Source organism: Apis mellifera, linkage group LG11 (assembly GCF_003254395.2).
Source record: "Apis mellifera strain DH4 linkage group LG11, Amel_HAv3.1, whole genome shotgun sequence".
Lineage (NCBI taxonomy): Eukaryota > Metazoa > Arthropoda > Insecta > Hymenoptera > Apidae > Apis > Apis mellifera.
Window position 1 is genome coordinate 5,143,605 of NC_037648.1, and position 131,530 is coordinate 5,275,134.

General features: G+C 19.4%; 1 protein-coding gene across 1 annotated transcript; it reads left to right on the top strand.

The window, feature by feature from the left end:
* Nucleotides 1-542: 542 nt before the first annotated feature.
* Nucleotides 543-105,811, top strand: LOC100578332. The gene is made up of 6 exons (XM_026443792.1): nucleotides 543-765; nucleotides 3,365-4,012; nucleotides 75,845-76,188; nucleotides 86,542-86,705; nucleotides 103,862-104,046; nucleotides 105,318-105,811. Exons 2-6 carry the CDS (start codon nucleotides 3,908-3,910, stop codon nucleotides 105,615-105,617), a joined length of 1,098 nt encoding a protein of 365 aa, XP_026299577.1. The 5' UTR covers nucleotides 543-765; nucleotides 3,365-3,907; the 3' UTR covers nucleotides 105,618-105,811.
* The last annotated feature ends 25,719 nt before the right edge of the window (nucleotides 105,812-131,530 follow it).

Here is a 131,530-nt window from a genome sequence, read left to right on the forward strand (position 1 = left end):
AATTTTTTTTTAAATATAATTTTTATTGTGTATTTTATTTTATTTTATTTTGTTTTATTTTAATATAAAGAATAAATACAATGATTTTATTTATTAAATATTTACATAATATTTAATTAAATTATTAAATTACATATATATATTTATTTATTTTATTTATATTTCGTCTTATTCTACTTTATTATTTCTATATCTAATAAAATAATGCTAAAATTATATATAATTAGATGTGTTTTTGAGATATTAAAAATCATAATAAAAAATTATTAATATCTAAAAATTCATTTATTAAGAAAAAATTAAAATAAATGTCATTTTGTTCAATTTTTATTTTTCTTTTTTCTTCAAATTTATCTTCTTCGTAATTTTTCCTTGTTTTCAATAAATTTATTTCGATCTAATATACAATGTAAAAGTTTATTCTCTTTCAAATGGAACTGAAAGAGGATTGGTAATACTCTCATTGACAAGTTCAATTTTTAGCTGTATGAGTGCGCTCGTGACGTTTTGCACTTTGTATAGCCTGTACAAGACAAGATCTACACTTTGTGCACTAGTGGTGCCGCTATCGCGGTTCAAGATGTGTCGTTTTTAGGTTTATTTTTTGTGAAGTCATGATATCATGTTTCGACCTATTTTTTTCATAGACATTAGTGTAAATTGTGTGTAGAAATGTGGAAAAGTAATTATTAAACTTATTAAATGTGATTAGTTTAGTTAAAAGTTAAATTAACTAGTGCAAGGTGTGACCGCGCGTGATTCGAGGTAAAGGATAGCTTCTTTCTACTCGACTACCTTCCATACTAGCTTTTACAGGTTGCCACGAGATCGTTTCATATAAATGTTCTTTTTTTAAGTAGATCGTCAAGGTTTTCCTACTGACTTAGAGTGATTTAAAAATCAGGTTAAAAGGATTCTTCTATTGTTTTCATTGTGAAAGTATTGAACGCATCTTCAAATGTGATATGTTGTTTCAAAACTGTATGCATGTGTGTGCATAGCATTAGCATACACTTTACTATCAATAATTTTTATTATTTATAATTAAATGCTTAATTATTATTAAGCATCATATTGTTTTTATTAATGTTATTAATTTAAATAATTAAGTAATCTATAATAATATAATTTAAAATATTAATAAAATAATAAAAAGCTATCTATTAAAAATATTTTACAATATTTAATATTTAAAAGATTTGAATAATTGAAAATATTTTTCTTTAAAAATTTTTTCTCTTAAACTATTTATTTACGTTATTTTATCTAATTTTAATTTTTTTAATAACAGAAATAAAAAGTTATTATTTTATATCATCTTATTATTATTAAAGTAAAGTAAATAATTTTTAATTTATATTTGTTTGTATTTTATTATAAATATATGATGAAAATTATAAAAATATATCACAACAATATAAAATTATAATATGAAATTTTTTGAATAATTTAAACTATTGAAATAGTACATTTTAAATGACATTAGATTTGAAGAATTTAGATTTAAATTAAAAAGAAAAAATTTTAAGTGGCGCGAATAGACATAAATTTTATAAATATTATTAATATAATTATAATTATAATTTTATTAATAACAGAAATTTCAATCATTTTTGTAGTTGTTATGCCATATTCACAATTGTTGTGAAGATGTAGAAACATACAAGCGCGAGAAGTACCGTTTCTCAAAACGGTCGGTCGCGAGCGCGATGATAATTTGCAACGTAAACGTTTCCATACAGTTAGTTTCAGGTCAGTTACAAGTTTCATCGTCAATGTTCATCATGGAAAAAAAATACTATACTAAATTATTACGAAAATTTTATTCTTGTAATATTATGTCGAGATCGATTCGTTGTTCGCTCATAAGTAGAAAATAAGAACAAAATAATCTTGTCTCAAATAATAAGATTTAATTTTGAGATCAAATAAACTTTGTCCTTGATTTCTATAAATAATTTTCTTAAGCCTATAGTAAAATTTTGAGAATAGTTCGATCGAATTTATTTTGATTTAATTTTTTAATGTTATATTATCTGTACATTAATAATATAATTAATAAATAAATTGCAAGAATATCACATGTAAAATGATAAAAACGAAAGAAATATATTTTCAAATATTATTAAAAAATTTATTATTGTTTCTTAAACTCCTTATTTATTTTTTATATATATTAGTATACTATAATAAAATTTAAAGAAAGATTTTAATTTGGCAATAAAAATTTAAAAAAAGATTTTAATTTGAATTACTTTAAGCAAGAATGAAATAATAAAAGTAAAAAGATAAAAGTAATAATAAAAATAATTGAATAGCGAAAATTATAAAAAAAGTGAATTTTATATTTATTTTGTATTTTTAAAACATATGAAATGCATTTCTTTATTTTATTCATTTTTTATTATTAAAATTAAAATTTAAATTTTGATAATTAAAATGTAATTTTTATAAATCACAAATATTATAATTTTTTCTTAAAAATTTTCAAAAATTTTTATATTAAAAAATTTTTATTATAATATATAAATATAATAAAAAGCTTAGCAATAAAATTTCAATTTAATAATCTTCAAATAATTTTCCATTATCTTTATAATATTTTTTATATTATATTAATATATCTTATTTATGAATATTTCAATACATTGCATATTTTCTTGCGATCGATCTCATACAACAAATTTCTCTGAATAAATCTTAGTTTATGTACTTATTTTCCTTATTTATGCCAGAATATGCGAGAAGAAAAGAAATTTATATTATCATAATATATTTTTTATTGACAAGTTTTATACATATGTTCAGAAGAAATAATCGAAATGTTGATAAAAAATAATAGAAAAAATAAAACGAAATTGATAGCGGGAAAAATTGAATCGTATATTACGATCTCACGATATTTTACATGGCTTAATAAAAAGCAGCCAGGATTATTAATTCGTTTTTTTCTTCGAACTCTTATCGTAAAAAAAACTTTTTCATCATTAATTTATCGAATATTCATGTTTCAAATTTTATTTTATAAAAATTATCTATAAAAAATATATCTGTATATATTTTTTACGATTTGATAATAATTTAATAATTTCAATCAAATTAATTAATCATAGTTTTATTGTTAATTGATTATAAATATTCTGAAAAAAATTTCATTGCATTACGGATTCACTTTTTCATTATTAATAAACAAAATTGCAAGATCACAGACTAATAAAAAAAAGAATACGAACAAAAAATTTTTAAAGGTATATAACTAAAAAACGTACAAATAATATAAAAAAAAACGACGAAAGATAAAAGAATTAAAATACATAGCATATAAAAATAATATTTACAAAAACATAAGAATTGTGATTTTTAGATAATGATAGCGAGCATTAACGAACAGAGAATCATGAATGGAGAACGAAAAGCAAATAAAAATACGAATAATTAAAAGTCAAAGGACAAGAAAAATATTTGTAAAGATGCAAGTAGAAAAAAATTTACATCATTATTAGAAATACTATAAGAAACAATAAGAGGGGAAAATTTGTGATATAGAGGAAGAGATATATAAAAAATAACAGAAAAATATGAAATGGAAAGAGATAAACGAAAAATAATAAATAGATAATAAGCAAATTATACAGAATAAATGAAGAAAAAAATATATATATATATAAAGGAGTACTGAATCGAAACGGAAAAAAGAAAAAGATAAAAATATACTATGATAAATATATACAATAATAAGTGAAAGACAAGGAAATAGAAGAAAAAGAATAAAGCAGAGAAAATAAAATTTTATAAATAAAAAGAAGAGTGTGAATAGTGTTTTGGATTAAGTGCGATAATAAAAGAGGTTGTGGAAGAAAGAAGAAAAGTGCATTACATCCTGGAGTCCGATGTTCAGAGTCGTACGATGGCCGGGGCTCTATCCGAGAATGCCCCGAGGCCTATTAGTGTCGTCGCAGTAAGCGGTGCAACAATTGATAATGCAAGAAGTAACTACTTTAATAGATCGCAGGTAAATTGCAATTATTTTTTATAAATTTTATATATATAACGAAAATTCGTTAATTTTTTTATGAAATTTTAAATATTGCATTTTATATAAAATGAATTAATTATTACTGTTTATTTATTTAATTATTTAATATAAATGTGAAAAATTAATTTTTTTCATATTTCAACACTAAAATTCATTTTACAAAAATATTGAATATATTATAGAAATTATTGATTAATTGTTTTCTGATTCAAATATACAATTTATACATTAAAAATTAAATTCAATATTTTAATAAAATATGAATATTAAAATTTGAATATTAAAACAAAAATATTACATATATTATTGATTAATTTTCTTTTATTTTTTTAATTTCATTTGATTTTAAATTTTTAGAATTTCAATGACTATTATTATTTTAAAAATTTTAAAAATATTATTAAGTTCGTATTTTTCTTATAAATAAAAATAATATAATTTTAATATAATAAGATAATAGATGAAAAATCTAAATAGACATATTTATCCTATTTTCATTATTTATTATTTTTATGAAAATCAATTATTATGTATATTCAGTTTCAATATATATAATAAGAAAATGTAATATGTAATATGTAAATGTAATATGAATCTTTAATTTATTAATTTAAAATATATTATATTAAAAATAAATAAATTAATAATATAATATTATATAATATCTTTGAGCATTCGTGTATATATATATATATATATATATATATATATATATATATATATGTATACGTTATTTCTTTTAAAATTTAGAATTTATGTTATGTATAAATCTTCTATTACAAATTTAAATAACGTAAATAACATAAATTTTAACATTAGTTTTATAATCATAAATTCAAAAAATACATATAATTACATTTCGAAAAATTTTTCATTTTTCTTAATTTTAAATTCTTCTAAATAGCTTCTTTATATCATATTATTATTTAATCTCTTAATATTAAGAAATTTTAAGATAAAATTTAAGAAATATAAATATTATAATACTTAGATTTTCTTCATTTATATTTAAATAAAATCATTTATATGTAATGTATCTATATTATTTTTCTTATTCTTTATCAAGTTATATATATCAAGTTATTATAATTATTATAAGTATTATAATTATTTATTTATAAATTTAAAAAAATTTTTATCAATTATTTCTAATTTCATTTTTCATTAATATATTTTTTTATATCTGATATCGATAAAAAACAATTGATTATATTTAAATAGTACATATTATTAAGGAATGGAAATAATTAGATTTATAAATATAAATAAATAATTATAAATTTCACATTAAATAAATGGTTTGAAAAATTTTAGAAAAATTATTTTAAAAGAATAAATATATTTAAGTAATTATCGAAAATAATTGTAATAGTTTGAATCGATAAGTCATAAAAAATTAATTTGAATATATTAAATTGACTAAATAAATCGCAAAGATTAAGATAGATATACAAGAAGTGATCAATAGATTTCTAATTTCATTTTTTAATTTATTCTCTTTGAACAATGGGATTTTAATAAATTTTTAAAATAGAAATTAATTTCATAGATTAATTTTATTTTAAAAATCTTTAAGAAAAATAAGGTCAAGGATTTTTGGCAAATTTTTTGTAATTGAGATATATAATATTTTATTATATGAAATATTAAATTGAAATATATATAAAAAGAAAATATAATTTTGAAAAGATGTTAACTATTTGAAAAAGTATAAAAACTTTATATATCGATAAGGAATTAATTAAAAGAAACTTTATATTAATAAAATGATAAAAAGAAAAATGGCAAAATGATAATAATAGGAAAATAAAAGAAAAATTTAAAAATATTATAATGTTATATATATTATTATAAATTATATAATAAATCATAAAATTATTTGATTAACTCAAAATATGATAAAGATAAATGAAATAAATGAAACAACAAAGGCTTTATTTATTTGAAAATACACAATTTATAATTCAATATAATAAAATCATTAAAAAAATAAATCGAAGAATATTGATTCATAATTACTGGAAAATATATATCATTTTTATATTATTTTCTGTCAAAAATTTTTTATAAAATTAATATTTAATTTTATATAGTTTTAAATTTAATACTTTGTCAAGTTTCTTATAAATTTTGGAAATTTCAGATATTGATGAAAATGTTTTTGAAAAATTTGGATCTATTCCATTTTATTTTTAAATAAATTCTATCTATTTTTTATTATTTTTATTTTATTTTATAATTCCACTTTGTTTGTAATAGAATATTTTAATATTTGATATGATTTTATAATATAATATTTTCATACGAAGATAGTCACTGAAAATGTTATATAGAAATACTATAAAAAATAAAAAGTTCAACATTTCTTAAATAGTTTATTAATAAATAAATTTATATATAAAAAAATTAGTATTTAAACATAATTTTTTTTATTTAAAAATAAAATCTTTGTTTTCTTTGTTTTTTAATAAATAACTTTTAATAATAATAATAATAATAATAATAATTTCTTTAATAATATCTGAAATTTCCAAATCATATTTTTTTCAATTAAAATTATCATTTATTTATTATTTATTATATTTAGTGATAATCATTTTTAATTCATGATATTTCTTAATAAAATAAAATAAAATAAAAATAAAATATCTATTTGGATTGATTATATGAATGAAATTTTATGGTGAAACTCCCATCCATGCATCTTATTGGTTTCAGGATACATTTTTTGCTCAAACATTCTTGTGGAAAGTAATGAGTAGAAAATGATTTGAAATTGTATTGAGATTGTATTTCATAGATAATTCAGTAGTTGATGCATCTAATTGTCAAAAATCAAAATTATCATAGACGAAGTAAATAAAAGATGAATAAAAAAAAATATAATTAACTTGAAATATTATGCATTGACGAATCGCTAATTTTATTCCGCAGACGAATCATATTTAATATTTGAAACAAAAGAGATATAAATATGGCATAAAAATATTTAAATTATAGATATTGGTAATTATAGATTATGGATACGATTTTCTATGTAGTTTTCATACCTACACAGAAAAAACTCTGGAAAAAGAATATGCAACACTATTAAATATTGTAATGGATTTATGTAAAAATGTGTTTCATAAAAACTATACATGTATAGCAATGTGAATTTGGCAAATAAACTAATAAAGAAAAATATATATTTGATTGATATATTTCGAATAGATCGTAAATAAAACTTAAATGAAATGATAATAATTAAATTGAAACGCGGAAAAGTTATTGATAAAAAAAAAAGTAATAGAATATAAGTTTTGAAATGGAAAGATAAAAGAGACGTTTTGGTTCTTTTTACGAAAAAATATAAGGAAATGATAAATATAAAAATATAAGAAAGTTTTATCGCAAACCAAAAATTGTCATTGAATATAATACAAAAAATAACCATTGATCTTTCTGATCAAATGAATGCATTAAATTAAATAATAGTTTTTTATTGTTATTAATTGAGAAAAACAGAACGTTAGCTTTTGAGCTTTTTTTAAATGCTTGATTATGTTCCAAGATGTAACAGGAAGAAAAATATCAATTACGGTATTTATTTTATTTATTTGAGAAATAATTGGCAAGTGCGCTCGGCATTTAGATGAAAAAATACTAATTTGAATTGATAGAATTATTTATCAATTGCAAAAAAAAGATGTGCATAAAGTTCGAAGATATTTTGAATACAAAAACATTCCAGCGATTAATCATTTGATTAATTATATAATCGTCATTTTTTGTAATATATATATATCACTCAACTTTGGAACCTCAAACATATGAGGGTTGATTTATAACATGAGCGCATAAGATCATTTTTGAGTGAAAGTTTTTAGATTTTTAACAATAAATCAGATATCTCAAAATTTTCCGTTTTTACACTCAACAGCTGCAGATGTATTATAATTATATAATATTAAGTCAGGTGTTCTGAAGAGTAATTTTAAGATAATTTGTTATTGTTTTCTTGACTGTAATCCTTACCTAGAAGATGATTTCGCGGTTTACCTCATCTCTTTCATTAGAAATGTTTGACACCGCGGAAGGGAAATAATCGTCAATGTATCTTTTGATTTTCTAAAAAAATTAAAATCATTAATCAGGGATAATAATGAAACAAATGAAGGAATCGAGGAGTGCGAAGACACAACAAATTCAACCATCGCGAAAGCAAGGTCAGTCAGTACTATCACCTGTAGACTCACTTCAAAATCAACGGCATTTACTTTTAATTAACGAGCTACAATCATCTCAATAAGTATCATTAGATGAAATTAAATCATTGAAAATTATCACTACGATAATGTATAATCGGAATACTTTCAATAATATGAATAAATATAAAGCCAAATCATATTTTTGTTTTAATAAATTATTTTAATAAATTCCATTAAAATTATATTTTTTATTTATTTTTTAATTTTGCTACTCTCAGTCTCGATATCGGCTAAATAAAAAGTTCATTATCAATCCTTCAGGAACTAATGCATCGCGCTTAATGTGTTAAATGATCAAAATAATGATCAAGTGCCATTCAGCTGATATTTTATCTGTTGCATGAAGATATCTTAATATTAAATTTATGGAACCTATCAATTTGATGGGTTTTTCGATTTTATGCTTAAAAATTCTGAATATGCAAATATTATTTTTTAAATATTATATATTGGTTTTTAATGATATAATGTAGTGTATATATATATTTCTGTTCTTATATATTCTGTTTTTCTTAAACATTTATATTTTATTATTTCTAGATGTTGTATACTTATTTTTACGAAAATCCGTCAATTTGACGGGTTAATTTATATAGATCAATTATTGCAAAATAACAAAAATGAAGTAACAATGAATAAGAAAAAAACAACACCAAGTAAATGACGATTGTTTATCAATAAATACATAATCAGTCAATTGTTTATAATTGTGATATAACAAATAATCCCTTCAAGGATGAATTTTGCAGAGAAAAGAAGTGCTTTTATAAGTGAATCTATCTTATTATTTTATAATAACAAGTAGATTTACGTGAAAGGTAATTTCAACAGTGCGTTTTGTAAAAAAAAAAAAAGAAAAAAAATAAAAAAATAAGTACTATTTACTTAACAATTTAACAAAAATTTATTTTCATAAGTGAATATTTGAATTTTTCAAGATTATTAAAATGTATGCAAAAAAATATATTCTTTTATATTTATTATGGGCAAGTCTTCAAAAGACATGGAATTGATAAAAAAAGAATAATGAAAAGAATAATAAAAAAAATAAAAAGAATAACCAGCATAAATGAAGACCAATCTGGATCGGATTCTGATATAAACGAATTATGCGAAAGCGAGAAAGAATTTGACAATATAAATAAAATTCTGACGACAATGAGAATGAAAATTATCACAATACATACCATAAAAAAAAGAATGTGTATTATTTCAGATATTGAAAGCGAAAGTGAAACAAAAAATGCTGATAATGAAGAAAATACTGTGAAAACAGAATCTCCCTTTTCATGTAATTTACGATTGTTTTTAGATTTGGCAATCATCAATGCCTGGATTATTATACAAAGAGACCAAAATTGTAATAAATTGAAATAAAAATTCGAAAGAATTTTTTCTTTCAAGTAGCTGAAAAATTGGGCCATCACAACGAACAAAATACTAGCTTCAACTCAGTGTCTGGAGTCTAACTATATTTGCATTAAATTTAACAAATATATGCAGAAATTATACATCCAAGATAGAGTTTACATGTAAAAAATGTATTGAAAACAATAGTTAAGTTAAATAAAAATCTATAGATTTTAAATAAATAATTTACAAAAAATTGCATTTTAATATATCCGTTAAAAAGACGGATTTTAGTAAAAAAAGATATATAGTCAATGTCTGTAAACATAGTGTTAAAGTCATTAATCGGCAGAAGACAAACTCATCCTTGAAGAGTTCGGCAATATCAAAGAGATGTACTTGACTATGATAATCTTGAAAATGTTCTTAGAATTCTTGCATTATACTAAACAGTATAAATTTTACACTTTAAGTTTTAATTAATATTAATTAATATCCGACTCGAAAGATCAAAATATTAGTTCTTTTGTGTGAACTATATAATAATAAAATTGATTTATTACAAAATTCTATTTTAAAACAATTAGAAACAATGTTCATATGCTAATGAAAATTTAAATTGTTATTAAATGAATTCACGAAATTCTAAAAGTTCTGTTAATTCGAGATTACAAAATTCAATAGTTCAAACACATTCTAATAGTTTAAAAATTGAAAAGTTTAAAGAATTCGAAAAGTTCAATAATTTAAAAAATTCTATGATTTAAAAATATTCTGAGATTATAAAAATTCTAATTTTTCTTGAATTTTATTAAATTTATGTTCTCCCTTCATGCTTATCTTGTAAAATCGTAAGTTTTCAATGAGATATATAAGTGAATAATATCGTGGAATAATATCAGCTCTCTAATTGAGCGACATTCTCAATCCAAGAAAAATTTCTAGAATTAAGTTAAAGAGTTATGCCATTCATAAAATTTACTGTTCCAAGAAATTATTTATTCCAAGAAATTATAATTCCAAGAGTTGTCTAAATTCTTCTCTCAAAAACGGCCTTATGCAACATTATTGTGTATCATGTATTCAGTTTTAACATAAACTTTATAATATTTAATTTCTTTTCTTTTTATATAATATCTTCTTCCATCTTTTCTTCCATTGGATTATAAATCTTTAGTCTATTTATAGATTGTTAATATATATTTTTTCTTATCTGTATTATCATTTAATTACACAATAAATATTTTTTGATTTTTTTTTATTATTTCTTTATTTTCTTTCAATTATTTTGCTTTTTTTATTCTATTTTGTCTTTTTCTTTTTTTTTTTGAACTATCGCGTCGTGTGACGCAAGTTTTAGTTCATAGTGAGATTCTAATATATTGAATCTAATGTAGTAAAACAAAAATATTTCACAACCCATATTTGTATAATATTTGTATAATATAGTTTATTTTTATTTTCTTTTTAAATATATTTTTTCTTATTAATAAAATATATTCTATTTATATTCTTTTTAATCAAATCATTTCACAATTTATTTCTTAATATGGTATGTTCATAGAATCTGATATGCTATACTATGAGTAGAACAGAGTGATTAATAGAATAGATCATCTAATAAATGAAGAAATATTAAAGACGTGCAAATATTCTGTGAAGGGACGGAAGAAGCTTATTATGCGAGAGAATATCGAAAAAAATTACATTTGTTATGATTATATATATTATTTTTGTAAAAAGACGGAATTAGTTCATGATTATGCATTGAAAAAGGATAATTTTTAGTTCAAAAGTACGAAAACAAAATATTTTGGTTCTGTTAAACTGTTAACGTAAAATATAATTCATAAATGAATGATGAAAATATTTGTCGAATCGGATATTATGAAATGGATGTCTTTTAGGAAAAAATGATTTAAAAATATGAAAATGTATATATATCGTATGAACGATAATAATATGCTGTATATTAAAAGCAAAAGCGATATTAATCATCGAAATAGTAAATATTGATGAAAGTATATAATAATATATATATTATATAATAGTAGAATTTCTCATAGAAATCCTTTTCTGTTATTATCGTACATAGATTTCTCTTGGATCTGAATAAGGGGTAATATTAGAGGTCTGTCATTTTTAAGAATTTAATTATAGTTATATATTTAGACATAAAAAAAATGGATCGTTGACATAAAAAGCTGGATTAACTTTAAAGGTAATATATTTTAGACACTGATTCGGCGATAATTAGCACTATTCTAATTCGAAATTAATAAAATACGTTGTTTTGTTTCTACTCATTTTGAGATTGTTTGTATATAGATCATTATCCCAAGAGAGATCATTATCATTATATTAAGGGAGAAATTTTTCTCTAACTTGGGGTATCACGGGCATTGACTGTAATATTATTAGTTGTTGGTATGTCCCATCAACCAAACTGGAAACTATGATTCTCCCAATTTAACTGAAAGGTGTTTTCTAAGGACATTTATAAAGAGAGTTTCATAATCACGTCATAGTTTGATCGCCGAATATAATTAGATAATTTGTAAACACGCTCTGACTATTGTATACAGCTATCATTATTTATAAAGAAAATTTCATTATAAAGACGTCGTAATCTGACCATCAGGTATTTTTATTTATGACAATTGTATACAACTATGTAATTGTTCTAATTACATCTAACCGAACATGATTATCTGTAAAATTGTGACTTTCTTATAAACACACATATCGCACGTGTAACCAATAATAAAATCCAATCATCTTTAAGAAATATACCACTTGTTACGATATCTGTCGAAGAGAATTCGATAAACCCAGCTATTAACTTACGTTCAATCATCATTACAATACTACTGTTGCGGATGCGAATAATAATATCATAAGAAAAATTAAAAAAAAATTTGTCGATCGGATATACTTCTGAAAAAAATATGAAAATTATCTTTAAAAATGATAACAAAATATATTCTATAAAAATAATAAATTAATTGTTAAAAGAAATAAATTTGATAAGATTATATAAATTAAATTTTACGTCAATATTTGTAAAAGTAAATATATTGATGAATGTTATCAGAACCGTACCATGACAGACTAAGACATGTAAATTTTATATTGCGATGAAATATGATAACAAATTCCAGACAAGAAAAATTGAGACTATGATAAAAAATATCTTCTGTTAAAATATCATCATGCTAAGCAAATACCAATTTCTTAAAAAACAATCTATCTACCAGAGACAAATGTGCAAAAGAAATGTTTTATATTAATCTGCAATAAGAGACAGCCATCAATTGGAGAATCGTATTATTTCTTATTATTGAAAGATAATTATTCAAGATATTATTGTTTATTTCTTAAAAGAGAAAACTTAGAAATTTTTAATTATTTGAAATAGTTATGCTGATATACAAACGGATGGATAATGTAATATAAAAAAATTGAAAACTAATCATAGTAAAAAATTTTATAATAGAGCGTTTAAAAGTTATTTACTTTCGAAAATTATTAAACATAAAACAACAATGCACCAAAATAAAATGGATTTATCAAGAAATAGAATAGAATAATTGTTAAATCAGTGAAATTGTATTGTATGTAAAAAATTTATTACTGTATTTATGGAAGTGACAGCTATGTTAAAAATCGAACATAAAAATATTAGAAGGATTAATGCCATATGCAAAATGATAAAAGAAAAGCCATTTATAGTGCACTTATAAATTTTTGGAAATGACTGTTATGTTCATACCAAAGAACAAATGGGAAATTAATTCAATATTTAATTAATAAAAATATTTAAGTAAATAACTTATTATATAAATATTTAAATATTTTATAATAAGTATATATATAATATATAATATATAATATATATATAATATATATATATATTATAATATATAATAAGTTATAGTGAAGTAAACAAAACTTATTATTAATTATTCGAGCCTATTGTAAAAAAATTTTACATTCATAGAAATTTTATTTTTAATGAGAAACTTAATCTACAGAGATAATTAAGTTTATTGATAAAGAAATAGATAAAAGAAATGTGCAAATGGATAATGAGATCGATAGGAATGAATCGATATTGCTATTGAAAACTAAAAATCTTCGGCAGTCGGCATTTAACGAAATCCTTATTTGCTTCATAAATATCAATAAAGAAACTCATTCTGAAATAGTAGAAATATTCTTTGCAGTTTATGAGAGAAGCAAGGATACAGTTTAAGAATTATTAAAATTATTCATTATATTTAGCAGAAGATTTAATTAAATGGGTAGAAACAATAAAGTTAATCAATGAACTTAAATCTTTCAAAGAAAAGAAGAAGAAAAAGAATCTCTTGAAGAAAATAAAATAAAACATAGTTTCTAAATTAGGAAATCAAGCAATTAACATTATTTCAAATTGCTAAATTTTCAAAAGAATATATAAAATTGATAAATTTCTAATAATTATAAATACAATATTATTTATAATTTATAAATACCAGACTAATCGTAAGAGATTAGTGCACAAAAGGATTAAAAAAATTTCATGAAATTCTTTCATGAAATATGACATTATTGTCGCTGTTGTGATGGATCTAGAAATGATATGAAATGAAATGTATTGATAAAATGTATTGAATATTGTTCAATTCCTGTGATTTAGAAGAAATTATTTTTATGCCAATCAACTAATTTATTGATGTGATGATTATTTATTTATTAAAAAAATTTATATGGATTAAAATACATTATTTTTATTATTTGATAATAATTTTATTATTATAAAGATATTTTAATATATATTATTTGATTTTAGAAACATTTATATATTATAAACATTATAAACATTATATATTGATAATGATATAACTTGTTATAACAATGTCTCTTAAAAATTAATGATTTACTTTCCAGTCAAATGTTTAAATTAAAATATTTTGAAGCTGAATATTTTATTATGCAAATAAGGAATTGTAAACTTTGAAAATATTTCAAAAAATTTATGCAGAAAAAATATTAATGCTGTAACTCGAGCGGTGACTCTCTGGCACCATTCGATTTGATGATTCGAATAGCGACAATATTTATTTATGTTTGATTTTTTAGAATATCGCTTTATAAATAGATTCCGAAGCTTTTTACATATAATCTTATGAGGTATAGAATAATATATTGTCAAATGGCTAGATTTTTTTATCTCGATTAGACCTTGATCGCGAATCGGACAACATCTTCGGCAATAGTCTCAGTTGACAGTCGTGGCAATAGAAATATTATTTTCAAAATTTTTGAATTTTGTAAGCATGGAATATGATAATGAAATTAGTTCAAGTAAAGATAAGTTTGATTTTTCATGATTATTGAATGACGAAATTACTTCATTTCATAAATACAATAAATTAACGATAGAGAAAACAGATGAAAATGGAGATGAAATAAGAGATATAAAAAGGTATAAAAAAGAGGTATAAAAAATAAGAATAATAGATAGAAATGTGAATGTGAAAGCAATAGTTCAAATGAAGATATCGCACAAGATACAGAAATTCCAAATGGATAACGTACAAAGAATGAGAAAATATATCGCGAAGAATACAATTTGTATCCGGTGAAAAATCTGTAGAACCGCAAGTATCTTCGAATATAAATGAATTAGATTTTTTAAAACTATTTTTTACTGATGAACTTCCTAATGAAATAGTTCAAGTAAAGATGAAAAACTTATTAGTGAAATAAATAATTATACAATAAAAAAATTAGAAGGAAAAATACTCTACTTGCTCTACTCTACTCTACTGACAAATCTAGGATGCATCTTCGTAATTGTTTCATAAAATATCATGCAAAACAACATATAAGATAACAAATATAGATTTTAATATTCAATAAATTTTATTTCTTTATATGTAAAGATACATAAAATATTAAAAAATAAAAGTTTTATGCGTTAATTTGTGTATGAAATTATTTTAAATTGTAAAAAAACACCGAACGCATCGAATGCGCGGTTTTTTTCAATTCCAAATTATCTGGAATTGCCGGTTCGAGCAAAAAAGATTTAACTAAATTTAAACATCTTCACAGTTTTCTAATTGCAAAGTTTATAGATTCTAATTATTAAGTTTCTTAAAATTATTGATATAAGTTGGTACTGTTAGTACATTGAATTATTTTCTTCAGAAAAATTATCAATTTATTAATATTTTTAATGATGACTAGATTTTATCTATCATGTTCATTATAAGCTAAATCAATTTGTAGAAAAACTAAATAAAAATCACTAGAATGGACTTAAACGAGTATTTAAACATTTAAAACGAACAGTAGATTATGGTTTAATTTATAGTCAAATATTTATAATCAAAAGATTCAATTTTAATTGCACATTGTAATTCTGATTGGACAGGCAATAATGTAAAAAAAAATACCATTAAATGTATTTGTCATTTAAATAGTGCATAAATGATAATGTTATTATGTAAATAATCAATGTTTGCTAGTTCAACAATTAAAACAAAATTTATAGTTTTGTACAACAACGAAAGAAGTAATATGATTGAATTCTTATAGAGTTAATTTGTTTTCAAAATTTTCCAGTAATTTATTGTGATAATTAAGCTACAATTATTTTGAATCCAGATATAAAAAGTTTAAATATATAGATAAACAGTAATATTTTATTTATAAAAAATATAAAATAGAAGAAATAGATGTTACATGTATTTAAATCGATAAACAATTAGCTAATATGTTTATAAAAGAAAATTACCGAAGCAAAAATTTCAAAGTTTATCTCAGAATAGTATTAAATAGATATAGATATGAATGTATAATTTTATAAAGATATCAAATGAGAGTGTTATAATATATGTATCTAAGAATTTTATCTCGTATTTTATATTTTTGTATGTGAATTGAATGTCACCGAATGTGTTGGAACATCATATTTTCAATTCTATTTTGTTTTTTCGCCCTTTTTAAACCGTTGTGCGCCATAATGAACTCAATGTAGAACAAAGATATCGGTATAACTTTATCTGTATAACATATATATAATTTATTTTTATTTTTTTTTTATTAAGTATTTTTTCTTATTGTAACATTTTTTGTTATTAATCAAATTATTCCATAATCTATTTTCTAATATTTATTTATATGAAAAAGTTTTATATGAAAAATATGACTTTACAATATCTTCATAAACAAGTAAATTTCAATAAAAAATGAGAAATGATTGAACTTTGAATTGATGTAAATGTAATAAAATAAAATAAAAATATCTTTAAAAAATAATACAAACTTTATTTTTAAATTCTATCGAATAAATAAATGTGAAAAAATTTTAAATATATTCGATGAAGATTTGTTTTTTTTTGTGAGATTTGACAAAATTTCTTCAATATCTTGGGTTCATTTTTCATTAATTAAAATAAATGAGAAGAAATTCTTATGAATTAGAAAACACTGTCATCTTACATTTTAAAATAAAAAGGATAATTGAAAGAACTTTTTATTCTTCATTTTTTGAAAAATATTCAAGAATATTCAATATTCAATTTGTAATATATCATTTATAAAAATTTTAGTGTATTTAATTAAATTAAATTAAATTAAATTAAATTAAAAATTCTAACAAGTTATAAATCAAAAAAGTTGGGCTTGCTAAAATGCTTAGTATTATAGTCTCGTAAATACAGTTAAGTCTTGATAAATATATCTTTAATATCATCTATCTTGAGAGATATTACCAATCATTTATGAAATTATATTATTATTTAATAATTGATTAAAATGATTGAATTAAAATTTATTATAAAATTTTATAAATTTAAGATTTCATAAAAATTTTTAAATTTTTAAAAATTCAGAATAATAATGTAATATTCTAAAATTCTGAGTTTTTTCTAATTCATAAAAATTTTGGGCTATTTTATTTTTTCTTCATATTTATATTAAAGTATGCAATTTCTTGGTGGGACATATAAGAGTTAGATCAGCTTTCCTAATTGTGGTATATTCTTACTAAAAAAAAATTCTTTGAATTAGAGCTGGGGAATAATACAGATTTTATTGTTAGGAAGATCAATCTGTGAGTGTTTTCTTGAGGATCATCGTTAAAATTGACATATCATCTTAAATCCCAAGATCTCGTTTATACTTCACTCACGTTAAAGTGTTCTAATAACTCTAGTTTTGTGTAGTATTGTGTAAATATCTCTCTTAAAAGTGAGTTCTATTCTTTTACAATATATATTCTTTGTTAAATATTTTAACAAAGATAATATCGTACATCTTCTATCTTAATATTTTCAATGTAATAGCTAATATAGTAATTTACAAATTATTATTATTTTATAAATGATTATTTGTATCATGATAGATTTTTACGGTTATAATATTAACAATAAATCTGATGTTTATAGTTCAAAAGTTGATTGATTCATCTTGGTAAAATAATTTATGTGCAAAAAAATATAATTTTTTGGAATATTTTTTATATATTTTTTTTATACAATAGTTATTTCTATGTTTTATATCAAAACAATTAAAACAAACAAATGTAATTAATTTTTGCATTTTAATTCAGCGTTTTATGGGAAATAATTTCAAAAAATTAGAGCAAATATATGAATGATTCTTTCATATTGATCATAATATATTAAATGGCAGGCACAATATATGCTATAAAGGTTTTTGATTTATTGATTTGTTAAATTATTTCTGTAACTGTATAATTGTCTTATTTAATGTTATCTATGATTTTTTTCAAATTTATTTGCAGTTTTCAAAAAAAAAAATATATAATATTCTCATAAATAAAGAAATGTTATCTTCTATACTATTTATTTTGCATTCCCATTTGTATTTCGTGTTAATAGTTTCCAGTTTTGTTCCAAATAAATAAATCATAAGTATAAAAGTTGCTAAATTCTTTTAATCAGCAAATTTTCTTTAGCAACTTTTAATACTAGTAAATTATTATTTGTATTTATCAAATGTCAACGTCGTTAAATTTTTTTTTATAAAATTATTATCGTTATTTGAAATAATGACTTAATATGATGCTTCATGATTTTGAATAATAACGATATCTTGCTATCTTTCAATATATTAATTTTTTAATATTTATGTATACTTATAATATTGTATATACTTATATTATACATTGTATATTCTTGAAAACTAAAAAAATTTAATATTAATGAAATATTATGATATATATAATTTAATTATATCTCTAAATTTTATCCAATATATGTAATGAGTTACGAAAGTATTCGTCCAATCGTTAAGTTTAAATGATTCATATTTTTTTATAGCAGCACAGCATTTGATAAGTTTTATAAATGTATATTAATGGGAACATATTTTTGTATTAACTAAGCTTTTTATTTATATAAAGTTTATTGCAAAATAATAATTCAGTACAATAAAATATTAAACTTAAATAAATATTATATAGAATATCTCAAAAATATTTGTATTTATATGATTATTATAAAAAATACAAATAATTTTTTAATAATTAATATTTTGTAATATTTTGTGTATATTGTATCTTTAAATTTTCTTTTTAATATATCTTTATTTATTATTCTGATTTCTAAATTTTCTTTCCATTTCTGTCCATTTATTTGCCTTTATTTCTGTCCAATTATTTTGTTGGATTTATATCAAGATTTTATTTTTAAAAAGTGTAATATATTATAAGGTATTTATTGTTTGACAATATGATATAGCCATTCTATGTTTTGAATTATTGTTGAGTTGGAAGAAATAATCATTTAATTACAATTTAATAATTAATCTTTTAAAATATTTAAATAATATGTTTTGTTCATTATTTCTTCGATAAAAATTAAATTATTAATGCCATGAACAACCATATATTTTCATATCATGAACTTTAAATTTTTTGAATCGAGTTTCATATTTAATTTCCTCTATATCATAATGCATTCATTAAGTATGTTAAATTTATTCTTATTTGAGAATATAACTTATTCCTAGAAGTTTATATTTTTATCAATGTTTTTCGCGAACTATAGCTATTTTATATGATTTTTTTTATTAATAATTTCTTGTGTTCTATTTTGCCATGAAAACTTTCTCTCGCAAAATTCTTCGACAAGTTTAAATATTTTCGTTAAAATATTGCAAATGCTGCTAATTTTGGTTCATTAATTGCTGAATTTTTTTTAATTTAATTTCTCGAATAATTTTTTCTTTTCGATTAATTTTTTCGAAGCAGTTTTATGTTGTTTATTTAGATTTATTTAATTTTACATTTTTAATCAGATATTGAATTGGTGATTTATTTATTAATTAAATTCTAATTTCGTGAATATGTGAATTTTCGTTTACAATGTGTCACTTGTATATTAATTTTCTTTCTATTAGGAATTTTCTATTATTTTTCTATTAGAAATACTTTTTTAGTTTTATGGTCTATTGTTGATATTAATGTTACTGATAATATTAACTGTATACTAATAATGCATATATATTATTGGCCTGGCAACTAAGTAATTGCGGATTTCACTCATAGATGGCTTCAGTTGAATTTTTAGATTTGCTGGCGTAGTCCAAATGTAAAACACATTTTGTTATTTGATAGTTGACAATTCAGCTGTCAATCAGTAAAAAAAGTTTTTTGATCGGTTGCGTAGTTTTCCTTTGGCGTTCGTTGAAAAATGGAAAATCAAAAGGAACATTATCGTCATATTTTGCTTTTTTATTTTCGCAAAGGGAAAAACGCATCGCAAGCTCACAAAAAGTTATGTGCTGTTTATGGCGACGAAGCACAAATTTCGTTCTGGTGATTTTTCACTCAAAGACGAAAAACGCTCTGGTCGTCCAGTTGAAGTTGATTACGACCTAATCAAAGCAATAATCGATTCGGATCGTCACAGTACAACTCGTGAGATTGCAGAGAAGCTTCATGTATCACATACATGCATTGAAAACCACTTAAAACAACTTGGCTATGTTCAAAAACTCGATACATGGGTTCCTCACGAACTGAAAGAAAAGCATTTAACGCAACGCATTAACAGCTGCGATTTGTTAAAGAAACGTAATGAAAATGATCCATTTTTAAAACGACTGATAATTGGCGATGAAAAATGGGTTGTTTACAACAATATCAAGCGGAAAAGATCGCGGAGCAGGCCACGTGAACCAGCTCAAACAACATCAAAAACTGGTATTCATCAAAAGAAGGTTTTGTTATCAGTTTGGTGGGATTACAAAGAAATTGTCTATTTTAACTCTTACCACCCAACCGAACGATCAATTCTGTTGTTTACATTGAACAACTAATGAAATTAAATAATGCAGTTGAAGAAAAGCGGCCCGAATTGACAAATCGAAAAGGTGTTGTATTCCATCATGACAATGCAAGGCCACACACATCTTTGGTCACTCGGCAAAAATTATTGGAGCTTGGTTGGGATGTTTTGCCATATCCACCATATAGTCCTGACCTTGCACCATCTGATTACTTTTTGTTTCGATCTTTACAAAACTCCTTGAATGGTAAAAATTTCAATAATGATGATGATATCAAATCGTACCTGATTCAGTTTTTTGCTAATAAAAACCAGAAGTTTTATGAACGTGGGATTATGATGCTGCCTGAAAGATGACAAAAGGTCATTGATCAAAATGGGCAACACATTACAGAATAAAATTATTTAGTTCCATGAAAAAATTGTCTTTGATTTTCTAAAAAAAATCCGCAATTACTTAGTTGCCAATCCAATATTATTGAAAATAATTGATATTTAAAACAAATGTCAAATGTTTTATTGAAAAAAGTGCAATGATATCTGGAAATTTGTAAAGTCTCAAGATCTTGCTTTAATATAAAGAGTGTCCCAAAATTAACACAAGATTTAAATTTTTATTTTGCCATTTTTTATTTGCCATTTTGCATTAAGTTGTTGGCAACCCTGAAAAAAGAACAGTTTGACAGCTGAGAGTTTAGGGTTAGTTAAAATGGAACGTTATACGATACAGCAACGTGGAATGGATTATTAATCATCAAAAAGTCGATACTGGTTTTTCGAGCAAAATAATCCTAAGCAATGAAGCACATTTTCATCATATTTTTTTGAGAATGAGGCTGATCAAGCAGCAACTGTTAATGGTCGATATCGCGACATGATAACACAGTTCTTTCTGCCGAAATTGGATGATATTAATGTGGCCAATATGTGGTTTCAACAAGACGATGCTACATGCCATTCAAAAATTCATAAAACAATTCAATTACTGCATGAGACATTTCCTGCTTGTGTTCGTGAAACTCTCTCGTTTCGATGATCAGAATTGGCCGCCTAGATCATGTAATTTAACACTATTAGATTTTTTCTTATGGGGTTATTTGAAGTCAAAGGTCTATGTCAACAATCCTACAACCACACGTGGATTACAAGAGGAAATTAAACGCTGCATCAACGAAATTCAGTCATAATTATGCAGAAAGATCATGAAAAATTTCGAAAGGGTGCGTATGTGTCAGCAAAGCCGTGGAGGCCATTTGTCCAATGTGTTATTCCATAAATAACTCTATCCTATGTACTTTATGATTCACTTAAAAAACACTTAAATATCTAAAGATTAAAAATTCAGTTTTATATTTAATTCAAATCTTACGTTAATTTTGGGACATCTTTTATTTATCCTTCGGGAAACTCGATTTATAACATATCTGTAAATATTAAGTGCAAAAAGAAAAAAATAAATCTTGAAGAATATGTTTATCGTTAATAAATTCTTAAAAAATCTTTCAACTAAAAAATAATCTTGTGTTGTTAAAATAATCTTACTCGTGTTATAAATCGAATTTCATAAGTTTTATTAGGGATTTGAATAACTTTCTTGGAAATGCCGACATGTTCTAACAATATTTGTAAATATTTTAATTTCAAATATATTTGATTTATAAAATTTCTATAGTACAAATATTTCTAAGATTAATTTTATTAATTTATATAAATATTTTATAATAATTTTATTTTATTACTTTATTGCACGGAAAAGTTTTTTTATGAAAATAAAATAAATTTTATTTAAAATTTTCAACTTTTAAATAAAATTTATATAAATAAAAAATTTAATAAATATAACATTAATAAATATTTAAAAACTTTTAGTATAAAAAACTATTGATTGTAAACTTGATGATTGAAAAGATATGAATATTTTTATGATTATGTATATATTTCATTATATGTATCCATAAAAAATAAATGTATGTAGTATCCATAAAAAATAACTTAAGCAGTTTTGATATGAATATTGAAGAGGAGATTGTAAAAAATTAGAATTGTAATATCAATGTACAATATAAATTGCAATTTTCCAATTAAATCTTTATTTATGGCAATTCGAATTATGTATTTTCAAATTTTTCATATTCAATAACATATTTTTACATTATTCTTTATTAAATTCTACTAAAATTTCAACATTTATATCATTAAATTTTTTATATAACGATATAATTTTATAATAATAATCCAGATAATAATTTTCCAGATATTTTTTAAGTTCAATAATTAATAATGACTGAATTATCGAATGCATTTAAATAATTTAACGAGTTAATATAGTTTTGATAATCACGCAATATAATTTTAACTTTTAATATCTATGTCTATTAACACAAATCGAAGATATTTCAAAACTTAGGATGAAATCAGAAGTAATATAAGATGGCGATCATTAAAAATGATCTATTCTCGTTATTTGTCTTTTGTTTTTATATAATGAAATTTCTTTTTAACTCGGCAATGATTTTCCTTCATAGATTTTATTTTATTGTTTAGAGACTGGATTTCTTTCATGAGTCTTAATGAACTTTATAATATGACTTCTTTTTCGTCATTTAAATTTTAAGTGATAATAAATTATTCACTTTTTTTATCAAATGCAATTTGATAAAACAATTCTTTAATAATTTTTTAATACAAAGATGGAACAATTATATAAAAATGAAAATATATATGCTGTATATTTTACTGAGTTTCTATTGAATTTTTATGTGAATCTTTGAAAAGCCGTTTATAAGCAAATGATAGCAAATAATAAAAGTAAAAATATAAATTAAAGTAATTTTAAGTATTTGAATCATTCAGTACTTGTAGAGCAATATATAGAGCAATAGCTCTTTAAATCAATCAATAGGAAAGGAAATTATAAAAAAGATGAAAAATCATATGATTATAGAGTCATTCATAGTGATTTCTCTTAAAATATAAATTAATTTTTTTACAATATCTTATGTTACAAAAATTGTATTTAGTATTTTATGAAAAAATAATCGATAATATTAGACTTTAAAACTTATAATACAGGATTATATACTGGCGATAGGCAATATAATATATTCAAGTATGATCATTTGTCGAATATCTTATGTTTATATATATTTGAATAGGAAAGATGTTAAACAAAGAATTGACAAAGTAATTTACAAATACTAATTTAAAAAACAGTAAATATATAATAGTAAATATTCCCGTTGTATTTAATTATATTCAAATAATTATATTCAAGTAATTATATTCAAATTCCATAGACAAATACAAATGAAAAATATAAAACCAAGAATAAATTCCTCCAAATAAACATATATAATATAACAATAATATAAAATATACTTTTCAATGCAAATATATGTATTATATTTTCTCTTCAAAGAAAAAAGTCTTGCAAAATATTATAAAAATATAGAAACTAATATTTAGAAAAAAATACAAAGTCATTAAAATATTTTATAAATGAAATAAACATGCTATATGCTGTACTATTTATATATGAAACATTATAAATAAAAAAAGATTATTGTTTTCAAATTTGTCAAAGATATTTTTGTAATTTTTTTAAATTATCTATAACTAAATATTATAAAAATATAATTGAAAAATTGGAAGATTTATTTCATAAATAAATATAATATAAAATAAATATATATATATATTTATTTTATAACATCAAATATTATAAAATTTTTATGCAGTATATTACTCTGAAATATTAATTATATATTAATTAATTATATATTAATTAAATATTAATTATTTTTTATATATGTAAAAATTTCATTAAATTAATTAAATTGCTTTATTATAGAATATAATTTTATAAATTTTTACATGTAAGTATTTAATAAAAAATTTTAATAAAAAAAAAATTGAATTCATACGGAATTCTGCAATAATTATTTAGGATTGTTTTAGAATATAATATATTAACAATATTTTATTATCACAATTGACTTAATGCAAAAGCGAAAGAAACTTTTATCTTAGTTAAACAAAGTATTGTCAAGTATAAATGTCAATAAAATAAAATACAATTTCTATAAAAAGTACGTAAAAAAAAAAGAATATTAAGAAAATATATGAAAATTTAACAAAATATTATAGTCTGTATATAAATGAATGTTTAAAATCAATTCTAAAATTGTTGTGATTTCTATTAATTAATATCGAATTAATTCTATAACTTTACATAGAAATCGATAATTCAAATTCTATATTGACTGACATATTTTTTAAAAATATGCTTATTATTTATATAAACGGAAGCAAAATATTTGGAATTAATTTGTAAATATTCTGAATTAGAAATTATAAAACAAAATACGATTTCCAATTTTCAATGATCTGAATATCACTAAATGAAATTACCGATATGTCTCTAAAATATATTGATAAAAATATTTTTATTTTTTCTTATTCTTTAATATATTGCGGATGAATCATAGGAATTCGTTGTCGAAATATATTTAATCTTCAAAACATCAAAAGAAATACTAAAATTAATTCCTATATATATTTTGAAACAAAAAACAAATTTCTTAAAAATATTGTTTTATATAAAAATTTTTTATTTCTATAAAAAATCTGAACAAATTTATAAAATTTTTCTATAATGTATCCCATTGAAATTTAAGATATTTAATGATGATCATTTCGTTTAATTGCTAAATTAGCTACTGAAATATTCATAAATGAAAAATAAATGTCTCTTATATGGGGTTTTTTAAAGATTACTAAAAATCAGCAATTTTAGAAAACAAAAATATTGTAAAGCAATAATATTTATTAAGATCTTATTATATAAAAATATACTTATTTTTAAAATTGTTAATAGTAATAAATTAATATTTTGATATACGTACTTGCGTATAAACTTATTATATTATGATTAATCACTATAATTCTAATTACTATAGCTTAGCTATTATTTTTATATGTAAGTATTATAAGAAATGCCAATTTAGATAATAATAAAATTTAGATAAAAAATAAAAAAATATATTTAATAATAACTTTAATAATAAGTTTAAGAATTAACTTTTTTATATTTGTTAATGTGCTGATATATCTTGACTGGTTTATTAAATTGATAGAGCTTCATTATTATCCATTGAATGCTGATAAAAATACTTGCTAGAATGTATGAATAATCATCTTTAATGTCAAAAGAAAAACAGAATAAATTCAAACAAATTTACTTAATTTTTACAACAATAATTTCTAATCACGTTATTCTTCAATATTTAAAACTTTATATATAAACGTAATACAAAATACAAAATACAAAATAGAAAATACAAAATTTTATTTAGATTTTACTTTATAAAATGAGCGGATATTAAACAATTAATTAAGAAAACAAAAGTGTTAAATATATTTAATCTGAAAGAAAGTAACTTTATTTCACAATTAAAAAATAATTATATATTTTTAAGTTTTTCGTTTTTAATAATATACTGATATATATATTATTATTACAATACACATATATAACACATAATATATAATGTACATATATATATATATATATATATTTATATTATATTATATTATATTTATATATATTATATTATATTATTTTATATATATATATATAAAACAGAATTCATTATAATTTTAAAATTATTTTATAAGAATAACTTGAAAACTAATAACGATCGCTTATTAGAATAAAATTCGTTAAAAATCTTTAATAATGTATTTCAAAATAATATATTTTATAATATATTTGAAATCGATAATAACAATTTTTTCTCATTATAATTGAAACTGTATACATATAATTGTTTATATATAAATATATATAAACTATATATATTTTTATATATATGTACAGTTTGATAAATATTTACTATTAGATTTTAACATGTATTTAATAGACATCTGATTAATATCTGATTAATTCACTTAAATTATAAATATAAAAAATTAAAAAATATTAAAAATATTAAAAATTATAAAATTATAAATTATAAATTATATGATATAAAATTATATTAGAAACACATAATGTGTTAAGGTATATATATAAGATATGGATTTTATTCTTAAAAATGTGTCGATTCAAAAGTCGAAATATTTAAATATTTAATTTATATTTCAATTCTATTTTGATCAAAAGAATTATATAATCTTATCTTGTAAATTTAAAAGACTTGAACAACAGATTTAGTTTTGATAAAATATAATTTTATTTTAATAAATAATCATAAAAATATCAATTTTAATAAATAAAAATAAAATTAAAATATCTTTATTTTTAATAAAAAAAATCTTTCTTTATTTATAAACGTTTATTATTCTCTTTAACTGAATATTATGATATTTTTAACGAAAAATTCATTTTTTAAAAAAAATTATAATAATATGAAAAGAAAATCAATGCGAATTAGATTTTAATATATAAAAAAAAAAAAAAGAAAAAAGTGAAAAGTTTGAATATAAGAGTGAATTTTTACAAATTTGAAAATAATGCTTATAAATGCATTCAAACATGATTACTTATTAATGCACGAAAACTTTAATTTGAAATTTGTGTAGATTTATTAAATTTAGGCTTAGAATATTTATTTTGCTGCATTCATACAGTTAATATACTAGTTCAAAATGTATGATTATTTAATTTAATAACTTATCATTCTATTTCAGAATTTTTAATTAATTTTTAAAATTTTTTGATGAAGTTGATACTGATAATTGCAATGAATATAAGAATCGGACAATAAAATACAAAAATTGAAGAATTATGTGTATATATATATATATATATATATATATATATATATATATATATATATAGTTTTTATTTTATATATATCTTTTATTCTATATTCTATATTTATTCTATATTTATTAAAACAATTATTATTGAATTTTTTTGTTATTTATTTTCTATTTCATTATTAGGAGTGCTAAATATAAATTTCCATTATTTTAAAATTTTTAAATAAGAAAATACATTAAGATACAAGATATATTATTATTATATTTATATATTGTATTTTTTAAATAAAATATATTAATTAGAAATGGATTTGAAAATGAATATAAAAAAGAATCAATTAAAAATATATTGAAATTATATAAATAATTTTATTATATTATTTACTATAAATATTTTGTTAACTGAAAAGTTAATTTCGTCAAATTTACTTGGTACTAAATAATACACTTTATACAAAATTAATATAAAACATAAAATTTAAGTAACTTTGAGGCATTTTATAAGATATTTTTCTTATTTTCTTTTTGTACGTAGAAGTGTTTTGGAGATTTTAAAATTATTATAATATAATATATTATAATATAAGCGGACAACTATGTGTTCAATAAAAAATTTTCATAGTTTCGAATATACACAGAGAAGCTATCAAATTTGATAAATTAACGAAAAAGATATTCAAAATGTGATTATCAAAAGTTTTTTTCTTCAAATTGTTTCTAACAACATAGTTTTATTATTCGATTTCTGAAAAATAGTGAAAAATACAAAAGTAAATATAGAAAGACAAATAATATTAATAATTTTAAAAAACATAATGCTATTTATTCTTAACGTAATTTCTTAATATACATTTTGCATTTGCTGAAAAATTATCACAAAATATCATTCAAAAAATAATATAATTAAAATATAGTTATTGATTCATAATCAAATAGTAGTTCCATGTTATAGATAATTATTAATACGTTTGATTTTATTCTGATTATATGAATAATTGTTTAGAAGAAGAATTCTGTTTCACAAAATTGATTGTGACGATTATGTGTACTATGTTATCCATAATCTATTAATTCTAAGTGTTTATTATCAAAAATAAGATAAATGTGTTCTTTTTGAAAGTTGATGAAATTTTAATTTTTTGTATTTTTTAAAATTTTTTTTTTCGAAATGTCATTTTTATCTCGTATATTTTATATGGAAAGAATGAGATTTATGAATTCCATTGACAAAAAAAAAATGATTGAATTATAATTTTTAATAAAGTGATCATATATTAATTGTATTTTCAAGAAAAATCTATCGGAAAATCTAAGTGTCTCGAACAAAAATCGATTGAAACAAGCAATTTAAAAAGTGCTTTGATTTTAAGAAAACATGCAATTAGAAACGATATTTTTAAAAAAAACATATTAAAAATATAATTGTTATAGTGTTTCTTTGATTGACAGTATCTGAAAAAATCAGTATCCGATTATTTGAAAAAAAGAAAAAATAAAATTTTTTATGTTTTAATATATATTTTATTAGTATCTTATTTAGCATAAAAAATTTTTTAAAAACTAATTGTTGCAAAAAAACAACAAGTTAATGATTATTTCTGATAGTCTAATGATTTCATCCCAATACATTTTCAATAAATGTTACTATTACCATATATTATTCAATTTGTTTTTGAATATTTGAAGTAATTTCCAGATATGTTTATGTGTTATCATAACTGATATTCTTTATCCATAGCAGTTTTTTAGTCATACTTATTTGCTCCTGCTAGCGCTTTCTTCATTATTTTTGGTTCTTTCTTGCAATTGATGATGATTTCTAAAAAATTATAACTACCTAATCTTACATTTTTCTGATACATTTTCATCATTATTTTTTTTTTTTTTCTCTTCAAATTTTTAATTTGATTAACGATGAGGCGCAAATATATGAATATTTAATAAATTTCACTATATTTTTCCAGACATATTCATTAAAATATAGCGCAAATGGAGAATTTATATTTTCCTAATATTTTCCTAATATGTTCGATATTTTCGTATTGTGCTTTTTATTTTTCATCAGCATGCCTAACTCATGCAATTTATTTTGCATGTCGATGAAATTGATTTGTCGATGATTGTCTGAGACTATTGTTTTGTATATTGTGAGCTATAAATCTGCGTAAGTAATTTAAGAATGCCATGGTAAGATATACAGCTAATTTCAAGTGCTTTGTAATGCAAGCATACAAAAAATACATAAAAATAATTTTATTATGATTTGGCTATGGGTCAAGAATGGATTCATATCAGATAAGAAGCTAGTTCCACGTTACGTTTCCACGTTACGTGTTCCACAAATATTGATTTATTATGCATTGTGAAGATTGATACTTTGCTCTAAAATTTAAAATTATATTTTTCTAATTTGCTTTAGCAAGAATTTGTATAAGTTAGTATTGCTCTTGCAATGATAACATTCTATTGACATTTTATATGTAATTTGTTTGTGTCTTATCATTAAATCTGTAATCAAATGTCATATCAGTAATACAATAGAATGTCGTTTTTCATATTTTATATTAATTTTTAGTAATTATATTAATTCCATCTTTAATTAAAAATATATTCAATAAAAATAATTTGCTCGATTTTAGTAGTGATTTATTTGTTTTGAGATGTTAATGATAACTTCATTAGGAAAATCTTCTTTTAAATAATTTTACAATCATACATTAATTTGGTAATCGTCAAAATACCAAATTTAAATTTCTAGTGAAACTGATGCAATAAATTACTGAATAGGATGCGGAATAGATATGTGAAATTAGAATATTTTCAGTAAGTCATCTGCAAACAAATTGAGTTGTTGATTTCAAAAATAAAACTATTCAAAATAAAAAGTATTTATTTACGAAAAGACTTGTTTTTGTTTTTTTTTTGTTGATATAATTGATAAATTTTCAGTAATTAATTTTTGATTTCTTTGAAAGGATGAAACTAAAAATGGATACTCACATCAGTAAAATGCGTTCGCTCTATTTTATTTCTCTCGCTATCACATATTATTATTTGGCAAAGATCAATGATGGATATATCAAGATTCGTAAAATAGAATAATTTCAATTAAAATATTAAAATATAAATAAACATCAATTATAAATAATTATAAACAATATATATTATAAACAATTATTATAAACAAATTAATGTATTATAAACAAACATAATTTTTCTTTAATTGAAAGATTATGTCATGCTACAATGCTATAAAATCATTATTCTATTTTATTTTATTTTTATATATTGTCGATTTTTTCTCAATCAATGATCATAATTTATACAATTGGGTACGATGACAAGAAAAATAAAATAGAATGTAATAAATGTGTAAATATTATAGCCATTTGACAAATGCACAATATCTGATAATGCATAATATCTTTACAATTCTGATAGCCGATTAAAACATTTGGCGTACAAATATGAAATGGTTATTTTGTCTGAGTTTATCAAAAAATATAAGGAAAATATATTCATTTATTATTATTATAAATTGAAAATTATTAAGGATCTTAATAATTGAGAAATTATTGAATGAGTGAAATTCGAGCTTCAAAAATTACTTCTGTCCGCTTCTACTTAATATTATATTATTGTAATATATTTGCAACTTTTATGGAATATTTATGTTATAATATGTATCTAAATATTTGAATAATTCTTTAATATTTTCACTTTTTTCTATTTTTTTTTTCATATTTTTTTTTTTATATTTTTCATTACTTAACACTTATATCTCTTTTTTTAATTTTTGATATTTTTTTAAATAGAATATCTTATCAAATATTTTAAACATTTATAATAGAAGAATATATTTTCTTTTTTAAATAACCTCAAAAAAAAATTAAATAATGATTAAAAATAGTTAAATTAAATCCCGTATATATTAATTTAATTATTTTGATAATTTCTGTTTAAATATATTATGACAATTCCAGAATTATGTTTATTATTGAAGAATTATGCATTATCTTGTGGAAAATAATATTTTTTATTATATAAATAACAGATATCTATATATACATGGTATAAAAAGAACGTACAGATTGAATTTTAAAAAATTATAATATCTTAATCCCATATCTTAATTCATTTATCAAATATTAAACATTTTGTATAACAATACAATTTATATTGTATTGTTATTGATTATTATTTCTGAAATAAATTTAGAATGTGTTTGAATTAAAAATTTTGAAATTTATATTCTCTGAATATATTTCGAGCAGATGCATAAGGATTCTATTTAATTTTTCGTACAGCTAATATAAGATGCATGCTTGTATTAACCAAGATTTTAGAGAGCATGAAATCATTCGAGATTTTATTCTTTCATTTAGATTTCGTTAATCATATTCTATGAATGAGTTTCTTTATTTTTGCCATCTACGAAAAAGAAGATTCAAATTCGATTGGTTATTGTTATATAATATATATAACATTATATTATATAAAATATAATATATTGGCCGTTGTTATATAATCTCCAATCATTCAAGCAAAATTATAGTTGTTAAAAAAATTATAATTGTTTTCGTAGTATTAGCTTTGTTTCTTAAAGACGATCATTGGTATTTAAAATATATTCAATTACACAATACATTAGAATTACAAATTCAAGTTTAGATATTATGTCTATGCTCCATTGAAGTTTGAAATTCCTAACTATTTTCAACTTTTATATTTCGAAAATTTGCTAATTTTTTTAATTTAATTTGATCTTGAAATTATCTATCTTCTTGTTAAAAGTGAAATAGCTAAATAAATGGTTATTAATTATCGTTTCTCAAAGACATATAGAAAATCATTGTTTTGTTTATGATATTCAATATAGAATAAAGCACATATTAGGAATATATAATAAAATATATATATTATATTAAAAACTATATATTAAAAACATCATATTAATAGACTTAATTTGTAACTTTTTTTTTAAAGCAGATTTGAGATAACAATCGTGGGCCATACTAGTCATTTTTCAAATTTTCAACAAAGTTTTTCTTATTTTTTTGCATATCTGATTTTTTAAGTTTTTGTTTTTCGAGATCAAGTTCTATATTTGTGTAGAGAAAATATTATGAATTTGCTTTATATGACGTGATATTATGCTATAGCATATTATGTTTTAAATATTATATTTTATAATAATATATAAGATTGTCTAAAGCTGTGGCTTTGACTGAATTTTCGAAATTTTTCAAAAACAAGATCATTTTATAATACAAATCTAGTCATCTTATCTTAATATAAGTCAATTAAATGCAGTTACAGTTTCACTGGCTTTTATTACAATTATGATATATTTTCCTTGCTTTGTTTGATTATCGGCACCTCTATAATTCTTTAGATCTTTATGCAGGAATTTTTTGCTTTTTCTTCAATGATACTGTTAAGATTATTAATTTCAAAGATCATCTTTCTGATGTTTGTGATTTTCTTCTATGATTTTTTTTATCACAATAATAAGTTTTTATTCTCATTTTAAATATTTTATAATTCAAGAAGATCTTTTTTGATTTAATTTTGTATATCAATCATTTTGTATATCATTTCTTTACAATCCTTTGACTTGATATTTTTGCATTTGTTCTTTAGTATGTTCTTCAATATATGAGCTTTTTAATTGAAATGAATTAAATCCCTTTTCTTAATATTGTAGAAATCGGAATTCTGTGTAATATCATATAAAAAAAAATAAATACACGATGTAACTTTATTATAACCAGATAAACGAAAAAAAGTAATTATGTCATTATAACTTAAAATAAAATCCATATTTTTTTCAATAATAAACATATAGTAACGTAACAAATATTGAAGTTTATCACACTGAATTGTGATACTACTTTTTTGTAACTTACGCAATATGGCTATTAATGTATTAATCATAAATTACAAAAATATTATTTTTAATGCATTACAAATTTGCTGTATGTATATTTTTATGTATATTAAAAAAATTTATTCGTTGCTAGATTCTTCACTAATTTCTTCAATTGTATTGGTCCTTAATATTTGAAAAAATGCATGATAAATTAGAGAGATAAATTTCAGCAAATCTAACATGTCCTTTTCGGCCGCAGAAACAGGATGTACATATAAATTTTCTTTTATTATATTTTTCAGTTGCAGTAGCCTGCCATATCGAGCGCATTGAATATGTAATATTTCAATTCAACATCCACAGAAATTTTAGTTTTATAAAAAATATCAAACTGTTTTCCATATTTATAGTGTAACCACTGAATAATGAGTCAATTTACAGTTTATAGTAATGTATTTTTCTTTTGCTTTGTTATCTGTTCTAGTTATTTAGTTTTTGAAAAAATTCGTTTCTTTTTATTTCATACATCACATATTTGTTGAAATGTCGAAAAGTTTTCATATAACGAAACCAATCTTCATGGATATAAATAGATGTATGGCATGCTGCAGATTCAACATATGCACAATTTGAATCATTCATTAAAAACGAATATTCTGATATTAAGAATTTTTGTTTTATGACTTTTGATTTTGTCTAGTACAAGAGTCATTATAAATAATATTATCTTATTTTTATTACCAACAACAGATTTAATGTATTTAATTAAACATAATGCTATTTTTTACGATCTTCTGGATACTAATGTTTCATCCCAAACATAAAAGTATTCTTTATTTTCATGTAACTCATGAATAATATATATATAAAATTATAACAATACATATTTCTCTTATAATATGCATCAGAAACTATTAATATTGAAAATAATAATGCTTTCTGTAAATCAATACTACATACATAAATATTATTATGAATATTATTATAAATATTTATGAATTTTTTTTTTTTATTATTTGAAGGCATTTTTTATATTTTCTTTCATAGAATTACATGATTCTGTTTTTCGTAAATGTTTATCTTCAAGTTTTTTAATAGCTTTTTGATCACTACTTTGTGTTTAGTTTAATTTTATACTGATAACATCTTTTGCATGTATCTTTTCGTAGTGTTTTAAAATGAAGATTTTAAAAGAAAAATATTAAATATATGACAATACATGTGCTCTTTTACTATAATATATTTTATTCAGAGTATTTTTCTTTATACAACTGTAGATTTGGATTGTATTTACGTATGAAATGAGATACATTAGCAGGAAAATTTTGAATATGATTACAAACATTTTTTAATATCTTCTCTGAATTTACGCGGATTTGTTTTGCCTCTATTATCATTTCCAATAGATTTACCTTGTGCATGTTTTTTTATAGCTCTATTTATACGTTTCTCATTAATACTAAAAGTTTGTAAAAAATACTTCTTACATACAAAAATGTTAATATTGGATAAACAATATATGTTAATATATTTTTCATCTCATTTTCGTCTTCTTTTTATAAGATATATATCTTGTATACATTCACAAAGATATGCATTTTGTGCTTTAAAGGATCTTATTTTTAAAAAATTATAGAAGTGATTCTTCCGTGTTTCTTCATTAACTTTATCTATACATATTTATACATTTTTTTTGGCATACACAGTCTTTATTTTCAAACTTTTTAGAAATTATATTATTGTTCCGATTTATTCTTTATCCAAATTACAAAATCATTTTGCAATATTCCTAGCCCAACCTATTCATTATTTCTTACTCTTTTTCAATTTTCTGTAGGATTTGCATTAATATTATTCATTTCGATTGAATATAATATAATATAATGTTGCATGGAAGCTAAACATGAATAATCTTGATCAGTTTTATTAAATACGAAACGATTATTGCGTATATATTAATCAATTTTTTTTAATCGAATGTAACAATAGAATAAATCTATATGTTTTGTGGAATAATAGACAAGTCCAAGAGATTGGATTTATATCATTATTCAAGATATCTTTAATCTTCATTTATTTATGATAAAATTGATTCTTATTTTTTTATTAACATAAAACAAAGTATATATAAAATGTATTAAATAAAACAAATATTCTTAATACTTACTATTTTTTTAAAAATTCCATTTTTTATAATTTTGGATTTATGCCACTTGTCCACTAAGGGATTCATATGTTTCAAATGGCTTCATCTCTAATCGAATCCTGTTTCTCTATCTTCTTTTTCTCTTTATTCACTTTCAATTTCTATAATAATAGTTTTATCTTCTTTATCTAACTGGATTTTTTTATTTGCTTGAACGTTTATCCAGATTTTTTGGTTAGAAACATGAAATTGACATTAGAATGATATGAAATCTTGAAAAAACTCGAAATTGACTAGTTTTTTCTATTTTTTTTAGTTAACCTTGTATTTCATTCTAATTAAGGAACAAAATTTTTTGACTTCTCAAGATAGTCTAGCATTTCTTCTTTCTGTTTTGTTCGATTATTTTTGTATTTTGTATTATTTTTGTATTTTTGATTATGTTTACTTATATTAAATTCTTACTAAAGAATATAAGTGGAAGTAATTAAATGGTAATACATTGGATATTTTATTTTAATTTTCTGAAGAGCAATTTTCATTTATCAATCCTAAAATATTTGAATAGATTGGAGCTTATATATCAATACAAATATCGATTTCTATATTCAATACACATTTCCTGATCAGAATTTGAAATTGCTTATTCTATATTACAATTTGCATTGTGGCAAATATGTATGCTCATATCACCTTTTTCTTAAATGACGAAAAAACACAAAAAATAGGAATTTTCAGAAGACTGCAAGATTAATTAATTTGATTTATTCACTTCATTTTTCTATTAATATTAATCTAACTTCGTGAATTCTAATTAATTCGTAAATATTCGTGTGAACAAATCATACTTTGTAATTCAAAGGAAATCATAATAATTTTGGCAATCGTAATAGTTTTCATATTATAAATTCTTTCTGTACACGAATATTTTATATGAATTTTTACAATAAAATTATTAATATGTTTTTAAAATATTAATATATTTATTAATATGTTTTATGTTTTTATAGACAATATGATACACTTTGAAATAATATAATAATGCAACAAGATAATTCTTTGCATTCCCACATAATTTCATTTCGTTTTTGTTTTTTGCATATTGTGTTTTTTTCGAGTTTTTTTTTAGTTTTTATAATAATAAAAAAATATATAGTAATAAAAATATAATATTTTTAGGAAATATATTCATTAATTTATATATGAAATGACGAATCATCAGATATTTCTTTATGCATTTGATAATCAGGAATACAAATGCAATGTTTATAAAATTTGTTCTGCAACAGCAATTAAAATTTCGAAAAATTATTTTTTTGTTTTTGTCATATTTTTTTTTAATTTTGTAAAATAAAAAATTAATTTTAGAAAATGTTATATTCATTATAATGCGAGATTTAATTTTTCGAAAAAATCAATATTTCATGTAGATCAGAGACTTATCATTTGGTGCTGAACTAATATTCTGAACTAATATTCTGAAATATAAGTATATTTACAATCTTTAATTATTGAGAATTTTAAAAGAATTAAAAACAGATATTGATCAAATGTGTAGTTAACATATTATAGATTCCACTTAAAAATATTTATTCTTTATGATCATATTATAAATCTTATCGATTTGAAAATTTGATATTATGTGATTTTTTTGACGACAAATTATAAATAATAATTTTTAGCAAATTTTCTTGAAAAAAAAAGATAAATAATTATCTTGTAAATTTATCCTATCTAAGCCATTATTCAAAACAATATTGTATTTATAAAAGTATTATTTAGATCGTTAGCTCCAGTCCGTTCTTAAATGATATATAGTAATAAAATTGGTTTATTATAAAATTCGCTGTTAACAATTTTCTATTCTAAAATGATCAAAAGCAAAGTTCATTATATATATATATATATATATATATATTGAATATATTGTGATAAATTTCATTCTCATTGTCGTCAGAATCTTCAATTTTATTTATATTGTCAAATTCTTTCTCGCTTTCGTTTATATTAGAATCCGATCCAGATTGGTCTTCATTTATGCTGGTTATTCTTTTTATTTTTTTTATTATTCTTTTTATTATTCTTTTTTATCAATGCCATGTCTTTTGAAGACTTGCCTATAATAATATAAATGTAAAAAAATATTTTTTTTTTGGATAGATTTTAACAATCTTGAAAAATTCAAATATTCACTTACGAAAATAAATTTTTGTTAAGTTGTTAAGTAAATAGTACTTATTTTTTTATTTTTCTTTTTTCTTTTTACAAAACGCATTGTTGAAGTTATCTTTCACGTAAATCTACTTGTTATTATAAAATAATAAGATAGATTCACTGACAAAAACACTTCTTTTCTCTGCAAAATTCATCCTTGAAGGGATTATTTGTTATATCACAATTATAAACGATTGATTATGTATTTATTGATAAACAAAAATCGTCATTTCTTGGTGTTATTTTTTCTTATTCATTATTTCATATTTATTATTTCGCAACAATTGATTTATATAAATTAATATATCAAATTGACGGATTTTCATAAAAATAGGTATACAACATTTAGAAATAATAAAATATAAATGTTTCAGAGAAAACGAATAGAAATATATATTTGCTGCATTATATCATTAAAAACTAATATATACTTTTTAAAGAATAATATTTTTTAAATATATATTTTATAAATAATATTTGCATATTTAGAATTTTTAAGTATAAAATCGAAGACCCGTCATTGATTCCGTAAATCTAGTGTTAACTGATTCCTTTTGTGAAATTATTGAGTTCATTTAATTTCACTGAAGAAATATGTGTTTTTAAGAAATAATGATAAATAAGGATGATACGAATTGATTTATTTTAACTGATTTATTTCTATATTTTAATTTTTAAACTAATTAGCTATGTTATTTACTGTATGTACTCTTGTAAATTTTAGAAACTTTGAAGATTATAGTTTGAAGATTTGTTGTATTATCTGCAAATATGGGTATGATACTTTTGAAGAAGTTTGTATAGATTAAATATGGAATAGATCCAAACACACTTTTTTGCAGAATTTCAGAATTAAGTGTCACACGTTATCAAATGCCTATTTAATATTTAAAAAGATGACAATAATATCATTTGTATTCTAAATTTTTTTTTTATATGATCGATTAGACTATAAACTTGTTAAAGAATCGAATAATAGAGTTCTTTCGAAGACGAATTAGTTTCTGGTATCATATTTTGAACCGTTAAAACAGATTTTACTAACTTTGTTAATAAAATTAAACTTACATTTTAATAACGATTTTTTGAATGAGAAAATTGGTAAAAGACTGATATAATGATATTTCATGTAAGGGCTTATCAGATTTTATTACTATGATGAAATTTTTCCATTAGAAAAATTAGGAAAATGTCAGATACGCATCATAGTTGCATCGACATTGAATTATATCAAAGTTAATACAAAATTTTTTTAAAAACTCTTTAACTATTTTGTCTGTGATTAAATCATAATTAGAGGGTTTATTTTTATATTTATCATTAGTTTGATGGATAACTTCATATGTAAATATTTTGATGGATGAAGAAAACTGATATAGAGTTTGCAAATATTCTTGAATTTGGGATTCTGTTGTTTGAGAATTTTTAAGATTTAATATAATTTTTCAATAAAAAAAATGCTGAATGGATCTGCCTTTTCCTGAGAATTTCTAATTTCTATTCCGAATCGGCGGAATATTTACTTATAATTTTATAATTCTTTTGCTCTCCAGGAGAGAGTAATCGGTGTTTTTAATTGGTATCATTTGTTTACATACTCACTGAAAAATTCATTTTTATACGCTATTAATAAGATTTATTCTTGGTTGCTCTATTTAATAGTCTTTTGTTATTAGAAAATCTAATTTTTTAACATGTTTTTCTTAATTTTTTCTTTTTAGCGATCTGTTTAATGATAATAAATTCTAAATAACTAGCACAAATTTCTGCTATTATAAGAGTTGCGAATTTAATTTTATGATATATAAGATATTTCACTACTTTTTCTACGTTTTATTTTTAATAGAAAGTGAGCAGTAATTGAGGTATTGATGATTTGATGAAAGAATGATTTGATGAACAGTTTGTGTATTTATTATATGAAAAGTCTATGATGATCGTGTTTCAACTATTGATATATTTACTACTGAGTAATAGTTATGTTATACTTAATATTATTTTCGTTGAGTAAGTAATGGTGGTTGTTGGGAGTACATGATATTTTATATTAGATTTGATTATTATGACATTACCATTATGTACTGTATATGTTACTAGGCAGATAAATATGGTTATATTTATCTTGATTTTGTCAGTAAAAATATAAATCAATAATATACATTATATTTTTTTTTTAGTGTATTAAAATTGTGAATTTTTATAAATGTTGCATATTTTCTTATTATATTCTTTTTTAGTTATCTCAGTATCATATTAAAAAAGCTAACATATTTGTGAAATACCTTCTAGAAAATCGATTCTAAATATTAAAACAAACAAAAATAAAAGTTAATATAAAAAAATATCAGTTGAGATTTATTTATTAAATTATAAGCAATTTAAAAGAAATGAGAGAAATTGGATAAATCTCATTTTATTCTTAAAATATTTATTTTAGTTATGAAATATTATAATTATATTTTGAATTCTCACTAGAATTTTGCTAATATAAATAAGTGCTAATATAAATGCTTATATATATATAAAAATTTGAGAAAATTAATTTTTTTTATCTTTTATTATAAAACGATTGACTCAAAAGAAGTTATTCAATTTTTTCAAATTTAAATTTTTTTTATAATTTTTCTATATTGATATAAGATCTTTGATTTTAACATTTGTTAAATAACATTTTAATTGGCAACAATGAGATAGAATATCCATGTAATCGATTTTATTTTAGCATAAAAAATATTATTGACATATTATCTGATCTACTATTTAGTATCTGCTTATTTATGATATGATATGATTTTTTTAAAAATTATTTTTATTATTATTTTTATGCAATAATCTTGATATCCAAAAATTCAATTGATATATTTAGAAAATAATATAATATATATTATATAGTATATAATAATATAGTATTTTAATATAGTATAATATAATATAACGCAATGTTATTTACAATTAATGCTTCAAAGATAACATATTGTTATATGTACACTATTTAACAAAAATAAAGAATCCTTAAATTATAATCAAAAAATTATAGATTTTTGAATTCTTGTAACTTCTTAATAAAAAGTTATAGAATTTTTGTCTATGACATGAACTAATTTTAAATCTAATTTCGTCTTCATAGCTATTTGTGAGTCAGATAATATTATTGCCTCTTATTATATGCCTCATCGAGAAACCATGATACTAATTGAACTTGGTATCTAGGATTTCTAAGAGTACGAGTTCATTAAAAAATGAGAGTCTAATTAGCATTCGTTACCAACATTATATTCTGACCGCTAGATATGATAAATAGATAATTTCTTGTAACTATGCATCGTGTTCTGACTATCGGATACAATCACATACCGTGACATTGTGGAAGATCATCTTGTATAAACACGTGTACGGCATTTGTAATACAGTCCACTTATCGTTAAGAAAATATATCAAAGGTTACAAGCATCAGCTTCTACACATAAACATTCACTTAATTTTCATTAAAAGAGCATTCGATACACACATACATGTATTTAACGATTTTCCATTCACCAACATTATCGCGAACATTAACATTTTTTAACGAACAATAATATTTTTTCTTACGAACTTTTTATTTCATTTAATAAATGAAATGTTTTTTCATTTTTAAATTTTTACAAATTTAAATGTTTCAACAGATTAATTAAAAAATTATTAAAAAATTTTTTTCTGACTGGATTTATTATTAAGGAAATTTTCCCTTATAATAAACTTTTGAAAGTTGATATGTGATGTTATTGAATTTTGAATGAAAAATATGTCATTTAAAATAATACGAAATACAATATGAAAAAATTACATGAATTTATACTTTGTATGTACATAAATTATTTTTAGATTAAACAACAATCTATATGATATTAATTTTTAACATGACTAATATCATATTATTATTATTATTATTATTATTATTATTATTATTATTATTATTATTATTATTATGCAAATTACTCAAAAATAATACTCAACAAAATAAAAAATATTATATTTGATAAATTGATTTTCAACTATTTTTAATTAATTTCGGAATAAACATCTCATTGCTGAATAAATAAAAAAAAAACTGATAAGTGTATTATTAATGAATCAGCATTAGAAAGCTATTTATATGAAAATTTTATTATTGAAAGCTTTTGATAAAGTTTAGTTTTATTATAGATTATGAGTTTAAATGTTTGAAACTCACTTTCTGCAAATAGCTATGTTAAAATTCTATCTAATTTATAAAACATTCTATATAAAAATAAAAGATATTTATTCTGATATCAAATAAATTGGAAAATAAAAATGGAGTTTCTCAACTCTTCAATCAATTAATCGAAGTTATAAATATCAGCATCATTTTTTTGCTTTTTATTATTGTAATTTCGGTTATTATTTTTTTTCAATTGCTTAAAATGATATAATGAGTTTATAGAAATAATAGATAACTAGTTGCATCATATTGATACATATATTCCCAAAAATATGCAGAACCCATTGTATTAAAAATTTTTTTATTAATATTTTAAAAACTAATAAACAAAAAGGTAAAATTTTATATTCAATTTTATATTCATATTTTTCTTTCTTTTAAAGTCCAACAGTGTAACTTTGAGTATTGCATAAAAGACATATTATCTTAAATGAATATTATCGCTCGAATGATAGATCACAATTATGGAATTATACAATAATTTATATTGTAAGACTTGAATGAACTTGATTGATTCTAATTGTTTTTTGTAATTGATTATGAATTGATTGAATTCCACGGTTTTTTTATTGATATCTTATTAATTAATTTCTATTTAATTAATTTCTGATATTTGATTTCTGCAGCAACTAATTGATTTGATCGATTTTGGTGATTGATATTTGATTGTTAACTAAACATGTTTTGAATGAACTCTGCGATTTCTAATCGAATTTTCAATTTTTTTTGTGCAAAACAATCGTGACAAATTTAATTTAAAAAAACTGAAAAAATAATTGCATTGAAAGACAGTTTTTAAGTTGTTTGCAATGTATAAGAAACGGAACATTTGCGACTTCTAATGCAAATTCAAAAGCAATTGGTACGTAAATGATTTAAAAATTGGCCATTGCTATTATATTTTTCAATAACTCAAAAGTCTAGAACAATAAATAATTATCCGCTCATAAATTATTGCTAAAAATCTAAATTTCTGAAAATCTAGTTAAGAATGTTAAAGTTAAAAATGAAATTTGAGCTATTGACTGCTTCATAAATCCAAGTTGTTGTTCCTAACATATTCCTTCTCTTTCTTTTCCAAATTTCAGTTTTAAGAAATATATATTTAATTTATATAAATGTATATTTAAATTTATACTTTACTTAATCATTAATAATTTACTTTTTACATCAGTAAAAAAATAAAGATATAATTTTAACAATTGTGAATAACAGGATTTTATACACAAAAATCCTCAGAAAACAACAACTATTTTATAAAAATAAATTAATGATTTTGAAAAATAGCTCTTCAAGAAAAAATTTAAAATAAACGTAAATGTGCAAAAATTGCATTCGATTGAAAAAAAGCAAATCAAGATCTATTTTTTATTTATTAGCTAATCCAAAAAATCCAATAGAAAATCCAAACTCAACTAAAATAATGAATTCGAAATTTGCAAATCAATAATAATTATGGCATTCCATAATAGAATATGGAAGAGCAATGAACTAAATATATTGAAATTCAATAATCAATTCTATGTAATATTAAATATTTCATGATATTAAAAATAAAAATAAAAAAAATAAAAAGATAAAAAATAAGAAAGCTTAATCATACATGAAGAAATAATTAAAATGACAAAAAATTATAAAAATATAAAGATTCAATCTATTTGTTAATAATAAACACATCCAGAAAAAGCTCGAACTCATTAAATAAATCTGATAGATCGATAAAAATTGGAAGAAATTGTCTACATGATATTTATTTTATATTTTATAAGATAAATATTACATATCATATATAAATATTATAGTGAAAATATAAGAGTTTATTTAATGTCTATATGAATAAATTGTAAAAATATTGCAGTTAAAAAAAAAGATTTTTAATTTTGTTGCCATATTTATGAAAGACATATAACAAAAATGAGATATTTTTTTTGTAACTATTTCTTTTAAAATTCTCCAATAATCTTGAATATACTTCTACTTATACTATATACTTATTTTAGATTTTTATTATATTTATCATATTTATATCAATTCTTATTTTGAATATTTTTTTCCCACTTTTTAAAATTCAAATATCAAGAAAACAAGATTATATTAGTGCAGATTAAATAAAAAAAAGCTGTAAATAAAGTAATTCAAAAAGAGATTTTAAAAAGATCGATTACACAATCTTTACAATATAACAAAATCATATTGGTCGCACAAATTAAAGATGTATCTATAAATCATTTATCTATAAATCGAATATTGATATTAAAATGATAATATGAACAAATGATCAGATTTCAAATCAATATTTTCGATATAATATAAATTTTTTATATATTCATTATTTATTTCAATTTTTGATAAATTATTTTTTATAATAAATAAATTTATTAATAAAATATATTTTTGGTCAAAAATATATTTTAAGAATTTGAAATAGATACAATATTCTGTTATGCTGCATGAGCAAAATTTAATCATCACTTGCTTTATAGCTTATAACAGATTAGTCACAAAGCGAGAAAAAATACGCCATCTAGCAATGAAAGATAAATTATTTAATTACATATTCATTTATACAATTTATATATATTTTATATATATATATATTCTTCAAACACATTTGCATATGTAAAATAAAAACTATATGTTTATATATATTAAATAATTTTCTATTTTGGTATGTCATATTAATTCTAAAGATTAATATAAATATGATCATATAATGACTAGAGATTTGCTATCTCTTGTCCATAATATCTATATATATTTGTTATCTTGAAATTCTTAAACAATTTCAAAGTAATCTATAAATTAATTTTTAAGCAGAATTTTTAATATTTTTTTTTATATTCCATCCTAATAATACATAATCCATTTATTGCATATTGAGGAATGTAATTTTATATTAAATGTATTTAATATAATTAAGGAATCTTTTCTTTTTCTTCGAGTTCAATGTTTAGTGATTCTTTTAGTGATTCATTTCTTTAGTTTTGTTATAGTTATTTATTTTATTTATTGTTTTAATTATTTTTTTTTTCATTGTTCTATACATTTTACTTATCATTTAGAACATATTCTTTTATTTGAATCATATATTTCATGTACTCATATACTTGACAAAATTCTTGTATTTTTTTTTGGCAATTTGTTTTTAAACAAAAAGAGGACAAAATTCAAACTTTCTTTAATCTATATGGATAGGGTATCATTTTTTTTCTTTTTTATATTAAATGTTATGTGATGTTTGTATGTCTATCAATGCAAACAGAATGAGTTCTGTTTTATATATATACATATATCATCCAGCGTGTATTTGTGTATTTCATATAGAAGTACACAGATTTTTTTTTAAAACAAAGATATTCAACTTAGTAATCTGAAAGTTAGAATATATCGTCTTTTTTTTCTATGAATGCTATAAAGAATATTTAAAATTATTAATATTAATATTTAATTATTAATATTAAATTATTAATATTTGCAATACTTATTTAGAAATTTTTTCCCATATCTACTATATTGATTTTTTCTTTCTCATTTCATAATAGCTTTTATTAATTTGTTTCATTGTTACAATCAGTAACTGATCTGTTGTTTTGTTTCTATCATTTTTTTTGTAATTTTTAAATTTTTTCCGTAGAACTTCTTTGTATATTTTATTTATCTATCTATTATGTCGTATATATATATAAAAAAAAACCATATTTATAAAAAATTTTTTTGACTTTTTCAACATACCATGAAAAAATATATAAAATTATTTAAAAAGATATATGTACATATTATATTTATATGTTTATGTATACATATAAAGATGTATATGTATATATAAACTATATATAAATTATAACTTTTATTTAAATTTATATATTTGACAATCATTGGATGAAAAAAATATTATATTTTGACAATTATATGAAGTATGATTACTCTATTCTATAAATGTAGATTAATAAAATTGTTATGCAATCAACATACATAATTTCTATTTATAAATATAATTAAATAATAAATAAATTTTAATATAATATAATAGAAAAATAAATATAATTATTATATATGAGATGTATTTTTACAATATATCAAATTGTATGGTATCGTTTAATTTGAATTTCATATTTTTTTTATTTAAATCTTATAAAAAATTTATAAGCAATATTAATATTAATGTTAGATAAAATTTTATAATATAAAATATATATTATATCCATCCATAAATATTTAAATATTTTCTGAAATCAGATCAAATAATTTATATTTTTTATATCATAATATGAATATTCTTAAATAAAATGAATTTTATTTCACATAATTCATTAGTAAAAATATTAAAATTATATTATATTAAAAAATCTTAACAATTCAAAATTCATGAAAATTATTAAATATTAATATTAATATTATGTTTTTATTAAATATTAATATTGATATTAATATTATGTTTTAATATTATATTTAATATTAATATTAAATATAATATTAATATCAATATTAAATATAAAAATTTAATTCTTGCATTATATATAATTAGATTATATATATATATATATATATATATATATATATATATATATATATATATATTCAAATATAATAAATATATATAATGGAATTATAATAAATTTAAATAAAAATTAATGCATAAGTAATAATTATAGATATCATATCACATTCAATAATATATGAAATAGTGACTTTTTGTTTATTTTATGTCAGTAATAATGCAGAATGTATATGTGCATAATATATAAAAAATAAAATTATAGATATATATTAAAATATTAGATATTATTTTATCGGTGAAACATTAATCGAAAAAAAATATTTTTGTGTTTTATGTTTTTAAATAATAATTCGTAAATTTAATTATAATATAATAATAAAAAAATGAATAGGTCTTAGTGCTATCATAAATTGATCAATTTAGATACTCAATTTTACGTTTAAGATTTTTTTATTAAAATATGCTTAAAATAATATTATAATATATTATGTAACATATATTATATATATTACCAGAGTATTTTATATTATATTAATTAAAAAAAAATTATAGAAATATTTTAATAATAGAATCAGAAAATTTATGATTGATGCAATAAATATACAAATTATTATTATATATTTAATAATGAATGAGAATATAAATTTAATTGTTTGAAACAATTCGGAATTTATTTACAATGGAAACATGTATTTAGAAATGCACTGCCCACAAGAAATGGTATATCGAATAAATTTTATAATCACAATAATATTAGCAAATATATTTATCAAAATAAATTTTCTTAATTTTTTTAATTTCAATATTTCTGAATTTTTCATGCTCAAGATTATGTAAATAATATTATAGGTTATAATATTTTTAAATAGATTTTAATTCTTAAAATTAATATTGATATTAACATTGATAATCTTAAATCTTAAAAAATATGACTTCAAAAAAATATTTTTTTTAGCTCTAAATCATTAAGATTTTTTAAAATAATTAACTTATATTTCAATCATAAAAAAAAATAAATAAAAATATTGCATTTGCTTTTTATAATATTTTTTATATGTGCTTACAATAATATTAAATATTTATTACTTCTGAATGTAAACGTAAATATTTTAAATTTAATTTTTTTTAATCCTTTGTAAATATTGAGAATTTTGTAGATAAACTTTTACATACTGAAAAACTAATTTATAATAAGATCAACTAATACAATGAGCCATGAAGCAATATATAAAATTTTTAGGAAATCATTTAAGTAATACAGAATCGTTGTTATCGTAGTAAAAAATACATTCTGTTATAATTATCACATTACATATTCATTGAAAATCAATTTATATCATAATTTACTTTTGTTTTTTTTTTATCATTATATATATATATATATGGATATTCCTTTGAGAATACAAGATGCAAATTATATATATTAATAATTGATCAAACGAGATCTATTATGAGCTATAATATATCATGTTATACAATTTTGTTGTTTTATTGTTAATCATAACATTCATTATTTTTAAATATTTTTTATTTTTCGATTTTGAAACAGAACATACTAAATTTCAAATTTTTCGATCTATTTTATGTTATAATAGTTATTAATTAATAAGATGAATAAATTATTTATCTTATAATATATATAATATGGATGAATAATCAGGCATAAATTCAATAATTATGATATCTATTATGTAATTTTATTAATGTTTTTTAATTATTTTAAATAATTTTCATTTCTCCATTATGCAATTATTATATATTATTTATGTTCATTGTAATTTATATTTAAATTATAATTACAAAGATCAAATTTAATTAAAATTCAATCATAATTGAAACAAATAATCGAAATGTTTAAATTATATTCCTACGTGTATGATATGCAACTTAGAATTTAATGAATATACAATGAATAACAAATAATTTGAACAAAAATTATATTAACACTTATGATAATATATATTGCATTTTCTTTGCATTTGTTTCTTCAATATAATGAAAGCAATAAATAAAATCATTTTGAAATGAATTTAAAAAAATCTTAAATTTTTTTCTTATACATTTTTTTTCAGATTTTTCTTATTAAAGAATAGAAAGACTTATTTTGAATTTTGATAAAATTTTAAAAATGAACTTTTTTGTTTATTTTAAGAATTTTCGTCGCAGCTTAACTTATTAGCTATTAATTAGTTTTTTAAATCTTCGTGATTATTTCTACTTTCATTTAATTCTTTAACATTTAATGTTGCATTTATATTTTATTTAGTTATTAAATAATTGAGCAATAATAATTGAAATAAAATGATAGTACTAAGATTGAAAATTAAAAAAAATATTGAAAAATTTTCGTCGCAGCTTAACTTATTAGTTATTAATTAGTTTTTTAAATCTTTGTGATTATTTTTACTTTTTTTTATTTAATTTTTTAACATTTAATGTTGCATTTATATTTTATTCAGTTATTAAATAATTGAGCAATAATAATTGAAATAAGATGATAGTTTAACTAATCACTAAGATTGAAAAAAGATATTGAAAAATTTAAAAGAGAGATAAAGCGAACAATCGTATTTTATATAAAATATAACATTATATAAAATGTTATATAAAATATAACATTGTATTTAAAACGAATAATCTTAATAAGTTAAAGAGAATATATGAGAATATATAAAATGAAAATAATTAAAAAAAAAACAAATAATCAATAATAATTTAATATTCCTTAAAATTTCAATAGAATACTTCAATGAAAATACCGATTTTATTAAAAATTGTAGATGATAAATCTATGTTACTAAAGGTATGTACAAACTTTCTTTAATGTTCAGTTTCTTCAGAATTATGATAAAAAATTTAAAAAGAAAATGAAAAAAACTTTTTTTCATAAATAAAATATTTAGAGATATTATAATTTCTAAAGTAACTGAAATTAAATCTAAGTCACTAAGAAATTTGAGAATAGAAAATTTTTTAATGAAATTTAAGAGTTTTAGTTAGTTTTAGCTAATTTTAAATTAATAAATATTTAATAAACATTAATAAAATTTTTAATTTTCTAATAAAAATTCTAATAACTAATAAATAAATTATAGATATAGAAATAAATTATAAATTGGTTGATCTTTTGAAAAAGACAATTCACTTGAATTATATTTGTGATTGATAATTAAAAATATATAAGAGATAATTATAGAGTACTCGATTATTAGAATTTTTATTAGAAAATTAAAAATTTTATTAATGTTTATTAAATATTTATTAATTTAAAATTAGCTAAAACTAACTAAAACTTTTAAATTTCATTATTAAATTTTCTATTCTCAAATTTTTTAGTGACTTAGAGTCAGTATTCGATATTCGAATTTTTTTTAAAAACGACTTAAATTTTTCTAAATTATATAATATATTGAAAAATTGAAGTCGTTTAATTAGACTCTTCATAAAAATGTGCAGATAAATTTCCAATTTGAAAAATTTTTACTCATATATATTCTAATAGATTTCTAATTTCTTTTGAGTTATCTAAATATTGGAGTTATTCAAATATTAATATATTTTCTATCAAATATTTGTTTGAACTATATGGAAGAAGTATATAAGATATTAATTAAAAAAAATTTTTTTTATGTTCAATTAATTTAATGACATTAATTTTATTTGTGTGATGAAGATATTTCCTAAAGAAAATAATTTTCGCTTGACATTTGTGGTAGGTATTTCCAAATATTTTTTATTAATAATGATAAGTTAGAACCGGCTGTGATTTTTTTTCATCAGTCTATAATATCTATGTTAGTTAATTTCTTATTTTCATATGATTTTAGCTATTTGATATTTTGTTGTTGTCAGTTACATCTCCCCAGTTAAAAACACATTGAAAATTATAAAAATGTGAAAATTTAATTTGAAATATTACAAAATTATTTATACATAAATCTCTATATATACAATTATATTTACAATTATATTTATACTTGTCAAATTTACCTAATATATATATATATACATGTAGTGTTATAATATTGATTATAATTTTTTTATTCTCTACAGATTTTTTATTATTTTTTCATTTGTATTTCTCCATTATAAAAAAGTATATCTAATTTAGTAAAATAAAATAATATTCGTTTTTTGGTATTATATTGTTTTTTCATTTATAAAAATGTAACAATTCACAACTTACGAAATGAAAATCTTAATTAAAATCATTTAAGATTATAATTAAATTTGTAACAAAATCAGATATTTCGATATATTTTCCAAATTAAAAATCAAAATTGATTTCGATAACTATTGATAGATATCGAACGATAGATATTGTGAAAGAGTTTGATATATTTTAATATTCATTATTTCGATTCTTTAAAATTTTTTCGACATATTAATTTAATATTTTTCATTCATTTGTCGAATTATTAAATTATTGTATATTCTATGCTCAAAAAAATTATAATTAAAAGAAACTTAAAATAAATTAAATGTTCATATGTGAATTCCAAAAGTATATCTTCAACAAGTTGAAATATTATTTCACTTGAAACATATGCTTCTTGTACTTTCAAAAACTTTATCTAGTTAATTGATGAAAAGAAAAAATAATTTCTGCATATTTTTTGTACAATTAAGTTTTGCATCTTTAACAATAAATGTTAAATAATCAATAGTTTAATTTTACAGAGTTAAAGAAATTTATATATTAAAAAGTAGATATAATTGGATATATAATAATTTGTAAAAAAAAAATACTATAAAGTTTTTTCTTCTCGGATAAAATAGTATATTATATTATTTTTTATTTTTTAAAGAGCTCATTATGAATTTCAGAATATAACAAATAATATCATAATTATTATAACCCAGAAAAAAAAAATCTTGTAAAAAAAATGTTGTTTTTTCTGTATAAATATATAATATAATTATAATATATATATATATATTATAAAATAACTAAATAATATAAATAAAATGCTTGAAAATATTATGGATATTATGAATATTCATTGAATCAATCTTAGAGATGAGATTTAGATCAAATGAGTCGATCGAATAAATGATGATATATGATCGAAATAAAAAATATTATTTTCTTTTTTCTTCTTTTCAATTGATATTTTGTTAATTTGATATAAATCTAAATAGAGAGATGATAAATGACTTTTTGTTTCTTTGTTCATATTCATGAATTTCGAGAGTTCATTGCATCAATTTTTATGTTTTGATTTTTAGAATTAATCAAAGATGTTCTACAAATATATTAATATTCTATATAGTTTCACAGAGAAATTGAAATTAATTGAAATCTATTTTTTTTTTATAAAAAGAAGAATATTTTAGAATTAAACATTGTAAGAATCGATATCAATAATCAAACATTTTCGAACTATTTTTGGAATCCTATTTATTATGATTTTATTGATGTTATTTTATTTGATGTTATTTTGATAGATTTATTTTTTTAAATAATTCAGAATTTTATTATTAATTTAATTAAATTAAAAATTTGAAGATAAAAAAAGATATTTGAAATACTATTATTACTAACAATTTTAAACGAGTTCTATTAGATGATCAAATCATCTCTTTTAATAATAAAAAATAGAAAATAATGCGAATAATAATCTAATAAGCAATCAAATTAATTCAAAATTAAAATTGATTTAAATGAAAAATGATTTTGTGACATAAATGTTGTGAAAAATCAAATCAATAAAACTGATATAAATAAATAATTAATAGCAATCAAACATTATATTATTGAATACAAATTCCCAATTTTTCTATTAATCTGTTAGTTTAAATAATTTATTGAAATTCTTGAATGAAAACTCAGAATGGAATATAAATCTTTTTAGTTTCAAAATTTATCAATAAGTATATCAATCCTCATCAAAGTGCTAAATAATACAAAATAAAAATGAAATAATAACGAAAAAATTGAACAAAGAAAATTTAAAATATATAATTAAAATTAATAAATAATTAATAAAATCTGCTTAAAAGATTCAATAAAAGCAATTTTCACAAATAAAAATGTTACTTCTTCTGACAAATAATATGATTAATCAAATTGTTTCTAATTTTAATTATTTTTAATTATAATTTAATGTTTCTGTTTTATGGATTTTTAAATTTGTGTTTGCTTTTCTGCAATATAAAAAGCGTAACACAATGAAAGTAAGAATTCGAAGTTATATTAAAAAATAGAGTCATGGAATTCATGAATTAATTTGAAAAGAATTTACAAGAATTATAAAATACATATAGAAAAGACAAATTTATAGTTTTTTAATGATGATATATTATTTTTAATACAAATTAAATATTTTCAAAAGTAATGCATTTAAGAATTCCTAATGATACAATTGAAATTTGTAATATTCACTTCACTTTATATATATAATATATATAATATATTATAATATTATATAATATTATATTATATATATAATATATTATAATATTATAATATTATTATAATATTATATTATATATATAATATAATTTTTTTTATAAGATAATAACATTTCAAAATCAATAAAAATAAATAGTAATACAAATATTTTTGTTCATCAATTTTTGTGTTTATTTTCCTTTTGAATTGATTCTTTTTTTTTTATGTATATATATTTACAATTACATGTATAAAGCAATGAAGAAACTAATGCTCTAATTTAAGTAATGACTCTAAAAAAAATTTTGGATTATTTAACAAATTTTATCATCATGTAATATAATTTTTCTCAAAAACGCATCAAAACACTTATTAAATCTAATTATATGTGTCAATGAAAATTTGAATGATTTATCAAAAAAATTAATATTATATAAGATCATTGAAATTTTATATAATATCTATAATAACGAAACATTTTGTATCTTATATTATATTTATAATTCGATTATAATTCAACAATTTATTTATAATTCGATAATTATCCAATTATGCTACTTTATATTGCTTTATATTATTTATTATTCAAATTTATATATGTTTTGTTCAATTAAAATACCATTAAAAAATTGTATAAAATTGAGTTATTCGGATATTTTTTTCATATCATATTTTAATAATTAATAGTTATATATTTATTTATATCTATATTTATTTATATAATTAGATAAAAATCATCATATTTCTATAATATATATAATATATATGTCTGATTCGTTTTATTATGTTTTCTGCTTCTTCATTTTTTTTTCTTTTTTTCATGTATTTTTATTTCTATTTGTATATTTTTTATGTAAACTTTTTATCTAAATATAGTCCAAGATATTTTATTCGAATTTTTATGAATATTGATATATTATTAATTGTAAATTGTAAATATTTGTTATATTTTATGGTAAAAATGATTTGCACTTGTATTTATCATAGTTGATTATTTATGAAACCAGTTTTGTAATAAATTTAAATGACTTTATAATTGTTTAGAAGCAATTACGAGATTTAAGTTTGCCAATATAATAATTATGTAGTCTGAAAATATGGTAATAATATTATTATTTATAATTAATAGATGTGCGTATAGATATAAAAAATGATGACATTGTTTTCTGATATCCTAAATTTAATTAGTTGATAATTAATTGTAATATTATTTATTTCGAGTTGAATATATTTATTGCTTCGTTATGATTTCAATAGAAAGTATAGTTATAAAAAATAATTCATTTTATTTTATTATATATGATAAAATCAACTATGCTACATTTTATCAAAAGATTGTTATATCTAAAAATATACTGCATATATTTTATTTCAAATTTTTCAATATAAAATACACAAATGACTGTTAAATACACTATGACTGTTAAATACACATAAAAGAATATGTGGAGATTTTTTTTTTAAATATAAGTTATATATTAGTTCTCACAATGCAAATAATAATATATATGATTTATAAAATATATTAATAAAAAGAAAATATAATAAATATAAAATATATTAATATATTATATAATATAATATTATAATTAAGATTTAACTAATATATTTTGTTTTATGATATAAGATTAAAAAAATATCAATTTTATTTGCAATTAGAAATATTTTTTGTATTCTTAGCATAACAAAATTGGTATTCCAAGCTGTTATTGTTAATAGGTCAATGATAGATTAATTTATTATTAATTGTTATTATTATTATTAAAGCATGATAAATATCATGTTTTTTAATTAAACAATTGTATGATTTTTTAAAGAGAAAATTTATTACTTTCTAGATGTTCATTAATATTATCAATTTGCATTAGCTTTAGTTAATTTGTTATATAATGATACAAATTAGACATCATGATCTTATATTTTCATAAGAATTTTAGTCATTAACTTATTGTATATCAATATTTATATTGTTTTATATTTGAGATCTATAATTGTTTTAGATTTGTTTTATTTTTTGCTTTCATCAAGTTTCTTATTAAGTAGATTACATTCTATATAGTTGATAAAATGATTAGTTATTTATATGCGAATTGTATTATAACTTAATAAACATGACAAACAATTTCTATTGTAAAAATATAAATATAGTTAATATAAAAATACATTAATAATCTGAATAGGAAGTTGGCATTTTTTAAAAAAATTTTTATTATTTAAAAGATTTAAAATTTTGAAAAAAATTGTTGTCATATATAATATATAACACATTGGTTATAGTAGCTTTTATAGATTTTTTTATAATTTTTTTTTTTCTATAGAATAGAACAAAAGAAATTTAGCTTTAATAACAGAGATAAAAGAGATAAACTTTAAATTATTTTCTTAGAAAACTTTTTCGATTAACATCATAAATTCAATTTGATTTGACGCAACTTTTATCATGTTATATTCTTTTGGGAAAACATTCCAGAAACATTATCTTATTAATTTTTTCATTTTAATTTTTATTAAATATTTTATCATCATTCTTTATATTTCCATTCCTCAAATTGTTCTTACTTTTATAATTTTTTAAATATGTTCTTAGATATTTGTTTTTTTGAGATACATAACCTAATATAGAATTAAAATTCTTATTGATTATATCTATTTATATTTTTATATATTAATTTCTAGTTTAACCTAAAATTAAGTTTTAAAATAATTAATATAGTTAAAAACATTATAAAAATATTAAAAATTATTATATAAGTTGAAATCTTTTAATTATTAATTCTATTCAATGTCACTTTTTGTTTTCATTTGTTTTTCTTGAATTCTATTTTATCTTTTTCGATTATTTTTTTCGTTTATTTTTCATTGTTATCCAGCAGTTTATGTCTACTTTTTTTATTTCGCAAATCATTATCAAATATTATGCGGATTATAATTAATTTGCATATTCTGAACATCTCTTATTTATGATTTGTTTAATGTTTGATGATTCCGCTATTTTTTCTATTTTCTTTATTTCTACATGTAAAAAATTTCTTATTCTTTACAATAATTTTCTTGTTTTTGATTCTAATTTTAACTTTTTTATTATTATTTTCTTTGTTTCTTTTTTTTCTCTTTTTTCTTATATATTTTTTAGATAGCTGTTTAATGAATATTTAATCTTTATTTCCATATTATCTTCTTGAATCTTTATTTTTATTTTCCTTAATCTTTCTTTAATTTTTCTTTTATTTTTTTCTATCTTATTTTTTTTTTAGCTATTCTGTTTTTTAGTTCTTTGAATTTCTTAATTTACTTTTATGTTTTTGTTTCCCTCTTTCTGTTTCTAATATTTTTACGCACAAATCATTTTTTAATTGATTTATTTTATGTTTGAATTTTCAACATTCATTTTTTTAAATTCCTAAAACAATTTTAACAATATTTTTTCGCTGTCGTATTATCTCTCGTTATATTTGTATTTATTGTTTAATTCCTTCTCAAGCTCATTTATTATCTAAATTCTTTATTTTATCTGGTTTCACTTGCAATTCACTGTTTTGAGCTTCTGTTAGTTACAATTTAAAATGTCGATTGCTTTTTTATTTATTTATGTTCCTATTATTTGTTTATCTATCTTTTTTCATTTTATGATATTCTTTTCTATAGTGAGAATACTTTTTCTTTTTTTCATATAGATATTCTATTATTGTATTATGAATTTGCTCTTTTCTTTTAATTGATATGTTCATTATATAATCACTTTCTCAGGGTCCTGTTGGTATCATGTCATTTTTTCCTTTTTTTCTACTCATCTTTGTTTTTTAGTTTCTGTATTTTTTGCATTATTATTCACTGAAATTTTCTTATATTTAAAATTTTTATTAAAAGTTATTAATCTTGAGAATTATAAATAACATTTTATTACATTATTATATTATATACAATTACATTATTATAAATAAATTTTATTTTTGTTATAAAAAATATAATAAAAGAAAATTCTAAATATATAAAATATATTTTATTAAAAAAATGAAACAGAATTGATTATATATGTATTTTGTATATAATATAATTATATACAATATATATTATACATATAAAAATTATATGTATAACATAATAATATATTTGATTTTTGAAAATTTAATTTTAGAGACTAAAAAATTATATTATACAAGAATGTCGATTTATTTATTAAGTTATGAATATTTTAAATTAGTTATATTATTAGTTATTATATTTTAATTAGATAAATCTAAAACAAGTCTGATCATTCTGTCATATCATTATTTTATTCTATCTCCTCTTCATTTTATCTAATGCAAATTCTTTCTAAAATAATAATAAATAACTTTTAATTAACATTTCTATATACCAGCTTTTGCTAATTAACTAAGATCTAATTAGATCTTAATTGTTAATTATCTAATTATCTTAATTAGAATCTTATCAATATATTAATATTATGAATATCATTTTGCTTGTCATCAATAAGAATTACACTAGTATAATAGTAGTATAGTATATAATAGTATAGTATTGCATGACTGCTTTTGAGAAATACTGTGTTTATATTAAATATGTTGATATATGTTTGTTTAAAGTGAAATAAGAAAATTAATGTCATCTACAATATATTATATATTTAAGAAATTAAAATAATGCTTAATGATTCATTCGTTCTTAAATTTATGACTGTTTGATTCAAATCAATATTGATTGAAACCAAATAATTTTTTCACGTTTTCATGCATATTATGCATATATTTGTTTATTTTTACTGATCTGATTTGTTAGGCGAATTGTCTATAATATTGTCAATAATAAATATAATTTTATCTATTTTGAAGAAAACTTCCAACTATCCATTTAATTTAAATTCATTTAATTTATAATTTATAATTTAATTTATATTATGTAACAAGTATTATTCTTTTTTTTTAAATTTTATAATATTCTATATTTATATTTAAAAATTTTTAAATATAAAAGTAATAACAAAAACAAAACATTAATGATATATGTGCTAATTTTTTGTTAAATATAATAATAATAATAGACGAAATATCAACCCGTTTCAACTCATTCGTGGAATTATGGTACGTAGTAATAAAATTAATTTATTAAATTTCCGTTGTTAACAAAATTCTTAGAAAAATCAAACAATCAAGAGTAAAATACATATGCTAAAAAAACATAAATTTTTATTTGTATCAATGAATGAATATGCCTGTTCTTTATTAATTCTTTATTAATTCGAGATTTAAAAAATTCAAGATTAATTCCTTTTAATCTTATCTGTTCAATGCTTTGAATAATTCAAAAATTTAAAACGTTTTAATAGTTTTAAGATTAGACTTATTTTCTTAATCCGTTCAATAAACTATTCAATAGTATTATATATTATAATTACAATTATAATAATACATAATAATTATTGAAAAATAAAGTAAGTGTTTATGAAATTATGTTAGAGATATATAACATAAATATTTAAAAAATATAAATTTATTGGAAAATACGACGAAATTTTATTGTAAAAAGAATAATATTATGGTTGATTAGAATAATTACAAGCATGAAAATCAAAAAAATGATATCAATTATGTAATTTTGATAGAAACATAAATAAATTACAAAATGAATAAAGCAAAAAAAAGATTTATGTAATAGGATATAAAAATTATATAAAGAATGTGAATCAATTCAATTCATGAAAATCAAAATCTTTCATATTATTTAAATATATTATTTACACAAAACTAAAAACTAATCAAAAAATTTTTTATCATATTATAAATTATCGTTATTTAATTCACTTTAAATTTATAAAAAGGAATATAGAAAACAATATAATTTGAAAAAATTTTTATAGCGATTATATTATGGTTGAATATATTACAAATTTACTAAACTATTCATTAAACTAAATTAATTATTAAATTAATATTATATTTTGCATAAACATCCTCGTGCAAATAATTGAACTTTCGAATACTCATATTAGTAAAACATAATAAATATTCGAAAGCAAAAAAATTTGAATTTTTTTTATAAACATATATATTAAATTTAATATTCGAATATTTTTATTTTTGTGAATACATATTTATTATGTGTATATCATTCATTATATTAATATAACTTTATTATATTAATTATAAATATAAGTTTTCAAAAAAATACTTCATATTTTTCATATATCAGAAAAGAACCAAATTACAATTCATGCCATATAAGATATTCGGCATAAGACGCAGAATAAACAAAAGAATAAGATAAGGTAAAAATAATACAAAGAATTCAAGAAAATCTTACAAAGTATACACTGCAACAAAAAAAAATTTCATAACATTGATATTTTTTTTATAATGATACATGCAGAAAAAAAAATTTCGAAAGATATCATATTATGTCAAAATAATACATGTAAATTAAAAACAAGTGCAGGATGTATGTATTTCATGATTAAAAGTTAAAATTTTGAGAAATGAAAAGAAAAGAAGAAAAAAGATTAAATATAAAATTTTAGCTTCAGTTTTTTTATAATTTTCGAAATATTAATATAAAACTTTTAGTATAATATATTAAATGCTTATATGTTCGCTTTTGAAAATTGATATGCATTAGCACTTTGTGATCCTTTATTTATCGTTTCTTAAATATAACATAGTAAGCATTTAAAATGCATAATGGGTAAATTTAAAAATCTAAGTATGAATTAGAAATTTTTTATAGATTATAATTACAAGGATATGATATCGAAAATGAATATTTATAAATATTTATTGAATGTTAATTATATTTTATTTATATGCATTTCACGAATTTGAAAATCTATGGAATGTCCAAACTCAGCATTGATTTTGAGATGTTTCATTATAATCTATAAGAAAGTAGATTTTGAATATTTACACATTATATCTTTTAAATGTCATTCGCAATGTATTTAAATAAATGATTGCATCGCATTGTCGATATATTGCTAAGAGCATGCACATGTAGCCAAAATTCAATATATTGTTGCAAAAATTTTTTATTAATATTTCAGAAATTAATAAAAATCTAAAGCTAAAATTTTATATTCCGAATTTTCCCTTTCTTTCTTTTCACTTTCAAAATTTTAGCACATTTGATTATAGAATACATATTGTGCTTTATTCTAAAAAAATTTTTTTGATAATAAAAGAATAATTACTATATATACTAAAATTTATATATTTATAAAAATTTAATGGTTTTTTGTAACCATTAGCACTATCTAAGTATAACACTGATCTGACTATAATATGTGGATAAGAGAAAGTAAAAAAAAAAGAAAAAAGCCCCAAAATGTTCCGCCCGTGAAAATATACATGCTGTATAAAAAAAATCTACTTTGATTTAAACTTAATGGAACCAAATAAATAAATTAATTTTATATACAACAATTTTGATTAATTTCAATACGATGCAAAATTTTATTTTATTGCAAATATTTAAAAAATAATATAAAAATAAATAAAGATATAATATTGTTAAAAAAAATAAAGAAAATTACTTATCCAAATTTAATTTTAATTTTCTTTTTTTATTCTTTTTCAATAAAATCAATTTTAACATTGTAATTTCATCAATTTGAAACTAGTATAATATGATTAAATAAAAGTAAAAATGAAACAAAATAAATAAATTAATAATCGAATAAATTAATTTCTGATTTCATAAAATTTAAATCAGATGAAACTTTTATCGATTTTGTAAATTACAAATTAATTCAATCTCTACTAGCATTTGACAAACGTATGATGAATGTATTTCACAATTATATGTGATGATTGCTTCCAAAGAAAATTAAAACATTCCAAAGAAAATCACAATTTTCTATCAAAAATTGTTTACATTGTATTATTATTCGAATTAAAATTTAATGCGTAAGAGATCACAATTTGTTAATTATCAAACGTTTATAATTTTTTATAATTATTATTATAATATAATTATAATAATAATATTTTTTCTTTATCTATTTTTATTTATCTTTTTTCTATCTATAAATAATTTTTTCAGTAGTCTTGATGTATTTGAAATTTTATCATTATTATTCAAAAAAAAAAAATAATTTATACGATATTTTGGATCAACTAGTATATACAAATTTTTAATAAAAAAGAGTAAATTATATATTAAAATTTAATTAAATAAAAACTTTAAATTTGCAAAAGAATAAGGGGAGGAGAAGAAGGAAAGAGAGAAAAAATTAAATGTTATCATTCAAAGACTTCCTAAGGATTATACAATTATTTGCATTATGTGCCTGAACTGATTGACTGAAGATTAATTGAATTTCATGTTTTCTGATTGATTTTCGTAGTAATCTCTTTGATGATTTAACTCTGTATTATATCTCTGTATTATATCTAATTCTAACTATAATCTGATCTTTATTGTATTTGAATTGAAATTTTAACTATGATTTTTAAAAGCTATCTTGATTCTCCGTCCAATCATTATCTTCGAAAATGCAAACAAAAAGGAAATTAAAAACCATTGATCGCGTTAAAGGATGGATAGCTTCTTATAAGATCCTTGTCCTCATCGCAACACGTGGAAGTCAAGATTCTTACAACCACTTCTATGATAGTTATTTACGAGTATTTATCGCTCGCAAAATTTGTAAAAAGTTCATTCAGTTTCAAAAAAATTTTTCGAGGAATTTCCCTCTAACTTGGAGATGGCGAATCAAGTATTAACTGCAATATTATTGATTATTATCATGCTTTACTAGGAAATTAAGATCCTTCCAATTGAACTAGAAATAGATTTTATGAGGCACGAGTTTCATTTGTAAAGAAATTTTCAGTGTGAACAGGTTGTACTTTGGTTGCCATAGTACAATAAATATATAGTTTTCTTGTTAATATCGTATTTTGACTATTTGGACATGATTACTTACTATGAAAGATCTAACTCTCTTATAGATACGTGCACTTATAATCGCTTACATAGATTACTTATTTTTAAGAAATATATTATTTGTTACGACATCTGTTGAAGATCATTCTACAAATACTCATCTATTAACTTTTATTCATCAATACAATACTAATACTAGGCGCGAATATTCTTCGAGCCAGATTCTTGATGAATTCAAGCAACTGCAAGAGTGTTGAAGAAACAAGCTATTGAGCTATTGTCGAAACTTGAACTGCAAACATACATTCCACGAGAAAGAAAGCTACTTTATCTTTCCTGGAGAACATTGGAACAGATATTTGCAACGGTCGTCGATTGCCAGGTTTCAAAAATCGATCAATGAGGCAATATCTTTCTTCAATTCTACCTATTTTTGATAAATCAAATGTTTATTAAATTTCATTCATGTTAATACACTCAAATGATGAATTGAGAAAATTAATTGAAGAACATGATTGGCTTATTAAATTTTAATATTAAATTTAATCTAATAAAATTCAAAAATTGTGATACAGGAGAATTACTTTAGCCGAAGTACTTTCTCAAGAGCGGCTAAATCATAATATTGATAAATTCGAAAATCACAAAATAAATCACTAATAGCAGAATACTACGGAAGAGTATCATTTTTTTCGCAAAAACTTCGAAATATATTTTGACATTATCGGCCTGTGGATACTTACAATGTGATGTAGATACCATTAAATTCATCGGTTAGATTCATAAACGCAACATTAGAATTTAAGACATCGATTCCATTGCAATCACGTCCGATTCTTTTGCCCAGTTTTCATGCAAATTCGTTGGTTTTTTTTTTCGCGATGATAAATTGCAATGAATCACTCACCAATATTGAGAGATTTTATTTATTTAAAATTAGCACTAAAAAAAAGAGGCTGCTCGAATATTAAGATTGTTGGCAATATCATGATAATTATTTGATCGTGTAGATATGAGGATATGAATAAACTAGTTAATCACCAGTAGATATATTATTCAGATTTTACCAATAATGTTCTGTTTTTGAAATTATTATAATTTATTAATTACACCTATTAATCAATAGGACGTTCTTTTAATGCATCTGTTGGAAACAAAACTAAATCCTTGTGTTAAAATCGAAAATGATAAATGGCTTTAGATATTGCACAAATGGGATGCTTAAACTACTGCTCGAAAGATCACCGTAGGTGATTGTATATTCATTTAGATTATGAGCTTTGAGTGAACGAATGATAATACTTAATTATTTGCGGATAACTGTAATAATTCTAACTGTATTTTGATGTAAACTGTATCGTTGTCAAATTCTATTTGTCTAATTTTCTATTTTTATTCCAACTCAACTCTAAGATTGTCGCGAATCTTTATCAGCTTTCCTCCAATTCTTATTTTTCGGGAAGAATGCATATTGAGAGAGAGTTGGAGAGACCAATGGTTGGTTTCGAGGGATAGTCCTTTACAGGATCGCATCACAATGTGAGGGATTAAGATCTTCGCGTTTGCTCCTACGATGGTCCATGGCGTGCAAATGTAGCTCGTGAAGTGGTCATTACTGTACTGTTACTTTGTTTAAATTAAAGATCTGAAAAACGTTAAGAAAACTATGTTTGTTTATAAATTATTGTCGGGTCATCGGAGGTACTTGAATTATTGAAAATAAAAGTTGAAAAAAAAGATAACTCGATCGCTTCACAAGTCTTGTCCTTAACACCATAATGACTGAAGCGTGAGAAAGGCATATTAGGCTGTAGGAAAATTTTAAGCGATTTTCAGACTTTTCTCGAATAACGATGCAAATTTTTATTAAAGTCATTCTAGGTACTATTACATATCAATGTCGATGAGATGCCTTACTTAAAAATGATTACGAACTTTCGCGCTAGTAAAGAGAAACGAGCATGCTCATTGTATTTCTAAAGTCACATATTCTTGTAGTGCAAACTCTGAGTTTAAGACTCTTTAAGACTCTCATAAGACACTTTGGTAATTGAATCATTTATATCAAGGAATTTTGAAAGTTTGTTTTGTCTTCGGATGGCACACGAGGTATGCAATAATAATGTAGATAATATTGTGCTAAGTATTATATTCTCCATATAACACGAAGGTAATTAAATCGACTTAGATCATTGAGATCATAGACGAAGCATCCGTAAATGCTGTTTCATAATCATCATGTTCCATGTATTGAGCCGACGAGCTGGAACGCGTTATACTTTCATTAGCAATAATTTACATTATTGGCAACATAAAAAAAAGGCATGAATGACAGGCATTATTAGATCAAGATTTGCAAATAAACATCATAAAAGCTTTTTTAGCAAAACATCTCAAGCTTTTTAATTTAATCTGTCGAGTATTCATTTCAGATATTGGAGCTGACGCGAGTGATCCGATACACGGCAGAGTTCACGTTGAACTGGCCTCCAGATATATCGATGAGTTTCGCACTATTCTATCACTTCTATCGATGGATAAAATGGCAACATAGCAATTTCTAATATTCCTAATTTCAGAATTTCGGAAATAGCTATCCATATCCCATCCTATTTTACTTTAGCAGATCCGCAATTTTATTCTACGTGATGTGAATTTTATAATTGGCAATGGTTATTTGTGAGATGTATGTAACACAATATAAGTTGGAGAAGGGCTTACCCATTCTTATTAAATGAGATGAAACAATTGGGATGAGTAATCGACGGATGGATTAGAGCTGCTGAAGATTAAGAATTACAAATTTACAATGTTATTACAAATAATCAATTTAGTAAATAATTAACACAGTTTTAGAAATTGGAAAAATATCGCTAATATATCGCCCAATAAGGAAATAGTTAAGTACCCATGTGAAAGTCATTTTATCGATTTGCTCGCGCAGCTTGATGAAAAAGCAACTTCGTAATTTTGACTGATCAAGATTATTCGCGTTGTATGAGTAATATATAGCGTTCATGCGGAATAAAATTGGGCCACATAATAAATATAATAAATTATATAAAATCAAATTCGCGACTCAACACAATCTCTTGCCATGCCTTTATCAAAATCACAAATAACCAAAGTATGGATAACATGATTCTGCGAAATCGTTAACTGGTTTCTTTAAATAACGTGCATCAAACTCATAATTCAGGACAATCTCTTATTAATTCTAATCCGTTTTCGCATATATTGCATCATCCTAAATGCTGAAAAAATGTTTTGACAAATACTTATAGCGCTCTATTAGCGACCCTTACAATATATTATGGATATTATGGAAGGCATATTATGGAAGGAAACTTTCCAAGAATTTGCAATATTACAATATATGAGTTAAATAGCATAACATGGCATCGCGTCGACTCTTTATTTGATCATAGGCTATGCATATATTACGCTAAATAGAACTAGATAATAGTATGATGCAACTGCGATAAGTGATATAGTGCGATTTTTATGTTGACGATTTTTTAACAAGTGTTGGATACCATGGGAAAAGTAATTACAATTAAAGAAAAAATAAATGTTCTTCTACGATGACTTGGGTTACAATAATGAAAATGGGTCTCAAACGAACTTTCAATTATCAAAAATTCTGCGAACAAGTCCATATTCCATATTCATTTTCCTAAATTGAAAAAGATTTTCGAAATATTGGGAATGAGTTCTGGATTTAAACATTGAAATAAATGCTTCACTTACTTTCGCCTGAATTACGAAATTATTTTTTTAAAAACATGTGCGAATTTTCGATTCTCTCGATTTAATAAATCTTGTGATGCTCCGTGCAAAGTTAAACACTCTGGCAATTAGATTTTTCATGAGATGAATCGATGTCCCAGAGTATTATATTTATACCGAATTCAAAATGCACTAACTAAATCTTGAATCCTTGCAATATATTACTATTCCATGATATGTAGAAACATAGTGAAATTATATGAATTTTGCAATGTTTCAGAAAAGATCTACAACATATATATTTACGAGTTTCTAACAGTTAGGAAAAGTTCGTTAGGTTAAATCCGTTGACTGTGCAAAATCATGTTACTTCCCTCAAAACAATTTTAGCTTATCATTTAGAATTATGTGGAGTCTTATTGCTGGCAAAATTGACAAGCAAAACAGAGATATCTTCCCATATTACGTTTGTGAGCGAAGCCTATTGGACTGACTCCATGATTATGCTTGCATGGATTAAAGATTATCTCAATTATTGGAAAATATTTATTGCTAATCACATATTGCAAATACAAGCTGCTTCGTTTCTGCTGCATTCTGGTTCGAGGAAATCTATAATAATTATACGCTAATCAATTTTTGCTTATCTTGATATCTTTATTTATAGATCAGCAATCCAATTCGAGGAATTTCTCTCTAATTTGGAAATATCGTGAGTTAGGCATTAACAGCGATATTATTGATTGTTATCATGCCTCACCGGGAAATTGAAATTCTTCCAATTGAAGTAGGGATTTTCTTCAGTACGAGCTTCATTTATAAAGAAAGTTTCATTGTGAACAAGTACTTTGATCGGTACAATAAATAGATAGTTTTCTGTAAACATCATATTGTACTCTGATCAGATTACTTGTTATGATATTGTGAGAGACCCAGCTCTGTTATAGTCATTTGTAATCGCTTACATAGTTCACTCATCTTTAAGAAATATAGTACTTCTTACATATACTCTTCTATTGAAGAGTATTCTATAGCCATGCATTAGTTTCCATCCATTAACATTACAATATTAATACTACAGGACAATAATTATAAGACATTTAATGTGCAAATGAAACTTGTCCATCGCTGTTATATTTCATAATTTTTATTAAGAGTTTGGAAAAATGAGAAAACTGTATTTATAAATTATTACTAAAACTCAAAGTGTTGAAAATAAAGCTATTTTGGCTATTTCATAAATCAGTTCAAGTTTTTATCCTTTATACATAATATTATAATTGATAAATTTTAATATACTGATTATAATGATTTTTGTGAATTCAAGAAAGAACATTCAAAATACTTATAAAGTCATGTGAGAATTTGCTTTATGATATTAAAATAAGATGATAACATGATTAAAATAACTATGTTCATATTAAGAAAAGAATTATTTAATTGATTTATATTATCTTATTTTATTAAAAAAAAAAAAAAAAAAAAAAAGAAAGAAACGAAAATAAAAATTTAAAATCACGAGAATATATATTTGTTATCTTAATCCGCACAGAAGAGAAATATTCGCGATAAAAGAATTGTTCTAATATACAAAAACAAGAATAAAAAAAAATAAACAGTAGGAATTGATTCTATTGTCACAGTATTCTTAATATTTTCAATAAGAAAAACATCTTTAAATTGCATTTCGATCGATGATAGAAAAAAAATATAATAATATAATATAAAAATATAATAATTTTAATTTAGAATCTTAACATTTTATATTAAAAAATTAAAAAAAAAAATATGAGCAAATGTTATTATTTTGTTTAAAAAATTAAAAAAAATTCATGTATCACATATCTATTGAAAACTCAGATTAATAACAAATTTAAAAAAATTATTAAACTAAAACAAAAAAAAAGAAATTCAGTTATATGGAAAATATATTCCTAAGTAAAATAACAATTATCTTTAACAAGATTTTGAATATTCAATTGCAATAAAAGAAATTTCTTTCATAAATGAAATAAATATGACAATCAATATAATAATTATGACAATCATTTGTTTACTTATTTTTTATAAGGGAAGGAAGTTTTTGAATGTAATGAAAAAAAAAAATAAAAAGATCTCAGACTTTAATTTATAATTTTTTATTAAATGAATTAGTGAATATAACTAAAATGAATTTTAAATGCTAAGATATGACATAAAAAACACAATTTGGGCATTTTTAAAATAATGATTATGAAAAGTATTAAAATTTTTAATAAATAGCTATATAAATCAAAAAGTATTATCAACAAAAGGAATTCTAAGCATTTTTATTGTACTAATTTATTAAAATTTTAATACACTATAATTCGGATTAAATTAATAAAATATAAATCAAATTATTTTAAATTATTTTATCAATCTTATTTTAAATTATTAATCGAAAAAAATAATTATTTGTCTAAAAAATAAAATACAAATATCCGAAATATATTTTAAAATAAATCTCTGAAGATAATTCTAATGTAAAAGTTTAGATAAAATAATTGAAATCTTAATATTTTATTATATAAATAAATCTGATGAAAATGTATTCTAAATATAAACAAATGCAAAATGAAAATATAAATGGCAGTTCTATCTTTATTTCAAATTTAATAAGATTTTAATAAGTAATAATAAGTTAAGTTATAGAATAAATTAATCCTTCGCGGACGAATGTCATCGATAATATTAAAATTATAATAAATAAAATTAAATTAAGTTAATTTTATGATATGACATAAAAAAATAGTTTAGCAGTTTTTTTCTAATACAATTTAATTTTTAACAAAATTTTCTCAATACAATATACATATTTTTAATATTCATGTTTTTAATTTATAATCTCATTTTATGTAAAAAAAAAAAAAAAAAATATTCTCGATCATGAAAGAATCAAAAAAAAAAAAATCACAAAAAATTAAATTCTGATATAAATTAATAGTAAATAAGTTTAATAAAAATTTCGGATATCATAAAATTTTTATTATATCGCATTATAATTTTGTTCATAAAATATATATCACATATAAATATATATCATATATAATGTTAAAATACTGTAGTTAATAACTGTATTAAAATATTGTAGTTAATAATAGTATAAATTTTATTTATATAATATTACATTAATGTTCGGATACGTAACAATTGTCATATTTCGAAATTTGAAGATAATATTTTATTATAAATATGATAATTTGTACAGACAATATTAAGTTCTGTAATAGTTGTATTAAATATTTGTAAAATCTATTTTTCATAATATTGTAACATGCGTGACAACTATAATGTGAAACGTCATATGAATCACAATATGAATCACAACACAAGAGATGATAGCCTTGCTGTAAATAAAGTTACTGTGAAAGAACGAATTTCAGATGCAACAACATCAAAAGAAAATTATATAAATAAGTTGTTGTTGTACTCAATATAAATAAAAAAACACAATGATATATATTATTAGACAATTTAAACACAAAAATTTATTATATTAATATCATAAAAAGGTCAAAAATGTTAGATACATTTAATAAAATAAAAAACTTAAGAAAAAGAAAGATCCTATATCAAATTTTAAAAATAAGCTGATAAATTTTTCGTAAAGACTGCGAAATAATCAATAATATAAAACATTAAAAGAAAACTTTTATAATAGAAAAATCGCTCAAAAAAAATTGTTCAAGAAAATTTATTTTAAAAGAAAATATATGATAGAACATCTTTAATGAATAAATTTAATATTTTTTTTATTTTTTTTTCTTAATATTATATCTGATTATATATTTCTTCATGTTACGAATAAAATTATTCACTATAAAATTTACTATAAAATTCACTATAATTCAATTTATATATTCTATTTTAATTTATTCTTTAATAAATTCAATATTCAATTTTAATTTATCAATATATATATATATATTATAGAAATTATTCATAAAAAATGAAACAAAAAAATCAATATCAGTCAAAATTAATAATAATTGTCAACATTATGATAAATTGATAAGAATTAAATAAAAAATAATATATTTTAAAATATAATGAAATCAAATTGCTTCAAAAGTCACCATTCAAGTTAAATTATAACATGAAAAATTATATTTAATATACTATTTTGCATTATAATTAATATTGCAATATATATATATATATATATAAAACTTTTTCGGAAAATTATTTTAGTGGTTTTCAATCATTTTGATTTTTTTATTTTTAATTTTTTCTCTTTTAACATCACTAAAATTTATCAATTTAATATGACTAAATTTCCAAAAATTTTACTATTTCAATTTGTAATAAAAATAGTTCTTTTATGATATATTATATAAATAGGATTCAAAAATAAATAAATATTTAAGAATGGTGAACTGAAAGCAAGCTAAATCATTCACTGTCAATTCATTCGCTATTGCTATACCAAAAGCATATTCATCTCAACATTTATTCGAGTAACTTTTAAACATCTGCTAAAGGAAAAATTGGAATTTATGTAGTGTACAATCAGAATAATTGTTTAAATGAATACAGAACTTTGAGCGACAATTTATATGTTGAACATAAATATTATAAAAAATCTCCATCGAATTACTATTATAATATTACTATTATAGATGAACTATTATTATATAGTTAAATGTTTTTATTTAATTTTTACAATTTTATCAACAATATACAATATATAATATTTGATATTGTATTCTTTTGAATTGAAATCACAATTTATTTTTTTTTAATAACAAATTGCTCGATATGTGAAATATTATTATTTAACTCTTAATTGAATTATAATTATATGTATTGCTAATATTTTTTATTATTATATTTATTGAATTTAATTTTAAGTTCATTTTTATAATTTTATTTTATTTTATATAAAATTTTCTTATTTTTTAAATTTATTTTAGTTACTAATAATAAGTAATTTTTCTTTTTTTATTTTTTTTCATTTTATAGTGAAAAAAATAATGCAAATTTTTACAGTTATTTGCACTGTACATATTGTAACATTTCGATATATTGTACATTTAGGTATGTATTGTAAATTCATATATAATATATATGATTATATGAATATATATAAATTCATATTATATATATGATATATATACGATTCATATTCAATAATATATTTTGATATATCTCAAAAATAAATGGATAGTGCTTATCATGCCTGAATTTGTTTCTAGATAGTTTAAAGATTTGGTACAAATATAATACTCATATATTTTATATATATTTACTCATATCATTATATATATTTTAATAATAGTCATTATTAAAATATATTATTATTAATAGAAATCTTTATTCGTTTAATGATTTTACAATTAATTCTATAATTTTATTATTAAATAAAAAATAAAAAGTAAAAAACTTTATAATTGCTATCATTGTAATATATCCATAACTTTTTATGTATTTCTTCTTTAATTTTATAATTGTCAATTGACATATTATAAGTTCTCACATAACATGCTTAATAATATAGGGATATCTCATATATCTCATATGGAAATTGAAATTTTTATTCCGTATTATATTATTTTAAAGATTACAGATTATTTTAAAGATTACAGATTATTTTAAAGATTATAGATAAGAATAATAGTACAGAAGATTTTTTCGACGATAAATATTTTTATTTATATTTTTTATTTTATTATGATTTTAATTTTTATAATTGTTTTTATAAGTATAATTTTATAATATAATTTTAATTCTATTCCATTAATTCTAAAAGATAATATAGAATGTTATAAATTAAAAACGAAATTTAAATTGAAAAATGTAAATAAAATATGCACTTCGACAACATATGAAACATATGAAAAATATTTGTTTCAATTAACATAAAACTAATATGAATATATATTTATTTATATATTTATATATATATATATAATTATTTATATATTTATATATTTAGTATATTTTGTATACTACAGAAAAAGTAATTAGAATAATTTTTCTTGTTTCATTTTATCACTTAATGTTTTAAATATTATTTGATTAAGTTAATTATAAGTAATCATAATTAAAAGATACTTTTATTTAAAAAATATATTTAAATCGTTAATTAATAAATAACTTAAAACATATATATAATTATAATTTTAATTATTATAATAATATATTTATTATTTATATATTTATTTATGTAATATTAAATTTATATTATATTACTACTATTACTATCACTATATTATTTAATTTATAATAATTTATTTATTTTTTATTATTTATAATTATTATATTTATTTTTTATAATATATTTTTATTAATAAAAATTTTATTATTAAAATAATAAATTACATATACATACATAAATTATGAAAAAAATTTGTGAAATTATGTTACTTTCTGTTTAGGTGATGATTTTAAATGTTGTAATCAGTATTGTAATTAGTTACATGATATAATATGCACAATATAATACAATATATGCATCGTTTAGAATATTAAATCATGATGTATATATATTTTGGCAAACAAAATAATATGTAATAATAATTTGGAATGAATACTAAATAATTATGATTTTATTTTTTTTATCAAAATATCAATAATTTTTTTAATATATATATATTTTAAATAATTTTAAACTAATATCAAATATCTAATTAATTTTCTATAGGATAAATCAAATGTACAAGTTTTAAAAAAGATATTTAGTTAAGAGTTTTCACGAATTTTTTAATTAGCTATTATTCATTATTATATATTTTAAAATTTTATATAAAATATATATATTGTATGATATATTTGCAATATTTTTTCATAAATTTTTAAGATATTGAAGATATCATTTTGTTTTTAATCTTGTTCTTTATATTTTATACCAATTTGAATTACTTAATTGAAATTATTTATTTTTTGTTTTTAATAGAAAAAATAATGAGCTAATTAAATAATTAAATTAATTAAAATTAAAATAAGAAAAGAGATTTTCTTATTACATAATAAGAAATCATGATTAGAATGGAAAAGTGCAATACGAACAAAAATATAGATATATAATTCAAACAATTTCGAAGAATTTGCAGAATGTTATATTAGTATCATATAAATATACAAATAAAAATTCAAATTATTATCATAGATTCACATGAACATTAATATTTCCTTCTAATTAATAAATTATATTTAGAAGAATAATAACATTAAAAAAAAATAATAAACATTAAAAATTTCTTAGAGATATTTGTTTATCGTATAAAGAATATTTATCAAAGCGTCTATAGGTTGTGATTTTACTGTATATAAAAAAAAGAAAATAAAATTTTTTTTTTATGATTTCATTTTTGAATAAATTAAAAATTTTTTGAAAATGTTTTGAAATTGATTAATTTTACTGATTAGATATAAATAAATTATCGATAAATGATTATTATAAATGTAGAAAGCAAAAAATATAGAATAAAATTGTTTCATTCTAAAATTAGTTTTCAAGAAAATCGAATTTGAAAATTATGTAATTTCTTTTTATATATATTCCATTTTAATTTCTTTAAAGACATTCTGAATTTAAAAGATAAAATTTCCTTTAAAACTTTTCATGTATAAAATAATTCTCAGTTATTTACTAATATCTAATTAGTTAATTTCTAATATCTAATTAGAAATTAACTAATTATATCTATTTATATTTAAAGTAAGTTTTTAAAAAATGAGATTACACAAAAAATTTCATTTTTTTTCTCAATTTATTTTTATATGTAAAATCAGCTCTTATCTATCAATTGTACTATCAATTATTCTTTATTGCAAAGTTGTATAGATTAAAATTTAAATGAATAGTTATATTATATTTCGTATATAAAATAATTCAATAGAAAAGTATTATTTTATGAAAAAAATTAAATCTTTATAAAATCAAATATAAAAATATGAAATAAAAATGAATAATATTTGGTATTTGAAATAAATAAAATTTTGTCAAAATTTGTATTTCATTCCCATGCTAAATTTTAATTTTCATTTTATTTTATTAAATATAATTAAATAATAATTGCATTTATATTAATTATGATTTTCATAAATAATAATAAAATAAAATAAAATTATTCATCAATTTCAATAGGATTTACAATACTTTGTTATCTATTGGGTTGGCAACTAAGTAATTGCGGATTTCACTCATAGATGGCTTCAGTTGAATTTTTAGGTTTGCTGGCGTAATCCAAATGTAAAACACATTTTGTTATTTGATAGTTGGCGATTTAGCTGTCAATCAGTTAAAAAAGTTTTTTGATCGGTTGCGTAGTTTTCCTTTGACGTTCGTTGAAAAATGGAAAATCAAAAGGAACATTATCGTCATATTTTGCTTTTTTATTTTCGCAAAGGGAAAAACGCATCGCAAACTCACTAAAGTTATGTTACTAAAAGTCACTAACTCACAAAAAGTTATGTGCTGTTTATGGCGACGAAGCCTTAAAAGAACGGCAGTGTCAAAATTGGTTTGACAAATTTCGTTCTGGTGATTTTTCACTCAAAGACGAAAAACGCTCTGGTCGTACAGTTGAAGTTGATGACGACCTAATCAAAGCAATAATTGATTCGAATCGTCACAGTACAACTCGTGAGATTGCAGAGAAGCTTCATGTATCACATACATGCATTGAAAACCACTTAAAACAACTTGGCTATGTTCAAAAACTCGACACATGGGTTTCTCACGAACTGAAAGAAAAGCATTTAACGCAACGCATTAACAGCTGCGATTTGCTAAAGAAACGTAATGAAAATGATCCATTTTTAAAACGACTGATAATTGGCGATGAAAAATGGGTTGTTTACAACAATATCAAGCCGAAAAGATCGTGGAGCAGGTCACGTGAACCAGCTCAAACAACATCAAAAGCTGGTATTCATCAAAAGAAGGTTTTGTTATCAGTTTGGTGGGACAAAAGAATTGTCTATTTTGAACTCTTACCATCCAACCGAACGATCAATTCTGTGTACATTGAACAACTAACGAAATTAAACAATGCAGTTGAAGAAAAGTGGCCTGAATTGACAAATCGAAAAGATGTTGTATTCCATCATGACAATGCAAGGCCACACACATCTTTGGTCGGCAAAAATTATTGGAGCTTGGTTGGGATGGTTGGGATTGCCATATCCACCATATAGTCCTGACCTTACACTATCTGATTACTTTTTGTTTCGATCTTTACAAAATTCCTTGAATGGTAAAAATTTCAATAATGATGATGATATCAAATCGTACCTGATTCAGTTTTTTGCTAATAAAAACCAGAAGTTTTATGAACGTGGGATTATGATGTTGCCTGAAAGATGGCAAAAGGTCATTGATCAAAATGGGCAACACATTACAGAATAAAGTTATTTAGTTCCATGAAAAAATTGTCTTTGATTTTCTAAAAAAAATCCGCAATTACTTAGTTGCCAACCCAATATATAATGATTAGTATTATAGTATTGTATTTGTGATTGAAGTTATATTTCAGTATAATTTCATTATGTTTATTTGCTTACATCAGATATAATTTATTATTTATTTTTTTTCCGTTCCAAAATGACAATTTTTTTTATCTTTTATTAGTTAGAATTAATAATTATGTTAAAAAATAATTTTCTTACTTTTACTTCTCTCAACTTTCCTCTCTTTTTGTATTGATAATTCATTTCAAAAAATAAATAAATAAATAAATAAATTAAAAATAAAAAAGCACAAAAAATATTATTATATATTTATATATTAAATTATATTTTAATATATTAAAATCAATTAAAATTTATCCTCAGTTGCTAGAAATTTTTTTCCATAAAAATTACAAAAATGAAATTAAAAATATATATTTTTTTAAATAAAAGAAATCATTTTATATTTTTATTTTCAACATTGTTTATGAATATGTTTATGAATTATTATAAAAAATAAACAATTATTTATAATTAAAATTTTAAAATTAAAATTAAAATGATTGTACAAATTTTATCAAATTATAATATACTATGATAGATTGATATAACTATAATAGATTAGTTTCGATTAGATAGATATAACTATAAACAAAGCAAAGAATCTTGGAAGAAATTCAAATTTCTTCACATCAAAAAAAAAAAAGTCAAAATAAAATTTAGAAGATATATATATGAGCTGAAATTTAATTTTGCATAACTTTTTAGGAATCTCGTGACAATGCGCGGTCTTTTACTTCAACGGAAGCACAAACGGAACTCCCATTGCAAGGTGGTTCAGAAGCGCTCGAAGATTTCGATGGTGCTCGCGGTGCTCGTCGAAGAGAAAGACGAATGCGAAGACAACACCGTCGAGCTTTAAGATCATGTTCGATGCCACCATCTTATCCTGGGACATCAGCGGGATGTCAGGCATCTTCAACCGCTCCTGGAGTACCGCTAGTTACTCCTACTAGAGGATTTTTACATCTTCCACCTCCCCATTTGGGTCTTAGAGGTCTCAGTCTTGGTCTACCATTTCCGGTCTCGACTAGCGTCTCTCCATTTGGCCGGTAAATATACAAATACATTTTTATATATGAAACGTGGAAAAATATACAATACAATGGAAGACATGTTTCGCGACGAAAATATAATGTAAGACACATTCTTTTAGCGAATAATTTATTTATATTTTCTTATACAATTATCAATGTAAATATTTTTTAATATCACATTATATATATATATATATATATATATATATTTTTTTTTTATTTTATATTTATATATATTTATATATAAAATAATATATAATATATATTATATATAAATAAATATATATATATTTATTTACTAATAATAATTAAATACACTTGTATTTGTAATAAATCTGAAAATTTCGTAAATTAATTGAAGATTATTTAAACTACTTAAAATTAATAAATAAATATTTTTTATTTTTCGATTAAAATTAAAGAAACCAATACGACAAAATTAAAAAACAGATAATATTTTTGTTAATATAAATAATAATTATGTTAAAATTCATAAAATAATTTTTTTATTTTCATTTATTAATAATATATAATATTATGTTCTTTAAATGATTTCAATCAATTTCTTTAGTAATGATATATCAATTTTTATAAAAATTTTTATAACATTTTAATTTAATGTTTTTCATTTTTTAAGTGTAATTTTTTAATTCATTTATATTATTAGGTTGTCTAAGTTATTTGAATAAAAGAGAATAAAGAATAGATATTAAATAAAAAATAAATATCTTGGATGAATAATCTTTAGCAATTTTCAATAATTTTAAGATCTTAATTTCAATAAGAAATTAAAAATTAAGTAAACTATGATAAAATTTTAATTTTATTTACTTCTGGAAAATTTGTGATTTGCAAGCTTTGAGTATATTTAAATTATTTTGTTAAAATGCGAAATTTGTTGAAATTATTTTATATTTTGCAATTATATAGAAGATAATATTTTGCAAAGATATAGACGAAAATAAATTTTATGAATCAAAAAATATAATGAAATAATTTAAAAAAGTTATATATTTCACTTTAATGTCTTGATAAATTAAACAATATTATTATGTTTATGGTGTGAATGTAAATGAAATATGCAAAAATTTTCTAGATTTAGAAATGATTCTTTTTTTTTATTTCTCTTTATTATAGAAGTAAATAAATATTTTTTATTTTTCGATTAAATTTATACAAAATGAGAATCATTTTTTAAAATTTTCTTAAAAATCACAATAAAAAATTAATTAACAATTCATTTACTAATACCATAGTGATTATTGCATGAAATTAGTATTATATATGTTAATATTATATATGTCATATAAAATGGAAAAAAATTAATAATAAGTATTGAAATTAAATAGAAAATAACTTCAGAAATTATAAAATAGTGAAACTGATAATAGTGAAAAATATATAATGTTAGATTTACAATTAATGATATAAAAAAATAGAAATATACAAGTTGAAACTCAAGTTCTTCTATAAGTAAAACTATTATAAACCCAAAAAATAAAAATATAATTTTTACTATACATCAATCTTACAGTTTAAAACTTAATATTTTCAATAGAATAATATAGAATAATAATTCGAATATATTATATAATTCAATTTGACAAAAATCTTGATAAGTCAAAATTTATATGTCTTATTTTTTATGAAGAGATAAGTTTATTAAATCATAATTATTCATATCTATTTTTTATTAGCTCTTTTTTTCTTTCTAAAGTATAATAATAAGTATAATAAAAAGTATAATAATAAATATATAATTAATGACTGAATATATTTAAATTTATTTTATGTTAATTATTATTTTTTTTAATATCAAAATCTTTAAATTACTCAAATTAATTTAGCTTGAAGTAATAGATATTTAAAATGTAATATATAATGAGGGAAATTTTGAATATATTGTTAAATCATATTATTATTTTTCAATTCAAATTTAGTGTAATTATTTATATTAACGATTTTAGATTTCTGTTAACTCATTGATTTCAGATAAGTTTGAAATATCCAAAATCATTATTTGAAAAGTTTTTGTTTATATATTATTATAACTTAACTTTAGTTTCTGAATTACACAAAAATAAGTTATTTAAGTTAATTTTTTAAATTGATTGATTGATTTTGAGTTTTTTTTTTATGATTAAATTAAAATTAGATAATATTATAAAAATAGAAATGAAAAAAAAATTCTACTGTTATATCAAAAAATGCCATTTTCTTGTATTGAAGTCATATTTCTATCCAATATTAAATTGTTTGTTCAAAAATTCAATAATTTAATCTAACCTAATTTAATTTAACTTAATACTTTATATGTGAAAAATTGTGATCAGTTTTGTCAAAATAAACTTTTTTTTTATTTTTAAAAATGATAAATAAATCTACATTATAATATATTTATCTCATAATTAATTTATTTTTTATTTACAAAATTAAATTCTGTTAAATCACTTTCAAATACCATTAAATTTCTTTAATAACATCTTTTTAAATAAAATATTAATTCACATGCTATTGGTATAATGACTGGATTCGCTTACTATATTTGCAAAAATAGTGAAAATAATTACTTATGAAATATTAAGATGATCTAACCAAAATACAGATTCGTGAAATATCTTGCCTATGATTATTTAATATCACGCGAGATTTTAATGTTATTTTTAACAATATTTATTATTATTATTTTATTATAATATAAAAAATTATTTCAAAATAATAACAATAATGCTGGCGAACTTTTCTAATCCAAGCAAATATCATTTCTTAATAAAAAAATTATTGATGGAATTCAAATGTTACTTATTGAAATGTGAATATATATTATATATAAATGTGAATATATATTAAAAATTATTTAAATCAATGAAATTTGTTTGTTAAAAATAGAATATATTATATTTATATAATATATATATATATATATATATATATATATATATATATATATATATAATATTTCATATACAATATATTTTCATAAATATTTTTTATCAAAAATTAAAATCGAACAACAATAACATGTAAAGACAAAAATGCTTTAGAATAGTGATCCTGGTAATAATTTTAAACTTATTAATATCGATAAAGAATCGTTAATATAATTAATATATAATATAATATATAATATATTATATATAATTTATATTTATATATAATTATATTATATATAATATATAATATAATATAATTATCTAAGTTTTCTTTGTCATTTCACAAATAATTAGATTCCTTATAAATTCTAATTTATTTTTATTTTAAATTAATAATTATTTTTAATAATAATTAATTTGCTTATATATATATTATTAGTTACAATATTTATCATTCTAATATAATATCATTCATAATTATTTCAAATAAAAGAAAATTAAAAAAGTTTTAACTTTCTTTGAAAAGAAATTTTAAATCAAATAAATAATAAGTTATAAAGATAAAATAATTTCAAATATATGATTTTAAATTCCTTAAATACAAGTCCAATTTATTTGAGCAAAAAAATTTTAGTCCATATGAATGCTTATCGCAATCGTTATCAATTCTTAAAGTTCATACTTATAAATCATAATTTATATGACTATATATATAAATATATAAATATTATGTATATACTATTGTATAAATATACGTATATATTATTTATTACATTTAATATTTAACTTTATTTAATGATTCATGTATCGATTTAAGAAATATAAACAGTGTAAAAACAAAAATCAAGACTAATTTATGAAACGGCCATAATAGCTTGAACTTTATTTTCAATAGTTTTGGCATTTTCAATAGTTCAAAATTTAATAAAAATTTATGATTAAATATAGTTTATGTATATGTATACTCATTTTTTCAAATTCTCAATAACAGTACATTACGATATAATAACTACATCACAAATCATTCTTCAATAATTTGTGAAAGACTACCAGAAACAGTCGTAATGGATCTTGACTTATATCTTGTATTGTGATCTCACAAAAATCCATCTTTGGAAATCGTCTTTCAACACGATTATTAATTCTTTTTCATTCTTTCTTAGTTTGGATTTTTACTAAAGATAATGGTTGGAGGAAAATTGTTATAATTTTTCAAAATCATAGATTAGATAGAATTCAGATCAATTCAAATCACAATTAAAAATCAGATGATAGTTAAAATTCAAATAGATTTAGATCAGATCATAATTAAAATTTTAATATATAATATAAAAATATATAATATAAATATATAATAAAAATAAAATAAATAATTCACATTATAATTAGGAACTAGATAGATTTCAGATCAGATCACAATTAGTACATGTCAGAAAAATCGCATTTAATCGCCGCGGGAATCAATCAAATCATAATCAGAAATTACGAAATTCAATCAATCGTTAGTCAACGACAAATAGTTTGAATTAGTTGCTACTAGTTTATCATACAAACAATTATATAGTTCTATAAATTTTAAATGGATTTTAAATAGTCTTTTAACAATAGAAAATAAGTTTTTATTGTTTTAAAAATAGTCATATTTTTATATTAACAAATAAAAATATAAATATTAATTTATTTATTTGTAAACATAAATAGATTATTTTCAAAAAAAAGTCTAGCACTCTAGCACATGTTTTTTCATTGTTTTTGATAATAGTACAACAAATTCTTACATAACATATCTCTGATATGTGCCTTTGTAGTACACCCTGCTGTTCCATTACGAATATTTCTTTTTGAAATGTTTTAAGCTTCGAGTATTTCTTTTTGAAACATTTGATGTGTTTCCTTATTATAAAAGTCTAATCCCGTTTTTACATTCGTTTTTATTTCGTAAAAATTTTACAACAGTTAAATTGAATTCTCATACAATTATAAAATTTATACATATAAAATGTATAAAGTGTGTGTGTGTGTGTGTGTGTGTGTGTGTGTGTGTGTGTGTGTGTGTGTGTGTGTGTGTGTGTGTGTGTGTGTGTGTGTGTGTGTGTGTGTGTGTGTGTGTGGTGTGTGTGTGTGTGTGTGTGTGTGTGTGTGTGTGTGTGTGTGTGTGTGTGTGTGTGTGTGTGTGTGTGTGTGTGTGTGTGTGTGTGTGTGTGTGTGTGTGTGTGTGTGTGGTGTGTGTGTGTGTGTGTGTGTGTGTGTGTGTGTGTGTGTGTGTGTGTGTGTGTGTGTGTGTGTGTGTGTGTGTGTGTGTGTGTGTGTGTGTGTGTGTGTGTGTGTGTGTGTGTGTGTGTGTGTGTGTGTGTGTGTGTGTGTGTGTGTGTGTGTGTGTGTGTGTGTGTGTGTTTATTATTGGTATGTACATTATTGTTATGTATAATGCATATTTTACATATTTACGAAGTTTCATTATTCATAACAAATTTTTTTTAAAATAAAAATAGTCTTTTTAGAATTTAAAAAAAAATTTTGTAATGTATATAAGGATATGTATATAAAGGATATAAATACTTCTGTGACTGATTATGATTATATATGAACAGAATATCAAAAACAGATAAATTCTTTTATAAAGAAAGTTAAAAAAGAAATTTCAATTGATTCGGTTGAATAATAACAATACATAAATAGAATTGTGACGATAATAAATGAAAACTATGTCTTTAAAAAATTTTACAAAAATTTGAATGTTTTTTATTATATGATCTTGTTTATTGTCCGATTAATAATTTTTTGAGTCTCTATAAACAAAAATTGAAAAAACTGAAAGTAAATATTTTATATATATTATAATATATAATTGAAATCATTGTTCGATATTATTATTATTATATGGAATTTATATTATAGAGATATATTTATATATTAGAATTTATATTATATTATTTAATATACTTATTACTTAAATAAATAAAAGTATATTTATTATCAATAAAGTTTGAGTTAGTTGAATTAATATTTCAAAATTAAAAATTAAAAATTTTATATTATATTCAAGAAGTTCGAATGAATATTTTGAAGTTCGAATTTTCATTATATAAATACAAATAAGATGATAAATTACTTATTAAACTGAATTGATTAAAAATTAAGAAATAAAAGATTTATGTCTTTATATATTATTATATATTATCTTAAATCTTTTTTTTAAGATCGTCATAAAAAGTCAAATTTTTTTGTAAGATATATTCATTCAATTATATTGCAGATATTTTAATTATATAATACTTTCTAATTTAGAAATAATTCCTAAGAAGAGTTTCCATATTGTCATTGAAACTTATTCAAAAAAAGTATCATTTTATGATTTACGATTGTTTTTGTATTCCATTTTCATTTAAATATATTATACAAATTCATTAAGTTCTCTAAATATTTATTTTATTGACAATTTGATTATCATTAAATAATTTGAATTACAAATTGTTACAAAATTATAATGAGAATTTATAGAAATTTAACATAGCATCACAAATCAGTTAATCATATCAAAAATTTTTACTTCGCAACTTAATCAATAATATTATATTTAAAATTATCATAACAATGTTAATAACAATGGTTAATAACAAAGTACATTTTTAATACAAGTAACGTTTTTAGATTAAAAAATTTATACAAAATTTTTTTGTATAATACTAACTATATAATACTACGTATTAATTTAGCGAAAAATTATTAAAAATATTATTAAACATGGGGATAAATTCAAGTTTGAAATTATTTTTATCAAAAACGAATGATATATTAAACAAATATATATTATAAACAGATATTATATATAACAGATGCATATAAGATACATGTACAAAATATGAAATTTAAAAAAAACAAAACTAGTTGATAGTAGTATTATTTACAAAATAGTATTATTTACAAAAAAATAAAAAACTAAAATATGTGTATAATTTGTAAATTACATATATTTATATAGCCATTTTTCTAATTAAATATGCTTGGTTCGAAAATTCAAGTCTTAAAACAGAATTTATTTCTAAGAAATAAATTAAAATAAATGAGATATTTGATTACCTAGAATCTTGATTATTCAGCGTATTTCTTTTTATTAACATCAATTTTATATTTCTTTTTATTTCTATCATTAGTTTTTTCGCATTAAATTATTCTTCATTTTTTGAAATTAATAATTATTAATTATTTATTAACTATAATTGATACATTAAATTTAATTAGAAGTGAATGCTCAAAATAAGTTATAAAAGAAAGCAATTTGTAAAATATAAAATGTACATTTTTAATTATTTTTTCTGGGATTTCTTATTTGATAGATCTCGATATCTACGTTTATTTAAGTTAGTTAATTAATCCTACTAGTTGTTTTATTTAATTTTTGTTAACGGAAAAATTGTAAGTAAATTATTATTATATATAGGAAAATAAATTTATTTAAAAATATAAAATCAACATTTCATGTTTGAAAAATATCAAAAAATGGTGAAAAAAATATTATCATTAAATATATCATTTAATTTATCGTATAAAATTATTTTTTTATTACTTATAGAAGAAATTAAAGTAAAATCAATAATTTAATAATACAATATTTCAACTATGATGATAAAATAGAAATTTAAAGTCTATATTAGTAGAATTTAGAAGTTAAAAGTTATATTTTTTAATAGTATGGTAGTATTTGAAACTTGATTGCATTTATAAAAAAAACATGATTGTACAGAAAAAAAATAAAAATAACTAAATTCTATTTTTAGCATTTTGTTATTAAAATATTAGTATTCTTTTATCATTTTCTTAATGCATATACATTGTACAATATATATTGTATATATTATTTTATTTGATTATTGAATAGTATACTATTTCCTATATTATATTGTATATATTAATTATATTATATATTATATATTATATATTAATTATATTAGTTGTAATATCATAGTGAAATAAAAGAAAATATTATCAAATGCGAAATTTTTGATTGAAGATTTTGACTATTCAAAACTATATAATTCAAAATATCTTACTTGAGAATTTGTATATCGTAATCAATTTGTATTAATTAATACAAATAATAACAATAAGTCATTTATAAAAAATCACGAATCAAATATCAATTTTGATGATATTGATTTGCAGGATTAAAAAAATTAATTTAATAAAACATATGGTTATTAATCAAGTAATAGTGATACTAGATGATGATGGCCTACTTGCATTAAAATTTTTATTAATGCATTAAAATTTATGACGAAGCGATTATTATGTATTTTGCAAAATTATCTCACTTTTATTTACATATCGTTATTTCAATATTTATTATATTGGAAACAAAAATAATATTGTAATTTCCCTTGATGTTTTTTTTTTTTTATTAAAAATTTATTAAAAATTTTTGCTCTTATATAGTATGTTGCATAGTTAGATTTTCTTTTAGATTTTTAATTTTTGAAAAAATTTAAGATAATTATAAATGAATATCAGAAAGAATGAGTATGTTACAAGCTTTTAAATTTGATTTTTATTTAAATCGTTTAGATATTTATAATTTAATAATTATTTATATTATTTTATTTGGAAAAATTCATATATATATATATATATATATATATATATATATCAAAAATAAATAACTATCATTTGTATAAAAACACAAAACAAGGTTGAAAAATTACAATTTTTTTAATATTGATTTTTTTCAAATACTATTGGTTTTGAAGAAAACGAATTACAAATCCAGTGTTATACATAATTAGTTATACATATACATTGTTATACACAGTTAACAAGTACATAATTAAAATATATAGTTAAAATCAATAAGAATGTCTTTTGAAAATTACAAAATCAGATATTAAATATTATAATCGAAGCCAAAATGAATAAAAATGTCAATTAAATTAAATTATAAATTATTGAAATTTGTGTTAAACAAAACAAGATGAAGAAAATAAGATAACCTTATTTTTGTTGCATTACTGTTTATGGCTAGTATGTTTCATCTAACGTGAACTTAAATTATTTATAATTTAATAAACAAATCTCAATTAATTTATATATTTATATTATTATTTTATTATATCAATTTTTATATTTATTTTGATTTCTAGATTTTTCTCGATTTTTCGATAATATCCTGTCATAAATTATTCATAATATTTTATATAAAATTTCATTACATTCAATTTATTATTTGTATTTAATTTGTATCTTCAAAAGATTTTTTAAATTTTTGATTTCCGATAAGTTTTAAATAAAAAGGAAAATAATCATATAAATTATTTACGAAAAATACAAAACAAAAATATAAATAATTATAAAACTTTTAACTTTAAAAAAAATTAAATTCTACAATCCATCTTATTTTAATTTTTTAAATTGAAAACGAAATAAAAACATATAATCAATTGCGAAAGACAAGCTGCGTAATCTATATAATTTGTATTCTGATAATATTGATTACATATTAAATATAAATATTTTATTTGCCAATAAATAAAAAAAAGATTTGAATAAATAACAATAAGTTGAATATAAAATTCAAGAAAAAATAATAATACATAAAATTTAGAGATAAACTTTTTGAATTAAATAAAAATATATATAAATTCACTTTCTTAACTTTTCAATAAATTATTAACAAATGTATTAACATTTTATATATGTATAATTATATAATTATATACTTTGTATATTATTGAAAAGTTAAGAAAGTGAATTTATATATATTTTTCTGAAATAAATAAATTGAAACCAAAAATAACATAGAAAATATACATATATATATATATATATATATATATATATATATATATATATATATATATCAATAAGCAATAAGTTCTCTTTAAATATACTTACATAAAAATCAAGTAAAGATAAAAAATATTTAAAAAATCTATAATGATTAGTTTTTTAACTTTAGTATATTCACAGAATATAATTTTAATTTATAATAAGTCTTAAAATAAAGTTAAATAAAGTTAAATAAAAACAATTTATATTAGATAAAATGAAACTGTTAAACAAAATGAGAGAGAAATAGAATAAATTATTTTTATATTTGCTTTGATTTCTAAAATCAATCTTTCATAAATGTCTTACGAATATATTAATATTCTGTATACATATATATATAATTTCAAATTTTTCATAAAAGTGTTATAAAAGGATTATATATCTATATTTATTATCAATTTTAAAATATTACAAATAATTATTTATATTTATATTTTTTTTTTAATCACAAAATACTTATATGTAATATATAATAATACATATAGTAATACATATAGTAATAAAAAGATAATAAAAAAATATACTTGCTTCATGGTCATAGCTGGTTGCACGACCATAGTTGAATATAAGTCGAGCGTTGGATAGTGTTGGATAAACACGACTTGAGTGACTTGCCAATTTATCGAGAGTACATGTCAGTAGGTCATTTCAACGGTTGGTTCTTGTCTCACAGAGACGCAGTACCGAAGCAATGTTGTGGCCTCGGCTCCCCTCCTGTACGCTGGTCCATCCTGAGTGTCGGCGTAGTTGGTCTAGTGTGTGCGGGTGCTGGTGCTCTACTAGGGGCCCTCAGGGCTTCTGGCCGCGATCACATTGCTGTTGCACTTCTTATGATCGGTAAGAAATAAATTTTTTTTTTTTCATATTATTGAAATAGTTATTTGAACAATTTTTTTTTATTTATAGGATATTAATATATTTGTAAAACATTTTTGGAACGAGTTGATTTTAGAAGCCAAAAATACAAATAAATTACAAAAAATTTTTTAAGTATATAAAAATTTCGATTTAGATTTACTTATTAAATTATAAGTAATTTAAGTTTACATTAAATAAAATGAGACAGAATATAACGGTACTGTAACAGAAGTAATCTTCGAATAAAAGAATCTTTGTCAAGTTTAAATTTTATTGGGTTGGCAACTAAGTAATTGCGGATTTCACTCATAGATGGCTTCAGTTGAATTTTTAGATTTGCTGGCATAGTCCAAATGTAAAACACATTTTGTTATTTGATAGTTGGCAATTCAACTGTCAATCAGTAAAAAAAGTTTTTTGATCGGTTGCGTAGTTTTCCTTTGGGGTTCGTTGAAAAATGGAAAATCAAAAGGAACATTATCGTCATATTTTGCTTTTTTATTTTCGCAAAGGGAAAAACGCATCGCAAACTAACAAAAAATTATGTGCTGTTTATGGCGACGAAGCCTTAAAAGAACGGCAGTGTCAAAATTGGTTTGACAAATTTCGTTCTGGTGATTTTTCACTCAAAGACGAAAAACGCTCTGGTCGTATAGTTGAAGTTGATGACGACCTAATCAAAGCAATAATCGATTCGAATCGTCACAGTACAACTCGTGAGATTGCAGAGAAGCTTCATGTATCACATACATGCATTGAAAACCACTTAAAACAACTTGGCTATGTTCAAAAACTCGACACATGGGTTTCTCATGAACTGAAAGAAAAGCATTTAACGCAACGCATTAACAGCTGCGATTTGCTAAAGAAACATAATGAAAATGATCCATTTTTAAAACGACTGATAATTGATGAAAAATGGGTTGTTTACAACAATATCAAGCGGAAAAGATCGTGGAGCAGGTCACGTGAACCAGCTCAAACAACATCAAAAGCTGGTATTCATCAAAAGAAGGTTTTGTTATCAGTTTAGTGGGATTACAAAGGAATTGTCTATTTTGAACTCTTACCACCCAACCGAACGATCAATTCTGTTGTTTACATTGAACAACTAACGAAATTAAACAATGCAGTTGAAGAAAAGCGGCCCGAATTGACAAATCGAAAAGATGTTGTATTCCATCATGACAATGCAAAGCCACACACATTTTTGGTCACTCGACAAAAATTATTGGAGCTTGGTTGGGATGTTTTGCCACATCCACCATATAGTCCTGACCTTGCACCATCTGATTACTTTTTGTTTCGATTTTTACAAAACTCCTTGAATGGTAAAAATTTCAATAATGATGATGATATCAAATCGTATCTGATTCAGTTTTTTGCTAATAAAAACCAGAAGTTTTATGAACGTGGGATTATGCTGCCTGAAAGATGGCAAAAGGTCATTGATCAAAATGGGCAACACATTACAGAATAAAGTTATTTAGTTCCATGAAAAAATTGTCTTTAATTTTCTAAAAAAAATCCGCAATTACTTAGTTGCCAACCCAATAATTGCTTATAATTTAAATAAAATTTAATTATTTTTGTATATCAATTTTTTAAATATTTATATATTTATATGAAAAATATTTTATACATTTTTATTATAGATAATATATAAATATATATTATAAATTTGTCAAGTTTAGAATATTAAAAGAATATTATTAAAATCGAAAATTGAATAATGTTGAAATATTAATACAAATTTTAGATATTAATACAAGATTTAGAAAAATATACACATAATATATTTTTTTTAGCAAAACTTTTTATAAAAATAAACTAACTTAATTTTTAACAAATTAAGATTTAAACGTATATTTATACATATTTGAATATTTATGATTTTATATATCGAAAAAAAATTAGAATTCAATGCAAATTCACAAATATAATATGGTTTTTTAAAAAGATTTCTTGGTACTTATAATTCATCTATAATCATTCTATTTATCTATAATAAAAAGTGAATTATTTTTTTTTCCGATCTATTTTTTAATGAAGAATCACTAGCTTCAAATTTATTTGAATGTATATATATATATATATGTATTATAATTATATATTAATAATCATAATAATAAAATAATATCAATTTTTTCTGTACAAGTTATATTCAAAACTTCATTCTAAATTTTATTACAAATTCTTCTCTAATTTTTTTATTTACAGAATATTTTTTCATATATTATTTTATTTTAATACTAAACCTAATTATTAACAAATATTAAATTTAATAAAAATTGACATGTATTACTAGTAAATCTACTAGTCTTTCATTATTTTTAGAATTTTTGATAATTGTTGTTGCAATTATTTTTTAATTGTCTTTAATTAGAAAAAATATGAAATAATTATATTCACTAATTTCTTATACTTTTTTACACTAAATATTATTCAATAATTCATAATTTTAAATAATTTTATTTATTTTATATTTATTTTTCATCTATAGTATATATTGTTTTATTTTTATATTTTTTTTTTACATTTTTTATATTTAAATTATATTTATATTTAAATTACATTTCAATTATATTTAATAAAATATAATTATTAATGAATACTTATATATTAATCATATATTTTTGTTGTTTTTTAAATATTATTTAATATTTTAAGAACATTTAGATATTGTAATTTTTTTTAAAATGTTCTATAGGTATTTAACATGTATCTATATATTATTTATTTGTTGAAATTTTATTAATAATTAAAATTTTACGTTTATTAATTTTTATGAAATTAATTATTATTTGAATATTTTTTATATCTATATTCGTAATATTAATTGAACATTATTTATATATGTATTTAATTATTTTTATAATATATATATTATATATTATATTATATAATATATACAAGATCTTTGATTATGAATATATGTATATATAATATATATACATATATATATATATACACATATTTTAAAAGATTAATCAATAAGAAACTTATCAAATTAATAAAATTCCTAAAGTAACTAAAGTTTTAACTTAATTTTATATTTCATATTTTTTTTATTAGTTTATTTTATTAAAAAATATTTTAATTTTAATTATAATATATAATATATTAATTATAATATAATATATTATAATTTAATAATATTCTTGATCTTAATTTTTTTTAATGTAATCAAGTTTTAATTAATTATAAAAATAATTATTTTAAATGGAAAATATCAATATTTTTTAATTTATTAATGTTGATAAATCTCTACTTTCTTATAGATATTCTAATAGATATTCCACTATACATATAATCGTCCGTATTGTTGTGTTTTAACACAATACATTTTTTTTAAATCATTGAACTCTGATTTTGAATTATCATTTTAAAACTTTAAATTTTTTTATAAATTTTGATTATGAATTCTAAGAATTTTCCTGTTATGCAAGAGTTTTTAATAATTTAATATATAATAATATTTGTTTTAGAGTATTAAGTTATAAATATGATTATTTTAAATGGAAAATATCAATATTTTTTAATTTATTGATGTTGAATTCAATTATTAAAATCCAATTAACAACTTACATAATTGTTATTTTTATAATATTTATTGATCGAAGAATGGGATATAATTTAATATATTATAGAAAAACAAATTTATTGTTTGTAATAAATCAAATGAACTTTATCTGGAAATATAATTTTAATATTTAATATTATTAATATTAATTGATTTAATATATAAATCATAATTTAATTATTAATTATATAATATATATAATTCAAATCTTTTATCAAATTAAATACAATTAGAATAAAATTAAATGAATAATATATCTATTATATATGATTTAATGATCATTTATAGGAGAATATTATATTGTTAAATATAACTTTACATTTAACAATTATTTTTATAAATAAAAATATAGAAAATATAACAATCTTATAAATAAAGTTTTAATAAATTTAAAAAAAAATAATAGATATAAAATAAAATTAAGAAATAATTTTTTTTATTCTATGATTAAAATCATATTATAACAATTTCATAAAAAATGAAATATTTTTTCTATTGAAATTAAAGAATTTATTTATAATAAAAAATGTTTATTTAAAAAAATACAAATTATTTATATCATATATGAAAAATACATATTACATAAATACTAATAGTTCCAAAATATTTTATAATACATATTATTTACATAATAATATTTATAATAATTAAAGAATTTACTTAATCTTAAAAATTTATTTCAAAATTAGAAAAAAGAAAAATTATAAATTATAAAAAAAAGAATGAAATTATAAAAAAAGATTATAAATAAAAATTATTTATATTTTATATTAATTAATAATAAAATATTATCAATATTAAAAATGTAATTATAAATATTATTGTTATATTGATTATTAATTTTAACTATTAATATTTTATTGTTAATTTATTATCTTTTTTTATATAAATAACTAATGAATTTTATAAACTTCTAAACTTTATATTGTTTTATTTATATTTTTTAGACATCAATTAAATGGAGAATTTCTACCATTAGATTTCAAATTTCACGCATAGTTTAATATAAAAGCATTTTTCATTCTTTATCTGATCTAATTAGATTCTTCATTGACATTTTGTCTCGTAAGAAGTAAAGAAGTGAATATCTAAAAAGAACATACATTACATTTAAAATTTTATTAATCATATAATAATCACATTATAATTATATTTCGCGATTTTATATATTAAATATAATATTTTGTTTATTATATTTCACATTTCTCTTTATAATTTTCATTAATTTTATATAAATATATTATTATATTATTATATTTCTATAAATATAAACATTTATTTTATATTATTTTTCATTAAAAAATTTTTACAATAGTGAAAAATTATATACATATAAAATAAATTTTACAAAAAGAACATGATATAAGTATATTTGTTTTATAGAGAATATTCTGAATATTTTGCATATAAAGTCTGCGAATTTATTTCATTTCATAAATAAAAATGAAAAATTTAATAAAAATATTTTTGCATTTAAGATATGATATTTAATAAAAATAAAAATGAAATATCTATTGTATATTAAAATATAAATAAGTTATTTTATAATTATTTTATATTGGAAAAATTGGAAAAAAAAATTATATATAATCTGATACAAAATATTTTTCAATATTTAAATAATTGTGTATATATATTATAATTATAATCGAAATTAATTATAATTTATAAATTGTTTATCTTGAGATAAATGTTATACATATATAGAGATAAATATATATTACATATATAATTGCCTAAACTTTTTAAATACACATATAAATAATTGTACATATAAGAATTCATTTATTATTTGCCTTCGAATTATTTAAGTTTTAATTGTAGATAACTTTTGCAACAGAAAATAAAAATATTGATCATTTTAATTAGTCTTATTCTTAGTAATAATATTCCAATTCTTAGTAATTATATTTATAATTAACATAAATTAGTATAAGAAAAAATGAAATAATTGGAAATTTTATGGAATTTAATTAAAATGATCGAACTTAATATTTAAATATATACATAATACTTTATTATATATATATCAAAATTCTATGAAAAGAATAATCAAAATAAAGAGACGTAAATTATTTATATTATCTTGATAATTTAAGAGTCCACTTATTATTTTGTGTTCAAACAAAATTAAAAAATAATTAATAAAAACTTTATTATTCTTTAAAATTTTTTTAAAAAATGAAATTTATTTTTTGAACAATTCTTATTCATTTCTTAAAAATTGCAAAAATAAAGATTGATTAATTATTTTGTTTTGATCAATCTTAGAAGTTTTTATATTAAAATATTTCTATTCATTATTTTTAAGATAGAAATAGTAATACAAAAAAATATAAGTATATAATATTTATGATATTAGATAAAAATTTATAATTTTTTAAAAAATTAATAAATATTTATAATATATTCAACTGGATTACAAATAAAATAAAGATAATGAAAATAATTATATTTAAAGTTCTAATATCAACGATAAATTTAGAAATTATGTATTGATTATTTTTTAATTCCATTTTTTCTATTATTTAATTCTATTTTATATTTAACAAAATAAAACAATAGTAAAACAGATCAACATAAAATGATAATAGAAAATAAATATAACGTTATTTTTTATATCAAAAAAATAATATTTTAAAGTAATAATCTTTATAATAATAACCTTACATGTTTTAATAATAAATATTATACATATTATACATACATATATATATATAAAATATAGTTATAAAGTAGTTAAATATAATTAATATAGTAATTTTTCAGTCTTAATAAAAAAATTAAAAAAATAATATAATTACTAATATTATTGGATTATTAGATAAAATGATAATTATAGTGATTAAATGATTATATTTTTTTCATAAATATAATTTTAATATATGAAAAACTAATTTATTATGCATATATAAATAATATATAAATATATAAATATAAAAGAGAATCTATATAATAAATCTATATAATAATTCATCGTGAATATACAATTTGAACATACAATAATATCGATAATTTTTTTGTTTTTTATCATATATTGCAAATAATAAAAAATTTTGTAATCAAATTCATTCGTTTGATTTTATTATAATTTAGTGTCATTATGATAAATAATTTTAAAATATGCTAATTATAAAAAAATGAGAAAAATAATTCATTATTTTACTTGCCATTTTATTATACATGTTATGTGAATAAATAATAAATTAAAGTTACAATAAAATATTTAAATTTCTATTCATTAATTTATGATATTAAAATATATATTGTAAGATTCATGCGTAATTGTTCTTTAATTTTCTGTTATATCATATATTCATATATATCATATGCAAATTTTTAATATATATATTACTGAATTAAATAATTTAATTTAGTTTGCAATTTTTAAATTATTGAGAAATAAAATACAGAGAAACTTTTATTTATATAATGAAGTTTTATAAATGAGCTTTAAAATTTTTAATTTCTAATTTTATGACATTTATTATTTGTAATATATAATCATATATTATTTTAGAGAATTTCAATAATTTTAATTTTAATGAAAGTTTAAATGCATAATTAGTTATACATGGATCTTTTCTCTAATTTTTTTTGATAACATGAAATTATTATTCAAATTTTTTAACGTTTTATTATTTTTGTTATTTTTTTAATTTTGTGATAGTGTGAAATAGAATGAAATTTTTTATATAAAAATATTTAATTTTTAATGTTTCACTCTTGTAAAAAAATTTTCGAGACAAAATTGTATTTAAAACAAAAAAATGCTGAAATTTTAAAGATTGATTTCACTGTCTCAGATTTTTGATGAATAAAAAAGATTCTCTACAATATAATTTATTATATATAAATCATTATATTTTATATGTATATACTTTCATTTTAAAATTAGAATTATTGAATTAAATTAATTTCTTTGTAATATGATAGATGAATGATTTTTTTTTTATGAGTTGTATTTGTATTTTTTATATATCTTTATATGTTTACTAATTAAAAAAAAAATTAATTTTTCTTAAAATTATAATTTTTATATTATGTTATTATTATAACATAATAATATATAACATAATGTTATATTATAATGAACAATATATATATAATGTTTTTATACTGTTATTTTGTAAGATTTTGTAAATAAATTTTCATTATTGCCAAAATTGATTTTATAAATTCAGAAAGTTAAATTCAAATGAATTTTCGATTTAATATGAACTTACATAATCTATCGTAAACGAAAGGCATCAAAACAGTTCATATCAAGGGAATTCATATTTCTTATATTTTAAAATCAAATTTATTTGCTAGTCGTTTGAAGAAATTCCACGGAAACATAATGAATAATCATTAATTTGTAAAAATAATAAAATAAAAATGGAGAACGCATGAAGGAAAAAAAATGTTAAACAGAAATAAAAATGTCGAATTGACTAAGAATTATGAAATAGAGCAGCATTAGTGAGAAACAGTAAAGAGGCCATTGATCGATCAGATCGACTGATCATAGCGCTACAAAAGAAGGGAAAGAAGCATGCTGGCAACTGGTTACTTTCTAAACGTGGGTATGTAACCTGCGACCCGCATAGAATGCCTCTCACAATAGAAGAACGCACTAACTTACAGAGATCAACACCTACACGTGAAGGAACCGTGAGATTCGCGAAACAGAATTAAGAAATTTCTAGGGAAATTGATAAATGGATGAATAGATTCGACAAAAATTCCGAAAATTCGATTGGTTTTAAAATTTTATAATCACATATTGAAATTTTTCTTTATATAATTACATTAAAATCTTCGGAAATTTTTTCTTTTTTTCTCTTTTTTTTTTTTGTTTCTTTTTTTTTCACAAAGTAAATCTAAATATTAAATATTGAATATTTTTTTTATAAGTTTTCTTAATTATTTTTTTTATTAATTTCCATTGAATGAAGAAAATACTTTTATTTTTGAGTTCTATTTATTCAAAATTATTATAAATTTTTTTAAACTCTTTTAATATATATTTTATATATATATATATATATATATATATATATATATATATATATATATATATATATTTGATTCAATAGAAGTAAAAGTGCAAAATTGTTATTAATTATTTAAGTGAATAAATTAAAAAAAAAATTAAAATGCAAAGAAACTAAAATAAAAAAAAATATCTACTATAAGAGATATCAAAAAACACGTAATTTATTTTATATGTAAAAGAATTTTAAAAGATATTTAACAAAGATATTTAATAAAAAAATAAATTTTGTTTTTTTATAAAAGAAATTATAGAAGATATTTTTAAATTTTAATAAATTTTTTAAATAAATTTTTTTAAATATACATTTATTTTAAATATTAATATATTATATGTTAATATTAATATATAAAATTTTAAATATTTAAATATATACATTTATTTTAAATATTCACATAATAATAATAGATTATATAAGATATCTATTATTACATAATTTATAATAAAAATTTAAATACAGAAAAAATTTTGCATCCTTGAATTGATAATGTAAATATGATTATTATAATTTCTAATTTGCCTGTTATATAATACAATAGATAACATTGATTATTTTCTTTTTTTTATTTAGCAATTAATTCAATACTAAATTTTTTTAAATTATTTAATATTCATAATAAAACAAAAGAAGTTGATTTAAAAATTCTAATACAATATTGTTCTAATAACACAAAACAGTATAAAAATAAAACAAATAATTTTGTAATTAAAAATAATGTTAATAATATAAAATAAAAGACGAAAAATTAATATAATTATTGCATGAATAATATATAATCTGAATTTATAATTTAATATTTATTAATCAATTACATATGTAAATATAGACAAAGGAATTGATTCAAAAGATCATTAATTCAGTTTTTAACACAATTACTATTAACATTATCAATATTTATTAACTAATAATTGTATTTAAATTCAATATATTGCGAAATAATATTGAATATTTGTTAATGATAAAATATTTATTGATTTTACGTCAAGATATTGATTTTTTGTTTCTTTTAATAAATATTATAAATTTTTAAAATGATCTTTTGCACTTTTTTTCCAATTATCTCATATCATTCTAATTTCTATATAATAATATTAATAATATATATATATATATATATATATATATATATATATATATATATATATATATATAATATATATATAGATATAAAATATCTATCAATATATCTAAGTAGTAGAACGAAACTTTTAGAAATATTCTAAAAATTAAAAAATGATAAAAAAAATAAAAATTGCAAAAAATTGTAATTACAAAAATCTATTATTTATTTATATGCTTACAAAAAATTTTTAATAATTTTTTCTTTAATTTTTGGTATTTTAATTATTTTAATATTTTTTATGTATTTATATTTAATTATATTATATTCATTATATTATATAATGAAAAAATTTATTTATTTAAAATTTACAAAAATAACTTTTTTCTTTTTTTTGAATTTGTAGCGATTAGATCAGAACAAAATTTAACAAATATTTTTTTTAATAATTAAATATTTCTAAATTTTCCATTCGTGAAAGTGTTGAACTAATTTCACACGATTCTATGTGAGCTATAATGCTAAATTACTTACTTTCTTCAATTCAATGGAAAAACCATTAAATTCAATCAGTTTATTAAGTGTATATCAAATCGTGATGAATTTTGAATTATACGAATTTTTTATAACGCAATATAATTTAAAACATTTGGGTGAGAAAAAAGATCATATTTAAAATATTAAAATATTCATTGAATATTTTAAATAAATATTGATAAATAATATTGTAATAGTTATAAATAATAATATGTTATAAATAATTATATAATAATAAAATAAATAAAGTTATCACATATTGCATACTTAAATTTGAAGATTCTATGTAACAAAAAATAATTAACTTTTTGTTTGATATCTATTTAATAATTATATTTAAATTATATTATAAATAATTTTAAGAAAAAGTAATGATATTATAATTGTAATTTACAAATTAAAATATTTCTAGATTAAGAATAGTAAAAATTACAATATATACTTTATAGATATAAACATCAAATAAATCCACAATTTAAATTGAAATTAAATTTTATGTTCAACTAAAACTTTTATCGAGAAATTTATTAAAGACATATATATTTGATTTATTGTTATATTTCACTGTAAATTCATTTAAAAAAAAATGCGCTTTATAATTAGAAATTAATAATAAAAAAATGCATAGTCTATTTATTTATACTTTATTATTTAATATAAATATAATGAAATATCTCTTAGAAAAACTTTAATTACAATTGATTTAAAATCATAATTTTCTATTTCTAATTCTAAAAGAGAAAAGGAGAAGTAAACAAGAAAGGGGAAGAGATGAGAAAGAGAGATACTTTCATACATTTATTAAAACTTTTAAAAATTATTTGCAATTAAAATTTAAAATTAAGGAATTTTTTTTATGAATACATTTTTAATTTTTTGAACTGAATTGCATGCTATCGAGACATTTAAAAATACGAAATTTAAAATTAAGATTACTATACACAATAATTAATATTTCATATTTAAAAATATATCAAATTTAAAAATAATTATAAAATAAAATATTTTTGTAAATATCTATTTTTTTTTTTTGTATAGTTAACTTTTAAATGATGTTATTAACTGTGTTTATAATATTTTAAATTAAATTTAAATGTAAATTTTTATATAAATATTATATATTTTATATAAATTTTAAAATATCCAACAGAAATATATGAAAGTAAATGTAAATAATGTAAATAAATGTACGAAAGATATTAAAAAATTATTATTAGTATTAGGATAAATGAACAAAAGATAATTGTACATAAAAATAATAATAAATATAAAACATAATCTATATAAAATATAAAAATAAATTAAACTTATAATATAATCGAGTAAAGCTTAATTATATATATAAAAATAAAAAATTAACATTTTCTAATTTAAAATTTAGTTTTTGAAAAAGTGAAATTTCGAAGTTAAATTGTGCATTTAGTTAGTTTTCAATAGAATAATGATAAAAAAATTAATTAAATAATTATTCTAAATAAACAAAAAAACAAGTAAATCAAAAATGGTAAATATTGTTTGTTGAATAACTTTGTAATTGCATAATTGTTTTGGCATTAGTTAAATGTTAGATTTAATCGAATGAGCATGTAATTGAACATTATAGTTAATTTTCTCATAAATAAACTATGAACTAATTTTTTTTTATGATTTATTTATTTTTAACTATCTATTTAGAATTATTTCCTATTGGAATGCAGTTGATAAAGGTTAAAACAAATATAAAAGCTAGTATATAAAAATACAAATATACAAAAATACATATTAAATTATAAATAAATTAAGTTTTATATGAAATATAAGCAAACAAAAATATGTAAGATAAAATAATTTTAATTCTTCATCATATTTTTATACATTTTTATACATTTATTATACATTTTTATAAGTACATAAAAATATATATATCTATAAAGAATTTATCATGTTTTCATATGTTTTCTATATATTTATATTTTATTGATTTAGATATCTACAAATTGTTATGAAAAGTTTTAACTGGAACTATACGTATTTTCTCTTATCATATTATAAATCCAATATATATATTGATACATATTTCACTATTATTATTCATCAATTATTTTGAAACTGAATAGTAAAAATCATAATAATCAAATATTATGTTCGAAATGCACAAAATTTACACATAAAATGCAAAGAATACGCATATAAAATATATATACCTATATAAAATATAAATATATAAATATAAATATAAATATATATACCTATATAAAAAAATATTTTTTATCTTAAATCTTTTGATAAAATATATTTCTATTCAATTCATTATTTCTATATTCTACATAAGTATCTAAATATTTATAATTTAATAAGTTTATCAAATTTTTATTGTATTTTATTTTATATTTTATATTTTTTGTGATAAAGATTATTAATGATTTTCATCATTTAAATATAGAATACAAATTGAATTAAAATATTTAAACATTTATGATATTTTAAAAATTAATTTATAATAATTATAATAATTTAAAAATATATATTTTAAAAACCAAATATATGAATTAAAATTCGATAAATATTCGATAAAGGTTAAAAAGTTTAAATTTAAAAGTTAAAAGAGAAAGTATTAAGAAGTTATATTAGAAAGTATTAAAAATATATAAGAATAGTAATAATACACCATTTTTGTACATATATAGATTAATTAATTTTTATTTAAATTTTTTTTATTTATTTTAGTGTGTATACCTTAGTGCATTATAAAAATATGTATGCTGATTTTTATTAAAATTTTATATTATTATTTTATTATATTATGATTTTAAATGAAAAAAATAATCATACAAATAATCTTGTATAATAATCAATTAATAAATAAATAAACTTGTTGTCACACAGCATTAATATTTACAAATATATACTATAATATTTACAAATATAAATACATATAATATAATATTTAATGTGGGAATTAAATATTAATAGTAAATTTTAATCATTTTATTTATTTTTAAAAGAGGAGTTTGAATTAATATTTCTTTCATTTTAAATTATTTTTGTCATAATTACGCATATTTGAATTTTATATGCTAATGTATTTTTAATTCTTAATTTTTTAAACAATGAAAGTATCTTTTCTATGTATTAATTAAAATATTCGATGTTGGAAATTTTTGCTTTCACATTTTCTTAAGAAATTTGTGAAAATTTATTTCTTAAATATATCTTTTATCTTTTTAAAAAATTTTTTATTCAAATAAGATAATTGATAGAACTAAAAAAAAAATTAAATTTAATTTTTATGTTTTCTGTATATTTATAAAACTTTTAAAAATTATCATAAAAATAAATCATGATAAAAATACATTTAAATAAAATTTTCATATAATCTTTGAATATAGATTCTCAATCTGTGAATTGATTTTGAAGACTTTGCAAAATTGAATGCAAAATGATTTTTGAAGAATCATTATAATTATTTTTACTTTGCAATTATTTATATAAAAGATTTATTTACTTATTAAATTTTCATGGAAGTAACTTAAGATTTATTGCAACAAATATTTAAAAAAGAGTTAGAGATTTATCATAATCATAAATCAAATATATTATATTTCATATATTATAAAATTTGAACATATATTTTAAGACAGGTTTTTAATATTTCTTTTTAATTTTTATAAAATTTTATGTGTTACATTCTTGATTTTTAATAAAATATTCTTTATTTCTTTATTATTAATATTATATTATTTCTTTGATTTATTTTATTTTAGCAGAAATATATTTTTATATAGTTATAAAAAGAATAATATTTTATTTGATTATTTAAAAGGATAATTTTTATTTGGTTATTTATTATGAAAATAAATCGAAAAATGAGAAACACTGCTTTAATAATTATTGCAAAAAAAAATATTAAAAATTATATTACATTACAAGATAATTTTATTGAATATACAAATTATTTGAATAATTTTAGAATAAATAGTGCAGAATAAGCATTATAAAAAAGTTAACAATAAAATAATTGAAAATTTAAAAAGATTATTTCAAATGAAATGTTTCATTTTGTCCCACTTTATAACAATAAATCAAGCAAAAAAAGTTCGGATATTTATAAGCTTATAATGTATCTAATTGAAAAAGTAAATGCCTTGAAATTATGTACTGAAAGGAAAATAAAATTTAAAATGCAAATACGAATGCACTAATAAAAAATGAAATCGAATAAAAAAAAATGTTTAGTTGAGAAATTATAGAGATTAAGAAAACAGAAAGATCGACAATAGCAGCTAAGAAGAAAATATAGATGAATGTAATCACGAAAGTTTGTATCATTGTCTCTTTCTTTATGGATGGTTCTCAGCTCTCACTATTCTCACATATGAAGGTTCATGAGAACACGCGACAATACTTAACAATTTCATCATTTTTGCTATATCTACTCATTCGTTGCATTTCACTTAGATTTTCACTTGTTTATACATGAATCTAATGTATAGATTATTTCATATTCAATATTCATTTTCAACATTTATATATGATTTATTAAAATTTTTTACGTCACAAAATTTTCAATTTAATAAAATTTAATTTCATTTTATTAATTTAATGAAATTAATACAATTAAATAATATTTTAATATATTTGTTATTTTCGTATTATTATTTGAAATATCAAATTATGTATAGTTTCGTATAACATATTCTGTGAATTATTCTGTGAAATATTTTTTTAACTACATATATTTAAATTATTGAATTTAATGTAAATTGCATCTTTATAATTGGAATATTATTTGATATATTTAATTGATATATATTTACAAGCATATTATATTTATTTTAATTAGATATTTTAAATATTATATATGCAAACATATAGAATTGAATAAAAAAAAATATTGTTAATTTATATATTCGATTATACATTTATTTAAATATAAATAGATCAAAAGAAATATTTTTTAATATTTTTATATTTCCATATAATATTAAAATTAAAATCTAAATTTTCTTGTTTGAATTGTAAAATCTTAATATTTTTATTAATAAATTTTATTTTTTAAATTATTAAATATTATTAATTAAACTTTAAAAATATATAGTATGATTATACTATATATATAATAATATATAGTATAATCATTTAATTATAACATATTAATACAATTAAACAATATTATATATAAAAATGAATAAAAATAAATTTTTCAATGAAATTCATTAAAATTACACTATTAACAAATTTTTGAAAATAAATATTAATGTAAAATAATATATTATATATTGTATATTTAAAATAATATTAATTACTGCACTAATAATAATATATATAATAATAATAATTATGCTTAATTATGCAATTATGTTTATAATTATGCAATAGAAATTATAGCAATCTATTTGTAACACAAAAAAAGTATATAAATAAGTAGTATATAGATACATATAAGATATCCTATGCAACTAAAAATATTTATATGAGTCGAGGTCGAGCATTATTAATGATTAAAAGTAAAAGTAAATGTTGCACTGAGATATCGTGTAAAATTTATAATTATAATTATATAATTAAATTAATTATATAAATTATTTATATAATTATTATTCAATTTCATTTTTGTTTAGCAATTATATTTTTTTTAAATTTGTTGAATTTGCTAAAAATATTTTAATAATAATTTTAAACATTAATTATAATAATACATTTTTTTTATTATTAGTGATGTCTGTTTTTTAGAAATATTAATATCTTATATTATAATATTATTATATTATAGTATATTCTAATTATATTATAATATTTTATTTTAACATCAATAAAATAATAACATAAATTTTTATATAATATATAAATAAATATATTATCAATCTAATTTAAAAATTTTATAATAATCATCTAAAATTGAAGAATATAAAATTAAGAAGAATAAAAAAAAAGCTGATATATTACAATTTATTATATTATTACTAATAATAATAATTAATAAGTTTTCGTACCTTTTCTTTTCATTTAAATATCTAATTAATTATTATCATTAACTTAAATATTTTTGTATATTTGTATATATTATATATTAATTATTTTATATATATTAATATATTTATATATATAATAATTTATATATATAATAATATATTTATAATATTTATATATTTTTTAAATTTTTATTAATAGAAATATTTTTTTTATTACAATTTTGAATTTTTAAGTAAAATTTTTAATATTATAAAATAATAATTGGATTAATATTATTATTAAAATATTATTAAAATAACTAGACGAATATTATTATTTTATGTCACTAAAACAAAAACACTCACTAAAACAATTTGATAAATATATTTTTGTATAAATATTATTATAGAAAATATATTTTATTATTATATAAGTATATTCCAAAAAATAATTTAAAATATTAAAAAAAAGCAATAAAAATATTTTTGAAATTTATTATTTTTTTATTTAAGAAAACTATGATGCAGATATAGCTTTAATTGAAAATTTTGTTTCTAATATTAAAATATATATTTTTATTATAAGAATGCTATATATAAATTTATTCAGAAATTCAAAAAAAAAATCTGTAAATAAATATAGAATCTTATACATTATTTTCAGTATGTGTATTATTTTTAAAAAAAATCTTTTGTATCACTTTTTAATCAAGTTTAAATTGAAAAAAATTATTAAAAATTATGTGAATTAATAATGAAAATATAAAATTATAATTTCAAGTTTATTTATTAAATTTCTAATTCAATTACTTTTGTTCGTCATTCATACAATCATTTTTGATCAAATTTTTTAATTTTTATTGTTATAAAAAAATTAATAGAATTCTAAAATTTTCCGAAAATTCAATAAATACAATATGATAGATATTAAATTTTCAAAGCAAGTTATAATAAGTATTTTTTTGACATGATGCATTTTGTTATAGGTATAGGAGTGGTTCTGGTAACGGTAAGCGCTGTAGCGTGGCGAGTGACCAGTCGAGAAAATTGCAGCAGTTTCTTTGGTTTCACGGGAATCTCAAGCAGAATCCCGCCAGCGAGGCCAATCCATCCATACGCTGCCATGATTTATCCGGAATTCCAATTTAGAACGCCACCTCCGAGTTATCAGGTGATTAAAAATTTTAAAAATATTGTTTACTTATTTAGTTTTCATATTTGATTTATGATATTTATATATAAAATACGTTCAACATGAATATTTTCAATTTATTTATGCTTTTGTATTTCATACATTTGTATTTCATAAATATTATTACATTTTTTCTTAACATCTCACTTGAATTATTTTTCATAATAATTTACTAATTAGAATTATCGATTGACAAGTTATAAATTATTTTTTTTTATAATTTTTCAATTTTATAATAATATATAATAATAACAATATTACTTTGAATTTATAAAATTTATAAAATTTTATTTTCCATCTATATTTTTTTTCTAAAAATTTTATTCTAAATGGTTAATTATATCTAAGAATTTAATTCATCCATATTAAATCATCTAAAATCATTACCAAATCAATCATTTTATAATTTCAACATTGAAAATTTTTTTGAACTATGACAATATCAACTATGAATATAAAAGTATGATATAAAAATAATATGGTTTATTTATTGAGTGTTTCTATCTTTTAATTTTTTTTTAACTAATTTTTGATCTTCATAGAGAAATTAATAAAATATATTTATAATTCTGATTTAAATATTTATAATATTTCATTTGGTGAAATAAAAAGGGCATATTATGATTTGTTTTAATTCATAAACTAGCAATGCACAGTTTAATTGATTCATAAAAATAATGAATATGAAAACAAAGTTTATTTGACAGAATGCAATTTTGGACACGTTTTGTAAAAATATGTATATTCTTTTAATATAAAAAGTTAATATAAAAAAAATATCATATATTTATAATTACATTTTTTTTATATTCAATTTTTAATTATTTTGAATATTTTAAAAAATAAAAATAATTAATACATTATAATAAAATTTTGATTATTATTGATATTTGATTATCTGAACGATATCGAATAATAGAAAAACAACAAATATTTTAAATATAGAATATCTTTTTATAAAATAACATTTTTTTCAAGTCAAAAGAAATTGAGAAAATAAATTAGAAAAAAGCAAAAAAAGCAAAAATGATTGAATATTTATGTAATAATTATGCAATAATTACAATTTTTCATATTAAAGGCAGTCACAATTTTAGTCATTAATTTATTGATTTTTCTATAATTAATTATTTGAATAATGGACTGTTTTAAAAATTTTATTTAAAATTTCATATAATATTAATGATCAACAAACCATTTCCTTTTAATGTACAAGTAAAAAAATTTAAACTAAATCTCTATAATTTCAGGCAAGCATGCAAGAATATAGACTTAGACTGCTCCTTTTGGATCGATTGCAGCCAACAACATCTTCACCTCCACCAACTTACAGATCGAATGCTGGAAGCATTGTGAATCCTGGCACGATTAGAGAAAGCAGACCGCCGAGCTATTGCACTAGATCGAATGTTGCATCAAATACGAATGTCACGCCATCGAAAAAGGATGCGAATCTCGTTAGAATCGTTCAAACTGAATCGGAACCAGTAATTTTGAACGGCGATCAAACGCCTCCAGTAGCTGCTGTTGAGGTGCTCGCACATCTCTGATTTATTTTCGTTTTGATTATCGTTTTGTAATTACGATTTGTTACTGTCGCAAAAATATTGTCGCGATTAAAGATAAAATTATAATCAATAATTTTATAAAATTTATGAATCACATCGTGCAATATAAGTATTAGGTTATTCCATAAGAAATAGAATTTTAAAAATCATTTTTCTTAAAATATAATAATATTTATTATGTATATTCTTTTATGAACTATTGTTTTTAATAACTTTTTAAATATTGAAGAATTTTTTTTCAAATAAATGTTTCATTATATAAATTTTATAGAAATATAGTTTCAAAAGAATTTATATTTATAATATTTCTGGCATTTGAAGTATTAGGTTGAACGAAGTTTTTATTAAATATATTAAATTATTCTTTAAAAGTTAAATAATATAACTAATTTGTTTTAATTTTTAATAATGTCTTAATATTTATTAATTTTTTCTATAAAAACAATTTCATGATTTACTTAAATTAGAAATAATTTCGTACAAATAACATATTGACTTTTTTATAACTTTTATAACTTCTTTATATCATTAAACGATTTTGATAATTTTGATTTTGAATAATTTAAATAGATGATTTTTAAAAATCAAATAAATATATGGGAAATTATTTTTTAATTTAATTTTTTAATATTGACAAAATATTAATAATAATTAATTATATTAAATATTGCAATTTTTTGATTCGATTAGAAATATTTATAATAAATTATTTTATTTTCTATCAATAAGATTTAAATAAGATTAGAATAAACTTATTTTTATAATAAAAACATACATATTTAATACATATGTTTCCCATGAATTGAATTCGTATTGTTTTTGTCGAATATTATCGTAATTATTGAATATTATTGTATCATATTATCATATATAATTATTTGTTTTGAAAACAATCTTTATGATATATTAATTTCTTAATACAGTTTATTTTTTTTTATTCAATTCAATTTGTTTTTCCTAAATAATTATATAATACATAAACATTTTTTTATAATTATTCTAAGATATGTATATATTATTTTAGACATTACATATTTCATATCTGCACAACATTCTTTTCAAACTTCTTACAAATATTTATTATTATTTCTATACTTATTTCTATAATTATAAAAATTTATAAATTATAAATATCAAGTAAATATTTTATTAACAGATTTTTTCTCTATAGATTGTTAATTATTAAAGAAAATATAAGAAACTAAAAAAGTTTTATTATTTATAATATATATAAATAAATTATAAATAAAATTGTAAAAATAAAAACATAATTATTCTGAAGAAAATACTAAACGAAAATATAAAAATTTTCTGTTCAACCTAATATCTTGTATCAAATTGAACAAATATTAAAATTTATATATTATAAAAGATAATATCAAATTAAAATTTCCAATATTTCAAATGATATAAATTATCCGAAATAATAAGCGTAAATCTTATTTCAATAACCACATAAAAAATAAATCTAAATTTATAATAACTTTAGGACAATTAAAAATATATAATATATAAAATATATATAATAAAAATACATAATAATGTTAGTACAATTAATTTCGTTTATATTTATGTATAAAAATATATTCATATTTATGTATAAAAAATTAATTTTATAAATTAATTTTAAATTAAAAGTTCTAATATTTTTAATCACATTATATCTCTTTAAATTTGATAATATAACTTATGGAATGACTTAATATAATATTAATATGTTCATTTTCATTCGTCTTCTCAAATTTACTTTTAATAAAATAATTTCGATTTATATTTTAAATGGAATAAATCTTTATGGATAATAAAAATTAAAACTGTCTAGTTGCCAACTAACTTTCTCTAATAAAGAGAAAAGAAATTTATTTAAATATAAAATAACAAAATATTTAATAATATTGTACATACCTCATTGAATGAGTCAAATTATCTGGTATAAATAAAACTAGTTCTTATTAAAGACTTATTAAAGAAAGGAGTCAGGATCAAAAAGCTTCAAAAATCTTTTAGTTTAAAACAATCACAATGTAATAAATAATTTCTATAATAAAAATTCACAATTAAAATAATTAAAATACGATAATTTCGTAATAATTTTAGAAGTATTTTGCTAAATAATAATATTAAAACTTTTTTCAAAAAAAATCATAAATATAATGATAAGTCAGAGATTTGTGTAAACAAATGATAGATAAAGAAAATTTTTTAAAAATTATTTTATAAAAAAATAATACACGATCACATTCTTAAAAATTATTTCGAAACAACTCAAATTATTCCATGATAGTTACTCATTTTATTTCGTGATAATTGTTTATTATTTATGTATTTATTATTTTAAGTTATTAATTTTGTTTTAGTACATTACAATAGATATTTTGATGTCCAAATTTAATAAATTAATTATAAAAATTAACTTTTGCCTTAAGAAAAAAATATATAACAAACTAATGATTCAATATAATTAACTTTAATGATCAATTTTATCACTGTCATATTATCGATATCATACTAAAAACTTTTAATATCAAAAAATAATAATATCATAAAATAAATATTTCATAATAATCAATTTTAGATAAAAGAAACTGTCGTTCCTGATAATTTTTTTTAATTTTTTCAAACTATTAAAAAACATTAACTCAAAAAAAAAAAAATCAACTTGTACAACAATATTTCTATCCGATAATTTTAAATTCTAAAATAAAGTATTATTTTAAGATCATTTATTTTTATTTTTAATATTAATTAATCATTCGTAATAATGTATGCAATCATCCAAAATTAATACAAAAAATGAAACAAGTAAATGCTTTTCTGAAACTAAAATCCTTGTTCATTCCACTATATTAATTTTAATTTTAATTTTCTTTCTCTTAATTATAATTTAGATCTTCGATTTTTATTGCCTTTTTTATTCTCTTTCTTTAATAATTAACTTGGATATCTGTTTTAAAATCAAGTGAAAAAATATTATTATAATCTATTTTCTGAATTTTCTCTACATATGTAATATATTTTCATGAGAGTACTTATAATAAATTAAATAATAAATAATATAACTTTCACGAGTCGAATAACTACAAAATAAAAATTAATTCATAAAAAATTCATAGGAAATAATAAATATGCAATTATTTTTTTTAATTTAAAAATTTTAAAAAATTCTTTTGTTGTTTTCTTATTCCATAAAATATAACTTAATCTAATTGTTTTATATAGAATAATTAAATTTAAGTGGATTATATTTTATGAAGTATATGAAGAGATTTAAAAAAATAATTAAGTTTAAATGAGCTATATTTTATAAAATAAAAAATGTTGGCTTTATCGTTTCCTATTTATACATTTAAATTTCTTAAAGACAATTTATTATTTATTTAAATTTATCAAAATTTGTTTACTCAATCTATCCAAATAATCCTGCTATAGCTAGATAGATAATAGATTATAAATGACAATTCGTCTTATTACTAATTTTGTTAATAAGTAAAATTACAGTATCTATTAGATAATTTGTTTTGTTTACTTTTGATAACTTGAATCGTAAAATGAGGTATAAATTTTGCATTGCGCAGCTAATAAAGTCGCATCATCTATATTTAATAAATTATTACTTGCCATTATAAAACTAACAATTATGAAAAATTAATAAACTTGTGATCATAAAATTGATACGAATTGAATATCAAAATAAACGAATATTTGAACGAATTTTTACAATATGAAATTTGTTTTCTGCAAATTTGTATTGAAAATGTTAATTTTTTCGATTTCTCATGATTGAATAGAAGAAAAGAAAGTAATTTTAAACAGAAAAGAGAAATATAAATATAAATGTTTATTTGTGAGTTTTTGCAATTGATAACAAATAATTAGAAAATATTTAAAATCGAAAGATTTTAAAATATTATATAAATATCGAATAAATGTGTTTCATTGCACAAATATTTTTGATGTTTTGAGCTGCGAATATTACTTTGATATTCGTTATAATGTAATGTATTTCATTAAATACAATATGTGCATATCTGAATGAAAAATCATTCGTTCATTTGAAATTATTAAAAAAAAGAAAACTGTAATGATTTTAAAAATATTTATTCTGTAAAAAGCCAATATTTTTGGGATTATTGGCGCTTGTATATATAACAATATAACAATATAAAATTATATGATATTTTTTCGATTTTAGATTTGTAAAATATTCGCGCGTAATATATAGATATTATGTATATTAAGAAAGAATACAAATGATGAAACGTGTTGTACTCTCTTAATGTGCCGGTAAAAACTTCTAAGGTCTTCCTTTTGTTACAACTATTCATACTAGATTTTTAAGAAAAAGAAATCGAAGATTCGAAGAAGTTATACATTACCGTGTATAAGCTTGTGATGTACTTGGAAATACTAATTAAAAATTGCATTATATTTCATATTTTTAAAAAAAACTACAATGTATTATAGAATAGTTTGAAGTTACAAATTTTGTTCAATTTATAATAAATATTATATAATAATATTTAATAACGATAAAATAGCTTTTCGATTATTTTTATTTTTTATTTTTTTTTTATCGTTTAAGATGATTTTTAAATTTATGTATTTTCCAAGTTATTTTATATATAAATAATTACATTAATAAAAAATATAAAGTTACATGAATTTATCAATTTACCAATAAATATGGCATGCAAGAATAATAACAAGTAAAGCAGCTTTAAAAACAACTATGTTGTCACAAGCTTTAATGACATAAAGTAATATTTACTGATTGCTTTATTATTGCGACTTGTATTGACGAAGTATCGTTAAAAGTCGAAAAGATAAAAAAATCTTGTGAGTTATATACAATAATATATACATATTTTTGTAATTATAATTTAATGAAAACAAGTATTACATCCGTTATAATATTGTCGGTTTTTATATACAGTAATAAAAATATTTTATTAATGATCTATAATGTTATAGCTCCTTAATATCTCATTCTATTTAAATTTTCAATTTTAAAAAATTTTTAAAATTAAATAATATTTGAATAAAAATTTATGAATTCTTCCAAAAATTATATAACTTAAGATAAAAAAAAATTATAATTCGTTTATTAATTTAATAATTTTTTTCCTTATTTTTTTCCGTAGTACAATTTTAATTCAATCTGTTTCATTACATTGAATAATTATAAATTTATATAAAAAAATAAAAAAATAATTGTAATATATGCAAACAATTTTTAATAATTACATAAATTATCTAATATTAATTTTTTTCAAGAAAATATTTTTTTCATGAGTTATATTCATAACATATCTTTATTATATTATTAAATTTTATTTTTGTTATAAAAATATTTTTAAAACGTTCCAAAATTTTATTTAATTTTTATTTAACATTTCTATTTAATTAATTAAAAATATATTCAAGACTAGAAAAATTATTATATTTTATCTAGTAGATATAAATATTAGAAATATTGTTCCTGTATAATCATATATAAATATATATATAAATTTAAATTATATTATATTATTAATTGCTGTATACATAATACCGACAAAATTAATAATAATAAATAGAATACTAAATATATAAATAGTAAATGTAGAAGAAATAAATAGAAAGGCAAGAATTTTGAAAGGCGGCCTTAACCAAACTCGCAATGATTCGTGATATAAGAATAGTTAAACTAAAAATCATCCATCGAATAATTATATTGTTCCTTAACATTATTGTAGAGCAATTTGTATATATACAAATATATTTATCTGATTTATTTGATTTTCTTCGTGATTATGTATTTCCATATCTTTACAATTGTTTTTAATTTTATATTTAGAAACATTTTTGCTATCATACATATAGTATAATTCAATTATTTATAATTCCTTATTATAAAAAAACAACAATTAATAACATATAAACAAATAATATAAATCACAATTTTTTTTATGATTTTTTTTTGTAGCAATATTTCTCAATTTATAATTCATTCGTAGAGTATATTCATTTTTAGTATATTCATTTTTATAATTCATTTTTAGAGTAAATAATTTTAATATTTAGATATTATAAAATTTTTATTTTATTGCATAATTTTGTTGATAATAAAAAGAAAATATATAATCTATATAATATTAAAATACCATATCTATTTAAAAATAATATCTAATTTTAATATTTGAATAATATTTGAATGCTTTCAACAATTAATAATTTTTTTAAATATTCGGTATTAATATTATTCCATTCTTCCTTTAATTATTCAATATATTATAATGTTTCAATATTTCTTTTAAAGTTATTGCAGTTTTTTTAATTCTATGTTTCAATTTGTCTCATAAGTTCTTAATAAAATTGAAATTTAGATATAATAATTTTTAGATATTTATTATAAAAAATGTTTCTACACAATATATATTTTATGTTTTAAATGATGTTATTTTTATATAATAAAACTTCTGATATTTTAAATAATAAAAAGATTATCCGGTCTTAATATAATGACTGTTCAGTCATATATATAATAAATTTTTGCATGATAAAATAATTATTTATTCTTATGATCATTATTGTTAAGGACAAAAGTTAAAATAAAAGCGGTTAGACAGCTTGGATTTTATTTTCAATAGTCTAACAATAATTTATAAGCGAGTATAATTCTCTAATACTTTCCAGATCCTTAATTTAAAGAAATATAGCAATAACGGCCATTTCTGAAGTCACTTACATGCCTACACTGTCTGATAACAGATTATCATGGAATATACAAAAATATTTATTCCTCACGCGCTGCGATATGAATTCGCGAGGATCTATTCGAAATCGCTCTTCAACACAATTATTGGTTCTTTTAACTCACTCTTAGTTTGCATTTAAATAGAGAATAATAATTAGAAGAGAAACTAAAATCCATGCTTTATCGGACATATATGTATATGAACTTTTTTCATCGTTTTGATGTCTAGAATCCATCCTTCAAAGATGTCCTATATGTTTATTAATATCCTATATGTATATATATATATATATATATATATATATATATATATATATATATATATATATACATACAGATATATATATATATTATTTTAAAAATTATAATATATATATATTATTTTAAAAATTATAATATATTTTTTTTTACATGTTAAAGTATAATAAAGTATAAATACAATGATTATATATAATGATGCAAGATAGTTGAAGAAGGACAAAAAGTTATTTCATGAAGTCATCCAATATCACTCATACCTGAAACTGGTATTCAACACTTTGAGAATATGACATGAATTAAATTCGCGATTCACGATGATCTTTAATTCCGGTAATATCGTCATAATAACCTAACGAAATATATTTTTTCACAATGATTTCGAAATTCTCGCGTAATACGAACAATTTCATGGATTCCTGTTCTGAATTACGCAATGAAACTTGCGCAAATGCTTGAACTCATAGAAATCGTCAGTAACTATAATCGAGATTTCATCGACGAGAATGTTTCGCGTGTTCGATTCTATAATACGTGGTTTACACGAGGGATTGATTGATTCATCATACTTCGATGAATTTTCTGTCTCCTTTGACTGCGTTAATTAAATAATGAGTTCGTTATTTACAACTTTATTGTAAATCTGTAAATTTAAGCATTGAAAATTCATTTTCTAAGATCGTTACGAATAATGAATGATCAGAGAATATATCAGAGAATATAGAATCGACGGTTCAGTTACCATGAAGGACATTTTACAAATAATTAGCAAGATGTTGGATACGTCTATGAATATTATATATATCCATAAATCTTATTGATTATATTGAAATACATATTCTTGAAACTATTATAGAAATCGCAATGAACCTCTTTATCCGTGGTGTTTGCAACATGCAATTCGATGCGTTCTTGATTAGATATATATATATATATATAAGATGTATGTAGAAGTTAATTCATATAATTATTAATTGTTATATTTTCTTTATGATGAATGGACTAGTGCGGTGATACTAAATGTGGTATATATGAGAACTGAATCTCTCACAATGTTACAATGATAGGTGATCATGTCCGAAGATGTGTTCAAACATGGTGCGTAATTACATAGAAACTATCTATTGTTGTATCCGATGGTCAGAAAATCCGTTTTCAGTTCAATTGAAAAGATCACAATTTCCCGATGGGACATGATAAAGTAATATCATGATTAGTGCCCGACTCGCAAGTTAAAAGAAAATTCCTCGAATAAGAATGATAGTTGTCCTTGAGTCAATCGTATCTCGAATATATATATATATCCTTGGGATCGGACTCTACCAGGCTGAAGTCTAAAATATATAATTATAAATGATTGATTAAACTTTTCTCAAAAACAGCAATGTTTTCAAATCATTACTTTTTTAGATTAGCAATCGATAATAATAGGATTTCCATACGAGAAATTTCTCCGAATAAATTGTTTATAAATTTCGCGAGCATGCTTATGAGGTATGAGCAACAAAAGATATGAAGTAAAAAAATATTAAATTTTAATCTATATATATAATATTGATAATTTTGATTATATTCTAAATATGATGTTTATTAAAATATTTATTTATTTTAATTTTGTGATTTTAAAAAAATAGAAAAGATAAATTATACTATAATAATCATAATTTTAATATATTAATGAAAATTTGAAGTACTCATATTTTTGATAATGATATAACAAAAAAAAGAAAAATAGTAAATTAGTAGAAATATGAGATATTTAATTAATAGCAATTTAATTAAAATTTTTTAAAGATTTTAAAGACAAATAAGAAATATATTTTCTATTATATTAATTATCGATCTATTATAATTGTATAGATCCAAAAAACACAATTACGTATGTGATTATTGCAATAAAATTATTAAGATAAATATTTAAGATTTATTATATTTGATACTATCTATTATGTTTATATTTTTATAAAAAAATTTTTTTATTAGTATTTTAATATAATTTCATAACATATTTTCATTTCATTATTTCATTATTCATATATTTTCTCAATAATCATATTAAATTTATGTATATTTATATTTATATATTTACGTTTGTACGTTCGTATTTATAACTCAATTTTTTCTTTATTTAGAAATCAAAAGTTTTATAAAATTCATAATATTCATATTTATGCATATTCTATATGAAATTTTTTAAACTTTTTGGTTTAATTTTTTTATTTGTTATTATTTTAAACTTTCAATAACAATGAATAAAATCTTCTATATCCAAAATATAAAATGAGTATTTTATATTCGTATTTTGTATAATCTTTATTATCGATATGAGGCACGCATGATTTTTATTTTTAGCTTTAGATAATAATCCAAATAAATTCCTGTTATGATATTTATTTCTTTGCCTTAATCTATATCATTCATACTTGTTAATATCATTGTTTCTAATCTTGATTTAATCTTTTATATTAATAAATTTTATATTAATTTCTTTTCTTTGAATCAATAATAATTTAACACTTTGATTTTGTTGTATTTATCTATTGCAATATGTATTTAATTTTCTGCTATAAAATTATATTCTGATGTCTACTTAAACAAAAAAATTCCCATTACATGGTAAGGATGGAATTATTTAATTTCCTCAATATTTATATTTGTAAATTTAGCGTCTCGTGAATCTTTATTTACTATATTTTTTGATCTAGGAATTCTTTCTTTATGTTTATCTTTTAATCATATGTATTATTTCTAGTATTTTCTGTTCGATTCTGGTTTATTAATTCATAATTTTTATTTTGTAAAAAGTTATTTCTTATCTGCTTGTCTCTTATTATCATTTCATTCTGTTTCTTGCATAATATTTCGATAATCTCTTCGCATACTTTATTATAGTATACTAAACTATTAGTTGTATGTTTTCCTTTCTTTTTATAAATGGTTTATTTTGCACAGGTCATTTGTTCTATATAAAGCATCTAGACATGTCTAAGTGTATAACAATCTTGCAATTTCAATAATTTCTATCATAAATATATAAAATATATAAAATATATATATATAAAATATAAAAATATAATACATTCTATTATATTTTTCACATAATAATTTTCATGATTATTTGCAGAACGCGGCGCAAGTTTATTAGTTAATAAAATTACCAAAATTTCGTGACGTAATATTTTGATTTATATTCAAACTTAATTATTTTTTTTTATTGTTCTCTCAATCGCTTTATTATATGTATTATTATTACATATTATTATTATATATTCTAGATCTTATTATTGTTTTTAATATTAATTTTTATCTTTTAATGCTACGCTAAAAAAATTTTAAATTTATTTACGAAAACTAATGTTTGTTTAGTTTGTGTTTTCAAATTTCATCATTAATTGTATTTTTAATTCTATTTTTAATTTTTTTAACCTTGTATGATAGAATATTTATTTTTTATGTCATCAAGAATTAAATTTCATTTGTTACTCAGTAACTACTTTTTATGAATTAAAAATAAAAACGTTGATTTTAACATATAAAAATTTTCTATAACTGGTTTCTTTTATCGCTTTCAATTCTTTTTTTTTTTTTTTTAAATAACGTATAATAAATACAGTTGTTCCGTTGATACTAACTCTACCTACTAACTCTACCTCTATTCATACGATCATAAAAATTATTCCATTAACGATTTTCTTTCAAATTTATCAACTAACAATAGTAGAATTATTAACGAAATCAATGAATATTCTTATATTTTTACATTATGGGAGTGTTAAAATTAATTTATTTAATTAATTTATTAATTATGATTTTTCTTTATGCAATGTATTATAATCAGAAGAAAGTATTTAATTATCTTATATTTCGTAAGATTAAAATTTAGATTTATTATTATTAAAAATAATAGATAATAATAGATAAATTATTAAAAATAGATTCCAAAAAAATTAATTTATATTTAAATAAAAAATAATGATCTATTTTTTTTTGATGTGAAAGATTTTAATTTGAAAAACAATTAAATTTTTATATCTTTTCTCATTACTTATAATAACAGTAATAATAAGCCAGATATATCGTTATGTATATTTTTAAAGATTAAATTCCTTCACATAGCCTATAGTTTTTAAGCTATAATCAGTTCGTTCTTTCTTTATTAAGTTAACGATTGTTAACTTTGATATAGTATTCATCAGAAACCAATGCTGAATAATATTTGGTGAAATAATTTTAAATATTTTAAATATTATTTTAAATATTTTAAATATTATTTTAAATATTTATATTTTATATATTTTAAATATTTTAAATATTTTAAATATTTATTTAATAATATTTAATAATTATTTATTTTATATTCTGTTATATTTAAATAAAATAGTATTTAAAACAAGATGTAAAATTTTGGGAAATAAAATATTTTTAATAATTTAAAATATAAAATAAAATATTTTAATTTTGCTTAAAGAATTAGACCATCTTACAAATAAAATGTTTTTTTTTTATTCATTTTTTTTAAAGAATTTAAATTTATCTAAGAATTTTTATTTATCACGAAAGAATCGAAATATTGCAAAAAGTTGAGATGGAAATAAATTCTAAATAAAATATAGTTTTGTAGATAGAAAAATCATCTAGTTAATTGTAACATGATTTTTGATACATAATATATAAAAAAAAAATATTATTTATATTTTTAAATATATTGAGTATAAAATATTATTTTCAACAACATTTAATAAATAATAAATAAAAGAAGTACATTAATATAAATAAAAATTTCGAAATAAAATTTAAATATTTTCAATATTTTTTAAATAAAATATTATTTTCAAAGATTATTTTAAAAAAACTTATTGTATTAAATAAAATATTATTTTAAAATTACACATATAAAATGAATAATTTTTTATTATTTATTATTTATTATTTAAAATATTATTTTACTTAATTCTGTCACAAATCTGTTAGAAACATTAAACATTCCTCGATAAAACTAATGTTTTTCTCAAAATTCGTAATAGCTAGCTTTTTCTAGTTTGATAGTACATAATAGCCATTCTTTTGTTTGGAAACAATGATTTGAATTCTGATATATTATCTTTTTGCAGAATCTGTTATATATAATTTGTTATTGTCAAATACAATTTATGAAATTTTTAGAAAAAATTTAATTCATTGAATTCCAATAAATTGACAAGGGATTCTCTGTTTTATTCTAAATTTTCTTTATTCATTTATTTCTTAAACACAAATATATTTTTAGAAGAAATTGTTCTTTCTCTTAAAAAATTATCACGAGCTACTTCCAATTGTTTTTTTTAATGTTGTTTCTTAGTTGATTTCGCAAATAAAGAATCCGAAAAAATCCTCTACAGTATTTTCATTGTCCTTTATATAGTAATTTAGAATTCTATAATTTTTTTTATAATTTATTACTATAACATATACTATATACTATAATAATATTGAAGTAACAATATTTTATTTAGAATTAATTTTTAGATATTTTATTTTTAGAATCATTTTAAAATAATTGGAAAGAGAAATTTAATATAATGCAAAAAAAGAAAATTTTAATATAAATGAAAAATTGAATTTTGTCAAAAATAACTTCATGATTTTGAATCATAAGCAATATTCGGAAGATCAAATCAAGAACATTAAATATAAAAATTATATATAAAACTAAAAATAAAGTATAGGTGGAACATATAAAAAAAGAAACATATTTTCATAAAAAATAAAATAATCAATAATAATAAATAAATAATCAAAAATTAATAAAAAAATAAAATTTTATTATAAAAAATATTTGAAATAAAAATAATTGCATGATTAGGAGAATCATTAGGAGATTCATCGAAGAATCTTGTGAATGAAGAAAAAAAATGCAAAAAATCTACAAAATATTATAAAAATGAATAAATTGATTTTTGCAACGTCAATAAAATTGCAAAATAATGAGATAAAAAATATATTCAAAATTTTTAAGAAAATCACAATATCCTCAATGAAAATATTATTAAATATAAAAAAAATTTACAATTATGAGCTTTTATAATATATTTAAAAACTGATTTTTTAAAAGAATAATATAAAATTACATATATTAATAAATAGTTATATTCATATTATACAAATTATCCGAATAAAAATTATATATTCGATTCGAATTATATTTTTCTTATTTATAATAAATTTATGAAATATATTTACAAGAAGTAAATGTGTCATATAACCAAAAGATTATTAATATATTTAGAAATAATATAAATATTAAAAGAAAAAAATTTTTAAAAATTACTGTTAATTTGTAATTGAAGTTGTAATGAATTACAATAAATATAAATAAATTTGATAACAATTAAGATTTGAACACATTTTTCAGAGTTCAATATTACTATTATTATTTTGGTATAAATAAAATTATTATAATATATATTATTGTTAGAACTATTATTAATAGAATTAATTTCTATGTATATATACATATATATTTCTATATATATTATAATGTTACTTATGTTCATTAAAAAAACTATTGATAATAAATGGGGAAATTATTTTCAGAAAATCATTCAGAATTTTATCTTTTAATTTAATCTAAGAAATAAAAATGATAAGAGATAAAAATTTTTGTATTAAATATACAATGTTATTAATTATGATTAACTTACATAATATTATTATATTATCCACACTATTTATAATAAAATCTTAGATTTTAGAGCAATATACCTGAAAATATCAATAATTTAAAAAATATATATATCGAGAATTAAAATTAAAATTTCGATTAATCGAGTATATATAAGAATATATTTATTTGAAAATCTATTATATTTGTTTTACAAATTGCTTAAAAAATTAATAATTAAAAAATTATCTGAACATGAAAAAAATATTATAAAAGAAACAAAATTATTAATTCAAATAAAATTTAAAAATAAAATGGAATTAATTTATGTAACAAATTTTGATAACTCTAATAACAATACAAATTGAAGATTTTTTATGAATATAAATTTATCAATAGAAACAATATGATAGATGAAGAATTAATATAATTAAAACAAATAATTATTAATTATTTTTCATATTATATATATTTTATTATTATATATATTTTATTATATTATATATATTTATTATTATATATACTTTAAATATTTTACATAAATTTACTTTAATTTATTTCAAATCAATTTTTAATATATTATCTTTAATATATTATTAATAAGATTATTATAAATAATATTTTTTCAAAAATAAAACCTATCGAATAATTTATTAAATTAATTAAAATTAAATTAAATCTTTTTTTTTTATTAAAATTGTAAACTTTAAACTTTAAATTTATCATTTCAATGAATGAAAATTAAAATTAGAAATCCATTTTCTAATCTTTTTCATTTATTGCAATATGATTTTCAATTGTCAAAATATCATATTATTAAATAAAGAAATAATTTTTAATCAATTATTATCTTTATGTTTTTGTTATACTTAAATTTCTCGTTCATATACTGTCTTATTAATCTATCCAGACAAGAGATAGATGTGAAAAAACGTAATATACATTTCTAAAAAAAAATATTGAATCACGAGTCCATAATTTCTGCATTGTCTTAAATATGAATATTTTAAGTTTTTATAATTAAGATATCGAATAAAATAAAATAAAAATTTCAACGAAATGGTTTTTCATTTCTTAAATAAATTTTGATAAAATTTTGATAAAATTTTTAAGTTTTTCTCATATTTTTTTTATATAAAAAGTCGATTCATTTTGCATAAATATAATGATAAATATGATAAAAAATATATAAAAATATAATTTATCATATATTTAATATATACAAGTTGTTTATTTAAAACTGTAAGTAAATTTTATGGTATAAATATGTTATTTAAATTGAGCTAAATTGTTGTATAACTCTCAATTTCTCTACTTAACGAAATTTATAGGAATAATCAAAACAGACTAGAAGATTTGAATATAATTTTCTAAATATAAATTTGCTTATTCTCAAATAGATAAATTCACTAATAATTTGAATTAATTTGAAATTAAGAGATCAATTGAAACATTAATTCAAAAATCTTTGTTTTTATTTCATTTGAATTCAATGTTTTTTATTCCGATATGATATTACTAAACAGAAAAAATAATAGTCAAAATTCAATATGTATATTTTGATACTTTTTTACGTTATTTGAAGAAATTCCTCGTATAGAAATCTATTTTCTATTATTATCGGTCACTAATTTCTAAACCTAAGCAAAGGATGATATTATTTAATAAATATTTATTGCTGTTTTTGAAAAGAGTTTAATTGATACTTATAATTTTTGACACATTTCAGTTTGATCGAAGCGAAATTCGATCCCAAGGATGATATATTCCAGATACGATTAACTCAATGATAACCAATTTAATCATTTGATCAATGGTAACCAATTTAATTTAATTTTAATTTAATTAATTTTCATCGTGAATCACTGGCACTGACTGCAATATTATTGGTTATTATCGTGCCTTATTGGAAAATTGTGATCCTCTCAATTAAACAAAAAATGGATTTTCTGATGGCATGAGCCACATTTGAAAAAGAATCTCATTGCAAACAGATCGTAGTTTGATTATCGGATATGACAATAAATTTTTTTGTAATTACGTATCGTGCTCCGACATTCGGATACGATCATCTGTGATATTATGAAAGACTCAGCTTTCGTAGCATGAGTATCACATTTACAATAGCACTAATAGCAACAATAGCATTCTCATCGTGAAGAAAATATATTATAGTTACAAACATTAGTTTCTACATATACACATATATACTTTAGTCGAAAAAATATTCAACATATATATACTTGCACTTAACAAATTACTATTACTATTAAAATACTATTATTGCAAGTGCAAACAGATATATTTAAAACTTAAAAAATATTTTATTTCTACGAAATTTAAAAATACTAATATTTTTTTCAACTTTTTCAATTTTGAAAAAATTTTTTTTTTAAATATACAAATACTTTTGCTTTTATTGTAATTCTATAATGTTGACTTTAATAAAAATATAATAACAAATGGGAATAAATAAAAATTATTTATATGAAGTTCCTTATATATTATATAAATTTTCATATTTATAAAATATATCGAATGAAATAATCATAAATAAAATATTATTAGGATAATGATTTTCGTATTGCATATTGATATTTCTAATTTTTTCCATGTCTAAAGAGATTGAATAGCGATGAATTTAATATGTCAAGATTCAAAGATTCAATCTTTGCAGAATAGATTTGTCATTTGCTAAATTTATAATCTTAATAAATTCTAGATGTTTTATTGATTTGAGAGAATGAATTAATATTGCTTCTATGAATTCGAAATCTGAGCCAATATAAAACATTACAGCAATGGATGATTGTGCAATAGAAGCAATTCCAGAATTACGTGTCGACGCTTTTCACATTAATTTGCATGAACATAACATCCGTGTTTCTTTTTTTTTTAATTTATCATGTTTTTTTTAGAATGGATTTTAAATCTTGAAATTTTATTGTACCGGTTGATATTAATATGAAAATAAATGAAAAAGAAAAATAATATAAAAAATAAAAAATAATCTAAAAAAATATAATGCATCATTGCATTAAATATTTTAAAATTTCAAGTGAAAGATTTATTATAGACATAATAAATACAAAAATTAAAAATGAATAAAAAAAAAAGAGTATGAGTTAAAATCATGAAAATCACAAATTAAATTCATTTGATATATTTCATTATTAATAATAACAATTTCATTAATTAATAATATAAGATATATGATTTATCATATGTATAATAAAGATGATATGACAAAAGAATTATTGATAAAAATCAATTAATAATTAAAATAAAATATGAATTAATTAATAACAAATATAAAATATATATAATTTTATTATACATCTATTAATATTAATATTATATTAATATTACAATATATAAAATTATTATAAGTAATGGTATTATATGGTATTATATACTACTTTTTTCATCCAATTCGCGAAATACTTTAAAAATAAAAACTGGAGATACAATCTTCAACAATATTTGATTAAATGCATTATTTTTTCGATATCATATTGAATTCAACTTTAAATTAGTGAAGATAATTAGTATATTTAGATAGATAGTAGTATTATATTAGAAATGCCTATGTAGTAGAAATTTATAATTAATATCTTAGAAATCAATAAATTTCCGAAATTAAAAATTTATATTTGAAATGAAACATTGTGTGAATCTACTACATGAAACTACAATCATATTTTACTCAAATAATTATATTTATTCAAATTTTTTATATATAAATTAAAAATTAATTTATTTTTAAATTAAGTCAATGAGTAAATAAATAATAATAGTAAATAAATAATATTGATTCTATTAAGATTTCTTTCTATTCTATTATATATTTTACACAGCATATATATTTATTTTATACTACTTTGTACTCTATACATATATGTATATGCTGCTATATATCATACTATATGTATATTTATATTATATTACTACCAAATTAAAATATAATGTTAAGTTTTAAAAATCTAAAGACTCATCTGTCAATAATAAAAAAGTGAAAAAATATTTGTAGTTTAAACTATCAATAATAACTGAACAAGTAGTTATAATTTCTTATTGGTAGTATACAATAGTACACAACACAGTATAATGGTATACAACATATTTTATATATTATATATTATTATTCTATATTATATATCTATATTATTATTATATATTATATATATCTTTTATTATTATATATATCTATTATTATTCTATATTATATATATATATATATATATCTAGGAATAAAATACATTTATTTATAAATCAAATAAATAATTTTTATTTCAATTTTATAAATTATACAATTATTAGTTTTATAAATTATAATTAGTTTTATAGTATTTATATAATGTTATTAGTTATTTTATAGCATATATTTTATAGTATATATTAGTTTTATAGTTTTTATAGTAAGTTTTAAAATAAGTTATAAAATATAAATATACATATATTTAATTTATTATATTTTTATTTACAATTATTTAAATACTAATATGTTATGTACATTTTCTGATTTCAATCTAATTAATCAAATTTATCTTCATTTTCTTTTTCTGATTTTCTATCTTTATTTTTTTCTTTTTCGACTTTTCAAAAAATTATTTATTTTCTGCTAATATTCAATACTTTCACATTAAATGGATAACATTGTTACATCAAAATCCATATGTAATTAATGTTAAAATTATTATTAATATAGTTGATATTATTGTTATTACTATTAAATATTTATTTAATTGTAAATAGAATTATTTATTTGGATAGATATATTTTTTTTTTATCTTTACAGTCTTATTATTTTTTGTAATCATCTAGAATCTGTATAGTCTTTTTCGATTAGAATGATTTGTTGAGTACAAACGTTTTGTTAAATAAATTTTATAATAGCTATGATTTAAGAAATATTCATTCTAAATATCTATTTTTAAATATATTTGAATTTCTGGATTCTGTTGATAAAGAGCGTTAATCAAAGTTTTTTATTTAATATATATATATATATATATATATATATATATATATATATATATATATATATATATATATATATAAAATATAATTTAATGTTATGAAATATATTGATTTATTTTGGTTTTTTGTTTATGATATTTCTCATGATATTTTTGATATTCTCATATTCATCATAGAGATTTCATTATTTTGTTTACATTCCGTTTTCTGGATTTTTATATTTTATTAATCCGTAATACAAAATATATTAAAGTATAAATATAAATATTTGCAAATACAAAATAAACAAAAAATAGTTTTTCATAAAAATGATAAGAAATCCTTTTGTAATCTATTTCATTAATTTATTTTAATTAATGATAATTAATTGTCATTAAATATTTGAACCACAAAAAATTTAACCTTAAAAATGATAAATAGCGCAAAATTGTACAATAAATATATATATATATATATATATATATATATTGTTTTAAATAATTGCCTTGATACAAAGAAAATTATCTATATAGCTAAAATAAAAATGAAAGTTTTATTTTGAAAACAATATAAATATAATAATAAATTTTTAATATGTATAAATTATTTGACAGCATTTTTTAACAGCAATTTAATTATTGTAAAATCTGAAATATATATTTTATTTTAATTATTTTTATTATTTATTAATTTTTATTTTATATTAATTATTTTATTTTATAATTTATGCCAGAGTTTTTGTGCCAAATATTTTTATTTATAATTTTTATTTTATCATTTGTTAATTTTTTTTCTTATAATTTTAAATAATCCTTTTTATATATATTTTGAAAATTATAATTTCAAAAAAATTAAATTTTAATTGAGAATATTCAATTCATAATTGTATAATTATAATTTTCTTTAATTTAAAAAAAATAATAAGAACAATAAATGAATAATTATTTACAAAAAAATATTTTTCACCAAAAAATATATTTCACTCACATTTCAATGTATTTCAATATATTAAATATATTTTTAAGATATGTTGTTTATATTCTATATATTCTATATATTCTATATATTCTATATATTCTAAACAATTTTTTTATATATGTTATATATATTTTATATTGCTGTTCAATTTTAATTTTTAAGATATTATAATCATAAAAATTTTAAATAAATATTTTATAATAAATTCATCATAACATAAATAAAATAAATTTTGATATAGACAATAAGTAACATTTCTCTAATATAAAAAAAAATTAATAAATTATAAAGTTGGTTAAATTTTATTGATTTTTTTTTTATGATAATCGAATTTATATATATATATTTTATAGCTCAACAATAAATTAATTAAAAAATATTTTTGAAATAAATAAAATATGTAAAATATTATTAATATTTATTTTATTTATTAAAATATACATGTATAAAATTAGACTTAATTTAAAATTAAAATTTTTAATTTGATTATAACTAGTTTTATTTTAATTTTTTATTTTAGTTTAATTTTTCAATTAGTTTTTCAATTTTATATGTTATTCTTATTTTTCATTTTTAAGTAGCTAGTAGTTTTTTTAGTTTTTTTAAGTAGCTAGAAAAGTTATATATTTGTTATCTAAATTTCCTGTTTCATATTTTTTTCTTATTATGAGCCAATAAACTAAATTAACAGATGAAAAAAATAAAATACATTATTAATAAAATGTACAGTAATAATGATATTAATTATAAAAAAAAGAGAAATAATAATTTTTGTACACCATAAATATGGAAGATGAAATCATTATAATCATTGTATAAGACAAGCAATTAGAAACGCTCAATATAATAAATTTATTTTATAAATATCGCAATACAATACAATGCAACATTTTGAAATCTAAAAGCCATTTTTAGAAAGTTCTTTTATTTTCAATTTAAAATATTCTTTATAAATCTTTTAGAATTTTCATGATTATAGAAACTATTGCGCAAAATTCAGCAATTATCGCATTATCTATACTTAATCACATGCTATTATATTGACTTTTATAATATGAAGAGGTATAGTATCGTATCGGTTTTAGATACATTCATAACTCTACTACTATAATTTCTATTGAAATTTATCCCTAATTATTAATATTAGAAAACATGTGATTTTCTTGCCAATAATAAATGAAATTGGATTTCAATAAATAATTTGGAAGTTAAATTAAAAATGAATTTTAATGAATATTAATACAAAATTATATTCATATATATGCATGTATATGCATTAGTATGTACATAGTTTCGTCAGTTTCGATATTTTTTTGTTTGAGATTGAAGTAGGTAAAAAAAAAAATCATATCTTCTTACTTTATAAATTTAAATTTGAAAATTAAGCAAAAGCTACAAAATAATTTAAATAAATCGCAGAAAATAAATCATATTCAAAACGTTTATTATCAAAGATGATAAACTGCAAAATTATTTATAATTAAAAAGAAACTTCACTCATTTGATTTTCGTAAAATACTAAAAAAATGAATTTAACAAAAAAAAATAAATATAGAATTGAAGATAAATAAATATAGAATATAGATAGAAATTTACAATTTATTTTCATAGCTTTTTTTGTAATTTCTTAACCTATGACAAAAATGGGTATTTTATAAAAACATGGTGATCTGATCAATGATATGAGAAGAATCGAATCTTCATTAAGAAAATCTTAATTACAGTTTGATGCACGAGATATTGTTCATGAAGATTTTGTTCTATGTATAAACACGAAAGTTGTATTTCTTTTACATAATAGATAAATGATTTCATGTTGTTTTTGCGACTTATCTTATCTATAAGGAATTTTTTCTAAATAAAAATTTTAACAATAATAATAATATGAAATAATTAATTCATTCTTTGTAAGTTAATTTCCAGATTTCCAGATTACAAAAAAGAAATATATAAACTTATAAAATGCTGAAAAAGAATTATAAAAATAAATGGTAATTATAGGATGTCCCAAAATTAACGCAAAATTTAAATTAAATATAAAAGAGAGTTTTTAGTCTTTAGATATTTATTTTTTAAGTGAATCATAAAGTACATAGAATAGAGTTATTTATGGAATAATACATCGGGCAAATAGCCTCCACGGCACATACGCACCCTTTCGTCGAAATTTTTCATGATCTTTCTGCATAATTATGGCTGAATTTCGTTGATGCAGTGTTTAATTTCCTCTTGTAATGCACATATGGTTGTGGAATTGTTAACATAAACTTTTGACTTCAAATAACCCCATAAGAAGAAATCTAATGGTGTTAAATCATATGATCTAGGCGGCCAATTCTGATCATCGAAACGAGAGAGTACATGACCAGGAAATGTCTCATGCAGTAATTGAATTGTTTTATGAATTATTGTATAGCATGTGGCATCTTGAAACCACATATTAGCCACATTAATATCATCCAATTTCGGCAGAAAGAACTGTGTTATCATATCGCGATATCGATCATTAACAGTTACTGCTTGATCAGCCTCATTCTCAAAAAAGTATGGTCCGATGATGCCTCCTGCCCAAAATCCACACCAAATAGTTACACGTTGTGAGTGCATTTGTTTTTCGCTAATCACACGTGGGTTCTCCGAACTCCAAACAATTTTGGCGATTAACAAAGCCATCGAGGTGAAAATGTGCTTCATCGTTTAGGATTATTTTACTCGAAAAACCAGCATCCACTATTTGACGATTAATAATCCATTCTACGTTGTATCTTATGACGCTCCATTTTTACTAACCCTAAACTCTCAGGTATCAAATTGTTCTTTTTTCAGTTGCCAACAATTTAATGCAAAAATAATGACAAATTCAAATCTTGCGTTAATTTTGGGACACTCTTTATTTTATTAATTAAAATTATTTTTCAAAAAAGTTCTGAATTTGAATTTTGATTTAAAAACCTGTACAAACTTTTTTTGGTACTAATATTAGAGAATTGTTGATTTGTTTAATATTTCTAAAAATAATATTTCTTCTGTAGCATTATTTATAAGGAAAAAAAAATCTACAGGATCAAAATGTTTAATATGATTGATTATATGCAAAAAATCATAATTTTAATTATATGCAAAAAGAAATTCTACAAGATTCTAAAATTCTAAAAAAGTTTTTATAACAAAAAACTTTTACTATTTTTACAATTTTTAAATATTTAATAGATGAAGATAGAAACAAATATTTATAGTAGCATTTGTAAAAAAATTAACTTATATCTATAAAGAAAGAGAAAATATAATGTATCAAATTGTATAATACATTCTGTTGCATTGTACTAAAAATGCAGATGACTTTTCCAAATGATAATTTTTTAAAAATAAAAATTGAAATTATAGTATTTCTATTGGGTTGGCAACTAAGTAATTGCGGATTTCAGTTGAAGTTGATGACCTAATCAAAGCAATAATCGATTCGGATCGTTACAGTACAACTCGTGAGATTGTAGAGAAGCTTCATATATCACATACATGCATTGAAAACCACTTAAAACAATTTGGCTATGTTCAAAAACTTGATACATGGGTTCCTTACGAACTGAAAGAAAAGCATTTAACGCAACGCATTAACAGCTGCGATTTGCTAAAGAAACGTAATGAAAATGATCCATTTTTAAAACGACTGATTACTGGCGATGAAAAATGAGTTGTTTGCAACAATATCAAGCGGAAAAGATCGTGGAGCAGGTCACGTGAACCAGCTCAAACAACATCAAAAGCTGGTATTCATCAAAAGAAGGTTTTGTTATCAGTTTGGTGGGATTACAAAAGAATTGTCTATTTTGAACTCTTACCATCCAACCGAACGATCAATTCTGTGTACATTGAACAACTAACGAAATTAAACAATGCAGTTGAAGAAAAGCGGCCTGAATTGACAAATCGAAAAGATGTTGTATTCCATCATGACAATGCAAGGCCACACACATCTTTGGTCACTCGGCAAAAATTATTGGAGCTTGGTTGGGATGTTTTGCCACATCCACCATATAGTCCTGACCTTGCACCATCTGATTATTTTTTGTTTCGATCTTTACAAAACTCCTTGAATGGAAAAAATTTCAATAATGATGATGATATCAAATCGTACCAGATTCAGTTTTTTGCTAATAAAAACCAGAAGTTTTATGAACGTGGAATTATGATGCTGCCTGAAAGATGGCAAAAGGTCATTGATCAAAATGGGTAACACATTACAGAATAAAGTTATTTAATTCCATGAAAAAATTGTCTTTGATTTTCTAAAAAAAATCCGCAATTACTTAGTTGCCAACTCAATACATATCTTATTATATTTTCTAATTACTTTCTAACTACATTCTATTCACTTGAAAAATTTGATAATTAGAAAATGGTATTAAATTTACAATAAGCAGTTCTAAATATAAATTCATTTGACATGACTTTTTTTGTAATTATTTTTACTATTTGGATTTTTTATAAATATATATAAAAATAACATGTAAAAGTTATAAGTAAGTAAAATAACTTGATTAAAAGATTAAAAATATTTTTTTCAAAAGATATTATGTGAAAAAAAAGAAGAAAAACAAATATTTATCAGATGAAAACATCTTACGATTTAAAAGAATTATTAATTTAACAAAAATATTTTTTAACAAGATTACTTCAAGACAAGAGAGTTTTATTTGAATCAATATGGAATTATAAAACATAAAAAACCTGAAGGATTAAAAAATAAATATACATATTGATTTTTTTTTATCATAATACTTTAACAAAAGTAAACAAATAATTTAATTTAGATATTAATGTTTGCAAAATCATTAGAATTTTTAATTGAAAAGAATTTGTACATATATAAAATTGTACATATAATTAAAAGCTATTTTGAAAAATGAATTATAATATAAATATGAAATATATATTTGTACTTACATTATCAACACTTATATTTACAAATTAATTAATTTAAAATTAATTTTTTTTTAAATTTTAAGATGTATCAAAGAGAAATACAGAGTATCTAAAAATATAAATGTCTTTTTTTTCCATTAAATCAAATTCATCAAGTGTAATTTGTTAGTGCAAATGAAATATCAAAATATATATTGATAAAAATTATTCTACACTTTAATATCTTACTTATATCTTAATCTTATATATCATATAGTAATTTTTAATATCTTATTTTTTTTAACTTTAATAAAATCTTAATTATATTATATTATTTATTTATTTATATTATTATTAAAAATTTATTTTAATATTTATTTTATTTAGATTACATATTTTTAATATATTGGTTTTAATTTAAAATCACATGAAATTGCATAAATTTCTTTATATAAAATAATGAACAATATATGAATAATATATAATATGAATAATATATATATATATATATATAATATATTATTATCTTTTTATATATTAATTAAATATATATAAATTATTATATTAATTAAGGATAGGGCTTGTGAAGCGGTCGGGTAATTTGGCTTTTATTTTCAACATTTCGAGTATTTTCAATGGTCTAACAATAATTTATAGGCGGGTATTAACATGTATTTATAACATATTTTTCCTAATGTTTTCTAGATTTTTAATTTAAACAAAAGTACCACAATAACGGCCACTTAACCAGTCACATTTGCACACTATGCGATAGATGCACTGTGGCAGCAAACGTCATGTGTTAAGGCACGATTCCGCAAAGACTCATTCTTCATTGGCCCTCCAATCCCCTTTCAATGTGCATTTTTTCCGAAAAGCAAGGATTAGAGGAAAAATCAAGACTCGCGACAGTCTTAAATTGGAATAGAAATAGAAAAAAAACATAAACAGATAGAATGTTATGAGCATATAGTATACATCAAAATATAGTTAGAATCATTATAGTTAGCAGCAAAGAGTTAAAGTATCACCATTTGTTTATTCAGAGTTCATAATCTAAATAAATATATATAGTCCTACAGTAATGAATGGTCCTTCGAGCAGTAATATCGGTTTAGAGATCTCATTTGTACAATATTCAAAGTCGTTCACGTTTTTGACTTTAACAATATTATATTTAATTGATAATGCTTATGTATTATTATGCATATTTTCTTTTTTTTTTTTTTTAGAAGAAACATGCAGAAATAAAAATTATAAATACTTACAATAGAAATGACTATAAGAAATCTAAGAAAAAATTAAATATAAACAAAATATAGAATAATAGAAATTATTAAGTTAATTTAATAAAATTAATAAGAAAAAAGTTTCGAATAAGATGAAAATATTTTTATATTTCCAATAATGATTATAAAAATA

Bases quoted from the DNA above. Each gene is read 5' to 3' on its own strand.
- LOC100578332 (XM_026443792.1), top strand. From the start codon at position 3,908: ATGGCCGGGGCTCTATCCGAGAATGCCCCGAGGCCTATTAGTGTCGTC. The intron at 4,013-75,844 runs GTAAATTGCAAT...ATAACTTTTTAG, and splicing joins ACTACTTTAATAGATCGCAG to GAATCTCGTGACAATGCGCG. The intron at 76,189-86,541 runs GTAAATATACAA...CTTGTCTCACAG, and splicing joins AGCGTCTCTCCATTTGGCCG to AGACGCAGTACCGAAGCAAT.